This window comes from Heloderma suspectum, chromosome 4 (genome assembly GCF_057233095.1).
Source record: "Heloderma suspectum isolate Gila_16-S chromosome 4, 16-S_ref, whole genome shotgun sequence".
Taxonomy (NCBI): domain Eukaryota; kingdom Metazoa; phylum Chordata; class Lepidosauria; order Squamata; family Helodermatidae; genus Heloderma; species Heloderma suspectum.
The window spans coordinates 286,218,393-286,362,571 of record NC_139461.1 but is presented as its reverse complement, the minus strand read 5'-3'; the positions used below and the strand labels follow the sequence as shown (position 1 = coordinate 286,362,571).

General features: G+C 44.8%; 1 protein-coding gene across 9 annotated transcripts; it reads right to left on the bottom strand.

The window, feature by feature from the left end:
• Window positions 1-42,089: 42,089 nt before the first annotated feature.
• On the bottom strand, window positions 42,090-133,239 carry SLC9A8 (solute carrier family 9 member A8). Of its 9 annotated transcripts, none has more exons than XM_084854111.1 (16): window positions 133,079-133,239; window positions 125,828-126,006; window positions 112,951-113,031; window positions 95,723-95,781; window positions 82,083-82,166; window positions 79,722-79,823; window positions 74,586-74,620; window positions 73,836-73,979; window positions 72,444-72,582; window positions 68,240-68,345; window positions 59,651-59,767; window positions 53,645-53,727; window positions 48,940-49,051; window positions 47,354-47,574; window positions 44,836-44,982; window positions 42,090-42,750 (listed from the first exon to the last, which is right to left on the bottom strand). In XM_084854111.1, exons 1-16 carry the CDS (start codon window positions 133,090-133,092, stop codon window positions 42,643-42,645), a joined length of 1,731 nt encoding a protein of 576 aa, XP_084710237.1. In that variant the 5' UTR covers window positions 133,093-133,239; the 3' UTR covers window positions 42,090-42,642. The 9 variants fall into 9 exon arrangements, with proteins under 9 accessions (XP_084710237.1, XP_084710240.1, XP_084710242.1 ...); XM_084854114.1 differs by having other exon boundaries at window positions 131,174-133,204; XM_084854116.1 differs by lacking the exon at window positions 133,079-133,239 and adding an exon at window positions 131,023-131,165.
• Between the last annotated feature and the right edge of the window lie 10,940 nt (window positions 133,240-144,179).

Here is a 144,179-nt window from a genome sequence, read left to right as displayed (position 1 = left end):
AATATCTTATCACTTTTATTAATTTCTCTCATTTCTTAAATCCACCTATACTTGATTTTTGTCAATAAAGATTGCTTCCCTCTATAACTTCTCTCCCTGCTCCTAGTAGATAACCTTGTAGACTTCAGATGCCACAATGAACTCTTGTCCTCTTTTGAAATGTAACAAACGTGGTATGAAGCAAATAGAATGCAAAGTTTGACCCTGAATGTAACATGAATTGTAAACATCCTGAATGTACCCTGTAACCAAAAACATTTAAGTGTCCATTGAGAATATCATGAAATGTGAAAAGGTTAACTGTTAACCATTCCATGTCATGTGCATATGAAGTATTCTAGCCCAGGTCAGGAAGGGAAGGTGTGAATGGAGAATGAATGGCTTTATTGCAGGAAGGCCAAATGGGGATGCTCTGGTATGTGCTGAAGGCTGCCAAAGTATCAGTTACAGAAGATGGAAATGGGCCAATAAAAGAGGGTATCCGCAGATGTTTTGATAATGGAGTGTGGCACATTATGACCACAGAAACAACCTTGAGAAACGTTGGGGAGTCGGAAGGAGGTGCCAGTCTGTCTTCAACAAACATCAATCCTGGAAACTGGGAACATGATGTATTATCAACAAAGAACATACTGAACCCCTCTTTGTTCTCATGAGCCCCAGCGAGGGAAAAGGGTATAAAACCCCTGAATCTGCTGTTGTTCAGGAGGAGCGTGGTTGCATCTGGATCGTTGGTATGTGCACATATCAACAGTGCCCCTGATCCACGGGACACGTATTAAGTGATCTGGCCAAGTGAGTATGTGTTGGGTAGAATTCAGGGACAGGATTTTACTATCCAGGGCTTAGATAAGGCACAGTTATTTTTGTTCTGTCATACTAACTGTTTGGGTTTGGATGTAAGACAGTAAGGCTTGGGCCTGGCTGACACTGTATCATCATTGCATCAGTGGGCCAGTTGCGGTATAGACCAATCTGGAGCTGAGCAACAAACTGGGACTAACTGTATATTTAGGCATTTAATGCACCACATTTGGGTAACTAAGTTTTGACCAAGAAGTGCGCAGCTTCTTGAGGATTGATTTGTGATAAGCTCTTACCTAAGAGGCGTGCAACTTCTTAAGCCTCAGAGAGCCTGAAACTCTTTGAGATTTCTTTGTAATTAAGTTTGTACCTAGGAGGTGTGCAACCTCTTAAGCCTCAGAGAGTGTGCAACTCTCTGGGAAGGTTCTACTTTTGCTTATTTCTTTTATTCCAATAAATCTCCTTTTCTTTCATCTACACTGGTTGTGTGTGTGTTCTTCTCCACCTCATAAGATCCCGGACCTCTCAGCCTGATCAACTGGGTGGTCCTGTGTAAATTGAAATCAATATTACACAATAGCACCATTAGAATTTTGGCCGGTGGTAACTCAAACCCTGAATGAAATTACAGCCCCTCCGGAACTGGAGACACCAGTTGCCACTGCTCTTCTGCTCTGAAGTCAAATTGTAGAAGTGTTGAACATCAGGCCCGGGGGTCAAATACTGCCTGACTGGGGTCCCGATCCAGCCCTCCAGGGTTCCCCTGACTGTTGGTCATTTGGTGCTTTCCCATTCTTTGCGCTGGTTTTTCCCCCTTATTAAAAGTTGAAATGCCTCTCTAAAGGCTTAGTTATTCTCAGTAGGAGTTTTAACGCTAAAATAAAAAGACCAAGGTACTTCTGCTGGGAGACAAGAGGAGGTTGGGGGATGTTGACCTGGTGTTGAATGGGGTATGGCTGCCCTTGAAAGACCAGCTCCTCAGCCTGGGGGTCATTTTAGACTTCCAGCTGTCCATGGAGGCTCAGGTGTCAGCTGTGAGCTGGACAGTGCTGTACCAACTCCATCTGATATGGCGGCTGCGCCCCTACCTTCCCGACCACCTGCTCCCATCGGTAGTACATGCCCTGGTCTCCTCTCATTTAGACTATTGCAATGCGCTATACATGGGGTTACCCTTGAAGGCAGTTCAGAAGCTGCAGCTGGTACAGAACACAGCGGCTCGCCTGATTAAAGGCAGCTGCCGGCGAGATCACATCGCTCCAGTGCTGAAGGAGTTGCACTGGTTACCAGTTGTTTACTGGGCCAAATTCAAGGTGTTGGTTTTGACCTTTAAAGCCCTATATGGTTCCAGCCCAGCCTATCTTAAGCCTATCTCCAGCAACACCAGACAGGCTGCTTAACAAGATCAGCCTTGGATGGCCTTCTCTCCGTCCCATCAGCCAGGACAGCTAGACTGGTGGGGATGAGGGAGAGGGCCTTCTCTGTGGTGGCCCCCACTCTGTGGAACTCCCTCCCTAGGGAACTCCGCCATGCCCCCTCTTTAATGAGCTTTAATGAGCACATTAAAAATGTGGTTGTTCAGGAAGGCATTTGGGGTGGGTTAGAGTATTTTTAGAAAAATGATGTTTTTACTGTGGAATTTTATTGTTTTAAACTGTTTTATTATATATTCTGTACATCACCCAGGGTGGCTGGGTGACCAGCCAGATGGGCGATTAATACAATAAATAAATAAATAAATAAATATGCCAGTATTTGTGTGTAAGGGGGGTGGGGGTGGCCTGATTTGCCTTTGGCCTACTCACCACTCAAATATGGCTTACAAGATCTCCTCCGAAACTGAGCCCAGTCCTCAGACTGAAAGAGGTTTGACACCCATGGCTTAAAGGCTGAAAGTGTGTTGTACCTGGAGGTCTGAAGAAGGTGACCTTGAGCAACCAGACTTTCTTGCAGTAGAAGGGGATCTTCTCTTCTCCTCTCTGCGTTTCCACTAAAAGCCTTATTTGATACGGACAGAGTATCTATGCTGCTGGCTAACCCCTCTTTCGTCCCCAATTACATTTTGAACAGATTCAGAGTGTTTCAAGGCCAGAGCTCATCCGCAAGAGACATGTTAGAAAAGCTCTCCCTATCACAACTCATGGTGTAGCTTTAACCTTCCTCAAAGTATCTTCCCTGAATGTCTTTTTAGCTCTGGTGTCACTCTTAGTGCATGAGACTCCCTGGAGAGGGTTGGATGCCAAGGTCTCTTCTCTCCAGCTTGTTTTTCTGTCACTCCATCCATATCGCTGAAACCATACCACAGCCAGACTACAGACCCTATTGTGTTCCACCATGAGTCCCATGTTTATACATTTTTAAAGAGCCATAGCCCTAAATAAATGGTAGAGAAGGTCAAGCCGGTACTCTGTCTGAGAGGCAAAGCCAAGATCTTTATTGCTGTGGAGCATTAGGGCTAAAGAGCAAGGCTGACAAGAACAGCAAAGAGTCTTAGGGCACCTTAAAGGCTAACCAATTTATTCCGTGTTGGTCACTGAAACTATTAGAGCTGTGTGCAAATGGTCTCTCGAAACTGCCCAGACTATTTGTGGGCAGAGAAATTGGGGGGACAATTTCACCACGTTTCTGCAAGGGGAGGAGAAATTCTCCAACAGTTTCTCACAGATACGACTTGCTTTTGGCTGGTATTGTAGCACAGTTTCTTTCCTTCTCACTGAGGGTTTTTGTTTTTTTCTGCTGCCACTGCAAGTGGTGATGCTTCCACTTTTCTGCCTCATTCTCAGGGCATTTTATAATTTATTTTGAATTTCTTTTGGTCATAGTTTTGAGCTAGCCTAATCACTGCGAGGTGGCAAAGGGTGCTGCATATGTTTGTGCTTTCTTTCTATTACACATCTCCCCATTGCTCTGCAGACTCCCAGGCCTTCCACACATCCTGAACTGAAAAAGCCCCATGGGAGGAATTACCTCATGAAGCCTTCCCCTGGGCTTTAATTGAAGTGCAGGAAGCCGAGGAGGCTGTAGGCTGCCACAGAGATGACTGTACAATGACACACAGGACACTCATGGACACTCCTCAGCTACCTCACAAGTAAGGAAAGCGCAAGAGGCCTAAACCCAACCTATGAGAATTTCTCCCAGATTTCTTCTCCTTTGAATGTCTTTTCAAAAGCAATGCCTTTTCTATCAAGTTGAATGAGATTGGTCGAAAGAAATATGGGAGAAGTGTATGGCACAGCACTAGAAACTATTTGAAATACATCTAAGCTTTAACGCGGGGGTGGGCAACTTTGACAGAGACGGGGCCCCAGCAGTGGTCGCACAAAAAGCCAAGGAGACCACATGTGTCCCACAGGTTGTGTGTGTGAGGCCCGCTCCTGCTTTAATCTGTTTCTTCCATCTCATTCCCCTCTGATCTCATTACTAACTTTTCTTCTTCTTCTTCTTCCTACACTCGTGCATGCATATATCTGCCAACTCAGGATGACAGTCCATGCATCTGATGAAGTGGACCATGGTCCACAAAAGCTCATTTAAAAACAAATGTTTATCTTTATGGAATCTTTGTTGTTTTGCTGCAACATACAAACATGGAAGCCTGGCGAGGGGGTGTCTCAGCTTGAAAGAACCCATTGCTGTCTTTCTGTGGGTCAGGGCCTATAGAGCAGGAGCAGGCAACCTTTATAGACCATGGGCACATTTGCCATTTGAGAAGCTGTCTTGGGCACCACCACAAAATGGCTGCCATGGGAAGCATGGCAAAGGACAACTAACCTGCCCCAAAGATTGAGTAAGAGACAGAGGTGAAGTCTGAGCTCCAATACTCTAAACAACTCCTTTGAACCCACAGTTTTCAACACCAACAGAAACCTATTTCAGAGCAATCCCAGCTACCGGTAAGAAAATGTGTTAATTTGGGATGGGTAGGGCACCTTGGTGGAAGCTGAGAAAGTTGTCCAGAGGTGCCTGTAAGCATCACATTGCCCACTGGCGCTATAGAGGACGTTCCTAATTTTTGTCTCTGTTGCCCTGTTCAAAACCCCTCAGTGTTGCTTGTTACAATCTCTCCTGGAAAAGATCCCAGGATACCCTGCAGAAGGGTATACCATGAGCTGGAAATATGTCTAAACTTCAGCCCTATTTAGGCATTCAACACACAATCTGGGAGTGGGGCTGTGTTGCACAGCCCCACCTCTGTCATCATGCATGTGACATGGCACCATGCCCTGACATCCATGCATACAGCATGGACATCTGTGTAGACATGCCTCCATGTTTTCAGCTGTATACACGGCAGCCGTCCTGTGAGCTGATACCCTTTTAGCACAGCTGTATACACAGAGTCCCCTGCTGTGCAGATGTCTGTGTTGTATACACCACACCAAAAGTCAGGACTACATTAACCATGTAATATCAGGTCTATCCAGGACTGGCTATCATGTACCACTATCAGGTAAACTCAATGCCTGAATAGAGCTGACTTGCTGCGGGTGTTACGTATTTTGTTGCCAAGACTTGCTTTTTTCCTCCATGAGTGTAGACTGATGCAGGAGAAAAATCCATGCTCACATATGTACACTGCAAGATGTGAGGCTCACTCTGTTTTGCTGGGTGTGCATGCCCAGAACTCTCTGCTAAGAGCAGCTCCCCCAGTATGTTTGTGTGTTCTTCACACATGATCGTGTACATGGGCGTTTTTATCCTACGTTGATGTATAGTGTACACCTGGGTAGGGAAGAGATAATGAGTGAAGCTGTCTTTGGTCACTGATGGATTGTGCTCCATTTGCTGGGAACATCCTCTTGGTTTAACCCAGCCTTTCCCAACCTTGGCTCCCCAGATGTTGCAGGACTACAACTCCCACTACCCCAGCAATTGGCCATCCCAACTGGGGGTGATGGGACTTGTAGTCCAACAACATATGGGAGGGGTCAAAGTTGGGAAACACTGGAATGAATTTTTTTTTTTTGCCCTTATTCACAAGTTCAACCCATGGACAGATATATCCACACTTTGCAAGTTTCTATTTTGAGCTTTAATCTGCATTGTAAATGAAAGACACACACACTCAATGTGTGAATAGTTACCTACCATGAGGCAACAGAAAAAAGAGTGGGGGAAAGGTCTCTAGTCAAATCAAATGTGCTTTTAAAATTCTCCTCATGGGGTATCACAATTATTTTTTTCTCCCTTCTGCTTTACTGGTGGGTGAGTGATTAGCAGCCTCTTTGTTAATTCTAATTGCTTTCTTATCAACCATTTTTATTCTTTATCTCCCAAGCATCTTCATTTGAAGCGTATCTTATGCTGTACAGCAAGCCTCTTATTAATTTGTTCTTCACCATACCAAGGAACATGCCCACTATCTGTTGTTCTGTAGTTTGGTGTGTCCAGGGCTTTAAAAGGAATTTATTCAAGGTGGAATTGTCACAATTGGTTATTTCAAATCATTCCCTCTAATAGCAAACTCCTGGTGAGGCTCATTCAACAGCTGGTGAGTGCTGACAGGATTGAAGCTAACACAGCTCTCCACCCCAAAATCTCTCCTCTTGTGGTGGGAACAGTGGTGGTTGGTGACTCTTCTCGATCATCCCAGAGTGCAGGACACGGAATAATGGGCTGAAGTTACAGGAAGCCAGATTCCGGCTGAACATCAGGAAAAATGTTCTGACTGTTAGAGCAATGGAACCAGTGACCTAGGCTCTCCCACACTGGAGGCATTCAAGACGAGGCTGGACAGCCATCTGTGAGGGATGCTTTGACTTAGATTCCTGCATTGAGCAGGGGGTTGGACTCGATGGTCTTATAGGCCCCTTCCAACCCTACTATTCTATGATTCTATGACTCCAATTCCAGAGGGGCGGTGATTCCATTCAGGACAGGGATTCCATTTTGGGGACAGGGTTCAGCACTTTGTATAGCACCTTTAGTATTTTGGTTAGTGGTAACTAAAACCCAGAATGGAAGTACTGCCCCTCTGGAACTGGAGTCACGAGCCACCACGAGTGGGAAGTGATTTTGACTGGCAATTTTGAACTGAAATACAGGTTGTGGGGAAACGGTTAAGTGCCCTCCCCCTGGTTGCTCCTCCACTCAAAATCACAACTTCTCAAGGCTGCTTTTCATTTAAATAAAATAAAATAAAATAATACTCCCGGGTTTCATTGCACATGTTGCTTCAGAGGTCTCTTCAGGCATAGAAACAAGGAATAGAGGAGTACAATGTCAGCCCTTGTGAATGGCAGGCAGACTGAAACCTCTGGATGAGGCAGGACTAGTACAAATATGCTGGAAAGGACTTATTGATTTGGGGGGTGGACACAAGGCTGCTCGCCCATCACTATCCTGACCAGCTCTAACAGGGCTGATGTCAAGAGCAGGCATGGTCGGGCACCTGCCGAGGGCCCTCACCACACCAGGGGCCCACTGGCAAGAACCCCCTGAATTCTCTCCTCCTCTTTAACTTTGCGACCTGCTTGTTCACCTGCCTCTCGCTCTGACCATTTTATCCTTACAAGAACCCCATCAGGTGGGCTAGGCCAAGAGAATGAGTGGACCAAGGTTACAGAGTGAGCTTTGTAACTGATTGGGGATTTGAACCCAGGTTTTCCTGATAACCATGTGGGCAGGGCCCACTGGCTTGGACTGGCCCAAATGAGTCCTGTATTCAGAAATTATGTATTGCAGCATCGAGGAATCTTGCTGTGGGAAAGAGAATCCTACAACTGCTAAATGTGGATGAGGCATTACTTCTACATAAGGTAGGGTTGGCATGTGTGGGCACCAGCAGGGGCCCACTGGCAAGAACCCCCTGAATTCGCTCCTCCTCTTTAACTTTGCGACCTGCTTGTCCACCTGCCTCTCACTCTGGCCCAGACAATGGTGCTGGTGAGAAGGGGAGCAGGAGATGCCACGGCCTACGTGCTCCCGGGCTCTCTGCCTGTCAAGCAAGCAAGTGGTGGCAATGATGAGAATGAAGAGCAACAGCAGCTGGTGATCATGGCAGTGAGAAGGTCGACTCACTGAGGGAGGAGACCCATGGAAGGGGTATTGCCCAAGGGCCCTCCAAAACCTGGAGCCACCCTGAGTCCTAACATGTGGAGCAACTGACACTTGCAACAAACCTTCTGTGCTGTTGAGGGATGCATGCAGTAGAGACATTTAGGTGTTGCCCTCTGCTGCTGGGGTCCTCCAATGTGTTGCCCATGGGCGCCATGTGTCCACAGACCCCTCTCTTGGAGCTCACCAGGCTCCCCGCCCCTCTTGACTTTTATTTTATTTCTTAAGTTTTTTAAAATTAAAAAAATTAACTAGGAGGCTGGCATTCGCAAAACAAAGTGCTGCCCTCCAGCACCAAATTTGTTTGGGTTGAAGAGAGGAGAACACCTGTGTTTTGGAGCTGAGAACTCACCTCTACCTTGTCCTAGGTTCTTGGGCAAGTTACTTTTCTTTTAGCCGCACCAGTTTGGCTTCTGAGAAATAAGTGTTTTGTGACCAGCCATGCTCACCATTTTATGAGTGGGCAAGGGGCCCCATGGGCTGCCATTTTGTGAGAGCACCTGCAACAACCATCTTTCAATATTCCAAATGTGTCCACCCATCTGAAAAGGTTGGGAAACCCTGCCCTGTTGGATGGTATGCATGGAGAAGGATTTTCGGCAGCAACAAAGTATGGAAGTAACATTTCACCTCGCCCTTTGAAAAAGACCATTGCAACAATGCTGTAGAGATTCTGTCCCCCCTCCCTAATATGAACGAGCAAGCACTGCTTTTTTAAATGAACTATTTATTGAAGGTTTAAACCAGCCTTGCCCAACCTAGTGCTCTCCAGATGTGTTGGACTGCAACTCCCATAATTCCCAGCTAAAGGCCTTGCATAAAGTTGCAGTCCAACACATCTGGAGGGCATTACGATGGGCAAGGCTGGTCTAAACATTTTTGGGGGATAAACAAATGCAGAACATCCCCATTCTTTCCCCCTGCGACACACCCATTCCCAAACCCCTTCTTCTGTCCTGAAGGAATGTCCAGGAATAGGAAAAAATAAATCAGCTCAAACATAGCCAAATTCTTACTTCAGCTAATCCTGGAGGTAGACCTGAATGCTAATCATGGCACCCAAATGACCCCAAGGAAGGAAGGAAGGAAGGAAGGAAGGAAGGAAGGAAGAGGGAAGGGAGAAAGCAAGAACCTATGGTTAAAGATGGGGGCCTCTCAGCCCCTTACTCTCAATAAGATATGCTTCACAGTACCATGTCCCCTTGCCTGTATTTTTTTTTATTTTGATTAGTTCCCAAATAATTCCAAGAAAGCATTCCAACTCTCCTGGAAGTTCTTTACCGTGCTTCTCCTGGCATAGGCCACCTGTTCATGTGCTGCTTGGACCAGTCCTTGATCCAGACCTGGACTACTACATGATTTACACAATAATTCTCTTTCCATCAGATATTTCAGGTACTTCCAGTTGGACACTCCTAGAGCTCCCAGTCAAATGACATGGTGCTGCAACTCTTCCATCTTTCCCTCCTGGATGGATTTTCTTAATGGTAAGGGTGGGGGGGAGACAGAAGGAGTTGTAGGGAATGGTAGATACAAATGGAAGACAGTGATGACCACACACACACACACACACTAAAATTCTGTGTTTGTGGTAGGGCTCTTGCACAATAAAAGCCTTGTCTGGAAGTATCCTTACATTAGTCTCTCTCCTAGGGTGGCCATATGTCCTCTTATACAGAGGACAGTCCTCTAATTTGAAGGGCTGCCAGAGGACTGTCCTCTGTTGTGAGGGCATCTTCTATTTGAAGGGATGTGCAGTCCAGTTCCAGTTGAAAGGTGAAGAACCATAGGAAAGAAGAACTGGGCTCTGAGCTGCCCATCAACAGCACCTGGACAGCAGACTGCGCAAGACACACAGCTCACCGGTCACAATCCTCCACACTATGGTGGAATGTACTATATTTCCATTTAAATTATAATAATTATCTCTAAATTTGCATCTATATGTATAATTAGCATATGCAAACTTTATGCAAATCGGTGGCCTGTTTTCTCCCCTTTCTTGGCGATTCATAACTGGACATCCTCCTTCCTCCTCCTTCCTATTCTAAATGGCAGCTTCCTCCTGCCGCCTTCACTCCTGCCAAGGGGAGCTGCCTTCAGAGGACCTCACCTCCTCGCTCGCGACTGCCTGCTTCACTTTGACTGGCAGCCCGAAAGGCCCAGAAAGGTGTCGGCGCCTTGCAGAAAGCTGTCGTGTGAGTGGTGAGAGGTCATGAAGAGCAATTCAAGGAAACTGCCTCCTCTGGGCCCTGTTGCTGCCCACTACCTGGAGCACAGCCTAGGGAATAAAATCAGACCAACCGATTTCAGCAAAAGGAACGAAACTCTTTCCCCTTAGACTTGTTCTGCCATCTCATTTTCTATCTGCTCTTGTTGCTGAGCAGCTGAAGCTCTTGGTCGATGGCTCATATTTCCTTCCTTCCTTCCAACATCTGCTCCTTTTCCTATGCACCATTGGAGATGAGCCAATTTGCAAGGTAGGAAGAATATCAGAAGGCGTCAGTGGTGGGTGTAACTGCTGGTGAATTCATGCATGAGCAAAGCATGTTCCAAGAGCCTCTGGAAAGAGAAGAGTGCCACCATTGCTGCTGCTTACGATTTCTTTCACCGTTGTGCTTTTAATTGTGTTGTTAATCTATTTGTTTTTTAGGTTAGGTTTTAATTAAGATTCTGGTTTTGATCTGGATTGTATTGTTAGCTGCTTCAAGTGCCTTTTATTTTGCAGAAAGACAAAATGGAAATAGAATGAATGACTATTAATTCACAAAACAGGGTTGCCACCTTTTTTTCTGGAAGAGCACCTGTTTTGCACAGCTGCACAGCAGGCTGAAATTCAACGAGCAAAGCTTTTCCCAGCATAGTAACATGACGGGTGGCAAAAGTTTCACATATTGACATTCTGCCTGTCACACAAGTAAGCCAGAGCCCTGGCACAATAAAGGTTGATAAGGCAATCACAAAATAAAGGGGGAAAGATACTGTTCTCCCTCTGCTTATTTTTCAGCTTACGATTCCCTAAAGCAACTTTGCAAAATCTTATCTATGAGGTGACTATGAAGGGTGACATTGGAATGTGCCATGTCAACCACAGGGAGCAAACCATCATGGTAGAGACCTAGTGTTTGCAAAATTGTGCAAACCCCCCCCCCAGTAAAAAACCAATCCACAAGTCCACAGAAACTGCATGACTTGAAAAGAGCTAGTCCCCTGCAGAATCCACAGCTCATATTCATAGAAATCCAAACTCATTTGAATCCATTGCAGATTTCTCTGACTTCCCTACATCCAAGTACAACGTATCACCTGTTGTTGGTCCTGCTCTCTCTGCTGGATCTCAGTGAGGAAAACAGTTGTGCAAAATGCCTCTCATTGCCAGTTTAGTGGGTTATAAGGAAATTTGGGTGCATTGATATTGAAAAGCAATTGGTGCCCCGTATCATAGGGTTATTTTATCTTATTTTGCTTAATGGATGGTCAGGGCAGGAGAAAGGTAAATATGGGCATTGGCTGCCCTCTAGTGGTGATTCTTTGTGCCACAGATAGGAAAAGACTTCCAAATCTTTGGTTCCAAAGGTCCTGTACAGGTGGTCACTTGAGGCTTTCATATATGACATTGCAAAGGGTATATTAGTGCTATCTGAGAGCCAGTGTGGTGTAGTGGTTAGAGTGTTGGCCTAGGACTCAGGACTAAGACTCTAGTCCCCACTTGGCCATGAAACTCACTGGATGACTTTGAGCCAGTCAGTGACTCTCGACCTAAGCTACCTCACAGGGTTGTTGTGAAGATAAAATAGAGAGGAGGAGTACCATGTAAGCTGCCTTAGGTTCCTTGCAAGGCAGGATATATATCTAACAATGATAAAGGCAGGATATAAATATACTACTAATAAAAAAAAAAAAATCTGGACCAGGATGGGAGGAGGAGGAGTCTTGCTGCAGAGCAGATGACTCTGCAGATGGGGGAAGGAGGACTGTGGTTTTATGATGTGCTGCTTTTATGCATTGACTTATTATTTGTGGTTTATGGGGGTGGATTAATTTATTGTACGCTGCCCAAAGAACTTGGGGTTTGGGGTGGTTTAAAGTAAAATAAATAAATAAATAAATAAGTGGTGGTCTATTTCCCATTGTTTTTAAAACAGTTGCAGGCAGTGCCCTTCAGTACTGGAGAGAGGCGTATGGGCATCTTATAGCTTGCAAACAGAAAGAAATCTGAAGAAAAGTCAGTGCCCTGTTGTGGGCTGGAGGTTAGCCTTGATAATGATTGCAACTTTTTGAAAGGCTGAGTTGGGCCTTCCTTGTGCTTAGTGTCCTAGTGATCAGTGCATTGAATTTTTAAAAGGAGTAAAACCTAAAATATACATAAGAATAACTTTTAGAAACCCAAAGAACGTGTGGGACGCGGGGGTGGAATGGGCCGGCATGCTGCAACGCGAAGGGCTGCCCTCCAGCACCATCTTTACTTGGGTTCAGAAGAGTGGCTTTGTGTTTTGCAGCTCAGCCCCCCCCCCCCCATCTCTGCCTTGTACTTTGGTTCTTGAGCAAGTTATGTTTCTTTTAGAGCATAATCCTATGCACGTTTAGACAGAAAAAATGCCCACAAGTCCCAGAATGCCCCAGCCATGGCAGGCTGGGGCATTCTGGGAGTTGTAGGTATTTCTTTCTGTCTAAACAAGCATAGGATTGTGCTTTTAGTCTCTCCATCTTACCTTCTGGGAGATGAGTGTTTTCTGACTGGCCATGCCCATCAAGGCAGACATTTTATGAATCAGCAAACCCCCTCCATGGCGCCCATTTTGTGAGAGCACCCACAGCATGCTCTCAAAATTCCAAATGTGCCCACTGACCCCCAAAACTCTCCTGATATAGGGCAATTCCCCCTCCCACTGCAGCCACTGCTGCAGCACATCCCACCCTGTTCAGGTGAGCCCCCGATTCTTCATGCTGTTTGAAAGAGTGAGCATATCTACACTACAAGTTTAAACAGGTTTCATCGCCATTCCTTCCTACCAGGGGATGTTCCCAGCATTCTAGGAGCCATGTTAGTTGAAGGACAGGCAGAGCCCATGCTCTACATAAAGTACTAAGTTCAGCCCCTGGTGTCAAGCAATCTGTCAGGAGTGCCCTAGCAGCCTCTTTCAGTCCACTCCAATAGCCAACTCAAGACACAGACAAAAGGATTCTTTTCAAGGCTTTAATCCTTTTGCAGCTTAATGACTCTTTCAGATGCTAATCACCAGTGACTAAGCAATGAACAGCAGAGTAGCCTATGCTCCGAGTAGGCAGTTGATCCCCGTTTGAAGGAGAGTCACTTGAAGACCCTGAACATATGGGCTAGGGAGATAGCCTCCCTCTTTCCCTTGGCTCCACGGGAGGCGGCCGTTGCTTGCGCGCCAAACGGGTGCTACGCCTTCCTTTCTGCACCCTCCATCGCTCGTCGCTCCCTGCGTCTGCATCGAGTGTCTAGCAAGCCCCGTTCCTGCACTTTCTCACTGCTAGGATCACTATCTATCTCAGGAATGCTGGCAGGAGGAATCTCTGCCAGCTGCTGTGCCTGCGAGGAATGAGCTGGCTCATCTCCCACGGATTGCTGATCCTCCTCAGAATCAGAACTGCTCTGAGGTTCTATCGGCTCAGTTTCCACCCTGACATCATCCAGTGTTCTGTTTGTGTTCTAGCTGCCTGTTAAAACTCCATTTTGTGAGGACGAGCCCGCATGCACCCGTTCAACCACGTGCATGTGTTACTTTGAGCTGTTCTGGCTGCAAGGCCTTCAAGGCCGTAGCAGGATTCCTGCCCAGTAGACTGAATGATTTCAGCTGGGCTTCTGTGAGAACGTTCCAATACCGGCACCACCCTGAAAGCCTATTCAGCTAGCTAGTGATTGGCTAAGGAGGCTCACCTTGTGTTTGTCAAAGGCTCTTGGGTATAAAGTTGGGGGGGGCTGCTGCTGCCCTTCATCTTCATTTGTCGTCTTCGTCTTGCATTTTGCTTTCTGGCTTATGAAACTCAGTGTCACAGTTTGGGTCCTGTTCTATATGGAGACTAGGGGTCTATGAACCCCATTCACCTTCATCTGCTGGTAGGTCTGCAGGGTGGGGAGGTGATCCGGTCCTCCCCCCCGGAATCCCCGGTGGGTTAGGGTATTTTAGAAAACGTTTTTATTGTAGAATTTTATTGTTTTAAACTGTTTTATTATACGCTGTACATCGCCCAGAGCAGCTGGGTGACCAGACAGATGGGCGAGTAATAAATTTAATAATAAATAAATAAATAAATAAAAATCCTACCTGGCCGGCTCTGCTCTGTGCCGAGTCCACAGAGCCGCTGGCCAGGGCCAGCCAGAGCCAGCTGCTGCCGGACTTCCAGCTGCAGCTGGTCTACAGACACAAATGGCATCCGGCATAGTGGACGCCATTTGCGTGCCTCCCTTTGGCCATGATAGGCTACATAAATCTTTACGTAGCCTATCATGGCAAAAGGGAGGCACGCAAATGGTATAGCAGACATAAAGATTTACGTAGCCTATCACGGCAAAAGGGAAAGGCGCAAATGGCATCCATTATGCCAGACGCCATTTTGCATCCACACAGGGGCAGTGGACGGACCCGGACCCAGCAGTGCCAGGTAGGATCCGGCCAGGTCGGACTTCACGGGGGGCAGGGGGGGGGTCCGTTCTGCCACGGACTCCATATAGAACACGGACTCATTGGAGTCCATGGCGGAATTCTCCGCCATCCCTAATGGAGACCATACTTAGATATGTATGGACAGGAGTAGGTAATTTTTGTTATTTTCTGCCTGAAGTATTCTTTCCAAACGTTACTCTGGTTCCAGTATGCCTTTTTATTCCCTGTTGCCCTTTCCCTGTGTAAATAAGCGTAACACCCACGTCATGAGTTGTGTGTGCTTCCTTCCGAGCGAGCTTTGGGTGCTAAACCCAGAGCCTTCGGCTTGGTTATTGCTACTGTTTAAAGTTTCAGGCTTAGGGCTTGAAACAGAGGCTGCCACCTTGTGACCTTATTTCTAAGCCCTTATTTCTAAGCCCTAGGGGTCTCCCATAAGTTCAGAGCCCCCTGGCCCAGGCTGAGGTAGACATACAGGGTGGTGGCAGCCTGCCCGAATAATTGTTTGTCCCTGCCTCCACTTCTGGGGGCTAAGGCAACTCCCTTCCTCCTCTTCACACCTGGCTTCTCCAGGTGAAAGGATCGAGTAGCAGGTGATGGGGAAGATCTCTGCCAGAGAACAGCTGTCAGTCAGAGTACCCGGTTGGGGTAGAATGGACTGACTCAGTATAAGACACCTTCATATATCCATACATTTAAATAATGCCCAGTGTTAGGTGCAAGTCTTTGACACAGCACCAATGTATAGAAAGGGTCCTAGCTCATTACTAGACTATAGCAGAGGCTGGTGGTTCTGATTTCAGTGGGGCCGTGAACCCATTCTTGGCTTCAGTCAGAACCAGCCAGAACTCTAAAGAAGCTGTCCCAGGTGCTGAACCTATTTGGTGGGTGGGATTCAGCACCTGGGATAGCTTCTTTAGAATTCTGGATGGTTCTGACCGAAACCCGGAATGGATGCACAGCACCACCAAAATTCGAGCCATCAGCCTCCACTGTTAGACTACCTGCTTTGCATGGTCTCAGGTTCAAGCCACAGCATCTCTAGGAAGGGCTGGGAAAGATGCCCATCTGAAATCCTGGAGAGCCACTGCCAGTCAATGCAGACCAGAGGTGCAGAACATAAATTGGGTTGGGGTCAAATTCCCCCCCCCCCCCAGGCCCACTCTGGGCCAGATGCATCCACCCATTTTGCCCTTCTCCATGCTGAGAGAGGCATGGAGCTCCTTCCAGCACCAGTCAAGTCAGGTCGGATACAGAATGACCGCGGGCTAGATTAGGCCCATGGGCCAGATGTTCTGCATCCCTGGTTTAGACAATGCAGAGCCAAGTGGAACAATGTTCTGACTTGGAATACAGCAGCTTCCTATATTCCCAACTGGATTTGGAATAGTGGTCCCTGTACTAAAAGAAAGCAAATGTTCTATTTGTTGTAAGCATGCCATGTATTCTGGAATTTAAAAAATCCCAACACACACACACACACCCCACCTCTGACAAGAAAGCGATCCCTGCCCCAACACCCTCCCCTGCCCCCCCCCCCACTGCAAGACTGTTAAGAGAAACGCAGAGAAATTACACCCCGTACGCTCAGATGGCGGTTGCGAAGGAGACATCTTGGCTCTCCCGTGCAGAAGTACAGGCTTCATTTGCAAGTAAACATTCTATGATTATGTATGCAAATGGGGCAATTTAAAACCACGCTGGTGCAAACAAATCTAGACCACATCAAACAGCCGGTCTCAGCTTGGCCTGCCATGGCAGCACTTTTGCTTCTATTAACTTGAGCTTAAATTGAAATGTAGTTTTCCCCATATGTGTCATTTGGATTAAAAGCCTAAATAATTTGCTGAGAACACCACAGGCAAGGCTGGAATGTTAAAACTCTGCTTCAGACTGGAAATGTTCAGACTCCGACATGGTTAATAATTTAAAGTGAAGGTTTGGAGAAAACAATCAGCAAGACACAACCCACAGGCTGCTGCTGGTTGAATGCAATGCCAGCTTTTAATAGGACACACAGGCAGGAGAAATATGTTAGCGTTAGGATGACCAGATGTGAAGGAGGCCCCCGCGCTTTTCCTAGATGAGGGAATTGCAGTGTGCCATGCGAGGGTGAGACAAGCTTCACCTCCAGCAAATCTCCCCTTCCACATGATGATTAATCATACAGGAGTCCTGACTAGGGGCATCCACTTATGCATGGCCAAAAAATGAGGGCAGAGATTTGCATGAAATTTGCATATGCTAATTTATAGATATAGATGGAGAATGAGAAAGAATTACCTTAATTTAAATAGAAATGCAATACCTCTCAGCATAGTGTGGAAGACTGTGACCTGAGCTAGATCTATGCTAATGCTTTTTATCGGTATTGGAGTGCACCGATATCTGCCAGGTCACATTATGTATTCCATGCACCACTTTTCTAGCATTTCCTGCTTTTCATTCCATATTATCCAAAATACCGCAACAGATACCATGGTGTGTGCTACAAGGTATAAATGTGCAAGAAGATATAGTATCATTGTGATGGGATTGTATCAATGTGACATGAGGTGCAGATCTGGCCCAGGTGACCTGCATGCCTTGCTCCATCTGCTGTCTGGGTGCTCCGGATGGGCAGCTTCCAAGCCCAGCTCTTCCTTCAGACGTTTCTTTGTCTTTAGATCAGACTTGGACTGGACAGTAGGGATGCTGGAGAAATTCGAGATAGACTAAAATGAGTTCAGATTTCTAAGAATCTGACCTGCAGAATCCACTGTGGACTGCTGTGGATCCCCCTCAGAACGTGGGGGTGGGGGTGGACTTTCTGTGGACTTTTGGATCTTTTTTTTTTTCTTTCCCAAAATTTATACAAATTTATTCATAGGAAAATATTATTTTTTATTTTTTCATTTATATCCTGCCTTTTTTCTTCTTGCAAGGAAACCAAGGCAGCTTACATTTTTGTCCTGTCCATTTTATCCTCACAACAACAGCCCTGTGAGGTAGGTTGGGCCAAAGTCTGTGACTGGCCCAAAGTCATTCAGTGAGTTTCCATGGCTGAGTGGGGACTAGAACCTGGATCTCCCAGCTCCCAGTCCAACACTCTCACCACTACGCCACGCTGGCCTATATGCAAGTAATATACAAGTTTCTTCCGAGACTGGTAAATATTTTATTTTATTTATTATTAAATTTATTAATCACCCATCTGGCTGGTCACCCAGCCACTCTGGGCGATGTACAGCATATAATAAAACAGTTTAAAACAATAAAATTCTACAATAAAAACATTTTCTAAAATACCCTAACCCACCCCAAATGCCTGCCTGAACAACCACGTTTTTAACGCACGACAGAAGCTCATTAAAGCTCATTATTAAATACACGTGATGAACAGTTGAATGAAATGGGGGACAATACACCAAATGTTATGTACTAACATAAATGACATAAATGTTTGCAAACCCTCTTATGGGATTATTTGCGTATTTTTCTGCATACCAGAAAAAAAAAAAATTGAATCCATCTGTGGATGGACGCTGGAATGAATGACGCCACACAATCCACGAAACACACGCGGGATGGATTTCACAAAATCCAGGTGTCCCTACTGGACCACCCTTCGAAGAGAGAAATGTCCTCTGTAAAGTAGGACACATGGCTGCCTTAGTCCTGTCCGTCTGATTGCTCTATGTATAGTGAAGTGAAGGCACCAAGTGCAGAAGCGCTAAATGCAGTGCGCTAAAATATAATCGATTCAGCATTTTGAAAATACTCTGTGAGCCAAAATAGACATTATGAGAAACATGTGATCACATTTTGTATGTCTTGCTGTTTTCAAAAAAAGAAAGAGCCGGTGTGTGTGTGTGTGTAGGCAAGCAGGACCACAGCCCACGGGAAGGGGACTTCCCCCTGTGCCATGCGCCCGATGAAAATCCCCCACCCCATCTCCTGAAGCTGCTATTTGCTTGGGAGGGAAGCTGCCATTGGCAATAACAGCAGCTCCCCTCCTGGAGCAAATAGCAGCTGTGGAGGGCTATTCTCCATGGGACTACAGCTAATTCCCCTTCCCACATGCTGTGGTCTTGATCCTAGTTGTCCCAACAGCTGCTATTTCTTAAAAAAACAAAATGTGAGACAGAAGAAATGCAGTTGTGCATTTCCCGAAGCATCTAGTGTGGCCTTTTGTCAGGGGCACTGGTTAAAGCAGGTGTGAGCAAGTAAAATTTGGTGGGGGAGTGGATGGTCCTCCCACCCTGCCCTCAACCAGGCTTACAGATGAGGAGGGGCTTGGTGAGGTAAGTGGGAGGGGTCTACAAAGGGAGCCCAAGTCTTGGTGGGCCGGATGGGCAATCCTCCGGCCTGTGAGTTAGAGGTTGCCTACCCGTGTGTTAAACAAAGCAGCACTGTATTGTTGTGAGCAGGGGGTTGGACTGGATGACCTCCAAGGTCCCTTTCAACTCCCTAAAGATATTTGATTAACCCTGGCAAGTATTCCTTTTGTAGGTAAACTGCTGGAGATATGTTGTCATGGGAACTAAATAGCTGGCTGACTGTTCTCAGTAGCTGGCCTTCTCAATGGCGAGTAAATAGATGAAGGGGGAATACCTCCCCACCACCTCCACTTAGCTAAGGATGATGTATGCAAGGAATCTTTGGGGAAAATAATAGGCTTGCAGTCTGGAACAGAAGGGAATCAGAGAGATGACTTTTGGGCTCAGAAAAGCTAGCATCTTGGAGGTACTGGCTACGTCCCTAGAGATCTAATTTGGGAGTAGTGGACTTCTGGGAAGTCAGCCTACCAAATTTGCAAACCCATATACAAAGCAGAATGCAGTTAAATGTTGATATCCTCACTTTTCCAAAGTTTTCCATCAAAGGTCACACATTAAAAAAAAGTATAAAAAATGCATATAGTACAGGCACTAGGCACAAAAAAATGCCTACATTACAAAGAAGTGTGCACAAGAACGCTTTATCTTAGGGGAAATTGCCTAAGAAAATGTATGTAATTTGAAAAATGCATACACAATGCATACATTTTGAGAAACGCACACAAAAATTCATACAAATTTCCATGTAGGTATTTTTTTTAATTGCAAATTTATGCTGAATTGGGATGGAATGAATTTACATTTGGAAAAATGAGAAAATAGGCAAAATTTAACTTGAAAGATGCATCTGTCCCTAGGCTGAGGAGATCCCTGAAGTGTTTGTGAAATTGATGGTATTGATGAACTGCAGTAGCTGAGAAGCAAGATGCTTTGACTGTCCAGCTGTCTGGGGAGAGCGTTCCACAACCAGGGTGCCACCACTGAAAAGGTCCTCTCCTTAGTAGACACCTATCTCACCTTATTTGGTGGGGCACCGAGAGAAGGGCCTCTGAAGATGATCTTAGGGTCCAGAGAGGTATATATAGGAAGAGATATCCTTCATGTACCCTGGCCCTGAGCTGTTTAGGGTATCAAGGGGCAGTATCCAATGGAGCCTCTCCACCTGCGCTGTTTCTGTTGCACTTGCAGGAGTGAATGCCAACACAACAGTGCTTTCACTTTTCTAAAAATAACCCTGGAAATGAGCAGAAATGCTTGTTTCCAGATTGGGACTGGTGAGCGGTGCTTTCTTCTTCAAGTTTCACTGACCTGCTCCATTCCACAAATGAGTCTTTCTGCTCATTTGGGGTTAGTTTTAGAAGCGCAAAAACCCCATTGTGCAAGCGGTCGGTCCCGTGAGTGTATAGGCACAATACGATACCACTCACGTTGTTCTTCCTGGATTACTGTTCCTTATATCTGGCAATAATAAAGAAGCCTGGCATTGAAGTTGCCAGAGTCTCTTGTGTGTGGCCTCGAGGGACGGACTGCAAACTGGGCACCACCAGCCCACAGCCAAGGATTGGTAAAGGAAGTTCTCCCAGGTCCTCTGGAGTCTGGCTGTGCACAAATGCACAGGTAGTGGAAACCTGCTTCCTACCACATGCTGGTTGCTTTCAAGCCTTATGCTACACCTCATGGGCTTGCAGCCTGGCAGGAATACAACAGCGGTAAACTACCACCTTCAATGTCAGGTCCACGCGTTTATAGCTTTAGACATGTTGTTAGCTGCTAAATTGAACCACTGATGCTTCACTGTTATCTACTTAGAGCATCTCAATTCTCAAGCAATTCACAGTGTCTATTCACATAGAAATTTAAACACACACACACACACTGTGAATCCATTTTACAACCCAGTTAGTGCTCTATGCAAGCATTTGGGCATGAAAACATGCCTATCAGAAACTCTTGCATCTGTTCAGAATGGCCCTATAAAGAGCATCATCAAATGATACTTAACCTAATAGAGTCAAACGAAACTTGGGCTTTAATGCTGAGAGAGTAGCAAAGAACAGTATCATAGAAAGTATCATAGAATCATAGGGTTGGAAGGGGCCTACAAGACCATCAGGTCCAACCCCGTGCTCAGTGCAGGAAGCCTGATTCCCAGGCAGTCTCCCATCCAAGCACTAACCAGGGCTGACCCTGCTTAGCTGCCGAGATCAGATGAGATTGGGTGAATCCAGCCCTTATAGGAAGGGGAATCCATTCTCAGAGATCTCTTGGTAGGAATAAGTCTATTGCTTTCCACCATTAACCACTGAACAGCGATGAAATCAGTGACTCAAAGCCCAATGTGGATCAATTAGCAGGAGTGGTACAGAGACGTTTTCCGATGTTACCTGACCACCATGCACATAGCCAATGTCCTGATGGCACTGTGCACTATTAGCCCTGCCTCCAGACCTGTGTGTGATAGCCAGGAAGCCAGAAAGGAGATCTGTGGACCTTTAGATCTTTGAATCACCAAATCCAATTCCGACTGGCTGCACTGCTCTTCAGCATCATGGTGATGATGGACATAAGCTTTTAAGAGCAGTCAGAGTGAATTCTTTGCCTCTGTTGTGAACCCAGTTTCATAACCTATTGCCTATGTGTTTAAGATTACTTTTATACAGCCCCTAAATAGAAATTCCCAGGGTGATTTGCATAAGAAGAAAATAAAACAACAAATCGAAGGGACCTCAGATGGTCATCAAAATAGCATAACTAAAGCCCTGTCCATGCTCAGTGATGTAGTGGAGGCAGGGCTCGCAGGGACACAGCCCCAGCACTTTTTCATGAGCAGGGACTCTGATGTCATCTGCCAACCCCCTCAGAATTCCCTGTTCCCCCTGAGCTTAGCTGCGATCCTCACTGTAGCTGTGGGGAAAATTAATTTTCCAAGCAACACTACATGGTTCCATGTTAGAATGCAAAGTATTTGGGATGACTTGGTCTGGAATGGGCAGTTAAGACCTATTCGCTTTACCAAAGACGTGCTCCTGGTGGAGATGAAAACTCCTAGAACTGGTTTGTTGATATGGATCGGCACAGCTGCCTGAGATTTTTGGAGGCCTTTTGAGGCTGTCACAATGAGCTCCTGCTTTTCCGAATTTACCACTACACCACTGTGTGTGTGTGCGCACACATGTAGTTCAATTTAGCTGGGTATGTGGACATTTCTGTTGGAGGGGGAGAGATATAATGAAGGCGCTTAGGGAAGGCTAGTGGGTAACGTTGGGGTGCTAAGGGAGTGTGAAAGGGGGCTGTTTAAATGAGAAGGGATCTATCCATGAGGGCTGAGTTGAGAGGGTGAAGCTTCCATAGAGTATCATGTTTTGAAAACCTCAAATGTTTGTGTTGAGTGAGTGAGTGAGTGAGTGAGTGAGTGAAAAAGATTTTAACACCCCTGCATTTTTTCTCAGACGTCCAATTGAAATACCACTGCGTTACTCTCAGCTGCACTGTTTTTGGATCCCAGCTGAAGGCTGTATATCTTACGAGGTTGTATAATCTTAGACGGGGGTGTGGCTGTGAGGGGACATGGCTGTGAGGGGGCGTGGCTGTGAGGGGGCGTGGCTGTGACTGTCACGAAGGGACCCTACCGTTCTGAATTTGCCACTGTGCTACTGCATGAGTTACTTGCATGAAGAGCAGTCCTATGCCTTGCCCATGAGGTTGCTTTCCCATGCCAGTCCAGACCTCTGACACCTGTAGGTTGAGCACAGTCATCTGGAAAGGAAGCCCTATCAGAGTGGCCAGGTGTCCTACTTTACAGAGGACAGTCCTCTATTTTGGAGACCTGCCAGAGAAGCATCATCTTTTTGAAGGTGTCCTCTCTTTAAAGGCTGTCTGGTTAAAAGTCAGAGAACTAGGGATGTACAAAAGTCACTTACCTTTTCGTGGATGTGATTTGCGGTGGGGGGGAGGTGATCCGGTCCTCCCCCCCTTGGAATCCTGCCTGGCTGGCTCTGCTCCGCAGCAGCTCCGCAGAGCAGCCGGCCAGGGCTGTCCACAGCCGGAGTTCCGGCCGCGGACGGGCTGCTGCGGATGCAAATGGTGGCCGCCATAGCGGCCGCCATTTGTGTCCAGCCAGGCTGCCATGATAGGCTATGTAAGTATTTACGTAGCCTATCATGGCAGGCCAAAAAAAAAAAAAAAACAGCGTACGCAAATGGCGGTCGCTATAGCGGCCGCCATTTGCGTTCCCTATTTTTCGCCGTTTTATCTTACGTAAATATTTACGTAGGCTATTACGGCAAAAAAAGGGGGGATGCAAATAGCGCCCACTACGCTATTTGCGTTCCCTTTTTTTTCCGCCGTAATAGCCTACGTAAATATTTACATAGGATAAAACAGCGAAAAATAGGGAACGCACATGGCGGCCGCTGTAGCCGCCACCATTTGCGTACGCGTTGTATGTTTGTTTTTGCTTGCCATGATAGGCTATGTAAATACTTACGTAGCCTATCACGGCCTCTGCAGGGATGCAAAAGGCGTCCCTGCATTAGCCGTGATAGGCTATGTAAGTATTTACGTAGCCTATCACGGCTATGATGAGGAAGCAAAGGGCGGCTGCAGGACGGCCGCCATTTGCAAGTCAGTGCGGACAGCAGCAGGTAAGTGCTCCATTTTGTGCGCCTTTTGTGGGTTGGGGGGGCGGGGGCTTCGTTCTGCCATGGATTTCGGGGGGCCGAATGCACTGGCATTTGGCCTCACTGAGATCCGTGGCGGAATTCTCCACCATCCCTACAGAGAACCATGAAGAGGAAGAGCCTAGGGGCCTTAAACTTGCCCGTCAACAGTTAGCAGCACATGGACAGCAGACTAAGCAGGCACATGGGTCACCTGGTCACAGTCTTCCCCATTATGGTGAGATGCATTGTATTTCTATGTAAACTAGAGTGATTCTTTCTGAAGTTGCTGCTATACATATAAATTCATATATGCAAATTGGTGTCCAGTCTTGCCCTCTTTTTGGGTGATGCATCTTCTCTTTTTTGGCAATATGTAAGTGGCCACACTAACCCCTATGCAGCTCTAAGGCAATATGTGGCCCTCTGCCTAAGTTCATGCAGCTCTCCACCTAATTTCAAAAGCAATCAATCAGTTCAGACCTCTGAGGATTGATGTGTCTCTCCCAGACAGCCCACTGTGTGAGAAGGAAGAGGGAAGGGGTGGCAGAGAGAGAGAGAGAGAGAGAGAAAGGGGGTGGCCTCACCCACTTTTGAATAAGGCCCTGGCCACCACCTGCGTGTCGCCACATTTGGCAGTATGTCCCACCAGGTGCTGGGACACACAAGTGGGAGGGTGCTATTGTACTTGTGTCCTGCTTTTGGGCTTCCCGTTGGGGCATCTGGTTTTTCACTGTGCCAACTTAAAGACTGCCCAGTTTTATTATGGCATAAGCCATAAACTTTCTGTGGACTTTATCAGACTCATGGGGTAATTCTCAGTTGTCAAGAGTATATACGTATGGGTGTAAAATAAAAAAAAAATGTAAAGGTGGGAGTTCAGTGGCAACGAAATGCAAAAACTACAGTCTATGGCAATTCAATGGGAGCTTAAATGTATGCCAAATGTCATTTCACAGCAGCAGTGATCTTAGTATTTCTGTAGCGGGACAGGAAACCATTGCCTCTATTCAGACCAAAAGGAATAGAACTGAACATTTTGATATTATGCAATTCAGGAGTTTCATGCTCAAGTTACCCTTTGAAGCACCTTTGCTCCAGGATGGCCATCTTAAGATCAGTAACAAAGTGACTTGTTTGGCTGAAAAAAGTGCTCTCACTGGTTTCTGCATATTGCCATTTCTGATGTCAGATGTATTCGTATTTATTCTTTTGCATAGGAACTTACCTGTTTGCACTATGTAGAATGCAGAAGGACATTGCTGGTGGATGACAGAATATACTGCGCTGGAAGATGGGCGGGTGAATGTAGTGTGTAACATAGTGTTGATGAGTAATGGCTGCTGGCTGACCGCACTTTATGAAACACTACGACATAGCTTATGAACTGTCTTTCTTACTACTGGGAATTCCAGCTTTAAACTGGGCAAAAATCTAAAACACTGGACTTCATGGTTGCAGAGAAAAGCTTAAAATGTTATCAGCTGAGATACCAAAAATCAGTTTTTACTATTTTAGGGTGCAATCCTATGCATGTTGAGACAGAAAAAAGCCCTAAAATTCCCAGCATGCCCCAGCCATGCTCTAAAATCACCCATTCTGTTGCACAAAGGACAAGATGCAATTGGGTACTGACTAGAGGAGACATTGCATATCAGAGAATTCTAGTTTAGGGTAGATTTCCAGTAAGATAAACAAAACAGGAATTAAAATGAAGGAACTGGAAATGTTTTAATAAACAGGTCTGGGCATGTTTCAAGGCTGAAGGCCGTTCTTCAGGAGAACAATTTAGATGAGACCAAAAAACAAATTTCCCAGGCTTTCACATTCTGCTTGCAGACTACAATTCTTAAAGAATTGTTCCAGAAGAACAACCTTACTGCTCACAACAAATTAAGGCCCATTTTTAAGTAACACTGAACTGCATTTCACTGCCTTCTTCACGTATTCAGACCTGGTTTACTGGGGCAACCTGTTTGCAAAGGGCCCTCCAGGACCCGTGTTCTCCTATAGTAGTTACTTGTTCAGAAGATTCATTGTGGGTATGGGAGAGAGAAAGCGGAGCAGACAGCTGTGCCCCAAAAATGGGCAGTCACCTGGTATTGTTGCAAGATTCCCAGTGATGCCTGGCAATAGCAGCTGGTGACAATGCTGGCAAGAAGGTAGACTCACTGAGGGACAGGGCCATTGAGGGTGTCTTTCCCAAGGGCCCTCAGAAACCTGGATGAGGCCCTGGATTTACTTTGCTTCTTACCTGTAACCAGGATAGCAGCCTGTGAATGCCAGCTTTGTGAATGCTCTTCAGAAAGAGGAAGGTCTAAGAGCCAGTTTATCTGCAACATGGAGGACTGAATATAACAGTAACTGTTGAATAGTAAAGTCTTCCCTGGACTGTGCCTCTTTAAGTGGGGTTTTTTGCATGTCGGAATGTTTCTCCACAAAGTGAGTCTTCCTGGCACATCAAAAAAGAGGGAGGGGAGCCCACTGAGGGTGTCTTGCCAAGGGCCATCAAAAACATGGAGCCAACACTGGGTATGGGTGAGATGAAGAAAGAGAACTAAATGTGAGGGGAGAAAGAAGGGCAGAGGCAGGAGTAGACAGGCCCTTTATGCATTGCCCCCAAGAAAGAGGACACCACTGCATAACATTTGCATATGCTCATGTAAATGTGCAGATGCAAATTTAGAAAAAAAAATTAAATAGAAATACAATTGTTGTTGTTCAGTCGTTAAGTCATGTCCGACTCTTCGTGACCCCATGGACCATAACACGCCAAGCCTTCCTGTCCTCCGCTCTTTCCCGGAGTGTGCTCAAGTTCATATTCATTGCATCGGTGATACTATCTAGCCATCTCATCCTCTGCCATCCCCTTCTCCTTTTGCCTTCAATCTTTCCCAGCATCAGGGTCTTTTCCACTGACTTTTCTCTTCGCATTAGGTGGCCAAAATATTTCAGCTTCAGCTTCAGTATCTGTCTTTCCAATGAGCAGTCAGGGTTGATTTCCTTTAGGATTGACTGATTTGACATTCTTGCAGTCCGGGGGACTCGTAAGAGTCTTCTCCAGCACCACAGTTCGAAAGCATCAATTCTGCAGCGCTCAGCCTTCCTTATAGTCCAGCTCTCACAGCCATATGTTACTACTGGGAAAACCATAGCTTTGATTATGCGGACCTTTGTTGGCAAGGTGATGTCTCTGCTTCTTCCTATGCTGTCTAGGTTTGCCATAGCTTTCCTCCCAAGGAGCAAGGGTCTTTTAATTTCATGGCTACAGTCACCGTCTGCGGTGATCTTGGAGCCCAAGAAAATAAAATCTGTCACTGCTTCCATTTCTTCCCCTTCTATATGCCGGGAAGTGATGGGGCCAGATGCCATGATCTTATTATTTTTAATGTTGAGTTTCAAACCAGCTTTTGCACTCTCCACTTTCACCCTCAACAAAGTGTGGAAGATGATGACCAGGTGACCTATGTACCTTGCTCTGTCTGCGGTCCAGGTGGTGTTACTCTGATTTTATTCCCCAGGCCGTGTTCCAGGTAATGGGCAGCAATGGGGCCCAGAGGAGGCAGTTTCCTTGAATTGCTTTTCACAAGTTCTCACCACTCACACGACAGCTTTCTGCAAGGCGTTGACACCTTTCCAGGCCTTTTGGGCTGCCAGTCAAAGTGAAGCAGGCAGTCGCGAGCAAGGAGGTGAGGTCCTCTGAAGGCAGCTCCCCTTGGCAGGAGTGAAGGCGGCAGGAGGAAGCTGCCATTTAGAATAGGAAGGACGAGGAAGGAGGGTGTCCAGTTATGAATCGCCAAGAAAGGGGAGAAAAGAGGCCACCGATTTGCATAAAGTTTGCATATGCTAATTATACATATAGATGCAAATTTAGAGATAATTATTATAATTTAAATGGAAATATAGTACATTCCACCATAGTGTGGAGGACTGTGACCAGGTGAGCTGTGTGTCTTGAGCAGACTACTGTCCAGGTGCTGTTGATGGGCAACTTCCAGGCCCAGCTCTTCTTTATGATGGTTCTTTGGGGAAAGTCCAACATCATTCCTACTTAGAGTAGATCCATTGAAATGAATGGCACTTGAATATGTCATGACTAACATAAGTCATATTCATTTCAGTGGGTCTACTCTAAGCAGGAATTATGTCGGATTCTACCCCAGATCTTTAAAATGGACAGGCCTTCAAGACAGAGGATGCCTTCAAATAGAGGAGAGTCCTTTGTAAAGTAGCACACCTTGTCACCCAAGGCAAGAAAATGCCAATGGGCCAGGGAATCCTTCACACTGAGATAAAGAATTAGCAAGAGGAAGAGTATGACAAAAGTGAATGAGAACCGACAATCCCACAATCCTGTTTACTCTGCTGCTGCTGCTGCTGCTATTCCGCTATACGCTCCTTCACATCCAATGGCATCTTACTGCAACAGGTTTTCACTTTAATCACTTTGAAATTTACTCTGGCTATTTGACCACAGCTCTAAATATTTTAAGACCTGCACTTGTCCCACTAAGCCGGTCCCATGCTGGGTCTTGGGTTGCTCTTTAAAAAACAAAAAACAGCCACTTAGACTTTCCCTTCTTTGAAAAAGCTGGCAGGGAGCATAGTTTCTCCTAGGCCCACAACTATAAAGAGAATCAGCAAGGGCGTCGTCACCTCCAAGGAAGATGAATGGCAGCACTGGCTGCTTGCTTTCTGAAGGGCCTTAAGGCTGAAATGACCAATGGGAGCTGCTCTGGTTCTTTTAACTAATCGACTGGAACCTCTGAGCAATGGCCGTCATTAGGAACAGGAATGCAACAGCGCAGCCCAAACGGCAAGGCTGCTGATTGAACGGAAAGACGCAATGGCAAGAATACCCCTTGTGGGTGCTGCTTGAAAAGCTTGGCCCCACTGGGTGCACAAGGGCAGTACAGAGCTGTATCCTCTCTATTTCCTGGGTGGCCTGTTTTACAGAGCACAGTCATAGGAACATAGGAAGCTGCCTTCTACTGAGTCAGACCCTTGGTCCATCTAGCCCAGTGTTGTCGACACTGACTGGCAGCTGCAGTATAGCGGAATTGCACAAATACACAAGAGTTTCATTCCACTATTTCTAAGTAATACCACACTTTCCTCGATCTAAAGAAAGCTGGGGAAATGGTTACAAAGAATGGGAGAGGCCTTGGAGGATGCCGATGTTGTGTAAAGGACCCCAAAACTATCGTGAGTGAGCAATCCTGAGTGTACAATAAAAGCCTCATGTAGAAAGGTTCTTAGTCCATCTAGCCCCATATTGTCAACACTGACTGGCAGTGGCTCTCTGGGTTTCAGGCAGGATTCTTTCCTAGCCCTACCTGGAGATGCCAGGGATCGAAACTGGGAACTTCTGCATGAAAAGCAGGTGTTCTGCCAAGGAGCCACAGACCCTGCCTTCCCTGTTTGAAAGGCTACCCTGTCCAATCCCCAATTTTAAGATAAAGAACCGTGGTCCATCAACAGTTAGCAGCCGAACAGCAGATTGAACAGGCGGGCGCACAGGTGCTACAGCCTTCTGTGCTATAGTTGAGATGTACTGTATTTCTATTTGAATGAAAATAATTATTTCTAAATTTGCATCTATAAATATAAATTAGCATATGCAAATTGTATCCAAATGTATTTCCTTCCTTCCTTCCTTTCTTTTTGCAATTAATATGTGGCCATCCTAGCCTCTCTGTCATATGGCAGCACTTTCAGACACGGAGCTGTTGGCATTTCGGACTGCAATTCAGGGTGTTGCTTACAAAGAGAGACTGTTAGCAAAATGGTCAACTGCAGGGATGTATAAGGAAATATGACTGTAAAAGAGAACACAGGGATACTGTACTCTGGGGGCCAAGACAGACATTACTTGAAATCTGTATTTAACAATCTTTCCCCCCCATTATTACTTTAGAGTAGGTGCAGGGCCTAGCATGGGGCTTTTAAAATCTAGTTTGCTCCTTGCACCCTATTCTAGAATAAAAATGAAGCAGGGGAAAAGAAAACAGATAGATACAGATTTAAAGTTATGTCTGGTCTGGGCCTGGGCCTGGTAGTTCTTGTGAGAACAAGTCACATAAGGAAGCAAAATATTTCTGTCCCCCAAACTGATCAAAGATATGAGTATAGGTCCCTTCCAACTCTATGATTCTAGGATGGCCTGGGTCTCCTGCTCATTCCAGGTAGAAACCAGGGCTTTGCCAGGACTGCCAGCTAAACCAGCAGGAAAATCCTCAAGAGATCTCAGAAAAACATCAGGCTGCTGGGGGCACAAGGGTGGGGGACAAACACACCATCAAATTCAGTCCATCACCCCTGCAGAGGTTACAGGTTGCCTGAAGGTCAAAACTGATCAGGTCCCAAGCAGGACATTTCTGGCTTCAAAATGAAATGGACTCTAATCCATGAAAACATGATAAATTTGTTAGTTTTTAAGGTGCCACAAGACTCTTCCTTGATTGAAATTGCAATGGGATTTTATACTTAATCTATTCGTTCTCCAAGTCTTCAAAGGAGTGGCAGGATGCAAAATGTAAATAAATATGCTTGTTTCTTTAATTTAACACAATTAAGGGCACAATCCTATGCATATTTAAACAGAAAAATGTCCTACAACTCCCAGCATTCCCCAGCCAGCCATGCTGAGAGTTGTAGGACATTTTTCTGTCTAAACATACATAGGAATGCTCCCTAAATGTGTTAGATTTTTAAAACAAAACAAAACACCACTCCTTCAGCCCAGGAATTTGAAGATGAATATTCTTTTGATACATTAATTAGCTACTTATGCATGAAATGTTTAAATCTTCTCAACAAATTATCTGAGATCTTTCCCAAAAATCAACACCAGAGGGCAGAAAATGACCAATCTGCATGACAAAAGATAATGAATTGTTCAGTATGTAGTACATGCCTTTTTGTTCCTTACACAAAGATTTAAGGAAGCAGTGATGCAGCAGAACTGAGCAGGAAATAAGCTCTCAGTAGGATATATGTGTTTAACTAAAACAGAATGTTTTACGTGAATTGTTTAAAAGACAATTAATTTATGCTCGTGGTTCAGTTAAGAAAAAAAAGACTTCCATAAAAAAGATATTGTGAAGTTACATGACTTTGGACCAAACTAAGGTGGCCATGTGTCCTCTTTTACAATGGACAGTCCTCTGTTTAAAGGACTGCCAGAGGACTTTCCTTTGTTTGAAAGGCTGTCTGGTCTAAGTCTGGTTTAAAGATTAAGGATCCTAAGAACAGTTGTCCATCAGCAGTTAGCAGCTGAGCAGCAGGCTGAACAGGCAAGGCACACAGGTCACTGGTCACAGACTTCCACACCATGGAGAGAAGTCCTATATATCTTTTTAAATTATTATAATAATGTCTAAACTTGCATCCATACATATAAATTAGCATGTGCCAATCATATGCAAATTGGTGCCCCCTTTCGTCCTCCTTTTCAGCAGTTCATAAGTGGCCACCCTAGACCAGGCCCTACACAAGTTGGAATCAGGCTATTGGAAAGACTGCATTCTCCAGTAGCAGCTGGTGACTCCCATTCCTGAGGGGCTGTAATTCCATTCAACGTTTTTGCTTTCCCCAGCCAAAACTCTAATGGTGCTATCCAAAGTGCTGAAAGATATATCCAAGGCACTGAACCCTGTCCCCAAAATGGGCTCAGCATGCTGGATAGCACCTTTCAGCACCTTCGATAGCACTGTTAAAGTTTCAGCTGGTGGTAACGAAAAACCTGAATGGAATTACAGCCTCTCTAGAACTGGAGTCACCAGCCGTCACTGGCATTCTCCCTTATGAGCCTGCCGGGGTTTTAAGATCCTCAGGAGAGGCCCTGCCCTCTGTCCTGCCACTACCAGAGGCACATTTGCTGGCAATGTGAGAGAGGGCTGCCTCAGTGGCTGCCTGCCAAGGGTGGCCACACTAGCTCCATCTTGGTTCCTCTGCCAGAAGGTGGAGACAATTTTCTTCAGTCAGACATTTGACTTTTAAACTGACTTGTTTACGGAAGTTGGCCTTAATTGGTGGGTGGAGTTTATTTCAGTTTTATTTCTGTTTTTAATTGATTTACCTTTACCTTTTAATTATAATTGTATTTGATTGTGGTTAGCCACTTTGAGCATTCTTTTGTAGTAGAAAGGGACTAAAGTTTGACTAACACAGAGCTTTTCTACATGAGGGTTTTAACCAGCCACTTTATTGAGGATTTTGCTTCCAGATTCTTTGTAGGATTAAGATTGGCTCTTTTACACGTTTTTTTATTTCCCGGGGGGGCGGGGGGGTGTCTTTCTCTGCCTTTCTATATGTTCCATTATTCAATCAGTAGGTGGCATTGTGGTACAGCAGAATTATGCAGATACATCAGGGTTTTATGCCGCCATTCACAGAAATATCAGACTTTCCTCATTAGAAAACAAAACCAAATGCTATAATGGTTGCAAAACACGGGAGAGGCCCTGGAGGAGGATGTTGTGTAAAGCAAACAATAAATTCCTCATGTAGAAAGTCTCATAGTCTGGATCTAACCCATTATATATGTGTGTGATGTGTGTGTGTGTATATATATTGTACAGTATCTGTATAATTTTGTAAAGGCCTTTGGCCAAAAGCAATAAATGTGATTGGCTCATTCAGTGAGATTCAGTTTGCTGGAGCCTTTAGCCCGGGGATGGGGGACGTGTGGCTCTCCAGATATTGCTGAACTGCAACTCCCATGAGCCGTAGCCAGCATAGCTGATGGTGAGGGAGAGTTTCGGCTGCAATACTGCCACCTGCCACTCTGCGCCACACGAAGCTCTGCTAGCAAAAGAAGCTCTCCCTAATCTCCGATCTCTCAACAGAGATCGGAAATAAACAAGCACACATACATAAGCACACACAGCTGGGGATTCCCTTGCTAGCGCTAGCAAGGCAATCCCTTGCTTATCTCCAATCTCTGATGATTCTTTTGCTTGTGCGAGGGTTAACACTAGCATCGAAAAAGTCTTTGAGAAGGGAGTGGGGCATGAAGAACCATCATGGACAAAGAAAGCTGCCCTGTACTGAATCAGGTCATTAGTCTATCTAGCTCAGTATTGACTGCATGAGGAGTGCACAACCTTTTTGGCCCTGAGAGGTGCATAAGGCGGTTCTAGGGGGCCGCACGCACACACGGGGTGGTGCCAAGGGTTAAAGGTGTCTGAGGGAAAGGCAGGTATTCTGTTCATCAAAACACTTTCCCAACTGTGCAGAGTGCGCAGTCCACAAAGGCCCTGCAATCATCCATATCAGCCAAAGGGGCTGGTGGTGGACTGGTGCGTCTGGCAACACCCTCCACTTGTTTACTGTGGGGAACCCCTAGGAGCTCAAAGCAGCCTTCCCCAGCCTGGTGCCCTCCAGATGTTTTGGACAACAACTCCCAGCAGCCCCTGCCAGCATGGCCAATGGTCAAGGATGATGGGGGTTGTTGTCCCAAACATCTGGAGGCCACTAGGTTGGAGAAGGCTGGCCCAGAAGATGGGCTTCCTAACCTGACTAGTTTTGCAATCTAGGTATCCAACTATAGCTTCCAACTACAACCTCAAGGAAAGGGAGATGATTTCAGAGTGCAAAATTGGAAGCAACAGGAACAGACTCATGTTTGTGCATTATATGGCTCCTTTGCAAAGCACAGATAATGCATTCTGGGCACAAATACAGAGCATGCCATAATTACAGATAAAAGGCTTTCCAATTCCTTTACTCTGAAAAATATATTTAATTCTTCACAAGTGGACCATTCCAGATTTGCTATTTCACTGTGAAAAATCACCCCTTCACTAGGATTTCGTATAGCACTGGATCTTGGACCACAGAGTCTGGATTAATGACTTTGAATGGTCGATGGCTCTTCCAGCTTCCTGGAACGCGGCACACCCAAAGGCCTAGGTGTGGGTTTAAGAACAGCTTACACAGCTTGGTCAGAGAAAGGCAGAGCATTTCTAAGAGGGGTTTAAAAGAAAAAAAAAGATTGGGGTCCCACAAAGTACTGTCGCTTTGGGCACTGCCTATGTGTCTCCTTGCTCACCACCAGTGCAACCTATGCCAGTGTGGTGTAGTGGCAAAAGTGTTGGACTGGGAGCCGGGAGGTCCAGGTTCCAGTCCCCACTCAGCCATGGAACCTCACTGGGTGACTTTGGGCCAGTCACAGACTCTCAGGGTTGTTGTTGTGAAGATAATATAGAGAGGAGGATTATGTATGCCACCTTGGGTTCCTTGGAGGAAAAAAGGTGGGATATAAATGCAATAAATAAATACATACATACATGCATACATACATACATACATACAGATATAATATCATTTATATCTCCAGTAATTTCTTCTCACAAGGAAAGTGATCCTAACCAGTTGTCCTAGAACAAGGGTGTGAAACCTCTTTCGGCCCAAGGGCTGAATTCTATTTCAGAGAAGCTTTCAGGGGCCACATTCCAATGGTGGGTGGGGCCAAAGGAAAAGGGGTGGGGCCAACATTCCAAAAATACCAGCATACTTTAGTTTAAAGCACTCACTGCCAGTAACTAAGCCCTAGGAGAGGCATTTCAACCTTTTAGAATGGGGGGGGGGACTGCACAAATGCTGGGAAACCACCAAACAATCAGTGGTTGGGGGAAAGGAAGTGGGGCCAGGGGAAGGGGTGTGGCTATCTAGGGAATTCCAGAGGACCAGATTGGGGCCCCAGGAGGGCTGGATTTCGCCCCTGGGCCTTAGGGTCTGCACCCATCCTAGAAATTCCCCTCACTTGAAATATGACTTTAATATGTACTTGAAAGAGAGCAGGCGGTCCAGTGCTGGGAAGGTGGGCGAGACTATCTGGGGGTGGGGGTGGGGGGTGGTATCATCTATTCTAATAGCAATTACAATTCACTGAGTGCCAGGCTTTACGTAGCCAAACTGGCACCATCCATGCAGAAGAGGGAGATATCCACAGGATTGGAGGTGTTCCACATTTTGAAGAACTACCACAAAACTTTAAAGAAGCCCTAAGGGAGAAGACAAAAAACTCTAAAGCAACCCAGTGAGGACTGAACATGCTTAGTGGCCACAGATTGTCAAGGGTGGAAACCAGGGAGGGAGAATGGCATGGAATTTCCTCAAAAAGGGCATGACTGGCTGGAATCCTAAATACAGCCCTACCAATCAGCTGACTTTCATATCAGCAGGTGGAACTGATGGGCTATATATACAAGTCAATCTGCTATAAGTCAGCATCTTTGGCATGATTAGGGAGACCCAGCATTGATTATTGGACTTGACTGGGGAAACCAGAGGTCAAATCTCCCTTCAGCCATGAAGCTCACTGTGTGTCCTTGTCTTCTCTTTGCCCAAGCTACCTCAAAGGGCTAGGATAAAATAGGACAGCCCCATTTTCTATTGCCTTGAATTCCTTGAAGAAAGGGCCAGATGCAAATATGATCAGCAAATAGGCCAGGACTGTCCGTGTGTGTGCGTGCGTTTAATAGAATTAAAATATTAACTAATTCACTTGATGTAAGGGCTGGTGTAGCATAATTTCTAAAATACTGAACTATATCAGAAACGTTTCGAGTTTGATTGTTGTCCCTGTAACAAATTCACAAAGATTGCAATCCTATATACACTTACCTGGGAGTATGTACTATTGACCTCAATGGGACTTAGTTCTGAGCAGACATGCATAGCTTTGCTCTGTAAGTGGCCTTAAGATTGCTCTGTAAGTAAAGCCATAATCTCTCCATCTCAGCTGCGATCTGCAATGTAAGGAAAGTAATACTCACCTACTTTACAGGATTGTTGTAGGGATAACAAGAGAATGCCAGTGACACACACTAAACATTTAAAACCACAGTAAAAGTGTGTCTTATTGTCTTATATATATACTTCAAAGTCTGAAGTTAGTTCGTCATCCCTTTTTGACCGTCTTCCCAGTGATTGATTCTCAAGAAACACACTTCATTGGAAAGCTCTTGACACACAGATTCCACGAATAACAATGGTTTTCACTATAATTGAAAGTTGGGAGGTTATGAATGTCCATAAAGCATTTTTTATTTTTTAAAGAATTAAGCTATCTTCTATAACAATGTACTATAAAGTTTTATTTTTAATATCCAAAAAATGTCAAGTATAATTAAACACATGTAATTAATTGCAAATTGGCGTAAAATGAAATATGAACACAAAAAAAGTTTCTGTACACCTTTATAAACACAGGTGCAGGCCGGCCTGTAAACAAATACAGTGCTTTGCAAGACATTGAAGCCATCCTTCTGTCTCATGGCACTGACAATGAGACTGTTGGTCTCCCAGTTTCAACCTACTCTGTCCAACAGCAGGTCGACCTCACTTATGACATGGCCTTCAAGACAGCTGAAGGGGAGCTCCTCTTTGCTATAGCAAACAGCAGTTAGAAGGCTATCACTGAGAAAGTCCTTGACGCTGTGCGTGACTGCTATACACAACAAGAGCTTTTTTATTGACAGAAGCAGTAGTTGTGGCAAGACATTTGTATACGACTGCCTTCTTTCCATCGTGTGTGGCCAAGACAAGAAGTGTGTGCCTGTCACCCGGCCTGGCCTGTCATGCATGCTTATGAAAGGTGGCTGTACAGTTCACAATCGATTCAAGCTGCCACTCAAACCGGACGAGTCTTCGGTCTCATTGATCAAGCCTGACAGCGCTCTTGGATCTCTTCTTAGAACTGCTGACATTGTCATCAGGGACGAAGTGTCAGTGGCTAACCACTTTGCTGCCGACTTTGTCAACAGGCTGCTGAAGGAGCTCATTAGCAATGACACCCCGTTTGGTGGCAAGACTATTGTGCCTGGCGGAGACTTTAGGCAGACCTCGCCCGTTGTCCCACATGGTGCCCGTGCAGCCGTCATTGGGCAGTCAGTCGACAAATCCAGTGCCTGGCACAGTGTCACCAAATTCCAGCTTACCCACAGCATGTGCACCCTGGAGAGTGTGGATTTGCTGCCTGCCTTCTGACTATTGGTAATGATGCTGTGGAAAAGCTCCCAGCTGCTGGAGGAGGCATGATCAAGATCCCAGACTCATGCATTGTTAATGAGGACTTTGTCACTGCTATCTATGGGACCGACTTTAGCGAGGCAGCTGTACATGCCAATGCAGGCAAGGTCATTCTGTGTCCCAAGAAAGAGCAATGCGATTACAACCACCAGATGGTATTAGACAGAACGGAAGGCAAGGGAAGGACCTACCTGAATGCAGACGTCACTGGCGATAATGCCAGGTTCAATGTGCAATACCCTTCAGAGCTCCTAAACGCTCTCAACTAAGTGGTTTGCTGCCAAGTAAGTTCACTCTGAAGAAGGGCGCTGTGGTCATCCTGCTAAGGAACCTAACGTGACTCAGGATCTTATCAATGGCACAAGGTTCATCATGCTTGCCATGCACAACAGCTATCTGCATCAGGAAACCCTCACAGGACAGGCTAAGGTCAAGCAGATCTTCCTGCCAGGGATCAGCCTTGCACCTTCTGACTCCTCTCTCCCCTTCCAATTCAAGCATCGCCAATTCCCGATTTGTCTGGCCATTGCCGTTAGCTTCAACAAGAGCCAGGGACATACTGTGGCCCAAACTGGCACCTGTCTTCTGCCGTGGACAACTCTATGTTGCCATGAGTCATGTGTGCTCATTGGCAAACCTCAAGATTCAAGTCGTCAATGGGCCAGAACAAGGATGTTACAGTAGCCGCCCTGGAATTTACATCAAGAACATTCCATTTAAGGACGTTTTGTAAAGATAGAAGATGTAACCCTTTGAATGTTTCAATAAATGCAGATAGTTAAGTCAAACCTTCCGTTACATTGGATTTTTCTCCATGAACTGTGTTCTCAGGTAACCAACTGGTTACAAATAAAACACCAAGCATCTTATAAATCTTAATTCCAAACATTTGCAGTGACCTATCTGTCTAAAGCACCAATGGGACATTCCAAGATTTCAGGCATCAACTGGTGCAGCAGTAGACTCCCTTCCTCAGCATCCTAATCATTTATATGCTAATAAGCAAGTCTTAGGGATGTGCACCTCTCGCTTCTAAAACAGTACCTTGAAAGAAGAAGCATCAGTTCAACGTTATAACTTTTGGGATTCCTGAATATATATTCTTGTCGAATATTTCATTTGTCAATAAAAATAAGTTTTAGTGTGCACTAAAGAGGGGAAGAAATAGGTCTCACGGGCATGTATTTCCAACAAGCAATAGACCCGTTAAATTTGATTACAGTAGTATTCCATAATGAGAAAAAAAGACGCCTAATGGGCATAGTGCATTGTTATTCTTTTTCAGCAATTATAATCCATTATACGCTGGCAATGAAATATCCACATCTCTGTGTGTGGTCTTCTGAATATAAAGGTCATGGCACATCTCTATATAGGGAAGGAACACTAAAGGACATGCAACTTTGTCATGAAGTCCTTTAGGGCACAATCCTATCAGGATAGGTGGCCACCTCCGAACTTGGAGGCAACCACCTATCCAATGCAGGGCAAGAGAAGTGCGGAGGGGATCATCCCCTCTGCGTTTCAGCCACCGTGCATTTACGGCTAGATAGCCAATTTCGGCTGTCTAGCCATGGGACCTCGCAGTGTGGGAAGCGGCAGCCAGATGACACGTAGGACATATCATACCGGCATTTCTGACTTCCCTGCCCCGACACGTCCCCAGGAGCACCCCATTTTTACTGCTCCGCGCTCCTCTTCCAAGCACAGAGCACAGGGCCGTTCTGTGCTGCCTACGAGGCAGCGCAGGAGGAAGTGAAGGTCGGTTCTCAGGGAACCGACTTCAGAACATGGGCTCCGCAGTTTCTTGGAACCGACCTATCCTATGGCTGCCTAGCCACTGCCTAGCAGCCATAGGATCGCACCCTCAATGATGTAAAAATTAAATTAGCAGGCCAAGGTATACTGGGGTGTCCAACATTGTGTCTGTGGGCACCAATGTGCCCACAGACATCTCTCTTGGCGCCCTCCAGGCTCTGCCCCTCCTGATTTTTAAAACCCCACAAATATTTTTTAACTGGGACACCAGCATACTGCAAAGCAAAGTGCTGCCCTCCAATGCCATCTTTATGTGGGACTAAAAGGGCTTTTGTGTTTTGGAGCCCAGAACCCATATTTGCGTCGCATTTAGGTTCTTGGGCAAGTTTCTTTTCTTTTCATCTTACCAGTTTGAATTCTGGGAAATGAGTGCTTTGTGACTGGCCATGCCCACTGTGGTAGCCATTATATGAGAGCACCCATGATATTTTTTCAAAATTCCAAATGTGTCCACTGACCCAAAAAGTTTGGGGACCCATAAAATAAATGGAAGGTAAACTGCTTGGCATCTTGGACAGAAGGTGTACTATAGGCTGCATGGATCAGCAAATGGAGACCTCAAGACCCAATGTGGACCTGATTTGTCCTGCCGATTGTCAACTGAGAGGCAAAGGCAATCCACTTTGCAATCGGGGGGGGGGGGTGCTTCCACACCACCCTGCTTCTTCTCCTCAACGTGGCTGCCCCATTAAACTAGTTCTTGACCAGGACTGTAATGCAAGGGTGGGCAGAAGGCAGATCAGGATCTACTGGTAGGTCACTGATTTGCAGTAAGTGCAGGAGTTCCCAACTCTCAGTTTAACAATAGCAGCAAAATGGCATTTCTTTCCTAAATTAAGCAGCTGAAATCAAGAGAGCTTGGGGTAACCAGGAGTGGACTGTGAACTCAGTTCAGTTCTGGTACTGAAAACAAATTCCTTGGCCCAGAGAGGCACTGTGTTCTTTAATTCTAAGTGTATGTCTTTTGCCCCTGGCTCTGCCTGATGGATCGTGGGGTTCTAGTAAAAAAAACAAAGTAGATCCCGCAAGCCTGACATCTGCCCACCCCCAGCTGTAATGCACCAGATGAAAAATAAGGCACTTCAGAGAGGAAGTGGGAGATGCTTCCTAACCTAGCTGCAAACCAAGACTTTCCCCCAAAGAGAGCACCCGGTGTTCTGAATCACTGGATGCAACAAGCAGGGAGATTTCTGAGATCCTGTCTGCTACCTGGAAGATTAACAAAGCTTTCCCAACTTGGTGCCCTCCGGTTGTAGTAGACTACAACTCCCAGCATTCTTTGGGTGGCAGTGGTGGGGTTAAATAGAAGAACACACGGAGCCTTTCAGGGAGGTCACAGATGCTTTCATCGGGCAGCACCTTGCCATGCACCAGTCCATGCTAGGATGTTCTGGTAGAATTTATGACAGTGGTAAATCACTTCCTGAAAACAACAAGGAGAAGCTGTGAGTTATGGGCTGGAAATGAAACCATCACTCCCATGCAGCTGGAGTGTTTATTTTGGGTCTGATGTCTACAGCTGTGATCTAATAAGTACTTAGAAACAGCTGTCCTCGGTCAAGGCAAGCTCATGCCTGTAACTGCGCCCAGAGATGGTTAGGACATTCATGGCAGCATACCACAAGTTAGTAACAAGCATCCCAGTCTCCAGTTTCCGTTCCCAGCTTCTGATGGCATGCAGCCCAATCCTGCGCAACTTTATTCAGACTCATTTATTTCAGACGGATTTCTTCCCGAGTTAAATTTCATGGATCTCTAGCAATATGCAATGGCAGTGAGTACCTTCTCATTCCTCAAGGATGCAATCTCCTAGAGCCAGTGAATGATTTGAGAGTTCCCAATGTGTAGTGCAGCCTTGCCCAGCTGGGTGCCAACTCAAAAGGTCACAGATTAGTATTCAAACTGAATATGGATTTTGGCATTTTTCTTATGGCCAACACCACTATCTTTGCTTTTCAAAAAGACTGCAGATTTGAAAGAGAGGATCAAGCTCTGTCCTTGATTCCCCCAGCCTTATTTTTAAGCTGGAATCCCTGCCTGCTCTGATTGATTAGCAGAGATAAGTCAACTGAACAAGTACTCTCCTACAAGAATGGCTGGCTTGGCTTCCTCTGCCTCCACACCTTTTGAATTTGAGCTAATCATCACCAACAATAGTAAAACTTTAAAGCCTTGTTATCACCTTACTTACTTGGGGGGCGGGGGCATCTCTACAATCCCCCTGCACAATGGATTTGTTGAAGCCTGCTCATTGAACCAATGCCCCTTTATTTCAGTTTTCAGCAGAGTAGCTGTGTTCATCTGTGGCAGTAAAAACTACAAGAGTCTTGTGGCACCTTAAAGACTAACAGACGTATTCTGGCATAAGCTTCTATGGACACTGGATCTGATGAAGTGGACAACGTCCATGAAAGCTTATGGCAGAATAAATTCGTTAGTCTTTAAGGTGCCACAAGACTCTTTGTTGCTTTTGATTCAACTGTGACATACTGTCCACTGCACCACTCTGGCTCTCAGTTTTGCACAGCAGCCGTATTGAATTGCTGAGACGGTGTCCGAAGAAAAGCATTTGTGCTAGTTTCACAATGTCTATTATTTTTTACATTTTATGTTGATGATGATGATGATGCATAGTCAAGATACAGGGTGCAACAGTACAATACAGTACATTCCAAGTGCCTATTTTGTTTTGTGCAGAAAGTCTTGAGGCTGTTCTAGGCACGAAGAGAAATCATGCGTCACAGCCTCTCTAGGACTATTCCAATTTGGACTGCAGAAAGGGTAATCGCATGGTTCCCCAAAATACCCCAACTTCCTTTCTGTGGAAAACTAGCACATCAAATGGAAGGCTAGGGCAGCACCTTTCTGTTTAACATGCCCTTATTCCATCTGCTGGAGATGAAACATTCCATCTCCAGCAGGAGAACGTCCACAGAGGAACATTCAAGCAAGTGATTCTCCCCAGGTTGTCTGAAATGGTACAGTCCAAAGAATCTCACCCTGTAATTTCCTTGCCTGTGCAGACAGGCCTTTGCAAGCAGCTTAAAGGCACAATCCTATGTTTGTTTAGACTGGAAAAAGTCCTACTGGGAATACTGGGGGGTTGTAGATTATTTTTTTCTATTTAAACATGCATATGATTGCACCCTAAGCAGATTAAGGGTTCAATCCTATGCATGTTTTGAGAGAGAAAAAAGTCCTACAACTCCCAGCATTCCAGAGACAGGATGGCTAGCTGGGGCATGCTGGGAGTTGTAGGACGTTTTTCTATGTAAACATGCTTAGGATTGCTCCCTAAGTGATATTTAAGTAGATAATGTGAATCTGTGAATGAAAAACTGTAGTTGACAATTTTCCAGTCTTGCTGCTAATACAGGCTGGTACAAGAAGGGGTTACCTTGCTTATTTACCTCTCTCCCTCTCTCTCTCTGAGCAAACAGCTTCCATACAGCAGCTGCTTGCTGGAGTGTCAAGCTGCCAGTGCTCATATGCGGTTGTTAAGTCTTATTCATTTCAATGGGTCTAACTCTAAGAAGGGTTAACATTAGATACAACCCAAGAAGCCCAGCCTTTTGTCATTACTGGGTACTACACAAATATTCTTAAGGTATTGGAGTGAGGTAGGTGGGAATTAAGTATGGCAGATTTCAGATACAACTCTGCATTGCAATTGGGACGGGAGGGGCAGGGAGTGTGAGTGAAGTTATGAAGCAGGACTTCAGGTCAGGCTATTTCAGCCTCAGAAATAAGAAAACAGGTCATCATAGTTTGAAATACCAGAGACCATGAAGCTTTAATCAGATGCTTTTTTCGATGCACAGTAACAGCCTCCTGGCGGTATTCTTACTCTGCACCCTGAGTCCATAATATGGCAAGAGAGCAAATTAAAGGTGGACCTTAAATAATAATTTACTTGCTCATCATTGACACAAGTTCACAGTATTACTTATCAGTACTTCCAATGCTAGGCCAGTGTATTGAAAAAGAGTAGAATAAAGTGCACAAAGGTTTTCTGAAGCTGTTCTACAGAATCCCTCTAACATACATTTTCAGCACAAATCGCAATCATTTTCTAATTCTCTCAGTACAGTTGGCATTTGCTGTTTAAGGATTTAGCATCACTTCCAGAAATTTGGCATCAGAGATGGTCTTTCACCTCAAAGCATGTTGCGCCTTTTTGTCTGGAGTCTCCAGACAGCGAGATGTATACTGGATACATTCTGTGAAACTTCAGTACAATGTGAGAGCTTGTCTTCATAAATTCTCCATTTTAAATCTAGTGTTGGTGCCGTCAGCATATGCTGCAATGCCATCCTGTTACAGCAACTCCTGTTCATCATCTTCAGATCCAGAGGGTCCTTGTCGCACCTCTTCATACCATTTGTTGGTGAGGGTTTTCATCTGTATGCGTCCATGGTGCAAGTCCTAAAGCAAAGGAAGAGGGCAAGCTTTTAGCTGACAGAGACAGCGCTTTCATCTTTGCCTACATATGCAGCAGGGCAGCTTCAGTTGTGAAGTATATATCAATTCAGCAAGGCTGAGATTCTGAACAAAGCAGAAACAAAATGAAGGGCACAGTCCTATCAGATCTGCCCCGAGTACCCATAAGCCTCTGAAATCGGAGGCTTACATGTATCCATTGCAAAGTGGAGGCTTTGGGGAGAGGAAGGGAAGGGACGGAAGCTGGGGAAAGCTTGGATCCCCATGTCCCCAATCTCCTCCCCTCCCTGCCCACTGGCACACCCCTTTCACCCATCTATGAGCTCATGTTTGCAAGCTTGTAGAGGCAGCCAGCATGGTTCTCTCCATGCCAGCTGCGAAGAAATGGAGGAGGGGGCGGAGAGCTCGGTTTCCTGGCTCCGAAGTCAGAGCGCCATCTCCAGCCTCGGATCCAGGAATCCAAAATGTCTGATGTACCCCAGACGCTGTCTAGGGGGCCTAGGATTGCTTCCTCCATCAACTGTGAAAAATGACATTCCTTACCACTAAATCAGAAGTGAAAACCTCAAGCCTGGGGGCCCAATAAAGGCTTCTGGGGTTCCCCAGGGAGCCCCGTCCCCTTTCCCCTGACCAACAATTGTTTTGGCAGTTTCCTGGCTTTTGTATGGTTCCCCCTCCCCACATTCTAAAAGGCTGAAATGCCCCCGCTAAGGCTTAGCTACTGGAAGTCAGGGATTTTAGCTAAACAATGCTGGTATTTAGTGCTGGTTTTTACGATGCTGTATTTATCTAATACGATGCTGTATTTCGCTAATATGATGCTGTATTTAGCTAATACAAAGCTGTATTTAGCTAATACGAAGCTGTATTTAGCTAATACGAAGCTGTATTTAAACGATGCTGTATTTAGCTAATACAATGCTGGTAATTAGCTAAACAGTGCTGGTATTTAGTCAGGGAAGCCAGGGATTTTAGCTAAATGATGCTGGTACTTTGGGTCCTGCCTCTTTTGCCTTCGGCCCCACTCCTTTGGCTCTGTCCGCCACTGAAATGAGGTCCCAGAGAGCTTCTCCAAAATGGAATTCAGTCCTTGGGCTGAAAAAGGTTCAACACCCCTGCACTAAGGGCACAATCCTATGCATGTTTAGACAGAGAAAAATCCTACAACTCCCAGCATGCCCCAGCCAGCCATGCGAGCTAGAGAATGCTGGGAGTTGTGGGACTTTTTTTGTGTCTAAACTTGCACAGGATTGCACCTTAATTGTTGCTACAGGTTGTGTTGCTAGACTGTTAAAAAAAAGAGTGCAGTGGCAACATTTGCAGTTATGCTAACAAAGCAAATTTGCCTGGGGAGGGAATTCCACTGCCTGGATGTCACCACAGAAAAGCCCTGTTTCTGGTAGCTTCCTCTCCGCCCGACATCTGAAGGTGGTGGGGAGGGAGCGCTCAGAGAAGGCCATCTTCTGAAAACTACAATTGACAAGTTGGCTCACTTAGACTGTTTATCTGTGATGAACAAGTACTGCATTGCAATAGCAGGTCTGCCTTGTTACAACTTGTGCAAAACTCATAAAGGCTGCCTTAATGGGGCCAGCTCAGAGACAGCAAGGCTACAATGGCTGTGTTTGAACAATCATATTTCTGCTTAATAAGTCAAGATATGAATAAGCTTTGTGTACTCACACGCAGCTGCTTTGCTCCTACTTTCGTGTGAGCAGGAAACAAACCACAAAAACACTGTTAGCTATAGCTTCCTGCTATGTCTGTGTGCCTTCCAACAAGCCAGGATATTATGCCAACTTTAAACCATGGCTTCTTATTCTGGCTTGTTTGGAAGCCATTAACCATTGTTCCCTGCTTCAGTCATACTAGGAGGCTAAAATTAACTGCATCTTCCAGGCTTGTTTCCCTACTTGCACGAGGAACAAAGCAGCTGTATGTGCAGGAGGCTTGTTCATATCTCAGTGCTTTAAGCCAAGATCTGATCATCCGAACAGGGCCACTATGTTCTTGTGAGTGGAATCAGGCTGCAGGTCAACCTGCTATGGCATTCGTTTCAGCAGAACCCACCTCTTGCGTGAGCCGTCTGGTAAAGAAGGGATTCAGGTATTTGACATCAAGCCACATAAAGCCTTTGAGGTCCTGGCGCTTAATGTAGTGAGCTTCATACTCTTCCTCTGTGAGTTCAGACAAATGCTCAGATTCAATGGTATTTCCCTAGAGAGATCAGAGAAGGGGCGGGGGGAGAGATCTAAAATAACTGTTTCCTTGGGCACTCTTTCTTCCATTCCCATTTACTTATTTTATTTGATGAAGCCAGTTCGACAAAAGCATCAACAACTTTATAATGGAATGCAATCAACAGAAAGCAGCAATATCTAATATAAGAAGCAAAAGGGAATGAAACATCAATATACAGCCAACCATTTCAAGAACGTGCGTTCAATGATGCATCATGGCTGCTACAGACTTTAATTAGTGCCGCTCTATGGCGCCTGGTAGTTATCACTGTGCCAAATGTGGAGAGAAAGAAAAGAGCAAGTGCATCTGTTAGGAACAGGTATATAACCAGTAAGGTCATTTGCTCAAAAGTAGCTTGCTTCTTTTGGGACTGCAGCTTCCAGTTATGTTTTACCCGAACTGGATTTGTAACAATAGCCTTGAAGTAAAAAGGAAAGAAGAGAGGAAACCTGTAAGGACAAAAATGACGAATGCTCCCACGGGCCCTGAAAAAAAAAGACAAATGTGCCCACAGACCTGAAAAGGTTGTCTATCCCTGGTTTAGGGAAAAAAGCCAGGATAATTAACCATGGTTTGAAGTTGGCTTGTTTCCCTAAACAACAGTTAACCTTAACCACAATTTGTCCATGTTTGGACTTTATGAGTAACCTTGGTTAGTTTAAATGAGGAAGTGAAATCTTCTGAACTCCTCCTCACAGCTGCACCAGAGGAAGAGATGGGAGGGGGGAAGCACTTGAGCCTGAGGCACGTGCATATCACGCTAAACCGTAGTTTAGCATTATGTACAAACCAGCCCTTTATGCGTGTTCAGTGGGAAATACTGATCAAACGCCAGTATATGTGCAGCAAATGCTTTTGTTGCATAAAGTGCGAATTAGCATTTAGTCCTTGGCTAGGGAGGGGTTGTAACTTAGTGGCAGAGCACCTGCTTGGCATACGGAATGTCCCAGGTCCCATCCCTGGCATCTCCAGGTAGAGTCAGGAAAAAATCATGCCTGAAACCCTGGAGAACTGCAACCTGGTACCTCCAGATGTTTTGGACTGCAACTCCCATCGACCTCAGCTAGCATGGCCAATGATCAGGAATTATGGGAGCGGTAGTCCAAAACATCTGGAAGGCACCATGTTGTCTTCTCATGGTTTAGTCCATACTGAGCTAGATGGACCAATTATCTGACTCAGCCTTTGGCAGTGTCAGGGTGGACACTGAGCCCATAGAATCCCAGAGTAGTTCTGATTCTGAGGAACAGCAGTCGCTCCTGGGAGAGGAGCGCGCTCCTTTTTCCCAGGACCAACAGCTGACGGAGATTCCTCGCACCAGCATTCCTAGTTTAGTTAGCAGTCCAGGGAGTGACCAGGCACAGATAGCAGACTTGGTGGATGCGCGACGCAGATGCAGAGAGCGGCGCCAGATGGAGGGCGTGGAAAGGAGGCGTAATGCCAGGTTGGCGCGCAAACAATGGCTGCGCCCAGAGAATCCAAGGGAAAAGGGGAGGGACTCTCCCTAGTCCTTAAGTTCAGGGATCTGCCAGTAATTCCCTTTCAAACGGGGACCAACTGTTCCAATGTAGGGCATAGGTACTGTGCTGCTCAGATCTAGTTGCAATCAGTATAGTTGTTAAGTTGTAAAAGAAGAATAAAGCTTTGAAAGGAATTCCTTTGTCTATGTCTGGGCTTGGCTACTGGATTAGACTGAGAGAGGCCTCCAAGGAGCCCCTGACAGGCAGCTTTCTATGTTCCTAAACGTGTTTTCCAGTACAAAGTCATGTCCCAGAACACTGGCCTACTCTGAAAATCTTGGTGCCTACTCTGTATGAGGGAGAACAGCAGCTTCGGTAGGGCCACCTGTTTTGCAGTGCTTCTGCTGTGGCAAGATAGTGTTCTTAAAAAAGCTCCATCTTTCAGGAACTCGCTCCACCTTCTTCTGAATATAGCTGTGCATTTCCCCAATTCTGAATCGATTGCCAGTAATTTACAGCTGCCGCTTATCAGTGAAATACACCCTGCACTCTCTGAGCGATGTGTGACTCACTATCTCTGCATTATTATCATCCATTTATATGTGACTCAGTCCATCCGGTGGCATTGTGTCTGAATTTCAATGGGGAAGTTATTTCACTTAAAGGTGGCTGACTTGTCATTAGATTGCACTACATTCACTGCTCCAATCCTGAAATAGGGCTCTTTCAAGCACTTTCAAGTACAGAGAAGCTGTGTGCAGAAAAATATTCCAGAGACTTACAACTCTGTCCCCCATGCCCTCCTTTGCTTTAATTCACATACAGCCACAGAGTTTTATGAACATTAAGAACTAACCGCACTTCAGCTTGGAATAAAAGGAGCTCACCATTTTTTCTGTCTTGCTGAGGTTAATGTCCTTCTTGTTCTTTCGCCGTGCTTTCGAGTCCTCAATATCGATCAGCCTGATTAAGGGCATGGTTCCTCCGCCCAGCAATAAGATTGTGAACAACACGATGATGATCGTTGTGGTGCCAATAAGCTGCCGCTTCTCTATGGGCTCCAAGCCCAAATGGAGGCTCAAGGCGTAAGGGATTGCCCCACGTAAGCCTAACGAACGGGGAGAAACCGAAGGAAGCGCAAATGCAATCCCCAGTATTTTGATCAACCAACAAAGTTTCAAAGCCACTCAGACTATCTTGTCTTTGCTGGTTGCTTTGAGATTAGGTGCATGCCACGACCAACACGATGATGGTCACCAACCTGGGTGGCTTGAAAAGGGGATTAGAGAAATTCATGGAGGATAAGGCTATCAATGGCTACTACACATGATGGGCATTTGTTTCCTCCAGGATTAGAGGCAGTATGCCTTTGTATACCAGTTTCTGGGGAACATGAGCAGGAGGGTGCTGTTGCACTCACGTCCTGCTTTAGGGCTTCCCATGGGCTTCTAGTTGGCCACCGTGTGAACAGTGCTGGACTAGATAAGCTGTGGGTTTGAGCCAGCAGGGTTCTTATCTTCTTAAACACACTCATTGAACACACTACTACCCAGTAGTGTATTCTCAAGAATGGACAGTGAAAAGCTGTGGGTGCTGCAGATTTAAAGGCACTCCCACTGTGGCCCATCGACCTGTGTCAACACTGCAATGGTGCCCATTCATCCCGTGTTACCCTTTTTGCCCTCTCTGTCATCTCTTCCACTGTTGAAATTTTGGACATAAGGAGCGGCCTTATACCAGTGGTGCAGAGTCTCCGGCCTGCGGGCCAAACCCGACCTGCATAAGGTCCCAATATGGCCCTATGGGGTTTGTCACATGGCCATGTCCCCTTCCCCTGGCTCCTCCCCCTCCCCCACCCCATTTTCCCTGATCTCCGATGTTGGCGGTTTCCCAACTTTTGTGATTTTTCCCCATTCCAAAAGACTGAAATGCCTCTCCTAAGGCCTAGCTATGGGCGGTAAGAGTTTTAAGCTAAAATATGCTGGGATTTTGGACCCTGCCCCTTTTGCCTTTATCTCCACCCACCACTGGAATGAGGCCTTCAAGAGCTTCTCCAGAATGGAATTCAGCTGTTGGGCTGAAAGAGGTTCAACACCCCAGCCTTATACCGAGTCAGACCCTTGGTCCATTAGGCCTAGTACTGCCTACTCTGACTAGCACTAGCAATTCTCAGGCCTCCAGCAGAGGTTTTTCCCATCACCTCCTACCCGGCCCATTCTTTGGAGATGCCAGCACTAGAACCTGGGATCTTCTACATGCAAAGCATCTGCTCTACCACTGAGCCACACACTCCTTTCTTTTAAATGGTGGGGAACAATTATTTTGAAAGGTGGGGAATATATTTTGAATTGTAAGCTCCTCAGGGCAGGGACCTTATTGCTCACATTACTCTAAAAAGAGCCATGTATATGAATGGGGCTAGATAAAGAAACAACAGCAAGCATAAAACAGTCTAAATAAATAAAATACTTACCGCTAAACCACATGATGAACATCATTTTGGGGGTGATCTTATGATCGCGAAAGAAATTGAGCAGGTAAGAGAGTGGGAAAATATTGACAGCTCTGCCAAAAAGCACAAGCACCTGTCAAAAGCAAGCAAATTAGCTACTCGGCTACAGGGAGCACTTACAGATACATCAGAGCAGTCCAAACTGTAAATAGCTTGTGAGGGCAGGAGTTCTGACACACACTTCAGACCAGCTCTCAGTCAGAGCTGCTGATAATCCATTCAAACAGCTTTCTCCAACCTGGTGCTCTCCAAATATGTTGGACTACAACTCCCAGCATAGCTAGCTGGGGGATACTTCGAGTTGTAGTCCAACACATCTGGAGGGCACCAGGTTAGGGAAGGATGCATTAGAGTGAGGCAGATACAAATTACAGATACATAACTGTCAGTCACCAGATACTTTTTGACTAAGGGTGAAGGACAGAAAGCAAAGACAGCACTGAATCAAAGCCCAGGGAGTAATGTGCATGCAGATTCTGATCCCATAGGGGCTACCCAGGAGCAGCCCAGTTCAACTAACAGCTCCCAGCAGTGGAGCAGCTGAGAGGCAAGGATATGCTCCTGCAGCCTGCCTGGAGGACAGCAAGTCAGTGCAAAATCGCATTTTCAGATTACAATTCCACCCCTGTCATTTCCCAGGTATCACAGTCAGAAGAAGAGTTAATAATTTCATTCCATGAAAATAGTAACAATATCCTTCCTCCCAAAATAAAAAGAATAATGAAAACTACTGTTTAATATTAGTCAAAATATAAAAGGGAACAGCACTTAATTCATTATACAGATGAATTATACACTCATCTACTGAAACAACAATACTGTTGTTTCAGTGTGTGATGTATGACAGATGTGAGCTTGTTGTTGTTGTTCAGTCTTTTAAGTCGTGTCCGACTCTTCGTGACCCCATGGACCATAGCACGCCAGGCCTTCCTGTCCTGCGCTCTCTCCCGGAGCGTGCTCAAGTTCATATTCATTGCAGCGGTGATGCTATCTAGCCATCTCATCCTCTGCCGTCTCCTTCTCCTTTTGCCTTCAATCTTTCCCAGCATCAGTGACTTTTCCAGTGACTTTTCTCTTCGCATTAGGTGGCCACAATATTGGAGCTTCAGCTTCAGTATCTGTCCTTCCAATGAGCAGGCAGGGTTGATTTCCTTTAGGATGGACTGATTTGACCTCCTTCCAGTGCAGGGGACTAGTAAGAGTCTTCTCCAGCACCACAGTTTGAAGGCATCAATTCTTCAGTGCTCAGCCTTCCTTACAGTCCAGCTCTCACAGCCATACATTGCTACTGGGAAAACCATAGCTTTGATTATACGAATCTTTGTCAGCAAGGTGATGTCTCTGCTTCTTACTATGCTGTCTAGATTTGCCATAGCTTTCCTCCCAAGGAGCAAGCGTCTTTTAATTTCATGGCTATAGTCACCGTCTGCCATGATCTTGGAGCCCAAGAAAATAAAATCTGTCACTGCTTCCATTTCTTCCCCTTCTATATGCCAGGAAGTGATGGGGCCACATGCCATGATCTTAGTTTTTTTAATGTTGAGTTTCAAACCAGCTTTTGCACTCTCCACTTTCACCCTCAACAACAGGCTCTTTAGATCCTCTTCGCTTTCTGCCATTAGGGTGGTATTGTCTGCGTATCGGAGCTTGTTGATAATTCTCCCAGCAATCTTAATTCCGACCTGTGATTCATCCAACCCGGCGTTTCTCATGATGTACTCTGCATATAAATTAAATAAGCAGGGCGACAATATACAGCCTTGTCGTACTCCTTTCCCAATTTTGAACCAATCGGTTGTTCCATGTCCGGTTCTTACTGTTGCTTCTTGTTCCTCATACAGGTTTCTCAGGAGACAGTTAAGGTGGTCTGGTACTCCCATCTCTTTCAGAATTTGCCACAGTTTGTTGTGATCCACACAATCAAAGGCTTTAGCATAGTCAATGAAGCAGAAATAGATGCTTTTCTGGAATTCTCTTGCTTTCTCCATGATCCAGCGAACGTTGGCGATTTGATCTCTAGTTCCTCTGCCTCTTCGAAACCCAGCTTGTACTTCCTGTAGTTCTCGGTTCACATACTGCTGAAGCCTAGCTTGTAGGATTTTGAGCATCACCTTGCTGGCATGTGAAATGAGCGCAATTGTACGGTAGTTTGAACACTCTTTGGCATTGCCCTTCTTTGGAATTGGAATGTAAACTGACCTTTTCCAGTCTTGTGACCATTGTTGAGTGTTCCAAATGTGTTGGCATATTGAGTGCAGCACTTTAACAGCATCATCTTTTAGAATCTTAAATAGCTCAGCTGGAATACTGTCATCTCTGCTAGCTTTGTTGTTACTAATGCTTCCTAAGGCTCACTTGACTTCACTCTCGAGGATGTCCGGCTCAAGTTCAGTGACCACACTATCATGGCTATCAGGGACATTCAGATCTTTCCTGTAGAGTTCTTCTGTGTATTCTTGCCACCTCTTCCTAATCTCATCTGCTTCTGTTAGGTCTCTGCCTTCTTTGTCCTTTATCATGCCCATCTTTGCACAAAATGTTCCCTTGAGATCTCAGATTTTCTTGAAAAGATCTCGTCTTTCCCATTCCATTGTTTTCCTCGATTTCTTTGCATTGTTCATTTAGGAAGGCCTTCTTGCTTATCCTTGCTATTCTCTGGAACTCTGCATTCACTTGGATATATCTTCCCCTTTCTCCTTTGCTTTTCGCTTGCCTTCTTTCCTCAGCTACTTGTAAAGCCTCATCAGACAGCCACTTTGCTTTCTTGCATTTCTTTTTCTTTGGGATGGATTGAGTTGCTGCCTCCTGAACAATGTTACGGACCTCCGTCCATAGTTCCTCAGGCACTCTGTCTACCAGGTCTAATCCCTTAAATCTATTCCTCACCTCCACTGTATATTCATAAGGGATATGACTGAGGTCATACCTGAATGGTTTAGTGGTTTTCCCTACATTCTTCAATTTCAGCCAAAATTTTGTAAGAAGCACCTCATGATCTGAGCCACAGTCAGCTCCAGGTCTTGATTTTACTGACTGTATGGAGCTTCTCCATCTTTGGCTGCAAAGGACATCATCAATCTGATTTCGATATTGACCATCTGGTGATGTCCATGTGCAGAGTCGCCTCTTGTGCTGTTGGAAAAGAGTGTTTGCTATGATCAGCATGTTCTCTTGGCAAAACTCTATTAGCCTTTGTCCTGATTCATTTTGTACACCAAGGCCATGCTTGCCTGTTATCCCGGTGATTTCTTGACTTCCTACTTTAGCATTCCAATCCCCTATGATGAAGAGGACATCTTTTTTTGGTGTTAGTTCTAGAAGGTGTTGTAGTTCTTCATAGAACCGATCAACCTCAGCTTCTTCGGCCTCAGTGGTTGGGGCATAGACTTGAATTACTGTGATGTTGAATGGTTTGCCTTGGATTCATACTGAGATCATTCTATCGTTTTTGAGATTGTACCCCAGTACTGCTTTTCCCACACTTTTGTTGACTATGAATCCTACTCCATTTCTTCTAAGGGATTCTTGCCCACAATAGTAGATATAATGGTCACCTGAATTAAATTCGCTCATGCCTGTCCATTTTAGTTCGCTGATTCCCAAGATGTCAATGTTCAATCTTGCCATCTCATGTTTGACCACCTCCAGCTTATCTTGATTCATTGATCTTACATTCCAGGTTCCTAAACAATATTGTTCTTTACAGCATCAGACTTTCTTTTCACCACCAGACACATCCACAGCTGAGTGTCCTTTCGGCTTTGGCCCAGCCGCTTCACTCTTTCTGGCGCTATTTGGAAATTCCCTCTGCTCTTCCCCAGTAGTATATTGAACACCTTCTGACCTGAGGGGCTCATCTTCCGGCATCATATCTTTAGCCTTGTGATACGTTCCATGGGGTTTTCTTGGCAAGAATACTGGAGTGGGTTGCCATTTCCTTCTCCAGTGGACCACATTTTGTCAGAACTCTCCACCATGATCTGTCCGTCTTGGGTGGCCCTGCACGGCATAGCTTATGGCTTCACTGAGTTACGCAAGCCCCTTCGCCACAACAAGGCAGTGATCCATGAAGGGGGATGTGAGCTTAGTTATCAATAAAAAAATCTATTTTTTCCTTTCTTAGGTACCTTCCATTACAAGACAACTGTTCCATATCTTCCTTTAAAACAACCCAAAAGTGTTTACCTGATTGTTTTGTTGCTTTAAAAAAAAGTCTTAGAAACTTAATAAACTTTTAAAATGTAACACTAAATATGGGAAAAAAATTAATGTGCTGTATCCAGCTGTATCTGTCCTCCAGCAGAAGAAGACCCCACTGACAGAACAGATTACCCCTACGCCCTGCAGACCCCTACACACCCCTTAATCTCCTCCAGAGGGTTGGGGGAGACTGGGCGGGGGCACAGGCGGGGGGGAGAAGAGGAAGGGGGAAGTTCTGTTAGATGAGTGGAAGTCCATTTGTGCAATCTTGGATGGAATCCAAAGGATGCCTCTCCCTAGGCATGCTGGGGCATGCTGGGAGTTTTGGAGCTCCTTTCTGTCTAAACATGCACAGGATTGTGCCCGAACATGACTCATAATGGGGCCTTGTCACAGATGATACAGGCCTGTCCTGCCAGAAAGCAGTGGTGGGGTGAGAAGAATGCCAATATCTGCTAATACCTACTATGCACCAGATGACAAAGGACATTTCAAACTTGTGAGGAAAGCTAAAAATCGACAGACCCAGAAATGCAAAAACGCACGTTTCTGAAAGAGAGAAAACAGGGTAAATAGTCAAATAATACCAGGTGGGACGATTCAAAACAACATGCGTGACCCTTGCACTATCATTTTATTAACACTGGATTCATTTGCCAAATCAAACAGCTTGGGGAGCTATTTCAAGAACTGTGTGATAAGGATGCAGCTGCATAAATGAACAGGGAGCTGGAATGGTGTAGGAAAGAGAAAAGGAGACTTCCAATATGTCCTAATAATGCTGCTTCTACCTTCTTCCTCAAGGGAGGGAGGGAGGAGACTCCTTTTCTTCTTCCTTGACACACACAATTCTGGAACTATTTTTTTCACAGCTTTGAAACCAAGGAAACAGAAGCTGGGCTGTATCCCCTCTTGACCTTTTAAGTCAGGAGGAACAAACACACACCTGTCCAAAAAGTACTTTATTTTAGCCAACAATTAACATATGTAACCATTTCCACAGGGTAGATGTGTTCAGACTGTTGCAGCAAAAACGACAAGAGAGTCTTGTGGTACCTGAAAGAGGCTGTTCCAGGTAGCAATGAATGAATGAGTTCAAGACCACCTAGATTTCCTGAACATCCTCTTGCTGCTCTTCTCATGCCTGATTCCTGTTTGCGATCACAACTCGCTCTGCACAAATGGGAAACCTGCACAAACTGAGCAGTGACTGAGTGGAAGATTTGCATCAATCTCCCCAAATCTGCGCAAATTTCCTCCATAGACTAAAACAGGCTGATTCAGTCTACTGAGGAAATTTGTTCAAATTAGGAAATTTGTGCGAACCGAACTGAGAATCAGGACCGAGACAAATGTGAGCACATGTCTGACAATTTGCAGATCTTTTTGGTGTCCAGAGCTTCGAACAGGGCCTGCTCGCATGTTTTGTGAGCAAAAACAAAATTCTCACACAGCCCTACTTCCACCTGGACTGTCCTCTCCCCCAACAGGCCCATTCCCATCAAGTGACCTGTGGGAAGGATCTCAGAAGACAGTGAGGTGAAGATCATTCACCCCTGCTCCAGCTGGACTGTCCCTCCCTTCCCTCACAGGGCCTTCTACTATCAACTGCTCTGTGGGACGACTCCTTACGAGTTGCTGTTTTTAATATCATTTTAGAATGGTGTTTATTAATATATTGTTTTACTTGTAAGTTACCTTGGTGAGATTTTAACCTGAAAGGTGGGACAGACATAAGTGTAATTAATACATATAAAATAAAGACTAACAAATGCATCACGTCATAAGGTGGACTCTGGCCTGTGAAAGCTCATGCCATAGTAAATGTGTTAATCTTTAAGGTGCCACAAGTCTCTTTGTTGTGTTTACCTCATACATGTATCCTAGTTGCATGGAAACTGGCTAGAGAGAGGATAGAAAAGGATGTCATGGTAAATTTTTCTTATTGTACACCTCCCTGGTATCCATCAGGATAAAAGGCAGTTTATACATTCTTTAAATAAGTAAATGATTAATAATTATTTGGATGAACTCTGGGGCTATTCACACAACACGCTAATCCACATTCACTGGTTAGTGTGGGTTGTTGTTGAACCATGGGCTGTTTATTGAACCATGGGGTTAGCATGTTGACTGAACCCAGGATATTTTCCGCAGGGTGGCTTGTTAATCATGTAGTGTGGCTTGTTAACCACCCTGAACAACCTAACAACAAACCATGGGTTTTCAGGGTGGCTTGTTCAAGAAAAATAAGCCACACCGCATAGTTATCAAGACACCCTGCAGAAAATGTCCTGGGTTCAGATAACACACTAACCCACAGTTCAACAAACAACCCATGGTTCAACAGCAACCCACAACTCAACCACAGAGTGTGGGTTAGTGTGTTGTGCAAACCCAGTCTTTCTCTCTCTCTCTCTTTTTCTCTCTCTCACACACACACACACAGCCATGGGCATTTGGACTCAGGTAACTAGTATAATATGGTTATCAGAAAGCCAACTGCTGCAACATGCCTCCTGCATTTTTAAAAATAAATGCAGCTGTGTAACAGAACATGATCACAAAGCTAAATTCTGCCACTTCTTGAGAGACATCACATTTATTCTGGGCACAGAGTAATTAGAATGATTGGGTCTGGAAGGATCTCAGACCAAAAAATTGAGAAAGACATCCCCCTGTATGTTATATGCAAGCTTCACAGCTTGCTTGCATGTAAATTAGGGCTGTAATTCACAACCAACGTGCTCTAAAGTTGTTCCATTGATTTTAGCAGGATTAATTTAGAGTAAATAGGTTTCATCTCCCAGTTTAACAGTGCAATACTATAAATGTCTACTCGGAAAGAAGCCCTGTTGAGTTCAGTGGGACTTACTCCCAGGTAGGTGTGCATAGGATTGCAGCCTTACGTAGGTTTACTCATTCTAAAGCTGCTAGATAGTTCAGATTCAAGGTCTAGCAAGAAGACTTTGCAAGATAATCTGTGCCAATTAACAGCTTAGGAGTCCTTAAATTAATTGGCCCTTTACCAGCAAGCTGTTAATTCAAATTAACAGAGCATAATAGTGCAATAATATAATACTGTTCTCTAGAGCTAGGTAATATAAATAATAGTTTTGCTTTAAGCATACATTTAGGAATATGATATAAATTAATACAAATAGTAGAATATATATTATCGTTAATGATGGTTGAAGTAGCTGTGACACTCACATATTTTCAAATGCTGAGATGTGTAAACACACCTATGCTTGAAAAGTTCTGCCCAACTTAAAAGTTTCCAACATTTTAAACATTAGTCATTTTGATAATGTCAATTCCTTTGCATATGCGCTCTCTCTCTCTCTCTCTCTCATATCACCAGAATTCAGGACTACTCAATGAAATTGACTGGCGGTAGGTTTAGGACAGAACCAACCAACAAAAATTTATTTATTTAAACAACGCATCATTAAAAAGAATGGAATTCACTGCCAAAACATATAGTGATGGCTACCAGCTGAGATCAGCCTTCCCCAGTCTGGCACCCTCCAGACAACTACAACTCCCAGAATCCCCCAACCAGCTATCAGGAAAGGTTACAACAGTTGGGGCTGTTTAGCTTAGAAAAAAGGCAAGAAAGGGGAGACATGATAGAGATGTACAACACGATGCATGGTTTGGAGAAGGTGTATAGGGAGACATTTTTCTCCCTCTCTCATAATACTAGAATCTGAGGTCATCCCATGAAGCTGAGATTCAGGACAAATAAAAGACTTATTCACACAGCTCATAATCAAACTATGGAATTCACTTCCACAAGATGTAGTGATGGTTTTAAAAGGGGATTAGACAAATTCATGGAGGATACGGTTATCAATGGCTGCTACTGCTGATGGCTATATGCCAACTCTAATATCAGAGGCACTATGCCTATGTACACCAGTTGCTGGAGAACATGGGTGAGATGATGGCACTCATGTCCTAATTGTGGGCTTCCCACAGGCAGCTGGCCTTTGTGAACAAAATACTGGACCAGATGGACTCCTGGTTTGATTTAGCATGGCTCTCCTTATGTTCGTCTTGTGCTCTGTATTTTTTTTCTGTGGCACCGACACTGACTCATATGGATGTAAGATCAAAAGACCTTGTATTTTTAGTCTCTGTCACTATTAAATTGTATGAAGTCTCATAGTTTCTACTTAAAATGCATAGCAAATTCCCCTAATGTTACCTCTCAAACTGGGGAGAGGTAACGAGAGGGTTACCACAGGGCTCAGTCCTGGGCCCAACATTTTCATTAATGACTTGGAGGAGGAGGTGCAGAGAATGCTGATCAAATCTGAAAATGACACAAAATTGGTAGCTAATACCCTGGAAGACAGAAACAAAATTCAAAGTGATCTTGATAGGCTGGAACACTGGGCAGAAAACAACAGAATGAAATTTAATAGGGATAAATGCCAAGTTCTGAACCTAGGAAAAAAACCCAAATGCACAGTTACAAGATGGGGGATACATGGTTCAACAATACTACAAGCAAGAAGGAACTTGGAATTGTAGTAGATCACAAGCTGAATATGAGCCAACAATGTGATGTGGCTGCAAAAAAGGCAAATGCCATTTTGGGCTGCATTAAAAGGATTATAGCTTCCAAATTCCATGAAGTAATAGTTACCCTCTACTCAGCACTAGTTAGGCCTCATCTGGAGTACTGTGTCCAGTTCTGGGCACCACACTTTAAGAAGGATGCAGACAAACTGGAGAGGGTTCAGAGGAGGGCAACAAAGATGATCAGGGGACTGGAAACAAAGCCCTATGAGGAGAGACTGAAAGAACTGGGCATGTTTCGCCTTGAGAAGGGAAGACTGAGGGGAAATAGGATAGTGCTCTTCAAGTACTTGAAAGGTTGTCACAGAGAAGAAGGCCAGGATCTCTTCTTGATCATCCCAGAGTGCAGGTCACAGAATAATGGGCTCAAGTTAGAGGAAGCCAGATTCTGGCTGAACATCAGGAAAAACTTCCTGACTCTTAGAGCAACACGACAATGGAACAAATTACCTAGGTGGTGGGCTCTCCTACACCGGAGGCATTCAAGACAAGGCTGGACAGCCATCTGTCAGGGATGTTTTGACTTGGGTTGACTTGGGGGTTGGACTCGATGGTCTTATAGGTCCCTTCCAACCCTACTACTCTATGATTCTATGATTTAAAAATAAAGTCATGTAAGAAAAGACAGGCTATGAAGAGCATAATTTATATTTAGCCGCATCATACTTTTTCATATTAATTTGTTGCCAGTTATTTCCCCCACCCCCAAATAGCTTCTTGGTATCCAAAAGCTTTTAACGGAGATGTAGGCATGTTGCATCTCTTCCATCTCAAAATAGCCTAGAGGGGGGAAAGGAGTCAAAGAGATCTATTTTGTTATCAATCTTGTGGCAAGACTTAGCCAGAGCCTGGAGGATGAGGGAGAGAAAAGATTTACTGCCCATTTTATCCCGTTTGTCAGTAAAGGTGACTTTACTGCTTGGCAGACTCCATATTAGTAAGTCTGTTCTCAGAAATGTGCAGACGAAATGTGCACCCTGTTGGCTACAGAAACATTTCTAGTTCTCTCATCATTGAATGGCTTTAAAAGGCGATTCGACAAATTCACAGAAGATGCATCTATGTGTGGCTATTAGCCATTAGGCCACGTTCAGAGGCAGTGTGCTACTGATCACCAGTTGCAGAGGAGCAACAGCAGGGGTGTGCCATTGCCCTCACACCCTGCTGGTGGATTCCTCAGGAACATCTGGCTGTCCAGTCCTGTCCAAGACACTGGACTAGTAGTCATTGATAGCCTTCTCCTCCAGGAATTTGTCTAACTCCTTTTTAAAATCATCCAAATTGGCAGCCATCACTACATCCTGTGGAAGTGAATTCCACTGTTTAACAATGTGCTGTGTGAAGGACTTCCTTTTATCTGTCCTGAATCTCCCACCAATCAAGATTCCCCGCTTCTAGTATTATGAGAGAGGGAGAAAAATGTCTCCCTATCCACATTCTCTGCACTGTGCATAATTTTGTGCCCCTCTACCATGTCTCTACTTTCTTGCCTTTTCTCCAAGCTAATCAACCCTAGCTGTTGTAACCTTCCCCCACAGGGGAACTGCACAGGCTCTGTGCACACAGACTCCAGCATATTGTAGCTCCGACATTCTACTGCCAGTACCAAAGCCCCAGGAGAGGCATATAAACATTTTAGAATGGGGTGGGGGGAACTGCACAAAAGCCAGGAAATCACCAGCCGCTGGTGGCTGGGGAAAGGGGATGGGGCCAGGGAAATGGGCTGTGGCAATCGGGAGAACCTTGGAAGGCAAGACTGGAACCCCAGGAAGGATGAATTTGGCCCCTGGGCCTCAGGTTCCCCACCCCTGGGCTATTTTGATAATCCTTTGATAAGCTGAATTTCGAATGGGGGAGACGAAGCAAAAAAGACAGCACATACCACACATGAATGCCACAGTTCTCAGAGTCTGCTGCATTAGGATCTGTGTAACTGGAGAAAGGTTATGATGGGTGTAGTGAGACATTACGATGCCAGAGAACAAGATGGCCATGATACCTGGGGGGAAAATACCACTGTCAGGCAAAGAACACTTTGCATACCGATATCGATGTGCAGTTGTACAAATATTTCCTAATTGTTACCAATCACAAAGCAATTAATACATTTTCATCATTGTCTTGCAACAAAAAGAACGGGGGGGAAAGTAAGTAAGACAGCGATTCCAACTGGAAGCTCAGGTTTAGTCATTGCATCATTCATGAAAGGCGAGTTTGGCTGGCTGCCAGCGATGTATTAATCATCTGGTTCAACTTGCAGAAGCACAGAAACTCCTGCATATGCAAAGGCTTCTCTACTCACTTCAGAGTTAAGGAAAATGAGTTAGTGCTGGCAGGTGGGGGGGATGTCAGGATTTGAAGTGGTAGCTTCAAGACTAACACATTTATTGTGATATGAGCTTTTGTAAGTAAAAGCCCCCTATTCTATCAGATGCGTTAAAATGAGCAACTCAGAACTTTTCCACACAAGGCTGTTAATCCGCTGCATCTACTTTTGGTTTTGTCACAGAACTGAGATCCAAGCACTACACGAAGTGTGTTTCTTTTCCTGCTTTTCCACTACATAACCTCTAGGTGGTACTGTGCTATAGCAGAACAATGCAATTACACAAGTGGAAAAATGTTTTCTTTTGCTTTCACAAATAATACTGCATTTTCCCTGCTCTAAAAAAACTCGCCAAAACTGCTGTTTAAAAACAAAAGCAAACCTGGAGGGTCACAATGATGTCTAAAGAACACATAAACAACTGTGAGTAGGGAATGACGAGAATACAATAAATGCCTCATTTAGAAAAGCTCTATGGTGCCCCTCAGACACAACTCCCACCCACATGTGGCCCTTTTCTGTGATATGCTCTCACAAAGTGGGGAGGGCACACGTGAATGCTGCAGCCATGTTGGTGGGGCCAATCACATCGGTCTTTGGGATGCAACTGGCACCTTGGCATGTCCATGAGAAAGAACCGTGCAATTGGACTTGCCAATGCGCTGTGGCATTCACACGCAGCATCCAGCTGTATGGGAGCACATAAAGGAAAAGTGGTATCTCTCCTGGAATGTATAAAAGCTCTGGTGCTTCATCTTGGTTAAAGATCATGAGTCATGAACTAGAAGTCACCACTTCAAATGTTAGATCTGTACCTTTAGCTAGCTACTCTCAATTAGCTTCTACCCCGCCCCCCTGTAATATCAGGCTCATAATACTGGCCTTCCTTTCATGCTTGTTTTAAGGATTACTGAGCTAATACAGGTGGAATGCTTTTTAGTGTTCAGTGCCTCCAGCTGCTGGAACTAGCCTGGATCACTGCTGCACACCCACTTTGGCCCGAGGGGCTATGAAGCATTGCTAAAGGGAGATCTTTTTATTGAAATTATTTTTTATTTACAACATTTATATTGTTGTTCAGTCGTTAAGTTGTGTCCGAGTCTTCGTGACCCCATGGACCATAGCATGCCAAGCCTTCCTGTCCTCCGCTCTCTCCCGGAGTGTGCTCAAGTTCATACAACATTTATATACCACTCCACATCTAGACAGATTCCGAAGCGGTGAACAATAAAAGATAAAAAGAATTAAACACCATATTAGAATTTTTATTTTTTAAAGGAGATCGTTACCTTGTCGTGGTGCCGGAGCTTGAGCACCTCAATGACATCATAAGCTAAACCGTGAAGGGACACCCAAGACGGGAAGGTCATGGTAGAGAGGTCAGACTAAATACGATCCCGGGGGAAGGAAACGGCAACCCACCCCAGTATTCTTGCCATGAAAACTAAATGGATCAGTACAACCAGAGATATGTCGGTATACCATCGGAAGATGGGACTCCCAGGTCGGAAGATGGTCAAAATGCTACTGGGGAGGAACAGACGATAAGTTTAACTAGCCCCAGATGTGATGACGCAGCTAGCTCAAAGCCGAAAGGACGGCTAGCAGCCGATGGTGCAGGTGGTGAACGACGAATCCGATATTCTAAAGATCAACACACCATAGGAACCTGGAATGTAAGATCTATGAGCCAGGGCAAATTGGATGTGGTTACTGGGGAGATGTCAAGATTAAATATAGACATTTTGGGTGTCAGTGAAGTGAAATGGACTGGCAAGGGCCACTTCACATCAAATGACCACCAGATCTACTACTGTGGACAAGAGGACCACAGAAGAAATGGAGTAGCCTTCAAAATTAATAGTAAAGTGGCTAAAGCAGTGCTGGAGTTAAAATCACTGGAAGAAACATTAACAATTTCCGATATGCAGATGATACCAGTTTGATGGCTGAAAGCGAGGAGGAGCTGAGGAACCTCATGACGAAGGTGAAAGAAGAAAGTGCAAAAGCTGGGTTGCAGTTAAACATAAAAAAAAACAAGATTATGGCAACTAGCTTGATTGATAACTGGCAAATAGAGGGAGAAAACGTGGAGGCAGTGACAGACTTTGTCTTTCTAGGCGCAAAGATTACTGCAGACGCTGACTGCAGCCAGGAAATCAGAAGACGTTTACTTCTTGGGAGGACAGCAATGACAAATCTTGATAAAACAGTTAAAGAGCAGAGACATCACACTGACAACAAAGGTCCGCATAGTTCAAGCAATGGTATTCCCCGTAGTAACCTATGGCTGCGAGAGCTGGACCATAAGGAAGGCTGAGCAAAGGAAGATAGATGCTTTTGAACTGTGGTGCTGGAGGAAAATTCTGAGAGTGCCTTGGACTGCAAGAAGATCAAACCAGTCCATACTCCAGGAAATAAAGCCAGACTGCTCACTTGAGGGAATGATATTAAAGGCAAAACTGAAGTACTTTGGCCACATAATGAGAAGACAGGATACCCTGGAGAAGATGCTGATGCTAGGGAAAGTGGAAGGCAAAAGGAAGAGGGGCTGACCGAGGGCAAGATGGATGGATGATATTCTGGAGGTGACGGACTCGACCTTGGGGGAGCTGGGGGTGGCGACAGCCGACAGGAAGCTCTGGCATGGGCTGGTCCATGAAGCCACAAAGAGTCGGAAGCGACTGACCAAATAAACAACAACAACAAAACAGAGTACCAATAAAAACAGTGGCTGGTTAATCACAGAAGGCTCCTTGAAATAAAGATGTTTTCAGGAGGCGCCGAAAACAATACAGTGTTGATGCCTGCCTGACTTCCAGAAGCAGGGAGCTCCACAGAAAGAGGGCCACCACACTGAAGGCTCTTCTCCGGGTGGACTCCAGTCAGGCCATAGGTCCATGTGGAGCCACCAAGAGCATACTTTCCAATGACCTCAGTAACTCAGCAGGTTGATAAGGGAGAAGATGCTTTCTCAGGTATCCTGGTCCCACATTGTTTAGGGCTTTATACACTAGTAACAAAACCTTAAACCTGGCAAATAGACATCCAGTGCAGTTCCCTCAGCAAAGCAGGCGCATGCTGAAAAGGAGCAGCTCCAGACAATTTTTATTTTATTTATTTATTTAAAATATTTATTGGCCTCCTTTCAGGGCAAAAGCCCTCCCAAGGTAGCTTATAACAATAAAATACATAAAAACAGTTAAAAAATTAAAAGTGATAAAAACAATAAAAGCAACAGGTAAGAGTTGCCACTGGGCACGTTTTTCAATGCCTGGGCCATTCAACAGTTTAGGCACTTAAATCATCTCAAGCGCCTCTACCTGCTGTAGATCCACTTCCAACAATCCCGTACCAAAGAGATAATCACTATCACTCCAGTCAGAGAAACGCAGGCTTTGAGGGGAAGGGATTCTTTTCTACTCCAGATGGGCCTAGAGATCAACCACGACAGAATGGCCTGTGTTTCAATGACAGCAGCTATATTCTTAGTCTTCAGGAATGGAAAAGCAAGTCTTGACTTGCCGGCAAAGCTAAACGTGCCCGGTATTTCCAGTTTCCAAGCTACTGCATTCTGCACTAGCTCCAGCTTCCAGACCAGCCTTAAAGGCAGCCCCACATAGATCTTCTGCACCCTTTCCTTCTGAATATGGAGCGGCAAGGTCATGACTGTAAAAAAGCTGAGATTCTTAGGATTTTAAACAAGAGTCCACGAAGCATGGCAGCACAAAGCGCTACATACAGTTCCATAATCCGAATTCAGCCTGCCCCGCCCTGGTGCCCTCTAGAAGTGTTTAAGTACAACTCCCATAATCCCACAGCCAGGATGTTGTAGTCCAACATATCTGGAGGGCATCAGGTTGGGGAAGGCTGGCCAAATGTGTTGCCTAACCCCTGCACTAAACTGTATTAAAGATCTTAATAAATAATGGTCCTACAGAGAAAATGCACTGCCTGACACCCAGGAAGCTCCTGTTTTTCTACTACATAACTTAATGCCTTGTTTCTCCCCAAACCAAAGTTAGTTACAAGGGACTAGTGAGATCTGGCTACAGTTAAACGCCAACAGCTCAGCTGAAGTGGGATGGAAGAAAATAGGGCTCAAGCAAGTTCATAAAATGACTTTAGTTTGAGTCAAGGTTGGATTGTGCTGTAGTTACAGAATCTCATCTAAATAATTTCTGAGCCAACTTTTTTTAAAAAAAAAAACTGTTTAAAAAAATAACTGTCATTTTTAAAAACAGCATTTATCTAAGCTTGACAACATAACTTGTGACCCATCCAACTAAAGACAGCCCATGTATTGTGATTTGGTGGGTGGGTTCTTTCAAGTTTCCACAGGAGCAGCTTGAGCTGCTAAATTTTAAAAAATAAACCAAAGAGTGGATTGCTTTTTCAACAGGGGACAGGAATGTCAGATGAAACTCTGGTTCTTTGGTAGCTCTTCTGGTTTTGGTGATGGTCTTGAGGCCATATGAAAGCACACCAAAGACCTCGGCCCATACTTTAAAACAGGGGTGCAGAATCTCAGGCCCAGGGGGCAAACCTGACCCTCCTGGGGTCCCAACTGGGCCCTCCGGGGTTCCCTAAAGGGCCATGCCCCTTCTCCAGGACCCACTCCTTTCTCTTGACCAACCATTTGGTGGTTTCCCAGCTTTTGTGCAGTTTTTTCCCCATTGTAAAATGCCGCCTAAGGCTTAGTTGCTGGCAATAAGAGCTTTAAACCAAACTATGCTGGTATTTTTGCCCCACCCTTTTTGCTTTTGGCCCTGCCCCTTTTGCCTTTGTCCCCACCCATCACTGTAAGGGGGCTGCCAAAGGCTTCTCTGAAATGGAATTCGGCCCTTGGGCTGAAAGAGGTTCAATACCTCTGGTTTAAAAACCACTATTCGAAGCCCACTGGTTCAAGGTCTGCTGAATGACTTTTTTTCCCTCTTCCCTTCCCATTCTTTTTTCCTCATGTGTCGTGTCTTTTTAGATTGTAAATCCAAGGGCAGGGACTATCTTCTTTTACTGTAAGCTGCTCCGGGAGCCTTTTCAGCTGAGAAGCGAAATAAAAATGCTTTAAATAAATAAATGAATAAATAAATAAGGTCTCTATGCACTTTCTATACATTCTATTCACAGAGCTGGAGAAAGGGGTTATTCCAGCGCTGAAATGATTGCATATAGCACCCATGAACATGAGATCACATGTGACAAGCCACCTCTGCACAACATTTGCCAAGTCCTGTGGATCTTAACTCAGATTTAAAAGTTCTTGCTAGGGATGTCTGTTGTCAGGAAATCCAGCCATTTTGGGGGTCACAGGATTTCTGCAGCATACCCAGCTTGGCTTTCATTTGCGAGCTGAGCTGCAGGTTTCTTCTAGAAATCTGGGAACTTTTTCAAGTTTTTTTTAATTTGCGTAAATAGCAATTTGCAAATCACATCTGAAATTTTTGCAAATTATGGCCAAGATTTGCACAAATTAAGCAAATTACTATTTATGCAAATTTTTTAACAGCCAAAAATCTGCAAACTGGCCTGGCTTGACCTGAAGTCTGGGGGGCTGAGCTGATGAAAGCTCAGCAAGCTCCACCCATTGAACGGATTCCTCCGACATCCCTAGTTCTTGCACAGAGAAAATGAAAAGATTCATATGCAATGTTATCCCAGGACTAGGCTAAAAACCCAGAAAAGGCAGGGGAATGGCCATGCCTCTGGAGAGTCTGAATGAAGACAGAAATCTGATAGTAGCTGACAGGCTCAGTAAACCTTCAAGTTGCCATTATCCCCTGGCCATCTTCTTTTTAAAATGCTCAGTTATGCAATCACTCCATTTGTCCGATGTCATTCCTCACACTCCATCAGGTGTTTATCAAATCAGTAGCACAGCAGTCCTATGGGGAGAGGCAGCCACCTCTGAACTCAGAGGCAACCACCTATCCAATTCAGGGCAGGAGAAGCACAGAGCGGATAGTCCCATCCGCTCATTAGCCATCCTGTATTTGCAGCTAGACAGCTGATTTCAGGAAGGCGGAGCAGGGGAGGCAGCTGCTGGACAACACATAGGATGTATTGTACCTGCATTTCTGCCTTCCCCGCCCAGTAACACCCCCAGGAATGCCCCATTTTTGCTGCTCCACACTCCTCCTCGAAGTGCGGGGCCGTTCCAAGCTGCCTGTGAGGCAGCGGGGGGTGGGGGGAAGGTCGGTTCTCCAGGAACCGACCTCGGAGCACAGGCTCCAAGGTCATTTCCCAGAAACCTACATATGCTATGGCTGTCTAGCCACTAACTAGCAGCCATAGGATTGCTCCCTAAGTGTGCGCCAACGCTCTAATTATTAATAGTTCTACAGTTTCCCAGATTTCATCTAGGATGCAACTGCTATCAGATAAAGGTCGAGCCTCAGCCCCTCACGGGTCGCTTTCAAGACAGGAGAAGCACTTTAAAATTCACTCCAATTTGCCTGTGTAAATACACACGGGCTGCCATCATCGCTGGAATGGAGCTGACTGTCAAAGGAGTGCTTATCTGAGGAAGTCTGCCTGAACACAAATGTGATTAGATTTCATTGTGCAGCTGTTATCAGTTGCCCATCACATCTCTCAAGGCATCATAAAGAAACACCCAGAAAAGGAAAGAATAGGGCACCCTGTTACATGCAAGACAAGAGGGCTCTCAGGCTCTGATGTCTGAGATTAATGAGAAGCAGGTTTAGTCAGAACAGATGCACATTTGTGACAAGGCGAATGGAAATTCTTTAAGTCCCCGTAGAGGAATGAGGGAGAATGATATAAACCGTAGCTGCTGAAACTGTCACTATTTGATTGCAATCCTTCACCCACCCAAAGTGATTATAATAACTGTGCATGGGCCCATGCCAAGCCACAACATCATAGAAGCTTTGCAGAAATATTAAGAGCTGCAGTTATGCATCTTACTAGCCAATACATTTCTTTTTCATGAAGCTAAAACATGCATTTCCTTACATGCTTTTAAGGCAATATCTGTGTGTGTGTGTGTGTGTGTGTGTGTGTGAGAGAGAGAGAGAGAGAGAGAGAGAGAGAGAAACAGGAAATTGGGTCCCAGTGTTCCATTATGTCAGACTCTGAAAACAGGGGTGGTTTTCCCAAAGCACATTATGTGTAACCACACTGGCTTCTGCTAGCCATCTGGATGCAGGTGCTGGTTCTGACTATAAAGCAGGCTTGGGTCCTTCAAAACTGAAAGCGCCTCCTTCCTTTTTCTTCCCATCAACATGTCCAAGTTCAACCAAGAGCAGATGCTTCCTGATACCAACTGTGTATCACATCAATACAAGGGCATGTAGGTCTTCGTCAGATGTACAGAGGCTGTAGAGAAGGAGATGAGTGGGGAAGCCCAACCATTTCACCAGCCCTATGGACAGACTTATTTTCTCCCCTCTTCCCTCACCATCCCTTTTTCCTTGTGTGTTGTATCTTTTTAGACGGGAAGCCTGCAAGCAGGGACTTGTTTTACTGATTGTTTGTAAGCCACTCCGGGAACCTTTTCGGCTGAGGAATGGGTTAAAGATACTTTAAATAATAATAACAACAACAATGTTCTTTTTGTATCTCAAATGCAGGGGGACTGAGTACCATCCCCACCCACACTCTCCTCTGGAGGGAAAAATACTATGTATCTGGGATCTCCCTGAACCAGCTATCCAGCCCTTCTTTCAATCTGGGGCTGGACAGGGGGTTCAAGACCATCCTGGGTACAAATAAACCTGGTATTGTTCTCGGTTAGATGTAAGTTTCTGTCCAGGTACGCTGTGGCAGGCCAAGGCCATGTATTAACCTGAAACTGTGGCTGCTCCCACTTTGGAACTCCCTTCCCTGTGAAATGTGCTAAAGGCTAAGCGACCCCTAAAATTTCTGTATGATCTTTTTTAGGGGAATGTCACAGAGTGGAGGCAATATCTAATCCTGGAGAGTAGAGTAAATCCCCCCATTTCTCCCTCCCTACAAGATACTGAAGATTTTGTAGTACAAAGGCTAGTGCACATTTGCACTACAAACCCTTGACGAAAGTTGCAGGTACAAACCCTTGATGAAATATGCCAAGAAGCTGAATGTTCTGACAACCCCATTATCAACATTATCAGTAGCTTTGGGCTTCTTTGGTGCGCAGCTTACCTGAGAGAGAAATACCTTCTGCAAGTCCATAGGGAAGATAAGCAAAGATAATCATCATTCCAAACTCCAGGGAAGGCGTTTTCCGTAAATCAATATGCTTCAGCACGTCAAAACCAAAGAGTTAAGCAAAATACAAGAAAGGTAAGGGAACAAGAAATTAAGATAATTAGAAAAAAGTTATCATTTGTCATTAGGGCAGTATTAGAGGGCTTTTGGGGTCACATGCTGTACCGCCTGCCTATGACCCAAGATCCCTAAACACAATGGCACACTGTGCAATGTAGTGCATTTATTTTTCCCGTCATATTCTCCAGTCTACAGTATTTTTCAGGTGGGACAACAGTCACTGCCATCCAATGATGCTCTACGGTACAAGGAATACAATTTTAAAAGATCTAAGAAGTAGGACAGGTTCACTGCATACAGACATGCTCCCCGATGATTACATTACAACAGGGACCCCAACTCCATAGCATTCTTAGCATCACATGTAATTCTTCCCTGTTCACCTTGTACGTCCTTAGCGTTAGATTTAGAAAATAACTTGGAAAGCAGTTGCGTACTGAGTTCAAGAGAATTTAAGTAGCCTAATTGTCCATAAGATAGAGGCCTTGGGTTTGTGAGATGCTGAAAGGTAGTTATTATCTATGATCACCTTCAAGAAGGCTGCTATTCTAAGGGCAGTTTGGTAAATGTGTCTGGACTGCAGACCTAGAGATTGAGGCAGAGTGCAACAGTGTTGGGAGTTTCCCTGCATTTTATCATTCTGGTCCTCACTGATAGTAAAACAGGTGTTCAGAATGCTTGGGTGGAATAAAGACCAACTTATCACTTCCATGATGCACACAGAATTTTGTCTGTAAATGAACCATTTAGTATTTTCAGACTGGGAGCCCAGGCAAGTGACTAAAATAGCTCCGAAAAGGACACAGAGCAAGGAAAGTGGGTGCATCTACATTTATAAACCAGGATTCTAAATCTGTCTCTGATTTCTCAGTTTACGGCCGCTTCTTGTAATTCCTGTTCAAAGCTAAGAATGTACAACACAGAGACACACACACAGAGACACAAACACAGAGACACAGACATACACTGCCTCCAAGAAAAGTGGCTAGTCTTATCAAAATCTGTTTGGCTCCCCTTGAAATTCTTCAGATGTTTTGCCTGAGGAGGAACTTCCCAAATTCATTCCAATTTGCATTTTGCTTTATGCGACGTGTCACTGGCACATCTATTCAAGACATAAATGAATAGACTTTCCCAAGTTTATTTCCTTTCTTGACTTTCCTTTCTTGAGACTTTCCCAAGTTTTTAAACCCCATGAAAATGTAACATTCTGCTTTCATGGATATTTAGGCAGGCATGAGAACCGCAGACCCATAACGCTGAAAAATGACCCCTAAGGATCATTTTGCCCAACCCTTTGTCCAGAGAGGTCTACCCCACCTGGATGCTTGTCCTAACCTTCTTAGAAACTCTAAAAACGTGATGCTGTAACCCAGGGGTGGGCAGACATCAGGCCTGTGGAATGTACACGGCTCTTTACTAGAACCCCAAGATCTACCAACCAGAGCCTGGTACAAAGGCCATACACTTAGAATTAAAGAATTCTGAGCCCAGGAATTTGTTCTGAGTACCAAAACTGAATGGAGCTCATGGTCCTTCCCACACTAAAATCCAATCTTGGTTACCACAACCTTTCTTCCTTTCAGCAGTATAATTTAGGGGGGGAGGGGAGTCATTTTGCTGCTACTATTGTTAAACAACTGGAAGTTAGAAGTCCTTCCCAATGTGAGTAGGGAAGAGTTAACTTCTCCCTCTCCAGTTGCCATCCCCCTTGGAAATTGCCCCCTGCATGGCAATTAAGCTCAGAAAAAAACCCCAATGGATGCTCAGGGCTCTGGTGAACAGATCCGGGCCCTAAGGAAATAGATCCAGGGCCAAGGCCTGTGAGCCCAGGCCTAGTAATGCCCCTGTCTGCAGGGATGTATAAATTAACAAAAGGAAAAAAACGGTTTCTAAAGCAATGATTGTTTCCTTTTAAACATATACCAATTCTCAAAAACTAGATTGTTAATGGGACATATGTCTGTGCTGGAAGAAGCAGCCCCAGGTCCCCTCCTCTTTCCTCTCCAGCTAATGTCTAGTAACTTAAGAGCTGCCCCTTTTCAGCATGCAACTCTTTGCTGAAGGAAATGCACTGGCTGGCTATTTGCTACTGGGCGAGGTTCAAGGTTTTCGACTAGTGTACAAAGCCCTAAACAACTTGGGATCAGGATACCTGAGAGAACGCCTTCTCCCTTACCAACCTGCCCAATCACTGAGGCCATCAGAGAACATGCTCCTGGTGGTTCCACATGGACCTATGGCCTGATTGGAGTCATAGAATCATAGGATAGTAGGGTTGGAAGGGGCCTATAAGGCCATTGAGTCCAACCTCCTGCTCAATGCAGGAATCTACGTCAGAGCATCCCTGACAGATGGCTGTACAGCCTCGTCTTGAATGCCTCCAGCGTGGGAGAGCCCATTACCTCCCTAGGTAATTTGTTCCATTGTCGTATTGCACTAACAGTCAGGAAGGTTTTCCTGATGTTCAGCCGGAATCTGGCTTCCTCTAACTTCACCCTATTATTCCGTGTCCTGCACTCTGGGATGATCAAGAAGACATCCTGGCCTTCCTCTCTGTGGGGATGTATGAGTCCACCTAAAGAAGAGCCTTCAGTGTGGTGGCCCCCTTCCTATGGAACTCCCTGCCTCTGCAGGTCAGGCAGGACCCAACACTGTGTTATTTTCAGCACCTCCTGAAAACAGCTGTTTTCTAGGAAGCCTTCCTTGGCCCAGCCATGGTTTTATTGGCACTCTGTTTTTAAAAAGAATAATTTTAATATTGTGTTTTATTCTTTTTATCATTTTATCTCTCATTGTTTACTGCTCCAGAATCTGTTTAGATGTGGAACAGTATACAAATGTTGTAAAATAAATAAATAAAATCATCACGTTGCAGGTTTTTCCATTTCTATTCTACTCTACTGGCTGCCATTTGCTGGGGTGGAGAAACTCACACCATGACAATCTAACATCACAGCTTTTGATTTACCACAGGGGTGGGAAACTTCTGGGGGCCAGGGGAATGCATTGGCCCTCCTCCCCAGACCAAAGCAGGGGCTGTACCTGTACCTTCTGCCGCCGAATTTGCTGCCAAAATTTGGTGGTGTGGCAGCAACGAGAAGAAGGCACCATTTTTTCTTTAAAACAAACCATGCGGGGACACACACCTTGTTCTGAAACAGACTCACCATCCCAAAAGCATGATTCTACTTCAAAACAGTCATGCTCTTTTTTTGCCACTGCCACAGCAAATTAAGCAGGGATGGCAGCAGGTGCAGAAAAAGGCCAGGGGGCTGGATGCAAGATGCGGGCCATGTGTTTGCCCAACCCTCATTTACTGATGTTATGGGGGAGGGCAGAAGAGGAGAAAACACAATCTGTGTAACTCTAGCTGTAGCTCCAGTGGATAGACTCTTCAGATATCTACCTCACAGGGTTGTGAGAATAAAAGGGAGAGGAGGAAGATCATGTAAGCCACCTTGGGTTCCTTGCAAAAGGAAAAAAATGTGGGATAGAAATGTAATAATACATAAAATAAATAAATAAAAACCAGCTCAAGATAGCATGGGAAGACAGAGATTAAGTTTGCCATAATTCCATACTGAATGTGAATCAGACCCAACAGGCTGGATATACTTTAGGTATGGGATACTGATTTCAGCATTCAGCTCTAAAGCAGCTGAGGTGGGGGGAAATCTAATTTGTTTACTGAATGCTTCATACATATAAAAAACTGGAGCATATGCTAACAAAAAGAACCCAATACTGAAAAATGGAATTAATGTATTATGACTACAGCAAACAATTAGCATACTTTATAACCCTCCCTTGGCATATAAGATGAGCTATTATACATTAATATGATATATTAATGTCATTATATGAGTGCAACAGTTTTATGCAAGTCTGGAATTGATGCCCACTAGCACTGATGTTGTTAAAAAACTAAACTTGAAGAGGAAACAGCATGGTGACCAAAAAGCATTCTGTTTTAAAAAAACATAATCTCCCTAAGAAACACAGCTGAAGGCCATTATTAAAATGGAAGCCCACTTGTTTATGCATTTGCGTGGCTTCACCTAAAAGCAAAGGATATTAATGCAGAAATAAGGCCAGTCAGAGTCCCCAGTGCTGCAGATCCGAAGAACATCTTCAGAAAGTAACCCAGCGCCTGCACAAAGGTTTGCCATCCACTTACGTCTGATGTATGTTCTCTCGTCAAACCTTCCGCAGTGCTGGGAACAATTTAAAAGAAGAAGAAGAAGAAGAAGAAGAAGAAGAAGAAGGAGACAACGACCAAGGGGATTACACATTTGAATCTTAGCAGGGGGTATTGCTCGGTTTGGGGCCCTGGATCTATTTCCCATGGCCCCGCATCTGTTTCCCATGGCCCCGCATCTATTCCTCAGAGCCCTAAGTTCCCATGAGCGCCAATGGAAGGTTGTGTTTTTCTCAGCTTAACTACCAAAAAGGGGGCAATTTTCAAGGGGGATTGCAGCTGGGGAGGGAAGGGCTAACCCTCCCCCCTGCATGGCAATTAAGCTTCGAAAAAATATTTCCATTGGTGCCAATGGGAGGATTTTCCTAGGCTTGGTTGCCACACAGAGGGGATTTCCAGGGGCATCACAGTTAGGGAAGGAAGCATTAACCCTCCCTTCCCTGTGCATTGTGCCTCCCCCCTCCAAATCCCTCCCTCCATATGGCAATTAAGCTTAGGGGGGAAATGCCATTAATGCCAATGGAAAGATTGCACCCCAAATCTTTTCTGTGCCTAGCAACACCTCTGAATTTCAGACTTGTTAAGTTTCTGTTTTTAAAAAAATCTCAACAACCTACATTTCTTTGTTGAAATGCTGCTTTTAAAATGCTTTTACTGTGATATAACAAGTGGAATGTCAAAAGACATTATATCAAGTGCTGGTGCAATTCCCCCCCAAGGAGAAACACAGCTCTGCTAAAAAGAAAAAAAAAAACCCTGGAAATCTTGCCTGGCTTTTGTGATGCTCTTAGCAATGGTACAAAATAAGCCAGGAAGAGGCCCGCTTCAGCAAGAGATGAAATCCTTCTAACAACAAAGAGGAGAGGTGCTTTTTTATGATAAGCACAAAGGAAGAGAGGCACAAAGTTCAAATAGATCCTGCCTCCTCAGGAAAAAAGGCAACCAGGATCCAGGATCTGCCTTCTGCAAGAGGAAGGGCTCCGTTTGTGAAGGGTCCTTCTGTATGACTTTGGGGGATTCCCCTTTCCTCTCCACATCAGCTCACTCCATTCAGCAGGGTCTCCTGACTGTGTCATATTTTCAGGGGGCTGGAGGTGCAGTCGTGGGAATGAGGGAGTAGGGAAGTCCACTTCCGCTAGTGCAGTAGATCCAAAATAAATCTGAATCCAACCCTATGTTTAGTAATGTGTGAAGCAAAGCACCCCTTTGCCCGAATGACAGCAGCAATTCAAACTTTGTGGCCTTTTGTGCCTATTGGAATACACTTACTTTGTCAGGACAATCGAGACTGCATCATTGAGAATACTCTCCCCAAACACCAACATGTTAAGCACAGGATCCACATTAAGGGCATTGAAGATGGCAATTGTAGCTACTGGATCAACAGCAGAGATCAGGGAACCAAAGGCAAAGCTGGAAGACGATAAAATGACAATGTCAGAATCACCTCAGAAATATTGTTACCATGCGTGTGATAACAAGCACCACTCAGCTATCCTGAAAAGCATCCGTGGATTTTTATTTTATTTTTTAAAAATCTATTTTAACAAACATTGACTGTCATTTTAAACAGGAGGGCAATTGTCAGCAAGAGCCAACAAAGTAAATGTCACCTTTTCAATAGGGGTGGGGAACCTGTGGCCTATGGTCCTCCCCAACCACAGGGCCTTTCCTCCTTGTCCTACCCCCCCCCCCCCCAGCAGAACTGGAAGGCTTCAATGGAAGGTTTTTTTCAAGCATGACCGGGTGTATGTGAGAGAGTGAGTGGTGGCCACACCCACATACCCTTTCTGCTTTGGCCCCACCCCCTTTTTACAGGGGCACCATCCTCTGGCATGTGGCCCTTGAATGTTTAGCCACAAGGGGATGCAGTCCTTGGGCTAAAAACGGTTCTCCACCTGTTGTAGACTATGATTGTCTTCTGGCAGCATCCATGCACACAAATGAACACACAACCTTCTCTTTAAACCCTTTAGCCATAGTATAAATAGAATTACACAAACTTTGCCAGAAGCTTACCTGTCAGTCATGTTGAGTTTATAAATTACATCAGCCTAGAAAAATCAATAACAGAAAGGTGTTATTTTTTAATTTAACTATTATTCTACCACAATTGTATTTTCATCCCACTATAGAGGCAAGCATCTTATAAAATTGTGAGGAATGAAAACATTTACAGTCAAACCTCATATATCCTAACTCATGTACTATATTGCCACCAAAGAGTGTCAAAAGAGGTTTCCATAAAGACTGAGGACACTGAAGTGGGACAACATCAGAAGGTACCAAAGAGTCACCTTAATCTTAGGGCTATTTATTTCCAGTCCAGTGAAGTATAAGGAAGCAGCTCTACTTTCTGCAGCACTTTTCATTTTAGATAGGATCAGGTATAGCATTAGAAATTACTAATACATGTTATTTGACTGACTGCCACCACCACCCAGACTACTAAATGACACTTTGAGCACTTAACGTAAAAGAAAGTAATCATCATGATGCTTTACATCAGCATCGTATTTGGAATTCTTTACAAAAAAATAGAACAAATTGCAATACGATATAAAATCAATGGGAGGGGAACACTAAAAGTATTTAACAATAGGTTGGTTCATATGACACGACAACCCACTCTGTGTATAAGCTATGCAGTGTGGGTTTTTTTCAGAACAATCCACAAAGTGCCTGAGAGACCATCGGACTCACTGTAGGTTGTTCTCTCCCTCCTTCCCCCTCGGTTCTCCAGCCAGTATCCCAGTGTCCTGCATGGCTGAACCCATCTTGTCTGCCTGTTCTGTCCCCCTCCCCACTCCGATTGTGACCCCTTTTCATTCTCTGGGGCTTTTTAAGAATCATTTTTTCAGGCCCTCCAATTTGTGCAAATGGGGGCCTAATTTTTCCCCGCCCCTGGTAATTGTGCCAATGTGTTCATCATCATCATTATCACCACCATCATTTTGTCAGTCTTTTGGAGGTCCGCAAATGTGCACTTACAGCTGTCCGATATATACAGTCTTAACTTGTCAATGTTCTTGTATGTTTCACCTGTCAAAGGGAAGGAAGTGTACTAAGAAACATTCAAGGAAATTGACAAGATGAGACTGTATATAGGCTACTTTGGGCACCATTGACAGTGAGAGGCTGGAAAAGGAAGTGCACCAAAAAGAGGGTGGGGACGTGACTGGCCACCTGGCAAGGTGATCCTCAGAGTTTTAAGTGTTGAACTGACACTTATCAGTGTCCTGCTTCCATTCAACACTTCCCCTAATCTCCAGGTACTCAAAAAACGGAAAATCTATGCTCCTCCATCCTTTTTGCAGCTCCCATTCAGAGCAGTTACTGCCGTGGTTATTGTCTGATATGTATAGCCTTGCCTTTTCAATGTCCTTGCATGTTTCCTAGTACATTTCATTCCCTTTGACAGCTGAAACATGTAAGGACATTGACAAGTCAAGGCTATACATAAACGAAAGCTGTAAGCGGGCACTTGTGTACTTGAGAAAGACTGACAAAAATAATATTTTTTAAAAAATTACGAACACATTTGTGCAATTTCTTTCTTTATTTATTTCTATACTGCCCAATGGCTGAAGCTCTCTGGGCGGTTCATATATTCCTGGGGCATATTAGACAGACAGAGAGAGAGAGAGAGAGAACAGCCCTGTTTGTGCAAATTTTAGGGGGCCACATTTTTAAAACCAGGGTTGGTGTCAGCCCCTCCAAAGTTCCATTTGGGGACTGAAGGGGCAGTCACTGGCAATAGAGGTTTGAGGGTGTGGGTGGGCACAATCAGGAAGAGCAGCAGGGGGGGTTGCTGCTCTTCCCGAGCAGCTCTGTACCTGATCACCACAATCCATGATGGGTTGGCTCTGCCAGGTTTGGACAACATGTCAATCCACTGGGGGTTGAACAACCGCAAGAATAAGCCATGGGCTGTCAAGGTGGCTTGTTGCCCCCAAAATAAGCCATCTTGTGGGCAGTGGTCTGGGTTTGGGCGACACAAAAACCCACCATGGCTAGTCACTTATGATGGACTGTTGTGTCCTGCAAACCCAGTCAACCTAGAGGCACCTGGAGACAACCTAGCAGCACCTCCAGATGCTGTTGGACTGCAACTCCCAGCCGCCCTAGCCAGCATAGCTAATGGTGAGGGACAGAATGGGATGCTAGCACATTCCAAAGCAACCCCGGAAAGAAGCTGAAACACTTGCTTCCATAACAAGACTGGTGAGTGGAGCACCCTTCTATGAGCTTCGCTGACTTGTCCCATTCCAGAAATGAGCATTTTGGCTCATTTCCAGTTGCTTTAGGATCCACTAGCTTCCCGTGGTGCTAGCAGTGGGTCCTGCTGGCACATGGACAGCTTCGGATAGTGCCCATAGTGCCCGGCAATTTGTCTAGAGAAGGTTCCATAACCAGGGTGCCTTGATAGAAAAGGGGGCCCCTCTGGTCGTCACCACCTAACTTCTGAAGGTGGGAGCATCCAGAGGAGAGTCTCAGTAGCAGATCTCAAGTGACAACAAAAATTTAGCAATAAAATGTTTTCATTTTGGAGCACCAGACTGAGGTTTCCCTGTTCCATGTTTGTTTGCTTTTTAAAAAAAGTTTGTTTGTTTGTTTGTTTGTTTACTGTTGCCCCTCCTCTCCTTCTGCTCAGTTAATCAGGACACCTTTTTAGTCAAGCAAAGCTTTTAACAGATGAGTCAAAGAAACACTGCCATCCTATGAAAAATGCACACAACTGTCAAGATACTAACTGGGATCTTAAGCACAAACAGTACAATTTTAAATTCGAGCCACCTCTAGATGCCCATAGATATGGAATGCTGCCACTGTCGCCTTTTTACCACTTTATATATTTATTCTTATTATAATGACAAATCTTAAAGTTTAAAATGGAATATTGGATTTATCTTCTTAGTCGTCACTGTATTTTGTGCATTGCTTTGGGTGCCTAAACGGTAGAAAGATGATGGTGACATTTTACAAATAAGTAAATAGGTAGTAAAAGACTACAACCTGGGCTTAATATGAAAAGCTGGCCTATGAAGGCTTCCTTGTTCAAGAGCGCTGAGCACATGCTTGTAATCCTACCTCTGTGTACAATGGCCTTCTGGGACATCACAGTCTAGGGCAGGGTTGAATTAACCATTATGATAGCTAAGGAGTCAGTCTCTGCTGGGGTGTAATTAATTACCTGGGAGCTCCCCAGTGTGAACGCTCTGCCCTTCTTGCCTTTGCTCTGGGATTTATTAAAGTTCTTTGTAGCTCAGAATACAATAACTGCTTTCACATCACAAAACAGGGGAACAGTTACTGTTAGTTCCTCAAGTAAAAATGCAAGCAACTCAGCCAGCATGAAAAATAGAATGGCATCTGTAATGTAAAGGATGCAAGGGTGAGCATGTTATGGGTGAGCATGAGAGGCGAATGCAGTTCCTGAATGCCCATACAAGACAGCGCATGCTATTGGGTCAGACACATGTAAGGCTCTGGAACATGATTGTTTCAGTAAAGAACAAGGGAAAACATCCAAATATGCCATAGAACAGCCTTTCTCCAACTGGGTTCCCTCCAGATGTGTTGGACTACAACTTCCACCATCCACAGCCAGCTGGCTGAGGGTGATGGGTGTTATAGTCAAACACATCTGGAGGCCACTAGGTTGGGGAAGGCTGCCTTAGAAAGTAGTTATTTTTAATTTCTCCAAAAAGTAATATTTGTAAAGAGAGTTTCCCACAATATCTTTGGATGTTTTCCCCACAACTTCTTTGGATGTTTCTCAAACTTCCACCCCCTTTCCCACCCTGTCAATAGATGCAGCTCTGTTATTTCTGAATCCCCCATGTCCTTTAGCTTGGTCCTGCTCCTAGGCTGACATCACCTAACATGCTTTGATGCTGATAGAATGCAGCAGTCACTACAGGACAAAACGTCCATTTCTGAAGCTTGGTTCCAACATTATGTTGCCCTACTCTGCAAATGAGGCAAACAGCCAGAGTCAAGCCCGCAGGACATCAGGGTAGCTTGACGTAGTTTGACACAAGTCCTTGGAGCTCGTCTGTTAGTAGAGGTGGGGAAGAAATCCATTCAGTTTGCATTTTAATGCGATCCTACCCCAATTCACACTTCCCAAATCAATACATTAACCAAAATGCATGGACCCTTCAATATTCCCACATCTCCAAATTTTGCAGTACAATTTTCCAATCCAAAAATGCATACATTAGGAGAAAGGAAAGGTTCCTCCTGTGCAAGCACCAAGTCATTGCTGACTCCTAGAGGGACACCGCTTTCGCTGGCGTTTTCATGGCAGACTATAGTGGGGTGGTTTGCCATTGCCTTCCCCAGTTGTGACTACCTTTCCCCCAGCAAGCTGGGTACTCATTTTACCGACCTCGGAAGGATGGAAGGCTGAGTCAACCTGAGCTGGCTACCTGGGACCCAGCTTCTGCTGGGATCGAACTCAGGTCGTGGGGAGAGTTTTGGTTGCAATACTACCGCCTACCACTCTGCGCCACACACACAAATGTTTATATTCATGCAAATAACGTAAAAAAAATCATTATACTAGGAAAGTTTGGTTGAAAAAAAATGCGTATAATAGGCTAAATTGGATAGAGAAATGTATATGAGCAACATCCAACATCACACGAGCAGACTTCCACTCTATCAACAGGATGTTCTGTTCTTCTCCTCCCCCCTGCACCCCACCCCACAAATCTATTCCAAAACAGAGGGAACCTTCTGGAGTAAATAAGGGGTGGGGGGTATGTAGGGGAGGGGTTGCAAGAGAGAAGGAGGATCAGTTCAACCAGCAGTGTTTGTCCTTCTGGTGGACAGACACAATTGGACAGGACCTTGTATTAGAAGAAATGTACGTGAAAATGCATACAAACTCATGGACTTTGAAAAAACACACACAAGCTGATGCAGAAACTGGATGAAACAAATTTAGGGCTGGAAAAAAATGAGAAACTGAGAGAAACTGAAATCGACAGATCTGTTCATCCCTGTCCATTAGTGCAGCTTTTTCCTTGCATCTTCTTCAGCCATTCCTTTCCACAACCCTGAATGAGTTTTAAAGACCCCAGGCCTTTCTAGGAGCCCAGTATTTCACACCACCCTGAACACTGTGCATGCAAGAAGCTCTCTCACCTGACCCAGAAAGTAAATTCCTCCTCCGACAATGAAAGCTGAAATTGCTGTCCCAATCACAGAAAACAGGGTGATGGATCCTATGTTCTGAAAGAAGTTCCCCTAAAAACAAGGGGAAGGGGAGGAAACCAGGAAGTCAGGAATTGGCTGGGAGCTCAGGAATCGGCTGGGAGCTCAGCCGCAAAACCAGTCTTTGGCACCAGGACTTGGGCTCCGAACACATGAAGTGATAATACAGTACAATGGATCGAGGAAATGCAGAAGACATGTGCCATCCAATGAGTAAACACAGGTCAGCCATTCATATCTAGGATTAGAAGACAGGGCTTTCAGATCCATGGGCACTGACTTCCAGGCAGGTTGAGGCCCAGCCTCTCTCTTTTAGAAATTAATCACACAGTGTAGACAATTTTCATTCTACTACAGCAGGAGGAGACAACGTTTTTGGGTCCACAGGCATATTTGACATATTGAAAAAGTGTCCCAGGCATCACTATAAATTGCCATGGGGGGTAAAAATTTTCGAGCGCTCCCCCTCTCTGGATTCCCACTTTTCTTGCCCCCACTTCTCCCTGAATTCTCACTTTTCTTCCCCCCCCACCCCATATTCTTGAATTTCTTGTCCCCTGCTTTGGATTCTCACCTTTGTTTACCCCCACCCCCCCCCGCTCTGGATTTTCACTTTATTTGTTCCCCTTCTGGATTCTCACCTTTCTTGCCCCGCCCCCAGCCATTTTTTGGCAAGAGACTTTTGTCCTCATCTTTATTCAAGTCAATGGAGTGAGACTTTGATAGAAGTGGGGAAAAGGGTCTCCCACCAAAAAACAGCTGGGTAGTGGTGGTGGTATAAGCCCACCCACCACCAAGGACACTGTTGTGCCAAGTAACTAGAGCAAAAGCAGATCCAAATGTATTCGCCACCTTCGCCAGGGGCCAGGGCACTAATTTGCCCCACTCCAGTGAGAATGATCTGTGCAAAAAACGGGATTTGTCACAATGAAGGTGAAATAGATTGCTGGGTGGGGGAAATATCCACCACCCAACCTGTCCAACAACCTGCCTGTCAAGTGCAATCTCAGCACTTCCCTACGTCAGATCAGTACTGATCAGGGCTATTAAATATAAGCGTGATGCTGCTAGGGATGAGAGAAGAGAGTCAAGACCAAACTCTCCTCCCGCCACCCTTCTAAGAACTCATCAGGCCTGCGAGAGGCTTGGCTTTCCATCCATAAGAAATCAGTGGCAACTGTAAGCTTGTTAGATTTGGAGCAGCCTTTTCTGGCGCTCCGTTCTCTTAATTGGGACCACTGTGCTCAGCTTGTTTTTGTAGCAAGCCAGAAGTATTCATACTTTCCCTTTGATCGAGCAGGAAAACCATTTTTTTAAGGGACAAAAATAATCCACACACCTAACAAAGCGAGACAACTGAGGGAAGTTGGGGTAAAGTTGTGGGGCCAAAAATGCAAAACAAAAAACAAAAAAGCCCACCAACCTAGCATATTGTAGCTTAAAGCTTCTCCTGCCAGTAACTATGCCTTAGGAGAGGCATTTGTGCATTTCAACCTTTCAGAATGGTGAAAAACAGCACAAAAGCTGGAAAGCTACCAAACAATTGGTGGCCAGGGGAAGGGGGCATGGCTCCAGAGGGTTGTGGGACTCTCCAGAACAGTATGGGAGGTGGTTCTGGGGGCTGCAGGGCGAAGAGAAATCAGCAAAAATCGCTCCCCACCCCCTAATTTCGCCTGTTGGTGGAATGGGAATCTCCACTGGATCTGACTCATTCCTGCAAATGGAAGGAGTCAATCTGTTTGTGGAATGGCAGGTCTGGATCCAACCCAATTTTTCAATGGAGTTCCAGCAGTAAAGTAGTCATATGATGTACATATATGTGTGAATCAACTCTCAGTTAAACTAATATAAAACTGGGTGGAATTTTACTGGACTCATATGTACTTCGAAATAACTGAGATTAGAGTAGGGATGGGGAGCCTTTGACCTGCTGTCTGGATGTGGTCCCTGTTGCACTTGGGCTTAATCCTGAGCAGACTTGCTTAGAATTGAGTTGTGCTTTGCAGGCCTGAAAACTGTTGCAATTCAGGTTTACTCCTGAGTAAACCTCCATAGAATTGAGCTGAGTTTTGTATGCTTGGTGGAAAAATACCCAAAATATCCAAACTGGTAAGAACTACATCTGCCATCACCTGTACTCCATGCCCGCAGTCCTGCCCACTGCTGGAATGCAGCCCCCCGAGACCCTTCCCAAATTGGAATTCAGCCCTAGGCTGAAAAAGGTTCATCATTCGTGGATTACACTATTGACAAAACAATAAATAAAGCAACAAAATATCCGCAACATCTCACCTTATGTAATGAATACCCAGATTCAAATATAATCGGTGGAAGTAAAAGAAGAAAAAACATATTGGGACGAAACATTTCTTCTTCCTGCAAAATGCAGCAAACAAAAAAGATAAAGAAAGGATTATGAAATGTGTGATAAAGGGAATCATACCACATCTGGAACAAACAATGAAACCTAAATCCAGCCTCTTTGAAGTGTCTACCAAATTGGGAACATTTTAAGACATAAAAATGCTGGGAAATGAATTTTATATTAATCTGCCTCATTTCCTACCACAAGTAAAGAGGAGTTTATGATAGCAAACATCCTCAAGATTACCCTTTAAATTGCTTTTCACCCAGTGGCTAAAGGAAAGGGAGCATTATCTGAACTGTTGCTTCCAAATAAACAGAATGGGAAACTGATGCCTGTGCCAAAAAAACACCATTCACTAGAAACATCTCACATTGCTACTGCTGGATTTCAGAATCAGAAACAAGCATTAGTAATGAGCAGAACTTGAGTAAGGATGCACAACTGCAACAGGCTCTATTCCCAACTGTCCCACGTCTGCCATCCATATGGCAAGGATATGTGGGAGGTAGCTGCTACACTTGGGTGGAACTCCTTGGGAGCCACAACAGATGCAGAAGATGGTAGTTCAACTTTTGGACAGGGATGAGCCTGGAAAATACATTGCTCTGATTCCTCAGGGTCTGCTCTGGCTCCCTATAGAAAGTAATCGCATTTTGAAATGCTTGTTATGACCAAAAAATCCTAAACACCTCAGGCTTTATAACACAGGTGGGCAACTTGTGGCCCTCCAGATGTTTTGGCCTACAACTTCCATCATCCTTCACCATTGGCAATGCCAGCTAGGGCTGATGGAAGTTGTAGGCCAAAACATCTGGAGAGCCACACACTGCTCACCCCTGCTTTATAAGCTATTAAGCATCAGATACCTCTTTCCTATGCAATGAATATGAACTTGAGCACACTCCGGGAGAGAGCAGAAGACAGGAAGGCCTGGTCCATGGGGTCACGAAGAGTCGGACACGACTTAACAACTGAACAACAACAACCTCTTTCCTAAAGTCCAGTTAGGACACCTACAATCCATTGGTAATATCCTCATGGCTTTACCTTCCATGCACTTATATTTATGAATTGCACTGGACTACAAAGTAGCCCTCTCACTGCTTGGTCTACACTTAAGAGATTTCCCTGTGTTTGACAAATCAGTAAAGAAAGGCTGAGCCACTCCCTGAGGCTATATAATCCAACAGCAGAATTTCACACTCACCCTTTAGAGAATATACAGGCAACCTATATGGCCTGCTGTGGGGGCCAGATCCCCCCTCATTTCGTCCCTATGCACTACTGCCACAATTGTGCCAAGGGAGAGGGTGCATGGGGATGATTATCTTTACATCCCCTCTTCCCAAGCACAACTGCGGGCTGATGAAAGCGGGGTTGTGCTGGGGAAGAAGGCACACGAGTCTCATTCCCATGCACCCTCTTCCCTGGCATAATTGTAGTGGTAGCAGCAACAGCATGTGTGGGGAGGGGAAATGGGTCATCTGGCAGCTTGGGCACCTGTGGAAGGCCACACAGGCAACCTCCAAGGGCCGCATGAATCCCAATGCACATATGTTGCCCATATGTTCCCTATGCTTGCCTCCCTCCCAGCTGATTACCAGGGGGAGGAGGTGTGCTCTCACTGAAACCTCCCCATCCCTGCATGTTGAGATAGGGGTATGGGGAAACAATGTGAGCATGACTGCACTTGTATATGTGTTCATATGCACATGTTGTTGTTGTTGTTCAGTCTTTAAGTCATGTCCGACTCTTCATGACCCCATGGACCATAGCACGCCAGGCCTTCCTGTCCTGCGCTCTCTCCCGGAGTGTGCTCAAGTTCATATTCATTGCAGCGGTGATGCCATCTAGCCATCTCATCCTCTGCCGTCCCCTTCTCCTTCTGCCTTCAGTCTTTCCCAGCATCAGGGTCTTTTCCAGAGAGTTTTCTCTTCACATTAGGTGGCCAAAATATTTGAGCTTCAGCTTCAGTATCTGTCCTTCCAATGAGCAGGCAGGGTTGATTTCCTTTAGGATGGACTGATTTGACCTCCTTGCAGTCCAGGGCACTCGTAAGAGTCTTCTCCAGCACCACAGTTCGAAGGCATCAATTCTTCGGCACTCAGCCTTCCTGATTATAGTCCAGCTCTCACAGCCATACATTACTACTGGGAAAACCACAGCTTTGATTAGACGGACCTTTGTTGGCAAGGTGATGTCTCTGCTTCTTCCTATGCTGTCTAGGTTTGCCATAGCTTTCCTCCCAAGGAGCAAGCGTCTTTTAATTTCATGGCTACAGTCACCGTCTGCGGTGATCTTGGAGCCCAAAAAAATGAAATCTGTCACTGCTTCCATTTCTTCCCCTTCTATATGCCAGGAAGTGATGGGGCCAGATGCCATGATCTTCGTTTTTTTAATGTTGAGTTTCAAACCAGCTTTTGCACTCTCCTCTTTCACCCTCAACAAGAGGCTCTTTAGATCTTCTTCGCTTTCTGCCATTAGGGTGGTATCGTCTGCATATCGGAGGTTGTTGATAATTCTCCCAGCAATCTTAATTCTGACCTATGATTCATCCAACCCAGCGTTTCTCATGATGTACTCTGCATATAAGTTAAATAAGCAGGGTGACAATATGCAGCCTTGTCATACTCATTTCCCAATTTTGAACCAATCGGTTGTTCCATGTCTGGTTCTTACTGTTGCTTCTTGACCCTCGTAAAAGTTTCTCAGGAGACAGGTAAGGCGGTCTGGTACTCCCATCTCTTTCAGAATTTGCCACAGTTTGTTGTGATCCACACAATCAAAGGCTTTAGTGTAGGCAATGAAGCAGAAATAGATGCTTTTCTGGAATTCTCCTGCTTTCTCCATGATCCAGTGAATGTTGGCGATTTGATCTCTAGTTCCTCTGCCTCTTCGGAACCCAGCTTGTACTTCCAGTAGTTCTCGGTTCACATACTGCTGAAGCCTAGCTTGTAGGATTTTGAGCATCACCTTGCTGGCATGTGAAATGAGCGCAATTGTACGGTAGTTTGAACACTCTTTGGCGTTGCCCTTCTTTGGAATTGGAATGTAAACTGACCTTTTCCAGTCTTGTGGCCACTGTCGAGTGTTCCAAATTTGTTGGCATATTGAGTGCAGCACTTTAACAGCATCATCTTTTAGGATTTTAAATAGCTCAGCTGGAATACTGTCATCTCCACTAGCTTTGTTGTTAGTAATGCTTCCTAAGGCCCACTTAATTTCACTCCCTAGGATGTCCGGCTCAAGTTCAGTGACCACACTATCATGGCTATCAGGGACATTCAGATCTTTCCTGTAGAGTTCTTCTGTGTATTCTTTCCACCTCTTCTTAATCTCATCTGCTTCTGTTAGGTCCCTGCCTTCTTTGTCCTTTATCATGCCCGTCTTTGCACAAAATGTTCCCTTGAGATCTCAGATTTTCTTGAAAAGATCTCTAGTCTTTCCCATTCTGTTGTTTTCCTCGATTTCTTTGCATTGTTCATTTAAGAAGGCCTTCTTGTCTCTCCTTGCTATTCTCTGGAACTCTGCATTCACTTGGATATATCTTCCACTTTCTCCTTTGCTTTTCGCTTGCCTTCTTTCCTCAGCTACTTGTAAAGCCTCATCAGACAGCCACTTTGCTTTCTTGCATTTCTTTTTCTTTGGCATGGATTGAGTTGCTGCCTCCTGAACAATATTATGTACCTCTGTCCATAGTTCCTCAGGCACTCTGTCTATCAGGACTAATCCCTTAAATCTATTCCTCACCTCCACTGTATATTGATAAGGGATATGATTGAGGTCATACCTGAATGGTTTAGTAGTTTTCCCTTGTTGTTGTTGTTCAGTCGTTCAGTCGTGTCCGACTCTTCGTGACCCCATGGACCATAGCACGCCAGGCCTTCCTGTCCTGCGCTCTCTCCCGGAGCGTGCTCAAGTTCATATTCATTGCATCCGTGATGCTATCTAGCCATCTCATCCTCTGCCGTCCCCTTCTCCTTTTGCCTTCAGTCTTTCCCAGCATCAGGGTCTTTTCCAGGGAGTTTTCTCTTCGCATTAGGTGGCCAAAATATTGGAGCTTCAGCTTCATTATCTGTCCTTCCAATGAGCACTCAGGGTTGATTTCCTTTAGGATGGACTGATTTGACCTCCTTGCAGTCCAGGGCACTCGTAAGAGTCTTCTCCAGCACCACAGTTCGAAAGCATCAATTCTTCGGCGCTCAGCCTTCCTTATAGTCCAGCTCTCACAGCCATACATTACTACTGGGAAAACCATAGCTTTGATTAGACGGACCTTTGTCGGCAAGGTGATGTCTCTGCTTCTTACTATGCTGTCTAGGTTGGCCATAGCTTTCCTCCCCAGGAGCAAGCGTCTTTTAATTTCATGGCTACAGTCACCGTCTGCGGTGATCTTGGAGCCCAAGAAAGTAAAATCTGTCACTGCTTCCATTTCTTCCCCTTCTATATGCCAGGAAGTGATGGGGCCAGAGGCCATGATCTTCGTTTTTTTAATGTTGAGTTTCAAACCAGCTTTTGCACTCTCCTCTTTCACCCTCAACAAGAGGCTCTTTAGATCCTCTTCGCTTTCTGCCATTAGGGTGGTATCGTCTGCATATCGGAGGTTGTTGATAATTCTCCCAGCAATCTTAATTCCGACCTCTGATTCATCCAACCCGGCATTTCTCATGATGTACTCTGCATATAAGTTAAATAAGCAGGGTGACAATATGCAGCCTTGTCGTACTCCTTTCCCAATTTTGAACCAATCGGTTGTTCCATGTCTGGTTCTTACTGTTGCTTCTTGACCCTCGTAAAAGTTTCTCAGGAGACAGGTAAGGCGGTCTGGTACTCCCATCTCTTTCAGAATTTGCCACAGTTTGTTGTGATCCACACAATCAAAGGCTTTAGTGTAGGCAATGAAGCAGAAATAGATGCTTTTCTGGAATTCTCCTGCTTTCTCCATGATCCAGTGAATGTTGGCGATTTGATCTCTAGTTCCTCTGCCTCTTCGGAACCCAGCTTGTACTTCCAGTAGTTCTCGGTTCACATACTGCTGAAGCCTAGCTTGTAGGATTTTGAGCATCACCTTGCTGGCATGTGAAATGAGCGCAATTGTACGGTAGTTTGAACACTCTTTGGCGTTGCCCTTCTTTGGAATTGGAATGTAAACTGACCTTTTCCAGTCTTGTGGCCACTGTCGAGTGTTCCAAATTTGTTGGCATATTGAGTGCAGCACTTTAACAGCATCATCTTTTAGGATTTTAAATAGCTCAGCTGGAATACTGTCATCTCCACTAGCTTTGTTGTTAGTAATGCTTCCTAAGGCCCACTTAATTTCACTCCCTAGGATGTCCGGCTCAAGTTCAGTGACCGCACTATCATGGCTATCAGGGACATTCAGATCTTTCCTGTAGAGTTCTTCTGTGTATTCTTTCCACCTCTTCTTAATCTCATCTGCTTCTGTTAGGTCCCTGCCTTCTTTGTCCTTTATCATGCCCGTCTTTGCACAAAATGTTCCCTTGAGATCTCAGATTTTCTTGAAAAGATCTCTAGTCTTTCCCATTCTGTTGTTTTCCTCGATTTCTTTGCATTGTTCATTTAAGAAGGCCTTCTTGTCTCTCCTTGCTATTCTCTGGAACTCTGCATTCACTTGGATATATCTTCCACTTTCTCCTTTGCTTTTCGCTTGCCTTCTTTCCTCAGCTACTTGTAAAGCCTCATCAGACAGCCACTTTGCTTTCTTGCATTTCTTTTTCTTTGGCATGGATTGAGTTGCTGCCTCCTGAACAATATTATGTACCTCCGTCCATAGTTCCTCAGGCACTCTGTCTATCAGGACTAATCCCTTAAATCTATTCCTCACCTCCACTGTATATTGATAAGGGATATGATTGAGGTCATACCTGAATGGTTTAGTAGTTTTCCCTTGTTGTTGTTGTTCAGTCGTTCAGTCGTGTCCGACTCTTCGTGACCCCATGGACCATAGCACGCCAGGCCTTCCTGTCCTGCGCTCTCTCCCGGAGCGTGCTCAAGTTCATATTCATTGCATCCGTGATGCTATCTAGCCATCTCATCCTCTGCCGTCCCCTTCTCCTTTTGCCTTCAGTCTTTCCCAGCATCAGGGTCTTTTCCAGGGAGTTTTCTCTTCGCATTAGGTGGCCAAAATATTGGAGCTTCAGCTTCATTATCTGTCCTTCCAATGAGCACTCAGGGTTGATTTCCTTTAGGATGGACTGATTTGACCTCCTTGCAGTCCAGGGCACTCGTAAGAGTCTTCTCCAGCACTACAGTTCGAAAGCATCAATTCTTCGGCGCTCAGCCTTCCTTATAGTCCAGCTCTCACAGCCATACATTACTACTGGGAAAACCATAGCTTTGATTAGACGGACCTTTGTCGGCAAGGTGATGTCTCTGCTTCTTACTATGCTGTCTAGGTTGGCCATAGCTTTCCTCCCAAGGAGCAAGCGTCTTTTAATTTCATGGCTACAGTCACCGTCTGCGGTGATCTTGGAGCCCAAAAAAATGAAATCTGTCACTGCTTCCATTTCTTCCCCTTCTATATGCCAGGAAGTGATGGGGCCAGATGCCATGATCTTCGTTTTTTTAATGTTGAGTTTCAAACCAGCTTTTGCACTCTCCTCTTTCACCCTCAACAAGAGGCTCTTTAGATCCTCTTCGCTTTCTGCCATTAGGGTGGTATCGTCTGCATATCGGAGGTTGTTGATAATTCTCCCAGCAATCTTAATTCCGACCTCTGATTCATCCAACCCGGCATTTCTCATGATGTACTCTGCATATAAGTTAAATAAGCAGGGTGACAATATGCAGCCTTGTCGTACTCCTTTCCCAATTTTGAACCAATCGGTTGTTCCATGTCTGGTTCTTACTGTTGCTTCTTGACCCTCATACAGGTTTCTCAGGAGACAGGTAAGGTGGTCTGGTACTCCCATCACTTTCAGAATTTGCCACAGTTTGTTGTGATCCACACAATCAAAGGCTTTAGCGTAGTCAATGAAGCAGAAATAGACATTTTTCTGGAATTCTCTTGCTTTCTCCATGATGCAGCGAATGTTGGCGATTTGATCTCTAGTTCCTCTGCCTCTTCGGAACCCAGCTTGTACTTCCGGTAGTTCTCGGTTCGCATACTGCTGAAGCCTAGCTTGATTTTGAGCATCACCTTGCTGGCATGTGAAATGAGTGCAATTGTGCGGTAGTTTGAACACTCTTTGGCGTTGCCCTTCTTTGGAATTGGAATGTAAACTGACCTTTTCCAGTCTTGTGGCCACTGTTGAGTGTTCCAGATTTGTTGACATATTGAGTGCAGCACTTTAACAGCATCATCTTTTAGGATTTTAAATAGCTCAGCTGGAATACTGTCATCTCCGCTAGCTTTGTTGTTACTAATGCTTCCTAAGGCCCACTTGACTTCACTCTCGAGGATGTCCGGCTCAAGTTCAGTGACCGCACTATCATGGCTATCAGGGACATTCAGATCTTTCCTGTATAGTTCTTCTGTGTATTCTTGCCACCTCTTCTTAATCTCATCTGCTTCTGTTAGGTCCCTGCCTTCTTTGTCCTTTATCATGCCCGTCTTTGCACAAAACGTTCCCTTGAGATCTCCAATTTTCTTGAAGAGATCTCTAGTCTTTCCCATTCTGTTGTTTTCCTCGATTTCTTTGCATTGTTCATTTAAGAAGGCCTTCTTGTCTCTCCTTGCTTCAATTTAAGCCGAAATTTTGCAAGAAGCAGCTCATGATCTGAGCCACAGTCAGCTCCAGGTCTTGTTTTGACTGACTGTATAGAGCTTCTCCATCTTTGGCTGCAAAGGACATAATCAATCTGATTTCGATATTGACCATCTGGTGATGGCCATGTGTAGAGTCGCCTCTTGTGCTGTTGGAAAAGAGTGTTTGCTATGATCAGCGTGTTCTCTTGGCAAAACTCTATTAGCCTTTGTCCTGCTTCACTTTGTACACCAAGGCCATGCTTGCCTGTTATCCTGGTGATTTCTTGACTTCCTACTTTAGCATTCCAATCCCCTATGATGAAGAGGACATCTTTTTTGGTGTTAGTTCTAGAAGGTGTTGTAGGTCTTCATAGAACCGATCAACCTCAGCTTCTTCGGCCTCAGTGGTTGGGGCACAGATTTGAATTACTGTGATGTTGAATGGTTTGCCTTGGATTCGTACCGAGTTCATTCTATCGTTTTTGAGATTGTACCCCAGTACTGCTTTTCCCACCCTTTTATTGACTATAACTGCTACTCCATTTATTCTAAGGGATTCTTGCCCACAGTAGTAGATATAATGGTCACCTGAATTAAATTCGCCCATGCTTGTCCATTATATTTCGCTGATTCCCAAGATGTCGATGTTCAATCTTGCCATCTCATGTTTGACCACCTCCAGCTTACCTTGATTCATTGATCTGACATTCCAGCTTCCTAAACAATACTGTTCTTTACAGCATCGGACTTTCTTTTCACCACCAGACACATCCACAGCTGAGTGTCCTTTCAGCTTTGGCCCAGCCGCTTCACTCTTTCTGGCGCTACTTGGAAATACCCTCTGCTCTTCCCCAGTAGTATATTGGACACCTTCTGACGTGAGGGGCTCATATTTGTGCAACTGTGCCTCTTGAGGGCAAAAATGTTGCCCACCCCTGCTTTACAAGCTGTAGAGGACAATCAGGAACAAGAGAAATCTCCAGGAAAACAGCTCCCTTGTTCCTGCTCCCCTGCCAAGCTCACTATGGAAGCCCTTCTATCAGGTGCGCAGCCCACAGTGGTCTTGCATTGGTCCCTGTCAGCCACAAAGTCAAGCAAAAGACAGTAAAGCCTGCATCCTATACACATTTCCCTAGGGTCAAGCCCCGTTCAAGTCAATCAGGTTTACTTCTGAGTAAACGTGTCTAGGATTGCACTGTAAATGTCTAGAGTGCAGAAATTAGAATATCTGGAACAGCACACTCTGTCTTCAAGATGAGGGATGTGTTTATGTTATCAGGCCTCACAAGTGTCAAGGCAACCCCGTCTTCAGTTAGTTCTGCAGCCCAAACAAGTAACCAAGTCATAGGTGAAGATCATCATACCAGAGACAGTCAACAGCAAGTAATCTGGTCAAAAAAGGAGGCTGAAAAAGCTAGCCAACAGAACCAGGGAAATAGTCCATAGTTCACATGTGGAACAAGCAATATAATGGCTCTAGGGCAGGGGGGAAAGGCATAACAATTACTGGGGAATCAGGGAGGGTGTAGTAACGTGCTCTGAAGCTCAGCCCTGTGACTCTAGGTCAAACCCTCAATATTAGTTATTCGGTTTGGAGAATGCAGGCAATCTGCAAGGCCACATAGGAAAGGATAACAGCTATTTTTACCCCTAAAGATTGCAAATCTCGGATTTTAATATAACTGATGACGCTTAAAAGCCAATTTACTGTGGGTGTTGGCAATCAGCTGTCTACCAAAGTGCTCAGTTCAGTTAAATTAGTTTTAAACAGTCATTTGCTACACTTTTAAAACATGAAGTCCATTTTTAAAATTATACATGCTGGCTTCAGCAAAACCATTTTGTCAATTTCTCATGCCTATCTCTTCTCTGTATTTTACATTTACATACACAAAATTTGTACTGGAAATGATACAGGGTGGCAGATTTTAGAAGTGCTGACTTTAAAGAAACCTGATATACTGAATAGTCCATCAAGAATTTGTTCATAATTCCTTACTTCAATAGAAATCAAGCTTATGAAATGCTGATAACCCTCTCAACAGAGCTGGACACAGGCTGGGTTCAGACAAGATGATAACCTACTCTCAAGAGTTGAGTATGGGCTGAACAGTGGGTTGTTGCTGAAATGTGGATTATTGTGTTGTCTGAACCCAGCCACAATAACAAGCCATAGTTTGTTAATCACAAACAACCCACAGCTCACAACCCAACAACAAAGCATGGGTTCTTTCCATGAGTTGTTCATGGTTAACCATGGTTTGTTAGTGTGCTCGGTTCAGACAACACAATAACACATGTTTCAACAACAACCCACAGTTCAACAACTCACACTCAACCCATACTCAACCCTTGAATGTGGGTCTGAACCCAGCCGTTGATTTGAAGAAGACTCCAACCAGGTGATGGTTGTTATTGTTGTTCTTAATAAGGAGACCTAAGTAACTAGATATTGTTATATAACCATTGTGGATGAGACATAGAACCAATCAGTGGATTGTGGGTTATTTATGGCTGAAATCAAGTAAGGCGGCAATCCTATGGGTTGCACCCTGGGTACTCATAAGCCCCCAAACTCGGAGGCTTACGAGTATCCTATGCAGAAAGGGAGGTGTTTTGTGTGTCTCCTGCAATGCATTTTAGCTAGACAGGCTATTTCACCTAACAGAGGCTTCAGGGAGGGGGAGGGAAAGCAGCTGGGGAAAGTGAAAGGAAAAGGTGTAACACAGCTGCCTCAGCCTGTTCCCCTCCCTGCCCCAGGAATGCCTCCTTTCCCCATCTCTGCACTCTGTTTAGTGAGTGCAGAGAGGCAGCCGGGGCAGTTCTCTCCAAGCTGGCTACAAGGGAGAGTGGGAGGAGAGTGGTTTCCTGGCTCCAAGCTCGGAGTCCTGTTTTTCAGGAATCTGGAAAATCCTATGTCTCCCAGATGCTGTCTAGGGGACATAGGATTGCTCCCTCTGGCACACAGAGTGGGACCAGCGAAGAGTGTAACAGTACACTGGGCATGCCTAGGGTAGCTGGTCTCATCTATTTCATAACACTCTTAAGATGGGTGGTTTTTTTCTAGGAAGTAATGGATTATGTATGGGCTCAAATGTGGTCACTGAGATTAAACAGGTAAGTATCTTTCCCACGGTTTAGTATCTTTTCCATTTTAAATTTCATTTTTCACTTGTTAACTTTCAGAGCAGCACGGGATACAAGGCTGAAGAAGTAACTAAGGCTGAAACCCTATGCCATTTTACCTGGGAGTAAACCCCTTTGAACTCAGTGGAATTTACCTCTGAGTAGACATGTATAGGATTGTATTGTAAATAAATGAGGACCACAACAATTTTGAATCTTAAGATCCTGATTCTTGGACTAGATGAGACATCCACAAAGCAATGATTGTAATATAATCTGCTATTATTATGGCCCACCAACTATGTGTCAAGTGGCTAGAATTTTATTTTTAAATTAGGCATAACGGAAGTCAGATCTGTCATTAATTGCCTGCAATAGTGGGCTTGCACTATTATCCAGTGAATTCTAGCATTTTTATTCTCCCATAATAAAAGGAAACAACTTTATTAAGCTCATTCTCAGCTACCCGTTTAAAACTTCCCATAAAAGGAACTGAGGACAATGACATTTCCTAATCAGTTCTGAGGTGCGTGTGGAATCTTAGGGAATAAAATTGGCATCAATCACACATAAGAGGGAGAAATTTTTTTAAAACCCTAAGGAGGGGTATCTTCCCTCTCCCCCACCCCCCGCCAAAAAAAGCCCAATGACAACTGAGTGTGTTCAGGGGCTACAGAATGAGGACTGTTTGTTGGGAGGAAAAAATGGAAATCCGAGGGGAAGGAGGAATGGAGTGGAATACCTGGGAAGAAGCCACAGCTTCCTGGCTGGAGCTGGAACACTCCACACTGCAACATTTTGTTGCAGGTCCTATTTGCATATACTAATAGTGAACTAAGGTGATGAGTTATGATGCTTTTGTGGCCAAAATGGCATTACTGAGAAACAAGAGAGAGCTATCAGAAGGTTCAGGGGAACTTTAAAGTTTGCAAAAATGGGGGGGGGGGACTTAAGAAAAAAACCCTAAGGGCCAACCTGCCCCCCATCCCCACCCCAAAACAGCATAACAAGGAATAAGCATGCTCAGTGGCCACAGAACAGTAAGTGTCTGTTGGGGCAAAACCCATCAACTAGAGGGTTGAATGGAGTTTTCTGGAAAAGGGTACGGCTGGCTGGCTGGCACACTGAACTGTAAAATGTTGTTGAAGGATCCCATTTTCTTCGAAAATTACATTTTCTAGAGCAGAGGGAAATAATTAGTTTTTTCTCCCCAGATACGAAGCTGGAGTAGTCAGAGGCCATAGCTCAGTAGCAGAATGCGCAGAAGGTCATAGATACATAAGAAAAGCCCTACTGGATCAGAGCCAAGGTCCATGCGGTCTTTTCCACAGTGGCCAACCTGATGCCTTCAGGAAGCCCACGTGTAGTGCATGCAGGGAATGCACCCCACCCACCACTGTTGCCCCTCAGCACATGGTATTCAGTGTAATCCTGCCTCCGAACATGGGAGGTTCCATTTGGCCAAAAGCCACTGACAGACCTTAATCCTCTTTTAAAGCCATCTCAACTCGCAACCATTACCCCATCCTGTGGCAGTAAATCCCATCAAGTGTTGTGTTCCAAATTCAGTCCCCAGCATTTCCAGTTTAAAAGGTTCCCGGGTAGTAGAGAAAAACGTGTCTGAGAGCCTGGACAAACTAGACTAACATGGGTATGTTCCTGCGTCATCTTCCTTCCTTGCCTCTTTGTTTCTGAGGTCCGGTGGCTGAAACCAGGCAAAAAGACTGCTGCTTCACCCTTCTAGTGGGGGAACTCAACTCTAACTGATCTTCCCTAGATCAGAAGTAATAAAGATATGGAAGATGGGGCTGTCTTATTGAGAGGGAATGACACTAAGGGAAATGTTGCACGACTTTGTTTAGAGCCTTTTAATCTTCTCTATGTCTCACTCATTGGCTAGGGTTGTTTCTTGGCTGCATTCCCAGGTCAGATGGAATGAAGAGCGCCTCCAATCAAACTATATTGCAACCCATTGCAAAACCAGTACTGTTTGCCTTCCATCCCCTCCTGCATCCTATATGATCCAGGAAGGGGAGGGAATAACAGTTTTCCTCATTGCAGTCCCTTCCACATGCTACAAGGGAAAGGGGCTGCAAAATGAAAATTCCGGGGAGTGGGTCACACCTCCCTTGAAGTGCTGAGGGATCACAGTAGGGGTAAGGATACGGGAGGCGAGGGGATTGTGTTCCCTTTTGAGATCTCGCAGACTACCCCAGTGCCTCTTGAATCCTGATGCCCCCAGGCAGCTGCTGGTACTGCTTATTGGGTTGGGCTGGGATGATCCAGCCAAGACATAGTGATGGCCAACAATTTGGATGGCTTTAAAAGGAGATTAGACATATTCTTGGAGGAGAAGGCTATTGATGGCTACTAGTCCTGATGGCTATGTGCTCCAGTATCAGAGGCACTATGCCTAAGTACACCAGTTGCTGGGGACGTGGGCGGAAGGGTGCTCTTGCACTCATGTTCTGTTTGTGGGTTTCCCATGGGCAGCTGGCTGGTCACTGTACAAACAGAATGCTGGACTAGATGGACCTTTGGTCTGATCCACTACGGCTCTTATGTTCTTATGACTCTTCCTACTTCAGGGATCAGAGAAACAGGGAACCCTAAATATGGGGGCAGGACATTCGAGAAGAGTTGCAAGCTAGCAACCATTTTGCTTGCTCAACTTAAGCTCAGCATAAAGAATATTGCAAAAAAAAAAAGTTTAAAATGTTGCAGGTATACCTTCCAGTTGGCTAGCTTTTGAGATTCTATAATTTTTATAAATGCTCCCATGAGAATACCTAAAAAGAAAAAGAGAGAAAGAACCATGTGAAATATGAAAAGCTTTGGCCCATCAAAGTGTTCAGATCCTAGGCTTGCTTTGAGGGCGTGGTACTAAGACACCTATCATGCTGTAGGGCTATAATGAACAAGGAAGTCACTTCATTCCATCTCCTGCCCTAAGGCACTATCTTTCATACAACACAACAGTTGCTTGGCCCATCCCAACCCCAACACCCAATTAACAACACAATCCAGTCAATAAAATCACACATTATTTAATGCAAGTCATTATCAAGCTAAGTGATGCAGCCAGGATAACACTGCAGTGCTCTTTCCAGCCTGGGAGGAAAGATGTAAATAATAGCCCTTTGGCACCATGGGCTATTCATGTCATCTGGTTGCAAGTGGAATCTGGTTGCAAGTGGAATCTCTTGCAATGATCTTGCATTCCCCTTCTGTCACCTTTGACCAGTCCTTCACTCTTCTCATCAACATCTGCTATCTTACGCCTGACCTGACTTTCTTGATGCCATTATCTGAACAGCACAGAAGTCACAGCAGGGTGGTTGCAAGCAAAGATAAGACATCTCCTACAGTTTCTATTGACTTAACTGCTCTAATGGCACAGAAGGACTGGGCAGGCTAGAACTTGGCAGCTCATTGCTAAGGGGCACTTAGACCATCTTCTTTTGATTATAAAGCTAAGTGAGGCAGCCAAGATAACAGTGCAGTGATCTTTCTAGCATGGAGGGAAAGTACTGCTGAAGCTATCATAACTGCATTTGCTTATATTCCTCCCAATACTCTTGATTCTCCCTTTCCTCCTCCCTGCTGTCTCTTACACGGTTGAATTTTGACTGTATGCTCCTCAGAGCATTGACCTGCTTTCTTCTTGTCTTCCTGAAATTTTATTTCGAAATACAGTTAAGAAAACAAAGGCAACAAAAAGAAGAACATACATAATAATGTATGTTTTATACAAGGGAGGGTAGCCTTGGTCTATAGGGATTCGATCTCCCTCGTCAGATTCCCCATCCAACAGTCAGCCAGTTTTGAGTGTCTGTACCTGGTGTTGGGCACCCGAGACAGGAGAGGGATTCTGTTGGTGTATCGCCCACCCCACTGCCTAACAGTCTCCCTGCCTAAGCTGACTGAGGTGTCGAGCGTGACGCTGAGGACCCCAAAGCTTATAGTCTTGGGGGACTTTAATATTCATGCCGAAGCGACTTTGTTAAGAGCGGCTCAGGATTTCATGGCCACCATGTCAACCATGGGCCTGTCTCAAATAATACCTTGCCCAACACATGTGGCAGGACACACTTTGGACCTGGTTTTCTGTGCCGGATTGGGAGAAAATGATATGCGGGTGGGGGAGCCAGTAGTGACTCCTTTGGCATGGACAGATCATTATCTGATCAGTTTTACCTTCAGGCCACCAGTAACCTTCACAGGGGTGGGGGACCAAATTTGATGGCCCATCCCTGGAGAGTGATGAATCCGGATGGATTTTTGAGGTCCCTTGGGGATTTTCCTGCAGGCTTAGCCAGCGGTCCTGCCGAGGTCCTGGTCACCAAATGGAATGAGGAGATGACCTAGGCTATTGATATGATCGCTCCCAAACGTCCTCAACCTAGTCATAGAACTGTGTCAGCTCCTTGGTATTCTGAGGAGCTGAGGGCAATGAAACGACTGTGTCAACGATTGGAGCGCAAATGGCAGGAGACTCGGAACGAATACAATCAAACACAGGTAAGAATCCATTTGCAATCTTGTTCTGTGGAGGTGATGGTAGCAAAGAAATCCTACTTCTCTGCCACCATTGCATCTGCTCAGTGTCGTCCAGCAGAGCTCTTTCGTGCGGTTAAAGGCCTCTTGGGTGTAGGCCTTGGAACACAAGAACTCAAACCCTCAAAGGCCCTCTGTGAACAATTTGCCAGACACTTTGCAGACAAAATCATTCGTATTCATGCCAACTTGGATGGCATTGTTTTGACAGAGACTGATATGGACAGGGCTGGCTCACCATCTAGTCATGTTATGGATACCTTTCAGCTTGTGCAACCTGAGGATGTGGACAAGCTACTTGGAGGACTGAGGCCTACTACTTGCCCTTTAGATCCATGCCCATCGTGGCTTGTGAAACCTGCCAGAACTGGGCTAGATATCTGGACCTTGGAGGTGGTAAATACCTTCTTGAGGGAGGGCGAGGTCCATGCAGCTTTGAAAGAAGCTGTGGTGAGGCCCTTGCTGAAGAAACCAAACTTAGATCCTATGGTTCCAGATAATTACCACCCTGTGTCAAATTTGCCATTCTTGGGAAAGGTGATAGAGCATGTGGTGGCCTCACAACTCCAAGCTCTTTTGGATGAAACTGATTATTTAGACCCATTCCAATCAGGTTTCAGGCCTGGTTATGGGATGGAACCAGCCTTGGTTACCTGGGTTGATGACTTACTCCAGGGAATGGATGGGGGGTTTGCAACCCTGTTGGTTGTTCTGGACCTCTCAGCAGCTAACAATACCATCGACCATGGTATCCTTCTGGATCATTTGGGCTTGGGAGGCACAGTTTTAAAGTGGTTCCAGTCCTTTCTGGAGGAGCAGTCTCAGAAGGCGGTGCTGGAGGACTTCTGTTCCACCCTATGGCTGTTAGCCTGTGGGGTGCCACAAGGTTCTGTCTTGTCCCCCATGCTTTTTAACATCTACATGAAACTGCTGGAGGAAGTCATCAGGAGGTTTGGGCTGAAATGTCATCAGTATGTGGATGATACTCTGCTCTACCTCTCATTTCCATCTGCACATCCCAAGGAGGCTATGGAACTCTTGAACCAGTGTCTGGAGGCTGTTTTGGGAAGGATGAGGATGAACAAGCTGAAACTTAACCCAGACAAGACAGAGGTAGTGTGGGTTGGGAAACGAACTACTTTGGATGGAAGTTTACAACTGGTCTTAGATGGGGTTGCACTCCCACTGAAAGACCAAGTGCACAGTCTGGGAGTCCTCCTGGACTCTTGAGCTAACTGGGGAAGCCCAGGTGGCTGCGGTGTCCAGGAGTGCTTTTTACCAGCTTAGGCTGATATGCCACCTGCAACTCTACCTGGGGAGGACGCACTAATCATGTCCAGACTGGACTACTGTAATGCGCTTTACGTGGGGCTGCCTTTGAAGACAGTTCAGAAACTCCAGCTTGTGCAGAATGCAGCCGCCCAAAGTATTAGTGGGGACAAGGCAATTCGATCATATTACACCTATACTGCGCCAGCTGCACTGATTACCGATGCATTTCCGAGTCCAATTCAAAGTGCTGGTTTTGACCTTTAAAGCCCTAAATGGTTTGGGACCAAGGTACTTGAAGGACTGCCTTCACCCGTATCAGCCTGCCCACACTTTAAGATCAGAAAGAGAGCCCCCTTCTCATTTGTCCACCCGTGAGAGCAGTCAGGTGGGCGACGACACGTGAGAGTGCCTTCTCTGCAATGGGCCCCACAGCTTTGGAACAAGCTGCCATCAGAGGTTAGCCAAGCTCCATTATTGCAGACTTTTAAGAAGGCCTTGAAAACATATTATTTTACCTTGGCCTATTGATATGACTGCTATTGATGCTGTTACTGCTGTTAACATGGTTGTTGGTTTTATTGTTGTTTTTATTGTTTTTATCACTTTTAATATTTTAACAGTTTTATGTATTTTATTGCTGTGAGCCGCCTTGGGAGGGCGTCTGCTCTGAAAGGCGGCCAAGAAATAGTCTAAATAAATAAAATAAATAAATAACAATATAACAAAACCATGAAAGAAACAAAGAAATTCACTAATTATAATTCTTACTCTACATATGGAACAGAATAAAAATCCAATTTATACAGCATATAAAAGGGCTGTGTGCCAGTGCGTTGTTATTTTGTGTGAATGTGTGTATTAGTCAGAAAAAAATATAGGCAACTGTAATTGGTTGTAATTTCATCAAAAGTTTGAAGGCCTTCAACATGGGAAATAAATGGAAACTATGGTGCGTAATATCTTTGTTCAAGTTAGGATTTCTTGCTTGCTCCACTTGCCAAGTAAGTTTCTACGTAGTCATAGGCTGGGTTCGCATGATCACAGATGGGAAACAAGCCACACTGGCTTATTTGCCCTGCTGCACATGCCAGTTGCTTGCCAGGAGGATTTGCATAATTACCCTCGCTAGCACAGCTTGCTGTGCTTGAGCGAACCCGGAGAGGATGGCTTGTCGCCATGGTTAACAAACCACCCAGACCCCTACAACAGTCCATGGGTTCTGGGTAGCTTGTTAACCACAGCAACAAGCCACTCTCGCCAGGTTTGCATGACAGAGAAAGCTGCGCTGGTGAGGGCAATAATGCAAATCCCCCCAGCATGTGACTGGCATGCACAGCAAGGGAAATAAGCCACCATGGCTTATTTCCCCCTCTGTGATTGTGCGAACCTGGTCATAGTCTCCCAAATTTTATCTACCCACTGCTCTTTAGGTGGTTGCTTTTTATACTTCCAATTACACACTATAAATGACTTTGTAAATGCATACAGTTGCTTAAGACAGAATTCATGCAGGAATCCAGGGTCATTAAATTAAAAAAGACTGCTTTTTGATTATCTGTAAAACATTAAGCACATGTTGATGGCACAAGAATAATGCTAACAGCAGCAATTACCTCTATTTGTGCTGTCCAAGGCATGGGACGAGCAGCACATAAAAGTCACCTTGAGTGCCATTTTTGGGTAGAAAGGTGGGGTACAAATCAAATAAATAACTAAAAAATAAGCCTACAATAGCATTGTGCTGCTCCTTCTCTTGCCTGGAAACAGGATTATTACCTGCAACTACTTGTATCTCACTTTTAAAGGATTAGCCCCAGCACTAGTCCAGAAGCTTTTAATTATGATGAGGTGCTGGAGTTTCCCTGAAGGATGCCAGCGTAGCGCAAGAGTAGCCTGACAAAGCTCAGCAGAGGTGGGGAAGGAGCAGGGTGTATCAGGATACAGTTGATGTCACATCCTATCTTACATTTTGGAGCCAGTGCAAGATTGCACCAATCAAAAGGAGAGAGCATACAACATTCCAAGGAAACGGGGGCAAAGTCAGGCAACTTTCTAACCGTCCGCCTCAGTTCCCCAATGTATCGCCCCTGCAGTGAGCGTTGAACTCTTAGGTTAGAAGTGCCAAGATAGTGATAAATCAGATTCAATGGTTTACTTACAAGGAGATACTTTATTGGGTAACTTACAGCACACAGGCATACCCAATGGTTGGATCAGACAGCTTCTCTGATCCAACCATTGGGTATGCCTGTGTGCTGTAAGTCATTGGGTCAAATGGGTTTCATACAATACATGTTAGCTCAGCATGGACTAACAGCACTAGGTTCTCAGCATAGCCACCTGTAGCTTTAAGGTAAACAAACTCTGCTTCTCAGGCACATCAGTGATAAGACATTCTCCTCATGAGCGAGGAATGTTCTTAGAGCTGCTTCTCACCCTTTTGACTCATCTGGCTACATCAAGAGGCCAGTTAAGGGAAAACAGCAGCCCTCTGACCAAAGGCAGAGAGCATTATGGATCTAAGCCACTCTAAAACTACTAATAGCTTGGTTCAGGCCTGGGGCCTTACACCCTTCTGTACAGCAGGAATATGATGGTGTATTTAATATTAATACTTTGGAAGATAAACAAAATTCAAAGTGATCTGGATAGACTGGAGTGCTGGGCAGAAAACAACAGAATGACATTTAATAGGAATAAATGTCAAGTTCTGCACCTAGGAAAAAGAAACCAAATGCACAGTTACAAGATGGGGGATACATGGCTCAACAACACTACAAGCGAGAAAGATCTTGGAATTGTTGTCGATCACAAGCTGAATATGAGCCAACAATGTGATGTGGCTGCAAAAAAGGCAAATGCTCTTTTGGGCTGCATTAATAGAAGCATAGCTTCCAAATCCCAGGAAGTACTTCCCCTCTACTCATCACTGGTTAGGCCTCATCTGGAGTACTGTGTCCAGTTCTGGGCACCACACTTTAAGAAGGATGCAGACAAACTGGAGAAGGTTCAGAGGAGGGCAACAAAGATGATCAGGGGACTGGAAACAAAGCCCTATGAAGAGGGACTGAAAGAACTGGGCATGTTTCGCCTTGAGAAGAGAAGACTGAGGGGAGATATGATAGCACTCTTCAAGTACTTTAAAGGTTGTCACAGAGAAGAAGGCCAGGATCTCTTCTCGATCATCCCAGAGTGCAGGACACCGAATAATGGGCTCAAGTTACAGGAAGCCAGATTCCGGCTGAACATCAGGAAAAACGTCCTGGCTGTTAGAGCAATACGACAATGGAACCAATTACCTAGGGAGGTGGTGGGCTCTCCCACACTGGAGGCATTCAAGATGAGGCTGGACAGCCATCTGTCAGGGATGCTCTGACTTGGATTCCTGCATTGAGCAGGTGGTTGGACTCGATGGCCTTGCAGGCCCCTTCCAACCCTACTATTCTATGATTCTATGATTCTATTTCAAAGGGTTATTGTGAGGATGACCCCAAGTAAGGGTATAGAGAATTATGCAAATTAAAAGTGAAACACAATCCATGTTGTGATTATTTCAATGCAAGAAGGCGTACAGGATCCAGGAGCTATTCTTTATTCCTAGGAAGACATGGTTTTGAAGACTGAAAGTGGGAGTTCTGAAAGGTATTCTAAAACAGGCAGATGCCACTTGGATTTACTGAAGTAATCAAAAGAACATCACACGAGACACTCCATATAATGCAAGACAGCTTGAAAAGCTGCAGCTTGTTTGCCTTCATATACACATTTCAAGGTGTCAGTAGAGGATGGCCCTTAAAATGTTGCAACAAAGTGGTTTGTGTAAAAACAAGAACTGAAGCTCCAGAATAAGACACGAAAAGTCACTGAAACCCCACGAAAAAAAGGCCACAACATGTGATGTGATCAATCTGTGCCACTTATATTTACTGGTAAAGAGATGCCAGTGGGGTGGTGAATCCATTCCGGGTTTCGGTCAGAACCAGTCAGAACTCTAAAGGAGCAATCCAAGGTGTTTAACCTATTTGGGGGTTGGGGTTCAGCACTCTGGATAGCTCCTTTAGAGTTCTGGCTGGTTCTGACTGAAACCCCAAGTGGATTCACCACCCCACTGGCATTAGAGCCACCAGCCTCCACTGGCAACAGCAGAGATGTGCAGCTGATCCTTTCACTAACTCTAGCAAACCAACTTGCCCCCAAGGAATATAATACCAAAATCAAATAGACAGTCCAGTCAAGTGGGACACAGTCAATTGCAGAAGGATCTAAACCAGGGGTGGGAGCCTCTTCAGTCCAAGGGCTGAATCCAATTTTGCAGAAGCTCTCAGGGACTGCCTTCTAGTAGTGGGCAGGGGCAAAAGGGTGGGGCCAAAAACACCACAAATATCAGCATATGTTAGTTTAAAGCTCATTGTAGCTCTTACTGCCAGTAACTAAGCCTTAGGTGAGGCATTTCAATATTGTAGAAAGGGCGGGGCGGGGCGGGGCGGGGCGGAGGGAGGCAAGAACTGCACAAAAACCAGGAAACCACTACACAATTGGCTGTTGGGTGAAAGAGGAAGGGGGCATTACCAGTGCCTGAACTCAGTAATGGGCTGGATGAGGGCCAATAAACTCAAACTGAATCCTGGCAAGATGGAATCCGTGCAGTTGAGGGGTTCCTGAGTCTGGGACATAGGTTCCTTGCCTGTTCTGGATGGAGTTGCACTTCCTCTGAAAGATCAGGTCTGTAGTTTGGGAGTACTCCTAGATCCATCAATGTTGCTGGAGGGCCAAGTGGCCATGGACTTGACAATCCACTCCGCAGTTGAGAATATTAGAGCAAGCTTTCAAGATACTCTAAAAGCTTAGGACAGGCTATGCTTAATCTGTTTTAAGACTGTTGCCACAAGCCTTTGGCAACACCTGCAGTTCACAGGCTGGAAGAGAACGCCCACAACTCCAAACCTGACTACTTTACAGGCTGTGAACTCCTTGATCTGTTCCCGATAAGCCACATTGCTGAGAGGAATTTGCTCATTTCACAATTAAGAAGTGATATGAAGACAGAGGGTTGCCAGCTCAAAAAGAAAATTTCCTAAAGGCTTATGGCTTTATGCCCAGACATGCTGTGGCATGAACATTGTCCTGGAAGGCTCCAAAGGCATGTGGGTAAAGGAGAACAGTTGATCTCCCTTCAAAATGGAATTTCCTAACTAACAGGACATGGTAGAAAGCAATTCCATAGAAGGACCCCGGAGTATTGCTTAAACAGCTATGAGATTGATTAAGCAATGGAAAGGAAGGGGTTTGAATTTAGTTATATAATCATCTTTCCAGTTATTGGTTGGAATGCCCTTATTCAAAAAGAGAACGGGAACTGACAAGTTTCAAACCATGCCCAAGGAATCATTTTTGTACCAAATGAACCATGTAAAATATCATAAAGCTGATTGCTTGACATCTCAATAGTGACATATTTTCTGTAACTGTTCATAATTAATGTGTTCATCTCCTGCACACATCTTTAATCTCTTCGGTATTATGTATTCTTCTGTCAAATAATATATTCTGCTACATGATGGCCATTCAACCAATGCTCAATGCTGCAGCTACTCACACACACACACACACACACACACACACACTTCCACACAACAGGTCTTTGAAAACTGATTTCAAAATGGTTGTATGTTCATTATTTTAAAATGCTGGGGATATATAAAACTGCCAGTGAAATTTGTACGACTTGGGGTCAGAAACAAGCATTGGGGGCTCAGTAATGCTTACCTCAACAAAGTCCCAAGGGTCACAGGAATATAGGAAGCTGCCTTATATCAAGTCAGACTATTTCTTCATCTAGCCCACCATTGTCTACTCTGATGAGCAATGACTCTCTGAGATCTCAGTCAGCCGTCTTTTCTCATCACGCGCTGCCTAACCCCTTTAGCTTGAGATGCCAGGGATTGACCCTGGGATCTTCTTCATGTAAACCAAGTTCTCTACTACTGAGCCATGCCTCCTGAACTATCCCATCCCCACAGCCATTTTCAAAGCTGGAGCCTCTTTAATATCTCCACTGATTTCAATAGGCCATTTAGGGGAAATAGCTCTCTGTGGCTCGCAGGAGATTGGCACAGGTTTTATTTCTGTGCCAATCTCCTGCGAGCCATGGGAAGCTTACCCATCCCTAGTAATTGTCAGTATAAACTGCACCATTACAGATTACTGCAAGATCCATGTATACAGGAGCTTAAAAAAGGAAAAGCGTATGAGACTTATAGCTAACAGTACAAATCCTATGCATGTCTACTCAGACGTCCTGTTGTTTTTAATGGGGCATACTCCCAGGTAAGTGTGTATAGCAGGGGTCGGCAACTTCTGGGCACTGGCCGGCTGCATTGCCCACCCGCATCCCACAGACCCCTGTGGGGACTGCACCCTGCTCCCACAGCCAGTGGAAGTGGCTGCCAGAAGTTGCTGCTGCCACCGAAATCCCAGTGATTCTGCTAGGAAACAAAGAGTGGGGGGAGTGCGCACCTTGTTTCTCAGCAGAAGTAGACTTCTGACAGCCTGAAAAACACCTGGGCTTTTAGTGGTGGGGACTGGAAGGCTGTTCAAATGGCCATGGTCAGCTGCATGCAGCTGGTAGGCCGCATGTTGACTACCACTATAGCATTACAGCCTGAATTAGGTAACACTTTAATTAAAACAGGTTTCTTCTATATTAGCCTTTCGCAACACTACAATGGAACATCTTGAGCACAGATACAAGTTTGCATTCAATTAGACCTATGAAGATGATGACAAAATTACAATCTTACTATTCCTACTCAAAAATGTTTACTCAAAGCCAACTGAATTAACTTGCAACATTACCAAATCACCAGTTCTGGGGAAGTGGATATAGCAGTACAGAGAAACACTCAAAGAGCAAAATATATATATATATATATATATATATATATATATATATATATATTTCAGTAAGTTATCATGAGTGGAGAATTTAAATTTTCATGGCATGCAATCTGGATTTCCTTGAGCCAGAGATCATAACAACCCTTATCAGAAAACAGGCTGGACAAGGAAATCACAGTTCCCATAAAGAATCATGAGGGAGGAGAGCTGTTGTTTTTTCTGTTTCAGCACATAACTGCTTTGAAGTCCGGATCCTATTGGCAACAGCACTCCAATTTCTAACAAAACAGAAGAGTACTTGCCAGCAATGCAATGCTTTTTTTCCCTTCCTGGAAGCCTTCATGTAATCAGTGAGAACTGAGCTTCTTCCTATTGCAGAAATTTCCAGGACAATGCACTCAAATAAAAGTTAAGACAAATGAGAACTAGACGGACTCAGGGGGGAAACTGCCACGCTCCTAGTTTAGAATTAAAACTGGGTCGCTTTCTTCCCATCCCCCATATAGCAGCCTGCCAGGATCGCAAATATTTGCAAAATGTGTTGTATCCATGCTATAAACATTACAATCATGCCCACTGCAATATTTAAATTTTGTTAACTGTGCTTTATATTTTAGCAAAGTTTCTTATCAATTTTGCATGCAAGAAACACCATTCATTTTGTAGCCCTAAAGCCTTCCTTCCCGTCCCTCTCTCTCCCTCTCTCTCTGACACCCCCCGCCCCACCACCTCCTCTTCTTAGAAACAGGGGACAAATTGCCCCATATACATATTTTTTAAACACACACACCACAAAATAAAGAATTACAAGTTTTCCTTCTCAGTCAGTATATAATTCTAAACCGTTGTCCCACACTTCTGAAGAATTTGTCGTGGTTCTCCTGTTGGCCCCATGTCACCCAGTCACATGCTGCTGTACCAGGTCTTGCACCCCTTGGTCCACATCTGGGGGTTGTTTTGACTTCCATTGTCTGAGGACTACATGTTTAGCTACCAAAACAGCTCCGCGGAACCACATTATTCTTAAGGATTTGTGTGTTTTTTAAAAAGCACACTATTATGTTCAATACATGTTCAGAAGCCAGGGAAGGAAAGGCTCTTGAGGACTAAATAAATGCAGCATAATGACTATTATTTACTTATGGTATTTCTTGCATTTCTGCCAAGCCACCCAAGAAGCAGTCTACAGTTTAAAATGCTAAAACAAAGCGAACAAACAAAATGTAACTTAAAAACAGTGATATTTCAGGCCACTGGTAGTCCCTCAGGAGCTGATGACATGAGGCCTGGGCTTCTCCTCTTCTACCTTCCCCAAAGGTACACAAGTCTTAAGTAGTGATGTTGAAATTATTTAGCTCACTGATCAAAACTCATCCATTCATAATGTTCATCTTTGAAACAAACCTGGATTGGGGTTTTACAGATGCACTATTAAGCTCGAAAATTATTGCAAGCTTTGGAGCATGAGCAGTCTGCACCTAAACACCATTTCTGCACATGCAATGAATTGGTTGGATTACCTTTTTCTTGCTTAAGATAAAATAACCAATCACATTTGAAGAAACAGCCAGTTAGGTGTATCCACACCTCTTTTCTCTGGCAGAGCCATTCCTTGCTCCATCTCCTGATTATCCTCCATGATCAGCAACAGATGGCCGGTAAACATTACGCAGAACGGCCATGTGAAAAAAACAAATCAGGAAAGGGGTACATAACATGGTAATGTATGACGTCATGACGCACTACGTGTTTCCAAACTACAGCTCTTAAGATGCACTTTGATACTGGGCACGCACAAAAACTTGTAAACACAGAACAAGATTTTCGATTAAAGAAGAACTCTCATCGAAACTAACATGGCTGAACTCATTATTTTCTGAGGAAAGAACAAATTCACCTAGGGTAAATTCACCCATCGCTAGTCTTAAGTAACCCCATGGAAGGTGAACATAAGAAGAGTCCTGCTGGAGAAGACCAAACCCCTCTCTACTCCAGCATTCTATTCCCATAATGACCAGCATTCTATTTCCCCACAATAACTATGGGAAGCCTACAAACAGGACATGAGTGCAATAGTACCCTCTACTTGCATTCCCCAGCAACTGGTAATGAGAGGCATACCACCTTTGATACTGGAGGTTATAGCCATCATGACTAATAGCCACTGATAGCCAATATCCTCCATGAATTTGTCTAATCCCCTTTTAAAGCCATCCAAGCTGGTGGCCAACACTACATTTTGTAGCCAGTTCCACAGTTTGACTATGAACTGTATGAAGAAGTATTACATTTGGTCTATCCTGAGTCTCCCACCATTCAGCTTCATGGGACAGCCCTGGCTGATTCTATTATTGTGAGAGTGAGAAAACATTTGCCCTACCCATTTTCTCCACACCATGCATAATGTTGTACATCTCTTATCACGTCCCCCCTCAGTAATCTTTTTTTTCTACGCTACCCCCCCACACACACACACTTAACGTTTCCTCATATGGGAGTTGTTTCTGCCCCTGGATCATTATAATTGCCCTTTTCTGCACCTTCTCCACCTCTCCAATAACCTTTTTGAAGTGCAGTGACCAGAACTATGAACAGTATCCCAGGTGTGGTCACACCATAAATTTGTATAAAGGCATTATGAAGTTGGCAGTTTAATTTTCTAAAAACAGATGTGTGAGGGGCTGCCCAAATGGTACAAACTCCCCAGCTTGGGCTTTCTTCTAGTTGGCAGAGAGGAGCCTTCACTAATGGGCTGGTTCTGACATAACAGCACAACATGGTTTCATGCTACATAAATGAGCTTTGAAGGACCCACAAACTCACACATTCTCTCCGCCCCTAATATTCCGTGATTCCTCCTTCCTTTCCTGGTTTAAGAGAAGTAAGCCATAGCTTACTGTTCCATCTGAATTGGCAAACTGTGGTTTGCACTTGCCCTGCAAACCGGGACTGGCAACTGCAATCAAACAGCAGTTTACAGTCCCATATTGCAAGACAAGCACAAACCACAGATTGCTGGCTCTGATGAAACGGTAAGCTATGGTTTGCCTCAAATCAAGAAAGGAAAGAGAGAACTGCACTACACAATAAGAAGGAGGGGAAGAAGGAAGCACACAAGACAAAGGGTCCTTCAAAGCTCTTTCACAAAGTGCCAAACCATGGTTTGCGGTCAGCCCAATATACAACTGTGGGAGGGCACTCACTGATTCTTGTGAACTTGTCACATTCCTATTCTTGTACCATCGGCATTTCTCTTATCAACAGTGAAATGTTGGAAGGCATATGATAGCAGTGAATACACCAAAGTAAAGAAATAAACTAAAATATAAATAAAAACTAATAACCAGGAATAAACAAAAATGACACATTCTCCTGCTTTGAAAGGAACAGTCACTCAGTTACACCAGCACACCAAACCAATGGGTCAGCAGAATCTGGTTGATGAACTTTTTAGAAGTGCCTAAGAATTTGATCTGGATGACATTCTCTTATCCCCAAGTGACAGAAATAGCCTCATAACGCTAGAGTGAAGGTGCTCTATAAACTTGCAGTAGCTGTAAGATTTTAGGCCACAAGGATTATAACAGCATGTACCCTCAAGGAAGCTCTTCTATATCTGTTTCAGATACAGATTACCCCTAGAGCAAAATATAGTTGTGTCACCCAAGACTGAACTGATCTGGCAAAGTACCCCTCCCCTCAACTCCTAGGCTTATCTCAATTTTGTAATAAACAATTAGAGATTGATGTTTTCATCAGTTTAGAGGCAAGTACCCCTAAAGTTTTAATGGCACTTAAAAAGAGGTAGGTTTTAAAAATGTGGCCTTGCTGGGTGAACAGAGCACAGCTGGGTAGTAAGCTACATGCTTGGCAGCGCTTGAAATGCACAGTGTCACACAGCAAATCATTCTGCCTTTAAAGATGCTGAGCTGGATTTGGGGGGTGCAGTCCTATGCATGTTTAGGCAGAAAAAAGGCCTTCAATTCTCAGCATGCCCCAGTCAGCAAGGCTGGCTAGGGAATGCTGGCAGTTGTAAGCCTTTTTTCTGTCTAAACTTGTGTAGAGCAAGCCTTGGATGCACGTTAAGTCCTGTATATTCTCCTTGTATATTGTTTCTTATGTACATTTTATATTACCTGGTGTCTGATACTTCATTTGTATTTTATAACAGGTCTATGACCATATAAATAAATCTGACTCTTAATTAGTGAAATTAGTGACTAATATGATCCTCCCAACATTATGGATGCTGCAAATGGGCTGAGGCTGAGAGACAGGCGATCCACTAAGGCCACCAGTGGTGCAGCTAGATGATTTTAAAACCTGGACTTAACAGTCTTATATGGGGGGTGGGGGGTGGGGGGTGGAAGCTTTAGCCAGCCATGTGTATTACTTCAGTTGTGAAGCAAATAAGATTTCTCTTTCTCCCCCAACTGCCATTCCATGCTTTATAACTGCTTCTACATTCCCTATATGTTCGAACAACAACAAAACTGTTTGCCCGATTTAAAAAAAAAAACCTTTCTGAACATGTGCATTTTGGACTCACTGAAATCATAGCACTATTATGGCTACAGGAATAAAATGCGAGTTTCTTTTTGCTGCCCTGCTGCCCTCATCACCTGCCGCTCTCTGGGTAATCATTTGAGGGCGGGGAGGTTGGTTATTTGGCCCCAAGGTCCAGCCTTTGCTGCACTGCTGAAATCTACAAATATAAGGTCACGTCTAGACTAAGATTTGAATAAGCACATCATTCATGCTTTGAAATCACTGGATCACCCTAAATATGCCCTTGCATCTTCTCAACTTGAGTGAAAATGCAATCAACCTTTTTTCTCTCCCTTTTACAAGGTGGCAAAATCATCTTCTTCATGCATTTCACTGTGACCAAACAGGGATCTTGTGGGAAAGCTGCAGGACAGCAAATGTGCCTAATGCAGGACAGCACTACGGCCTCGTTCAGTTACAATATTTAATTTACATGACCAACCCTCAGGCTTGTGTGCTTGCCCATCTCCTCTCCTCTTGCGGTGCTGCCATGAGGAATCAACCAGAAGTTTTTCTTTCCATTTTTAACCATGGTTTAGTATGTCAAAACCCAGACAAACTACGGTCACTTTACTATGGGTTAGGGAAACAAGCCAACTTCAAACCATGGTTTATGATCTGGGCTTGTTTCTCTAAACCAGGGATGGGAAACTCTGGGAGGCCCAGAGGGCCCCCCCCCTTGCTGCACTCTTGCGTCCACCACACCAAAATTCAGCGAACACAGCAGTAGTGGCAGCAAGGGTTTGCTGCCAGATTTCAGTAGCAAACCACTGTAGAGCCATAGAACGGACAAACGTCAAGAATTCCATTCTCGCCCTGTGGTTTAATTGGAAAACTTAGTTTTCTTTTTTTTCCTGTGTGACATTTCCATTTGGCTAAGCTGAAAGAACACATAATGATGTAGCCACCTGTGGGTCTGTTATCTTGAGATAGCTCTAGTCTTCAAGGCCAGAGTAAGATTCAGTTAACTGGGACTGAATGATCTCAGCTGTGTTTCTGTGGGAACTTCCCCCCACCTTTTTGGGAAGCTGTGGTAGTTGACCTGTGATTAGCTCCTTGAAAACTTCTTGAGTTGTCTAGGGCCTGAGCATAAAAGGGGGAGGCTTGGAGCTGCCCATTTGTCTTCATCTCCATGCTCTAACTTGTTTTTCGGGCTTGCAGGCTTCTGGATTGTGGACCGGGCTCTGTCCTATTGGACGACCCGTACTTCGGTAACCATATAGGATAGGTTTAGGTATTTTTCACAGTTGCTCACATCTTTATGGTGACAATCTTGACACAGCTGTTGACACAGCAGCGGATCCATGAGAGAAACAGATGGCTGCATGTCTGCTGCTATGCTTGTGGTTCTCATAGAGTGACTAAGTCTGGAGAGGAGAAGCCCTCCCCAAAACCAGATTGGCTCTCAGGCAAGATAGGACCAGGAGAAATGGCAGCTCACATTCAAGTGGGGCAGATCCTTCTCTGCTTGTACCCCACCCAAAAACAGATCAGCACAGCAAGAAACTTCTGTGCAGCCTTTCACGGTGCCTATCACTTATTAGGCAGGGTGAGGCTGAGCCCTGGAGAACCTAGTGATGTGGGTTTTCTGGAAAATTCTTGAATTGGAAAATTTTCCTATGCAAATTAGGTTAATTTGCATAGGAAAATTTCCATCAGAAAATGTTCCAGTTGAATCAGGAACTTTTCAGATGCCCTAGAGAGTGTTAATTTTACTTGTATTTAGTGTTTTTTTTTAAGATAAAAAGAACCCCAGGTTATTTGATTTGGACCCCAAATATTTGACCCTATAAATATATTTGGACCCCAAATATTTGACCCTAAATACTTGAGGGGGGAAGCAAAGCACACTTAATGTGATTTAAATGTTATGCAGATTTTCTGAATACTTGTAAAAATGTAAAGGCAACAGCTTGTTACGTTACATTATTTAAATTTAAGAAAAAAACAACCCAGAGGTATTGAAAATTGTGTTGACACACTAATTTGAGCAACCCAAAGAACTGTGTGTGATATGCTAACAACCACTCAAAACTTTGAAGCTGCCAAGCTTGCCTGTTAATGACATTTGCAATTGGCATCCATTCATTATTACTGTATGAACTTACAAAATGGAAACATTCTCCAAGGGAAAAATTAAGCATTGGAAGAATTTCCATCCTGCATCACTGGGAGAACCTTCACCCATAATCACGCCTTGTGCCCTTTATTAAAAGGACCCTTCCAGTACTGATCTACTACGGGCAGCTGTGCCAGACACACAGGGAGGCACCTGGAAATTGCCTTTGTCCATACACAACAACAGCCTGCACCCTTCCCTCTCCCTCTTACAACACATCAGTGCACTGATCTTGTTCACTGGAGAGCTAATGTGACCTAGTGGTTAGAATTCTAGACTAGGACCAGGGAGTTCAACTCTCCGCTCAGCCATGAAGCTCACTCAGCGATCTTGGGCCAGTCAGTTTCTCCCCACTTAGTCTAACCTACTTCACAGGGCATTATGAGGGGGGGGGGGGGAGGAAGGGGGAGAGACACATATGGTGTCTTGAGCTTCTTCAAGAAAGGCCAATTATAAATCCAAAGAATAAAGAATGGATGGGGAATGAGCACTGAAAAGAAAGGATGTCTGAGCAATTAGAGCACAAGATATACAATGTATTTTCCCCACTATAATAGGTACTCACCTAACGAAACAACAGCAACACTCTCTGGCAAGAAATGCAGTCTGTATCTTATCAATAAATGCACCAATATGATGCAGATAGCTGGAAGGAAAATAAAATGGCATTTAGGTACATGCAGAACAACAAACAAATAACATGACCAGACAAACTGTGCAATTATCCTTGGAATTTAAAAGAAATATGAGGATAAAAAGTAAATTAAATAAAGTTCAATATTACAAGAAACAGGACCAGTTAGTTAAAAGATAAGTTCCCACAAAAGATAAAACCCACATTTTATGTGAGTTTTTTAAAAATAAAGTTTCCTTTCATTCTGGCCAGAAGTGGCCAGAAGATATATTGATGGCTTGAATCCAAAGCACTACAGTGGTGTTTCCACATGCACAACTTTCTAAATTCGATCTAAAATTATTTCTAGGCCTCTATGAGCCTAGAAAGTCATACCTGAGGACCCTTCAGAATCATGTGCAATGTGGTGTAGGGGGCTTGGGGATGGGGTGGGCAAGAATCAGCAGCATGCACATAACCCATGCATGACTGGAAGCTCCCGCTACTTGCACAAGAATCCCTAGAATCCAAACCTGTGTTGCAAGCAGTGAGTGCTACACAAGCTCTATGAAAGCAGCTTTAAGTGACTCTAGCTTTTCTGTACACATTATTTTCAGCCTACAGCAATTTCTCCTGTTCTAATTAACAAACCAGTCCTGAGCAGTCTTGCTTTCATGGCAACATTTTGCATGAGTCCTAAAAGTCTGGCCTTACATTGCACTTCTACTGCAGTCACTTTGGTAGACTGAACACTGTGCGCAATCCTATGCATGTTTAGATAGAAAATGTCCTACAACTCCCAGCATCCCTCAGCCAGTCATATTGGCTGAGGGATGCTGGGAGTAGTAGGACTTTTTTCTGTCTAAGCCTGCATAGGATTGCACCCTAAGGACAGTATCCAATACGACTGCTGCACCTCCGCTTGACCCATGGTGCCTGTAGGACCTACTGCTAGTGCAACAGGAATTAGTGCTTCCTAAAGCAACCTCAGAAATGAGCAGAAATGCTTGTTTCCAGAACAGACCAGTTAAGCGGAGCACCTTTCTGCAAGCTCCACTGATCCGCCCCATTGCAGAAACGAGTGTTTCCACTTGGTTCTGATTGCTTCAAGAACCGCTAGCTCCCTGTTGTGTTAGCGATACGTCATGCTAGCATGCAAGCAGAACTGGATACTGCCTGAAGTCCACAATGTAACCAACATTAAGTATGTTTAAGTCTCACAGATTTCAATGGAAGACAATTACGCATGTTCTTAGATAAGACTTTACTATCAGGAAGGAGGGGTTTTTTTTATTAGATTGTGTACCCTTTTAATATTTATAAACAAACAAAAGACAGTAGCTCCTCCTTTTCAGATGAAAAGGAAGCATAATCAGATGCAAGGCCCCCTAACCCGTTGAGCAAAAAAGGTGATCTGTGTGTGTGCAATTGCCCCTTGGGCAATTTTAATGTCACATTGTACAAATGTGTGTAAGGACGGGGCCACAAAATGTTTGAAGATACTCATCTTTGTAACGGCAGAAAGGACATTACATGAGATATGCTAACTCTTGAGAAAGTCCTGGGAGATGCTGGCCTAGTAATCACCTGAAGCATCTATCATTATACAATTAGACCAGGAGCAAGAGGAGTGCATCAGTCAACAATGAAATTAAGATGAATCTAACCCCAGGTGCTATGTCCTTGGAAATGACCCAATGAGCTTTAGGGCTTACTCAGATGATTCTCAAGGAACTCCCCAAAAACAGCATAAGTTTTCTTCTCTTCAACTGCTTAGTTCCAAGGATTAAAAAGTAATAACACCTCTGGATATTTTGCTCTTGATTTCATTGTACCAATATATATCATCAGCCATTTTCTGGTGGAAAAGAGAAATGTTAACATCAGAAGTCACACTCAGGCTCCAGAAGAAGACAATTAAATGGCACTAACACCCACTCAACACCAATAATCCACAACCATCCCAGAATCTCAAATGCATCACCTCCTATTGCAGTGAAGATGGAAAACTACTCCCACTGGATACAGCATGAATGGAAACTGAACTCTCAAGGCAGCTTTTATGAATGACTTTTTTAGACCTTAGTTAATAGGTTGAGTCCAGTGGAGGCTGGTGGCTCTGATTTCGGTGGAGTTGTGAATCCATTCTGGGTTTCAGTCAGAACCAGCCAGAACTCTAAAGAAGCTATCCAATGTGTTGAACCCTATCCCTAAAATGAGTTTAGCACCTTGGATATCTCTTTTAGGGTTCTGGCTGGTTCTGACTGAAACTCAGAATGGATTCACAGTCCCACGGAAATCAGAGCCACCAGCCTCTACTGGTTGGGTCAAATGTCCCCTAACAGTGCAGAAAACAATTCATAAAATATTTGTGTCAGTCTTTTACTCCAGGTTTTCTTGAACCATAATGAGATGTTTGCGGGGGGGGGGGGGGGGAAACGCTGCTATATTCAGTCAACGAAAACAATGATTTTATTCTCACAGCTTTGGGGATTAAGTCTACCCTCATTGGAATGACTGAGAAAACTGGGGGGGGGGGGATATGACATAAGATGCTAGGGGACAAACTGACCTTGCAAAATGCTGTTCAATTATCTACTTGCTCTTCATGTCTACAGATGCATATATCAGAACCTGTTTTTTTTTTCTTGTGAAAAAACAGCACAGTGGATGAACATACAGTATTTTGTCAATTTACATAATAAACAAATTACTCACTTTTCTTAGCATCAATACAAACAGTTTTAGGGATCAATAGTACCAAATAGGTCTTCAAAACCATTTTATATAAACCTGAATTTTTAAAAGATTTTTTTCTCAATCAGTACCTTCCCTGTGACTCAGCAAAACTGGTTCCTCCTGCCCAAAAAACCTCTTTTCAGCCTTCATTTTGAGCAATATTTAATCATTTGAGTTTTGAGGTCATTTTGACCACAATTGCATCTGCAAATGTTTGCAAGCAATCTACACCCTCACCTCAGCAGGTGGCCAGGCTTAAGGCAACTCTCAATCAAGGATTTTAGATGAGTCCTTTCCTATTTATAGAAACAACTTTGTTAGATATGTTGCTGAGGGTTGCCTGGGGCATCTTTGTAACCAGCCAGCCCAGAACAGCAGTGATTGTGAAGATGCAATCCTAAACCCACTTAACTGGGAATAAGCCCCACTGAATTCAATGGGGCTTCCTTCTGAGTAGGCACATATAGAATCGCACTCTAATTCTCCTTTTTTTCAATGCGTAAAGATGTAGCAAACTCAGACAAGGAATCCAAGCCAGCTGTCTTTCTTTATTATAATAAAAGGTGGTGACCAGGCGGTCTCTGTATGCTTCGAAATGCATGATCAAAGATGGCTAATGGGTTCCCCCCCGCTTTGTTTTCTGAGAACTTCAGCTATTAGGCAGTATAGAAATGGAATGAATGAATGAATGAATAAATAAATAAATAAATAAATAAATATAGTAGGCACTGCCTATTTAAATGCCTATATTAGAAATTGAACACTGCGTGATGGACTGAACATCCCAAAAGATGGATCTGCCTAGTAGACCTGGGTCTCTAGAGTTGATCAAACCCTCATTGAGCTAGAGAGATAGCCAGCTTGCCTTTGACATTGAGAGAGGCAGCCTCAGAACTGGGAGGGCCTGCCACTACTCACGGCTGACACCAATAATAGGGGTAGGTGTCATTTGTAACTCAGAAACTCAGCCATGATGGTGTTCTATTGTTCCAGAGAAGCTGCATGGGCAAGGAACTCATGGCATCTAGGATCAAAAGGATCCTGATGTAATGTGCAAGCTACTAGCACCTGACGTATTTAGTTCATGACCATCATGTTATCTGCCTAATTGAATTTACAGAAGTAGCCCTCATGTGGGTAGACAAACAGTGGGAATTCTGGATAAATGCCAATTCCTTCCTGAATTCCAAGTCACCACCCTAGCGAAGCAACTAACAAGGTAACTTAAGAAGTGGCCAATCGAAAGCCCTGGCAGGAAATGTGATCCGGTTTAGAAGTGTCCTCACCTCCAGATGGATCTCCACCATGCCCATCTTTTGCATAATTCTCCCCGTTCTCCCAATCAATTGCAGACCTCTTGTATTCCAGGAACCTGCACTAAATTGTCTCTCAGAAAGATGGCTTTGTAATGCTGAACTGATCAGCCGAATTCGGTCATAGAATCGGGAAAGGAAGGCTTCTATTCATTCCTGGAACCAAGCTACTGAATCTTTCATTTAACACCAACCTTTCATTCAATGCCATCTTTTTCTCCTTTGTGCTCCTTGCCTGTACCCTACAACTGCCCTTCTGTCCAAACTCTCATGGAGAAGTTGTTCTAACACACACAGGTCATTTGTTGTGTGGGCCTGTGATTCTCTGGGGCTTCACCTGGCACACTGCCTGCTCCTTGTGATCCACTGCTAGCAATATTCCTCCTGCTGGGTCCGAACCCACATTTCCAGGCTCAGCTTTTCTCTCTACTTGTGTTCCCTTGCTGCCTCATTGTCCCAGTTACAGCTGGAAGCATTCACTGCTGCATTTAGGCAACATTAATTTCTGTGGTGCTGCCCATCCACACAGGGAGTTCAACGAGATACTCAAGGGTGTATGTGTAGTTGTAACCGCAGTATCAGAGCTATGGACCTTTGCATTGTTCAAAGATCCAAGGAGGTCTCATTGAACTCCATGCCTCATACTGAGAATAAGCGGCATGACTGTTAAGGACTGTTGGCTTTAAACTCAATGGTTCACCCTTCCTGTTGCCAAGCTAAGAGCCAAACACATTTTGCTGAGGTTTCATGGGGTCCTCAACTGGGCACATCCAGCATTCAGCTATAACCAGGACCTGAAGCCCTTTGCTTTCCCCCTCCTCTGAAATAGGCAAGTATACCCAATCTGACTTTATTTCTCTCTCCTACTCCTGATATCACTCAAAATCTCTCCATTCCACTCTCCATGTGCCCAGCCCTGTGCCACTGAACTCAAGGCTTTCCTTATACACTTAGGCCTCCAAAGACCACTTCCCCACTTCCCCAGCACCTTCCCCATTCCTTATTTGGTAAACCATCAACTCCCCTCCTCCATCTTTTCTTGTTTTATCACTGCTATTGGGAATCATAAGGTAACAGTATTGTTGGACCAGTGCTAGGGGTAGTGCGCTAACCAATCCTCTCTTTTCTGGACATATTTGTGGCGAAATAAAAATGGGTATGCTTTAAGCTTAACCTTTGTTGGTGTTCTTGAGCTAACTCTCCCACTGTATCAAGTGCATCATATAATCTAACACGTGCACACATGCACCACACCTCTGCCCAAGATCCTGGTATTTCTGTGTCTGTCGAACACATGTGTACAGTTGCACATTGACATGCAGGTGTGACTGGAGACACGTAGTAAGACATCTCTGTGGTCAAAACAATAACAGAAAAATCACAGCAATGATGTGCTTCATGGAACTGTTTTGTCTATCCAACTCATGCAGTTGTAAAATATCGTAATTGCTCATAGTCATGCAGCATGTGCTATGCTTACAAGTTCTCACAATTTGTTCTTATTATTACAGGTATTTTACAACTCATGATTAGTGCACTGTTATAATTATGTTCAAGGCTGTATATTGTTGCCCTGCTTATTTAATTTATATGCAGAGTACATCATGAGAAACGCCGGGTTGGATGAATCACAGGTCAGAATTAAGATTGCCGGGAGAATTATCAACAACCTCAGATATGCAGACAATACCACCCTAATGGCAGAAAGCGAAGAGGATCTAAAGAGCCTGTTGTTGAGGGTGAAAGAGGAGAGTGCAAAAGCTGGTTTGAAACTCAACATTAAAAAAACGAAGATCATGGCATCTGGCCCCATCACTTCCTGGCATATAGAAGGGGAAGAAATGGAAGCAGTGACAGATTTCATTTTCTTGGGCTCCAAGATCACCGCAGACAGTGACTGTAGCCATGAAATTAAAAGACGCTTGCTCCTTGGGAGGAAAGCTATGGCAAACCTAGACAGCATAGTAAGAAGCAGAGACATCACCTTGCTGACAAAGATTCGTATCATCAAAGCTATGGTTTTCCCAGTAGCAACGCATGGCTGTGAGAGCTGGACTATAAGGAAGGCTGAGCGCTGAAGAATTGATGCTTTCGAACTGTGGTGCTGGAGAAGACTCTTACGAGTCCCCTGGACTGCAAGGAGGTTAAATCAGTCAATCCTAAAGGAAATCAACCCTGACTGCTCATTAGAAGGACAGATACTGAAGCTGAAGCTCCAAAATTTTGGCCACCTGATGCGAAGAGAAAACTCCCTGGAAAAGACCCTGATGCTGGGAAAGATTGAAGGCAAAAGGAGAAGGGGACGGCAGAGGATGAGATGGCTAGATAGCATCACCGCTGCAATGAATATGAACTTGAGCACACTCTGGGAGAGAGCGGAGGACAGGAAGGCCTGGCATGCTGTGGTCCATGGGGTCACAAAGAGTCGGACACGACTTAACGACTGAACAACAACAACAACAATAGTAATTATGTTATACAATATATATATGCAACAGGCACATTCTGTTGTTTTATGTTTTAAAAAGGGTGGGGTCAATTAGATGTCACACACTGTTCTTGTAGGTGTTTGCATTTTATAATGTGGGGCATTATGGACCACAATTATTTCTTATCCCATCCCCCTCCATGTTTTATTTGTATGGCTTCCTTGGGATACATTTGACCACAAACCTGGATTGATACAGTGAGTTTTTCTATCAACTAAGGGGATCTTGATTTAAATTAGCATTAGCATGAGTGATTGAGAAAAAAAGATTCACCATTTATTCTGACTGCCAGCAAACCATGTAACTTTATGTCTACATAGCTGGTCTTGAATATGCTATCTGACTGCATCACCAGATTATTCATACAACCAATCACCCCATGCTAATTTAAACCAGTTGACAGAACAAAAGAAATCTCATCCGCTGGGTTTGAAACTAGCCCCCAAACACTCAACCATGCCTGAAATAAGTCTGCCCCACCCCCCGCCACACACACAAGTGTAAGTAACAATTAAGATACACGTAGTATTTCTTGAGTGGTCACAGCGGACTCTTCACTTCCAGTGTGAACCCAGCTGCAAGAAGGACACATGTTCCAGTCAGCCCTCCCTTGAGTGTCAGAAGGCCTACTTGCATTTTTTTACTTTTAAAAAAGGTGTATGTGCAGTTATGTATACATATGCTCATCCTCCATCTTACAAAAGAAGGTAGTTTTTAAAAACATTGATCTGAGGTTGGGCCCAACTTTTGGAACCTGATCCTAGGTAAAGTAAACCATTTCTTTAGACCTTATAATTATTATTTTAGGACATCTTAAGGGGTTAAACAAGAGATAGAGATTTGTTATAGGCCTATGCATGTGAGAACTCTAATCATCTAGTACTGGAAGAAAGATAAAACTCCATTTATTCAACTATGGGACTTGAACTGTTGGCCACTAATCAAATGTTTAAAGCTTATATATCTGTTTAGCATCAGGGAAAGTAGACTGAAGTTGATTGAAATTATGGTAGTGATCGATAGTGGGTTTTTTTTTCCAGAATTGGAGACAACTAATGAATTAAAGCTAGACTGATTTTATGCGTGAATTGTGATATAGTGATAATTGTTCTGTAAAGAAAAGGATTTGTGACTTAAATGGTGATGGATGGAATGTAAGTTATAACATGCCTTTGGTATTTTCTTTTGAGGGGAGGTTGTTGTCATGTTAATATTTTTTTGTTTTTATCACCTTTATGCATGCTTGATATATTTATATTTTAAAAATATTGAAAGAATTATCTGTTGCTGGGAGTTATGCTGGTAATGTAATGAACACTAGCCAATAGGCACCCACTATGGTCATAACAAAATCAGCATCAGAGTATGAATCAACTTTTCTCCTGTTAAACTGGAACCTAAGCCAAAAACTGAAGAACTCTTTCAGCCAGTGAGTCCTAGGATGAAAATGCATATCTTCATTCTGAGTACAGGAAAGGCAATACCAACTCTCCTCCACCACTCTTGAACGGTTTTATCGGTCTTCAGCCTGAATCAGCCTTAAATCGGTTGCACTAATCTTTAAGACATTTAGGGAGCAATCCTATGGCCGCTAGTCAGTGGCTAGATGGCCATAGGATATGTGGTGTTCCGAGAACTGACCTCGGAGCCCATGCTCTGAGCTCGGTTCACAGAGAACCGACCTTGCTCCCCTTCCCCAAGGCAGTGCGGAACAGCCCTGTGCTCCGTGCTCGGAAGAGGAGCATAGAGCGGCCAAAATGGGACGTTCCAGGGGGTGTTCTGGGGAAGGCAGAAATGCCGGTATGACACATCCTATGTGTCATCCGGCAGCCTCCTCCCCTGCTCTGCCTTCCCACGGCTAGACAGTCAAAATCGGAGGAGGAGCACAGAGGGAATGATCCCCTCCATGCTTCTCCTGCCCTGCACTGGATAGGCAGTTGCCGCCGAGTTCGGAGGTCGCCACCTATCACCATAGGATTGTGCCTTTAGAGAGCAATCTTATGGCCACTAGACGCTGTCTAGTTTAGATGGCCATAGGATTTTTTGGTTTCTGGGAACTGAGCTTGGAGCCAGGGCTCCGAGCTTGGTCCAGAAACCATGCTCCCCACCCCTCCCCCACCACTTTGTAGCTGACACGGTTCTCACTGGTCTCTGCGCTTGGAAATGAAGCTTGGGGAGCACAAAAAGGGGCATTCCCAGGGGTGGGGCGGGGACAGCAAAACCATTGCTACAAAGCTTCCTATGAACCACACAGCCTCCCACGCTTTGAAGCGCCCTGGCTGATGTCTATCTCGGAGGCTGGCATATATCTCGACAGGATTGCGTCCTTACGTGGAAGTCCAAATTATTTCAGAGGAACTTAACGTCCAAGTAAAACATACTCAAGATTTAAGTCCTAGACTCAGCCGGATCCCAACATCCTTATTTGGTAAAGAAAATTAATAAACATCCCATAAAGGCATTTGCTGAATTAAATAAATGTTTGCATAGCACTTCACAAATACAGAGCTGCCTAGTAACCAGTCATCAGTAATCCCAACTTTTCATACCTATAACATGCTTGAAGTGAAGCAGTCAAAACACTAGCCAAAAAAAAAAAAAAAAGTGGGGTGGGGGCACTCCAAGAACATTTGCAAAAGTTCTCAAGTGTTCCAGGACATAGAAAAACAGGGTGTGCCCCAGTGATTAAACTTCACAAAGTCAGGTCAGTATGCAAGTCATAAAAATCTGAGTAGATTGCATAAGAGGAAAGAGAAGGAAACTTTCCGGTCAACCTTTTTCATAAAATAAGTGAGTGGGCATTACACAGAACTAGTCTAACACTGGATTTCCATGATGAAAACAAACCACCGTGGTTTGTTTTAATCCGCGGCACATGCCAACCACCATTAGCCTAATTACTGACCTGGGCACAGTGTGTTATATCATCTGAACCCAGGTGGCATGACTTGTTTGAGGGGGAAACAATCCTTAGATAACCCATGAGTGGGTAATTTGGCTAATGGTGGCCAGCAGGGACCAGCAATTAAAACAAGCCAGCATGGCTAAGCCACTGTGCCTTGTTTGATTGTCTGAACGGGCCCTAAGTTTTAACAGCATCACAAAAACAACCACTAGATATGTCACTACCTCTGATGTAGCCATAATGGACAGGGCTGCTCTTGCAACAGATGGGAAAACATACACCCTAAGATCACATAGAGGCCATTTTGTGTAGATTAGACCTGGCATAAGATCCAGACATCTTTTGGCAAGATAGTACTGATGCAGGTATATGGCATTTGCTCAGCAATCAAACCGCAGTCTTTTGTCATTGGGGAAATACAAGCATGGCATCTACTGAGATGACAGGAGTTGCGCTGAATATGGTGGAAGGACCTTAATGAACAGGGCATGTGGCAAGTGAAAACAATGATCAAGCGTGGAGCACTCAAACAGCAAAAGCAAAACAAAAAGTGGCAAATGCTGGCAAGAGGAGATCCTTCTCAAGCAGTAATCCTCTGCCATGTCATTACCTTTTTATCACCTTTTAAAAAATTCTCCCAGCTCCAGCATTTAAAAAATCTTGCTTGATTTTATTTTTCAAGGCATGAATGGGCTTTAACTCACAGCAGGACTATCTCTGCTCCCCATGCATTGGGTGAAGATGGGCCATTGTGCCATGAGCACCGGATCTCAGCTACACCGTTGTAGAAAATAACCTCTACAAGGGTTTTTTTCACCACCATCTGGAAAGCAAAAGAAGCTCCAGAATTTAAACTGGAATGAGGGTGAACAGAAACAGATCTGGACTCTGCTAGTTTTGTTTCCAGAGTACTGGGTCTGCAGGGGCTTACTTTGTCAGATGTGCTGGCATGATTTGGTAAAAGATCCTCTGACTACTTTCCCCACCCATGTCATGGCCCCTCTGGAAAACTCCCTTTTGGAGAATGACATGGAGCCCTCTGAGCCAAACACTGTGGAGAAGCTGCCTATGTCTAGGGGCCTTATGGCAGATTGGAGGTCCTGGGACCTCCAGGGACACAGCCATCAACCTCATGACAGAGGTAGCCTCATGACAGAGGTACCCCAGACTCAGAGGCAGTTGCCAAGCAGCCACCTAGTCCCAGAGAGCGCAAGAATCTAATGGTCAAGGCTTGGCCAGTTGCCAGACACAGAAGTACCTGTCTGAGAAATAAGGACTCCTCATGAGTAAAGGTATCCTCATGAGTAAAGGCTCTGCTCACAAGTAAACCACTCCTCAGGTGGCACTCATAGCCTGCAGCTGTGCTCTGGGTGGGCTTTAAAGACTCAGACTTAAAAGCCTTCAGTTCTAGGCATGGAGTTGTTGGAGAAGCGCCTGCATGCCAGCTCTCAGATTCTTGCTTTACATTGCCCTGATAACAACTTTTCTCTGGAACTCCCTGTGTTAGATTGCCTACAGACTGTGCCTTTGATATTGACAGTGCTTTGACAGTGCTAATTCCCTGGAGCTCTGTCCCCGCACCACTGCCAAGCAGGGCAATCACTGCCACAGAAGTGCCATTGCTGTGATACATGGTCCAAATTCGGCATCCACCAACCGGTTTACCAACTGGTCAAGGACAACTGCCCTGGGTCCTCTAGTGAGTGGGACGCACAGCAGTGCACAGATCCTTTCTCCCAAACCTCTCATTGGTGTTGCGGTTTGGGGAAGGTAATTATAGCAAGTCTCTTCCAAGTAGCAAGAAGGGCTCTTGCCATTTTTACCTTCTCCATACCTCAACACAAGACTCCATCTTTCCCCCGCTGTGCATGTCTGATGGTTTCAGTAAGGGAAGAGCTCACGGATAACAGCTGGCTAGTCTGCCAAGCCACCATTTGCATAGATCTCGCCATGTTTATTTTGTGCCAGCCCATCATGGTCCTTTTCTTACAATTATTGCAGCTGTACAGTTGCACAAAACCACTGCCTGGGGGATTGGCTGCTTTCAAAATAGATTTTCATGCAGCCAAGATTTTAACCTATTCTGCCAGAGGAGAGAGGGAAAGAAGTTTCCATCCTTTCAAATAAACCTTCTAAATTCCTTTGTGACACATACAAACATAGATGCTGAAAGCTTTCCTTTGCATTGTCTTCTGCTCTTTTCTTTGGCTTTGAACTTTCCTTTTAGGCCTATTCAAACATGTTGGCCCTGGACAAAAGACAGACATCAATTTTCTCTGTAGACAATGGGCTATTTAAAATAGACAAGGGAAATTGGTTTCATTTTCATTTTTTTAAATCCTCGTTTTATTTTCTTCTCTTGCTTCCCTTAATAAAGTCTCGTGAGACTTTATCATAGTATTTACCTCTGTAATATACTTATAAAACTTCAGTGTTATTGCAAACAAGCCTAGGTTTTCCGACACAAAGTGCATATTGTACTGCAACATCATCCAAAAGATCACAGAAAAATCCCAAGGGTTTTTTGTTTTGTTTTTTGTGGGAGAAGGGGGATAAACGCGTACACATATACTATGAATCAGGAGGAACCTGAAGGCATATTTCACTCAGCTCTTATTTAGAGGACCTGAAACACCGTTTCAGCATGAGACTAGTATGGGTCCAGTTGACTTCTCCCCAACAAGTGTAGGGGATTCCCAAAGGAAAATATATCTGGCTACTTGCCTCAGAGCAATTCTATTACTGTAAAAATTTATAGTACAATAAAATTTAGGTGCTTCCTAAATCTGAATCTTTGTTGGTGAGCTGATTTCCCCACTTTGTCTAAGTATAGTGCCATGTCCACACCACACCTCTGCAAAAGATCCCAATATTTCTGTGTCGAGTACATGTGTATAGATGCGAGTTTGCACTCGTGTGAATAAGAACCCATGGTAACAAGGCAACTCCCCATCAAAAGTGGTAATTTGGGGGTAAAAAAGGGTGTTACTCCTGGGCATCTGCTGGGTGGGGCATTTGACTCTCTAAGTCTAATCATTTCAATTTAATGCTCCTGTTATACACAGTGCACATATCACTCTAGAAGTGAATAAGCTTTAGTTTTGGAAGCAGCTAGCTGCTGTAATTGTTTGAATTATCTTCCGAATCTCTTTTTGTTTTCATCTCTTTTTGAAACTTCCCAAATATCTCAGTTCTGTCATGGTATTAAATACTCCCCCACAAAACTAAAAGCTGCACTGCGAATATGAGCCTCTGAATAGAACACATTGCCATAACTGAAATTGTTTCACAGCCTTCATCTTTCTATTTGCTCTACTACATGTATTAATTCCGGAATACAATCAAAAGTAACTGTTAAAAGAGATTTTTCAATGCACATTCACCTAACACAAGAAGACTAAAGAATATAGTCATGCCGCTTGACTGCTCCTCTTGTTGAGCTTGCACCCCAGTTTGCACTGGAAGGATAGGTCTGGCAGGTGTAGGAAGCACCAGCTTTGTGGTGAGGGCCAGAGTGGTGTGAAGGGTGACATTGAATACGTCATGGGTAGCATTTGAGAACCTGTAAGAGAATATAAACCTGGATCAGACTAAGTAAAAGCTGGACAAAAAATAAAAGCAAATTCAAAACCACAGAACTTTGAGGGAAGATGAAATGCAAAACTACTATTTGAGTAATGGTTACTAACTTTCAACCCGTCTTAAGGCAACCTTCCCTAATTACAGGCCCACACATAAATATTTTGACTCCAAAACTCTTGGAAAAATATCCCAGTTAGCAGTCAACAGTTGGTAAGAATTGTAGGTGGAGAAAACATGAACGAGAACATGATGGCTTTCTTATGGGTACAGGAACCCCACCCAACCTCTTAGGAGGAACTGAGGTATACATGTTATACTGACATTCTCAGTGAATTGAGATGTCATGCTACAATTCCAGTTTACATTTTATACCCTGGCAGGGATTCACCTATCTTTCAAAGGCACGTGCCTTATAGGTGGCTCTTTCTGCTTGAAGGAGAGTGTGTGTCACAGGAAACCGTCTTGCCAATAGGTCCATGTCACACAGACCTGTGTGTGTTGCTTGTTATTAACTGAACTGCTTGCCTGTTTATCATGACACAACATTCACTGAACATTTAATCTCTGAAAACCATTGGCTGGTTTTCCTTTGATAACCATCTTTGCTCAGTCACTCACTGGAAGCCAGTTTGCTGACACTACTTGTTTTTAATTATGCTTTCCTTTTTCCCTTTTTTAAGTTATGCCACCCTTGATATAATAAATACAGCAAAATAACATTAATCCTGGCCCGCATACTAGACAGTCCACACTCAATTGTCCACACTGAATACAAGGTTAGGAAGCTTTGGGATTCAACCTCACTAGGACCTTGAGGAGACCTCCTCTGAGGAGGAGGCATGGTACCCTGTGGAAACCCCTAGCAAAGCAGAATTCTGAAGAGCCCATTGAGTTACCTAGTCCTAAGGGTATCCTGCTGGAGGCCTTTGAAAACACCCACAGTCTTGACCCTGGCTTCCCCCCTTCATCCCCTGGGCCAGAGGGAAATCTAGAGCCAACCAAGGAGTACATATCTAGCTGTCAAGAGGCTTCTCCATCAGGGGTCTCCTCAGGAGGAAGAGTCTACTCAGGAGGAGAAAAAAGCCAGAGAGTGACCAGTTATACCTTGTAACCCAGCAGATAATCAGGAAGGGGAGGAGCTGGCAATAAATCTCTCAGTGTCTCCTGGCACAACTTTCTTTAGGCAACCCTAGGGGCCAGGCCTTGTGAACCTTTGTCTTGGCTCTGGCCTCAGTTCCTGACTGATCGCCCTTGGTTCTAGCACCCACTTTGGCATTGGTGTACTTGTGCTGTGGATCCTGCTTCCCTTCCAGCTACACTCTTGCTTGAGTCCCAGCATGCTTGGACCCCATGTATGCGAAGGAACTGACCTCAGACAGGAAGCTGCCCTATATCATAGACCTGGGAATGCCAATATGGTACCTGTGGGCACTGATCTCTCTTAGTGACTGCCAGCTGCCTGACTTTCCTTTTTAAAGTTTCATTAAGGTTTTTTTTTACTATATTATTTTAACTGAGAGGCTAGCATGCTGCAAAGTGCTGCCCTCCAGCATCTTCTCTCTTTGGGTTAAAAAGAGTGGTTTTGTGTTTCGGAGCTCAGGCCCCAGCCCTGCCTTGGTGTTTGGGCAACTCATTTTTCTTTTAGTCTTCCCAGTTGCTTTCTGGGAAATGAGTGTTCTGTGACTGGCCACACCCACCATGGCAGCCATTTTATGAATGGGCATTCTCTCAATTCTGAATGTGCCTACCAATTCAAAGAGTGTGGGGAACGCTGCCATAGATGATTTGTCCATCTAGCCCAGTACAGTGGCAGTAGCTCTCCAGGGTCTCAGGAAGAGGTCTTTCCCCATCACTTGCCACCAGATCCTTTTAACAACAGATGCTTGGCAGCTTCTGCACCCAAACCACTATCACAGGGCTATAGTCCATCCCTGACATTTGATATGTGGAAAACACTCACTGGATAAAAATATTCGTTTATTAGCCAAACATTGTGTAATGGCGCCACTGCGCTGTCACGGAGATACTATTCCCCTGCACTTATGTTGTAAGAGAACCTATGTCAGATGCCACAACAGAGTGTTCTGTAAGAAGCCACATTACAAAACTGAAGTGCTCATGAAATAAGTATTCCTAGATGTGTATATATGTTACTTCAAGTATAAAAGGTGTCATGCTTTGTTGCCATTAATACATGGGTTTTATACTATATAGTACTGAGCCTGCCAAAAAAATTGTTTTGCTTAACAAATAACATCTTGAAAGGCCAAAAAGTGTCCTCTAACCATTAACTGTAAAGAGCTTTCAGAGGGTGTTCCTAAATAAACATAAGAACAGCCATGCTGGAGAAGCCTCAAAGGTCCACCTCATCCAGCATTCTGTTCACACAGTGGCCAACCAGTTGCCTGTGGGTAACCCACAAGAAGGATATGAGTACACTAGCACCCTCCCACTTCTGTTCCACAGCAACTGGTGTATGTAGGCATACTGCCACTGATACTGGAGGCAGCACATAGCCATCAGGACTAGTAGCCATTGATAGCCTTATCCTATGAATTTGTCTAATCCCCATTTAAAACCATCCAAATCGGTGGCCATAATACATCTTGTGGTAGCGAATTCCAGTTTAACTATGAACTGTGTGAAGAAGTACTACTTTGTCTGTCCTGAATCTCCCACCAATCAGCTTCGTGGGATGACCCTGGGTTCTAATATTCTGAGAGAGCAAAAAAGAAGTCTCCCTATCCACTTTCTCCACACCATGCATAATTTTGCACACCTCTGTCATCCCCTCACTTGCCTTTCCTCTAAGCTAAACAGTCCCAGATATTGTAACTTTTCCTCATAGGCAAGTTGCTCCAACCCCTTGATCATTTCAGTTGCCCTTTTTTGCACTTTTTCCAAAACTACAATATCTTTTTTTCCTTTTTTTTTGGTGCTGTGAACAGAACTGTGCACAGTATTCCAAGAGTGGTTGCATCATAGATTTGAATAAAGGAAGTATGATATTGGCAATTTTATTTTCAATTCTGTTATGTATTCAAGGGGGGAGGTGTACTGTGGGTTAGTTATTGTTTTGAACCTTGGCAGTTCCTGTTGAGTTGGGAGCAGCAGCAGTGGGTGGAGCTTCTGCTATGCTGTCACTTCTGTGTGTGCTAAATTAAAGAAGAGTTGTGTTTGAGGTCAGCTGATTCTGCAGTCATTCCTTCTACTTATACAACAAATTCCTTTCCTAATTATGTCTAACATGGAAAGTATTGATCCCAATTCAGATACCTGTGGGACCCCACTGTTTACATCCCTCCACTGAGAGAACTGACCATTTATTCCTACTCTCTGCTTTATGTTCTTTAACCAGTTACTGATCCATAAGAGGCACTCTCCTCTTATTTCATGACTGCTAAGGGGGGATCAGGTCCTGTGTGCGTATGTGCAAGAGAAAGAGAGAGAGAGAAAGAAGATGGATCTCCACAGGGTTGAGGCTTTTCCGGTAAAGTGATCTGGCCAAAGCTCTTGATGGTGTGGAATCAAGAAAAGACTTGCTGGGGCAGGACGCAAAGCAAAACAATAACCGGCAAAAGCAAGAAGAGAGGTGACAGTAATTGCTCTGCTGGTCAAAGGCTGTCAAAAGGAAAGAGAGCTTCTGCTATTGGGCAGTACAGAGATGAAATAAATAAGGAAAAGAAGGTTTATAGAGGGACAGAAAAGAATATTCACAAATCAGAGTGGAGAGTGACAGAGCAAGACAAAGAGCCAGTAGAGTTGCTTGGGCGCCAGAAAGCCTATAATTTTCCACAGAGTGCTTAAGAAGCAGAGTCTGAGTCTGAGGACCCTGACAAAATGTTGGAGAAAAAACAGGAAGGGCACTTTTCAAAACAGAACCCTGAATGCTTGAGATACATCAGATCAACTTTGGATGCAAGTCTTCCCTGTGTAATGCAGAAAACCTGTCCACACTGACATGCTGGGCAGTTTGCAGCAGAAAGCAGGCAGGGATACTGGTGGTAGGTGCGCCCCGTCTACTCCAACTGCATGATGATAATACAATAAATGACATGGGATGGAGCTACAGAGCTGAAGCTGTATGACACAGCCTTGGCAGTAAGTTAATTGGACTTGCGCTACACACTTAATGACACATTTGTTCTACTTTGGTGGTGTGGAAAGGGCAACTTTGTTTACCCTTGGTTCCAGCTTCCCCAAAGTATTGAGAAGGTAGATGCCTTTGGTTTTTTTCACACTACAAAAAAGTGGACCTGGTGAGAACATCTGAGGTTTACATGTGAGTAAATCAGCTGGGCCATGTTGGTGTGAATGCTACTGTCTTGGATGAGGCACTGGGCATTCTGCTTTATTACCAGAAGGTGATGTGACCAAATAAGAAGGGGGGGACGACAATTTGTTATATCTGAACAACACAAAAAGACCATAGGGAAATGTGAGGTGCTTTCAAAGAGGCAGAAGACAGTAGAGATGGGGAGACATATCTGAGTTCTTGCCACATATGAGGAAGATGGAATGAATGGGCATTAGAGATGCAAGAGATGTTCACTATACTTCTGCTGACACTTTATGCTCCAGTTACATATTCAAGGCATGCAGCAAAGCAGGAATATTTGATATATAGTCACACATGGCAAAAACAAATGGAAACATACGAAAGCACAGAATGGTCGTGCTGAATGTGATGCGGCTGCAAAAAAGGCAAATGCTATTTGGGTCTGCATTAATAGAAGCATAGCTTCCAAATCCCGGGAAGTACTAGTTCCCCTCTACTCAGCACCGGTTAGGCCTCTTCTGGAGTACTGTATCCAGTTCTGGGCACCACACTTTAAGGAGGATGCAGACAAAACGAAAAAAGTTAAGACAGTTAAGAGCAACGAAGATGATCAGGGGACTGGAAACAAAGCCCTATGAGGAGACACTGAAAGAACTGGGCATGTTTATCCTTGAGAAGAGACGACTGAGGGGAAATATGATAGCGCTCTTCAAGTACTTGAAAGGTTATCACAGAGAGGAAGGCCAGGATCTCTTCTCCATCATCCCAGAGTGCAGGATACAGAACAATGGGCTCAAGTTACAGGAAACCAGATTCCAGCTGAACATCAGGAAAAACTTCCTTAGAGAAATACAACAGAACCAATTACCTAGGGAGGTAGTGGGGTCTCCCATATTGGAGGCATTCAAGATGAAGCTGGACAGCCACTTGTCAGGGATGCTTTGACTTGGATTCCTGCACTGAGCAGGAGATTGGACTCAATGGTCTCGTAGGCCCCTTCCAACCCTATTATTCTATGATTCTATGAATGCCAATGGGGCTCTATCAGCCTAATCAACCTCAAGATGTTCCAGCAAAGATAAAAAGGATATCTCAACTTGAGGAAATACAAGTGGAGATCAGCATAAGAAAAGCAAGACAACTCATTATCCCTCTTTACTTTTCTTACTGCTACTTGGTTAAGGCTCATCATGTATGTTCCCTGGTTCTACTTTCTTCAAGCCAATAACCAATTCTCGTTGAAGAAGTGGTGGGCCATCCACCTATTTACCTAATGTCCCAATCCTTTTGAGGAGATGGGAAGGAAGCATATAGATATCATCTCCCTTCCAGTCTAAGACATCCCTAAACCATGCTGGGAGTTGTAGGACTTTTTTCTGTTCAAACATGCATAGGATTGCACCCTTAGAGAGCCTCTGCTGAGGCTTAGAGGGAGTATGCAGAGAGCTACTATTCTTCCAGCCAGTTAGCACTTGACAAGTACTGCCTATAAGCACACATGCTTTGTGCTGATCATCTTTGGGGGCTGTGGCTGACTGCACCCAGAATTGCAGGTGGTTTGGGGATGGGGAGAAGGTGACATACATCTGCCCAAACCTACTTCCCTCACCAAACCATCCCAGTTCTCATATGTGTGGTAGCCTGAGCTGACAGGAAAGCCCCAGCAGCTAAGGCTAGTGCATACAATGAATGGCAAGGATAGGGACCTGTGGTCCTGTCACCCTGGGCTACCCTGTCTGACACTTCAAATAGCCTCTTCAGGCAGCTGCAGACAGCCCAGCTAGGTATTATCAAGATGATTTGCATTCACCCCAAGATCTAGGGATATGCTAGAAAGGAGCCTAGATAAACCCACACATAGGGGAAAGTGCTGAGGGGAAACCAAGCCTTGACTGTGGGCCAGCAGTTATGTGGCATCCATGATTTTTGTGAACCGCCCAGAGAGCTTCGGCTACTGGGCGGTATAGAAATGAAATAAATAAATAAATAAAATGATTTCATTTTGAGACCAGCAGCCTTTCTCAACCTGGTGCTCTCCAGGTGTCTTGGACTTCAACTAGCAACAGCCCCAACCGGCATGGCCAATGCTCAGTTCCGGAGGGCACCAGGTCAGGGAAGGCTGTTCTAGGGCAACCCTTGCCATACCAGAAACTTGACCTGAAAGCCTGCAGGCTGACCGGAGTGACTGAAGGGTGGGTGTTCACCTGGGACACTAAAAAGCACCTTTGAACCTCTTCCCTGCACACCTGTGCAATCCTTTTGCAATCTCCCCTTTTCCCCATTCCACGTCAGAGACGGCAGAGGCCAGTGGCTCCGGTTTGGGTGTGGCTGTGAACCCATGCTGGGTTTCAGTCAGAACCAGCCAGAACTCTAAAACAGCTGCCCAAGGGGGCTTGGGTTCAGCACCTTGGACAGCTCCTTTAGCGTTCTGGCTGGTTCTGACTGAAACCCAGCATGGGTTCACAGCCACACCGAAATCGGGGCCACCAGGCTCCATTGGTCAGAGGTCCTGGGCAAGGTGCCTGGAGTGGCCTGATCCCTGCCCGCCTATTCCTGGTAGCTCGATAGAGCTTTCCTCAACCTGGGGCCGTCCAGATGTGTTGGGACTGCAACTCCCATCATCCCCAGCCAGGCCATGCTGGGGAGGGCTGGCCTAGCTCGCCCGACCGACGAGGAACCGACCACCACTCCCCGGCACAGCGCCGCCGCCGCAAACCCCGTCAGAGATTCCCCCACCCCACGTTTCCCGCCCTCCCACACGGAAGCCACTCACTCCGTTCGCGCCATTTTCTCTCCTTCTTCTCCCGCCAGATCTTACCCGAAAGAAATATTTCCCCTCCCCCCACCACCCTTCCCCGAAACCATAGAGCGGCAGAGCCGTAAACCGCCTCAGCGCAACGCTTCCGGCTTCTTGCTTGCGACGCTCCCGCCTCTGCGTGACGCATCTCGATGGGCGAAGCGCGGCCCAGCGAAAGGGCGGCGGGAGTCCGGGCGGCCCGGCGCGCGCTCTCGCTTAGCAACGGCGTGCGTGGGACGTGACGTCATGGCCGAGACCCGAGCGCTTCCGAAACCGAGACGGGGCAGACGCGTCGTTTCCGCGGCTACGCCTCGCTCTGCGGTTTCTATGGGAAAGGAAGGCGGGGATGGAGCGTTTCCGAGCAACGGGCGCCTGCTGTTGCGCAATGGCCAGTGGAGGCGGGTGGCTCCGATTTCGGTGGGGCTGTGCATCCATTCTGGGTTTCAATCAGAACCATCCAGAACTCTAAAGCAGCTGTCCAAGGTGCTGGACCTATTCGGGGGTGGGGTTCGGCACCTTGGATAGCTCCTTTAGCGTTCTGGCTGAAACCCAGAATGGATGCACAGCCCAACCGAAATCGGAGCCACCCGCCTTCACTGGCAGTGGCTCCACGTGGAAACCCAGAATGGCCACCCAAGACGGACAGGTCATGGCAGAGAGTTCTGACAAAATGTGGTCCACTGGAGAAGGAAATGGCAACCCACTCCAGTATTCTTGCCAAGAAAACCCCATGGAACGTATCACAAGGCTAAAAGAGATGACGCCGGAAGATGAGCCCCTCTGGTCGGAAGGTGTCCAATATACCACTGGGGAAAAGGCAGAGGGTATTTCCAAGCAGTGCCAGAAAGAGTGAAGCGGCTGGGCCAAAGCCGAAGGGACACTCAGCTGTGGATGTGTCTGGTGGTGAAAAGAAAATCCGATGCTGTAAAGAACAATATTGTTTAGGAGCACGGTCCGGGAGAGAGCTCAGAACAGGAAGGCCTGGCATGCTATGGTCCATGGGGTCACGAAGAGTCGGACATGACTGAAGGACTGAACAACAACAACAACTGTCTTAGGGCTGCTGCTGCCCTAAAGAAGGATGCATGATTTTCAAGCCTTAAGCTGCAATCGTAAGCGCCCACTTCACTAGGAGTAAACCCCGTCGGACTGAATGGCAGTTGCTGCTCAGGAGGTAGTCATGCGTAGGATTGCACTGTAAATCAGCGGTGGGTTGATGGTGATCTGTTCATTGCAGGAGTGGGCAAACTCAAGCCAATGGGACAGATCCAACCCTCCTGGAGTCTACCAAAAGATGCTGCCCCTTTTTCCTGATTGCCCCCCCCTTTTCCTGACTGCCAGTCGTGTGGTGGTTTCCTGTCGTTTATGCAGTTTCTTCCCCATTCGAAAAGCTTGAAATGCCTCTCCTACTAAGCCTCAGTTACTGACAGTAAGAGCTTGAAACTACAACGTGCTGGTATTTTTTGTATTTTTGGCCCTTTTAACTATCTTTTAACTATTTGGTACCCATACTTCAGCTAACAGTATAGGTCAAGGCTGGGCAGAAAGTAGATCTGGATCTACTAGTAGCTCCCTGGGTGATTTGCAGTAGATCAGCATGGATTACGACTACCACTTGTTTAACAGTAGCATCAACGTTATACTGCCGAATTATAGTGCTGAAATGAAGAAAGCTCAAGGTAACCATAAGTGGATTTTGCTGCAGAAGGAACTGTGAGCTCCATTCAATTCTGGTACTCAAAATGAATTCATTTCTGGTTCTGTAAGTAAAGAAGTAGATCCCGCAAGCCTGAAGTTAGCCCTCCCCTGGTTCTAGGTTCTAGGGTTTGCTTGAACTTAATAGAGTCATTTTTCTTACAAGCTTAAAATTTGATTCCGCTGATCTAAGTAACATGCATATATCTTTCTCTGTCTCCCATCTTCTGCCTGCCTTCCCCACCCTCCACCCCCATGGGGCATCATGGCTATTCCAAATCCAATCACAAGCATTAAAATCATTGATAAGAGATGGTATATGTTTTAGGGTGCAATCCTATGCATGTTTAGACAGAGAAAAACCCTACAACTCCCAGTATTCCCCAGCCAGCCTGAACTACTTTGTTATTTACTAGAACCTAAGATCCACCAACCAGAGCCAGGTACAAAAGAGATACACTTAGGATTAAAGAATCCAGAGTCCAGGAATTTGTTTTGAGTCCCCATGGCTAGCTGGGGAATGCTGGGAGTTGTAGGACTTTTCTCTGTCTAAATATGCATAGGATTGTGCCCTTAACTAACTAAGAGAGCAATCCTACAGGGATAGGTGTCCGCCTCCGAACTTGGAGGCGACCAGCTATCCAATTCAGGGCAGGAGAAGCGCGGAGGGGATCATCTCCTCCGTGCTTCAGCCGCCCTGCATTTGCGGCTAGACAGCCAATTTCGGCTGTCTAGCCGTAGGAGGGCAGAGTGGGGGAAGTGGCTGCTGGATGACACGTTGGATATGTACCAGCATTTCCGCCTGCCCCACCTCTGAACACCCCCAGGAACATCCCGTTTTTGCCGTTCCATGCTCATTTTCTGAGCACGGAGCACAAGGCCATTCCAAGCTGCCTGTGAGGCAGCACAGGAGGGGAGGAAGGTTGGTTCTCAGGGAACCGACGTATCTTATGGTCGTCTAGCCGCTGACTAGCGGCCATTGGATTGCACTCTAAATACATAAAAATATTCTAGCACACCACTCAATAGTGTAAGTATGGGATCACGTCATCGGGAAGAGGGTAGCAAGAGAAGATATAATGCAAAGAACATCTGGCACATTTTGATTTTTCTTTTTGGTATTGGATAAGTCATACACAAAGGTGAAACCAAAATGTGCTTTTACTTGCACTAGAATAGAAAGTGAATAGAGCCAAAGCCAATTTGGTAGAGTATATCAGCTCAGGCAGACTTTTCCCAGGTCAAGCACACTGATGTGCTATAAAAGTGGTCATTTTGGCAGAAGGACTCATCTACAAAGCTTTCATTTGTGGTTGTCTGCTGCATGGCTAATAAGCATCTGTTAGTAAATGTTTGCTTGACTCTTTCCTTGAATACACTCATGAATTTTCATTACTGCTTAAGACTCCTCCACCACCCTTCATGATGTGGCAGTAAGTTCCTCTGTGTTTAGTCTTAATTTCTGGACCTTACAGGGTAGTCTAAAAGCTTTATCTGTCATAATAAAGGTAGTTCTGAACGAACAGCTTAATATAGGTAATCTAGCTCTGAAAAAATGTGTAATGTTATTAGTCTACATGTATATAGTTTATTTATTTATCACATTTTTATACTACCCAAAAGCTGAAGTCCTCTGGGTGGTTCACAATAATGAAAACCATAAAATACCAGACAATAACATACAGATGATTAAAATACAATATAAAAGTTTAAAACTACAATATAAAAATAAAAATAACCAAACAGAAGCTAGCAGCGGTGCAAAAATGTAAAATACAATACCAGATAAAACAAACGGATAAAGTAAAATTCCTGGGAGAATAAAAGGTCTTCAGCTGGCACCGAAACGAGCACAATGTAGCTAATCATGTAGCCTTAAAGATGGAATGTAGCTGAAAATCAGCAAGGATACTTAGACCCCAGCAACTGAGGTGGCTGGACTACTATACCCTGGTGGGGTTTAGACTTACAGGAACTCAGAGCTTCTGCAGACGTGGGGCGCCAGTTAAAATGGTCTGGCCCAATTGGTCTGTATGGTTTCGTGTTGGTTTGGGGGGGATTTTTCTGTAATCTCATTGGTCAAAGCCCCGGTTAACCTCTGGAATGAGGAATGGTCCAGACTGTTAAAAGAATAGAGCCAAATGAGCTCCCTGGTATTTAAGGGAGCTAGGGACAGTGAAACAAGTGGGAAGATGGCTAGAGCTACTTTGGCAGAAAGCTCAGAACAAGTCCAGCCAAACATGGGCTAAAGACCATTTGAAGGCTGTAACAAACTCAACCTCCCACCACCACTTTTTTTTTGGTGTGTGTGTGGGGGGGGAGATCTTTGAACAAAGAAAATGCCAGGCCTGGCAAGGTTGGAATCGACCCCAAAATGTAATTCTCCATACATTTCATGCGGACTCTCCAGCTTCACTTCTCCCATGATTCAGCTTATGTTAAAGAGGTAGTGTAGAAATTACCTGGAGGATGCATGAGCAGGTCCTCACAGAGCAGGGGTCTCCAGCCTTTTTGGACCTGTGGGCACATTAAGAATTTGAGAAACTGTTGTGGGCACCACCACAAAATGGCTCCCATGGAGGATGTGGCTAGTCGCTTAATGCCATGGGGCCTGGCTAGTCAACAGTGAGCGTAAGAGGTGCAGGGGAGAGAAATAGTGAGGCTAGAAGGGAGGGGGAAATAGCAAGGCAATGGGGTAGAGGGGAAAGAAAGAGCAAGGATAGAAGCTAGGAGGGTGGGGGGAACAGTAAGTTAAAGAGGAGGAAGAATAGTGAGGCTAGAGGCTGGGAACTGAAATGCAAAGGGGCAGAGGGGAGAGAAAGAGCAAGGCTAGAAGCTAGAAAGGGGGAGAAATACGATTGCCCTAACATTTTCTAAGGTTTTTCCTCAAACCATTTTTGTGAAGGGGGCAGGGAGGGGAGAGCTTTGTGGATGCCAGCGGAGGTCCTGGGGGTGCCATGGTGCCCAAAGGTGCTGCATTGGGTACCCCTGCCCCAGACTATTGATGGGTAAGTTCCCTCTCTGGGAACTGTCCAGCCCCCATAGAAATACCTGTATTGTGAAGTCTTTTTGTTTGTGTCCAGCTGCTTGGCATAAAAAAAAAAAGAGAGAACAAGCTCAGCTCGGAGCCCAGGTGGGCCTCATCCCTTCCCCCCCTTGGAAGCTGCTTTGATGAGTTACTCTTGGGATTTTGATAAATAAGGTTTAGCGAGCTAGTTTGATGTGCCATTTTATTTTAAAAGCAACTGGATGAGGTGGATTATTTAGATCCATTTCAATCTGGTTTCAGGCTGCCTTAGTGGAAGATGTACACCAGGAACTGAACAGGGGGGGGGGGTGCCTGTTGGTTCTGCCAGACCTCTCAGTGGCTTTTGATATTGACCATGGTATCCTGGTTTACAGTGACTCTGCTCCTTCTCCATGGTGTGATGTCAGAAAGTGCTGGGGGACTCCTGTCTGACACCATGTCTTTTGGCTTATGGTGTCCCTCAAGGTTCCATCTTGTCTTCCATGCTAATTTAACATATACATGAAACCACTGGAAGAGGTCGCCCAGAATTTTAGGGCACGGTGCCTGCCACCAGTACACTGCTGACATCCAGCTTGATCTCTTCTTCCTATCTAAATCTAAGAAAGCTGTTTAAGTTCTGAATTGGTGTCTAATGTTTGTAATGGACTGCCTAGGTTTTGCTGGTGGCCAGGAGTGTGTTTGTACTCATTGTAACTGTGCCCATTCCTGGAGATGTCTGATTTGGGCACGGTGAAACATACTTTAATTACATCAGATCTGGGCTATTGTAGCACACTCTGCGTAGCCAAGAAATTAAAAGACACTCCTTGGGAGGAAAGCTATGGCAAACCTAGACAGCATAGTAAGAAGCAGAGACATCACCTTGCCGACAAAGGTCCGTATAATCAAAGCTATGGTTTTCCCAGTAGTAACGTATGGCTGTGAGAGCTGGACTATAAGGAAGGCTGAGTGCCGAAGAATTGATGCTTTCGAACTGTAGTGCTGGAGAAGACTCTTACGAGTCCCCTGGACTGCAAGGAGGTCAAATCAGTCCATCCTAAAGGAAATCAACCCTGACTGCTCATTGGAAGGACAGATACTGAAGCTGAAGTTCCAATATTTTGGCCACCTAATGGGAAGAGAAAAGTCACTGGAAAAAACCCTGATGCTGGGAAAGATTGAAGGCAAAAGGAGAAGGGGACGGCAGAGGATGAGATGGCTAGATAGCATCACTAATGCAATGAATATGAACCTGAGCGCACTCTGGGAGCGAGCGCAGGACAGGAGGGCCTGGTGTGCTGTGGTCCATGGGGTCACGAAGAGTCGGACACGACTTAACGACTGAACAACAACAACAACCTTTGAAGACTGTTTGGAAACTTCAGCTAGGCCAGAATGCTAGAGCTAGACTGTTGACACCCTTGTTACAAGAGCTTGCCTGGCTACTGGTTTCCACACACAATTCAAAGTGCTGGTTATGACCTATAAAGCCCTACTGGCTATCTGTAAGACTGCATTCTCCCGTATGAGCCTACCCTGGTTTTAAGACCCCGGAGAGGCGTTTCCATCTACCCTGCCACCATTGGAGGCACAAATCCTGCTTCCAGGATTTGGGGGAATTCAGAAACTGCTAGAGAGGGGCCAGGTTTCTCCTGTAATGGTTCCAGAGGAGGACTGTCAGCTGAGGCTTCCTGTTCCTCACCTAGCTCTGGCTGTGGCCCATTGTGCTGGCTCTCCCCATCCTCTTCTTCCTCAAACCAATCCTCCTCTAGGTAGGACATGATACCCCAGGAGGGCTGGATTTGGCCCCTAGGCCTGAGGCTCCCCACCCTAGGCTAGCTCCTTTATTGTCCTTCTGCTGGCAGGCAAATACTTTCTTATTCAGGCAGAATTGGGATGTTAAGCAGACCTAAAAGTGGAGGGAAAGGCCTGATTTTCTTAACTGATCTTTCAAAAGTAGGAACTAAAATAATACCAGGACTTTTTTTCTTGAGTTGTCACAAGCAGATGCTTGGTTTTGTAAACAGGAGAATGACTCACTCTGTTGAACAAGTTGCCCTACTAGCGGGTACCAGGAGGCAACAAAGTGAAATCCAGATTCTCATGAAAATCAGTGGGGTATACGTCTGTCTTCTCAAGCTGTAAAATTGCCCAGTATTACCAGCACCTCCTACTTGGATAGCACTGTGGTGCTAATCAAGGAACTATATCCAACACAGTATGTTTAAACTGCAAGCAGTTTCGACTAAATGACATCTCACAGGGCCAAACTAGATGAGACACCATACACCAATTAGCAATTGCATGAATGGGCAGATTAGCCCCCCTGCAGGTGCAGGATGGGCAGTCTCGATCAGGACCCTGGCAGGGAGTAGAGGAGCTTGAACCCTTTGCCTCCAAATCCAGATCCACCCCCGGTACCTGCTCTTTGCATTCAAAGGGTAGTTTCCATTTGTGCTAAACGGAAGCTTTCCTTTCAATCCAAATAGCATGGCGGGGGGAGGACAAGATTGGGACCACAGCAGTGGGGGGCAAAGGGCTAGCGCTTCTTTCCAGCACGTGCACCGGATCCCAGTCCAGATTGGCAGCTCCCCTGCTATTTACTTAAAACAAAACATTCACACCATTGTTAATTATGTCACATTTAGTTTGGCGCCAAGACATCTGCAGCACAGATGTGTTTACAGAGGTGCCTGTTCCACAGAGTTCAGTTGGACTTGCTCCCAAAGAAGCATACACAGGATTGCATGCCCTCCCAACATTTCGCAGATGACAGCAGGATCACTGCCTCCATGCATAATTTCACATTGCAGAAGGGTTTTTTTCAGCCTTCTGTATGTTGTACTCTGTAATAGCCTGCCTTACCCTGACTGCTGAAACAGGATGTATCTACTGACCAGAACAGTCTACTTGAACCTCAAGAATGTTTATTCTCAAAATAGATATATGGCTATACATATTAATAGCTACACCTACTTTTGCTATCTAGATAAGCAGATATGGAAGGGAAGCAACGCATGGGCATTTTGGAGTCTGTGCATGTGCATTTATATGAATGGGCACAGAAGAGTCAAGAAGCATCCACCACCATTCCAGATGTCAAGGAGCATCCACAACCATTCCAGACTTGGAAACTGAATTTCTGTAGACTGGAGGCAGTGTGTGTGTGTGTGTGAGAGAGAGAGGGGGGGGGTGGAATGGCGCTGCTGTTTTAATGAACTACCTTGCACTGTAATTTGTGGACAAAAGCCCAAATGGAGACTAGAGAAGCACTCTCCCTCGGTCACAGAATGGCAAACAAAATGGATATTCCTTTGTTTTGCAGACTTTTGTTCTCTTCCGGAAACCATAGATTGCCATCTATTAAATTATTTTTTTTAAGTATTTATATTCCACCCTTTATTATCAGATCACAGAGCAGAATAGAGAATTCATTAAAACAGCAATTATCAGCCTTGGATGGCCTTCTCTCTGTCCCATCAGCCAGGACAGCTAGACTGGTGAGGACGAGGGAGAGGGCCTTCTCTGTGGTGGCCCCCACTCTGTGGAACTCCCTCCCTAGAGAACTCCACCATGTCCCCTCTTCAGTGAGCTTCTGCCATGCATTAAAAACGTGGTTGTTCAGGCAGGCATTGGGAGTGGGTTAGGGTATTTTTAGAAATATGATGTTTTTAATGTAGAATTTTATTGTTTTTAACTGTTTTTATTATTGTACATCACCCAGAGTGGCTGGGTGACCAGCCAGATGGGCGATTAATAAATTTAATAAATAAATAAATAAATAAAATATCAAGATGAAAACAAACAAATCTATTAAGCTAGGTATTAAAATCAGCAAATGCCTGGGTAAACAGATGTGTTTTCAGCAGGCACCGAAACACTATCAAGGATGGTGGCTGTTGCACTGCAGTTGGGAGAGAATTCCAAAGGCTGGGTGCCACAACTGAAAAGGCCCTCTCCTGGGTTGCCATCAGATGTACCTGTACAGGCAACAGGACAACCAGGAGGCCCTGATTTGTAGATCTCAGTGAATGGGCAGGTTGATATTTTGCTACTGGATGTAAAGTAAATTTATCCAAGATTCTGAAGCAAAGCAGCAGGCTGGGGGAAGACAAATTAGCTTATTGGTTCCTGTCCTTTTTTCTCAAAGCTCTTGCCACTTCTTTCTCTTGGCACCATGTGCAACAACAGCTTATCTCTGAAACTGTGGTTGGTAGAACTGCCTGTTTCCTAGGCACTGTCTCCAATTCATCTTGGGTCTAATGTTGCCTTTGCTGATAAAACAGGCCCTCATCAATGCACGGAACACAAATCACCTCCTGTACAGTTCACGCAGAGCCTATATTTAAAATATCTTCCACAAACTGTATGGCTTTCCTTGCCCTAAATAAAAAAAGCTGAAATGTCATCTTTCGAGTTAAGATAGAGGGAGAACAGCAGATTTAAGGGACATTTTGACAAAAGCCAAGTGATGAACACCAAAGACTGGCTTTCAATAACAAGAGCACATTTGATAGAACAATAATTGTCACTGCTTGTGCCACAGCCTCCATTGTAGTCCCGTGAAGATCTGTAACAGCGTTCACATGCAAGAATAGCTTGCAACAATGATGGGTGAACCCACCACCCCTGGTTGTCCTCTGACTAGCTTGGAATAAAATAATGCAAGGACTACCTCAGAATTATAGCAAGCCAATCTCCATTAAATCTGACTCCATCACGCACCTGATTAGAGATGTGATGGGTCTAATCCAGGGGTGGGCAACTTGTGGCCCTCCAGATGTTTCAGCCTACAACTCCCATCAACCTTCACCGATGGCTGTGGTGGCTATGGCTGATGGGAATTGATGGGCAAAACATCTGGAGGGCCACCAGTTACCACTCTTGGTCGAATCCTTCCCCCAACCCCTCCTATGAGTCTCCAAACTCCTACCCACGTGTGATCCTGCCAGCCAGCCACCAGCCTCCAACCATCTCACCCATCTACCTTAACAATTGCTGCTAAGATCCAAAGGAAGGCAAAGAGATGTCTCTCCCCTCCCCACTGCCCAATGTATGTCAGGAGTACTGAGAACTACGTTTCCCAGAAATCTTGGTGTCTGGCTTGACACCATCACAGTCCTTGGGGAAAGGAGAGGGAGTGGCCCTCCTCTCCTGCCGCCACCACCAGAGCAGCGGTAGCAGCAAGATCAGTGGGCGAGCAGGAGGGGAATGGTCTACAGTAGGAGGGAAAGGAACAAGATGAGCTTTTATACCTTACATCCTGTTTCTTAGATGCCAGAGGGCAATAGCTGGCAGAAAGCCCTACAGGGCAGTTAACAGAATGTTTACTCACCACAATACCTTTTTTTTCTTTTTTAAAGGGAAAGTAGCTATGCTACAAACATTATAGGAAAGCAATGCGTACATAATGATAAATTGCTTGCTCAACCTTTATAATGAGAGAAGAGCCCAGAGTCCTCCCTCTTTAACTCCTGGGTTGCACGGTCAGTGTTTCTATCAATTCTCATTCTGCCACTCCCATTGCATAAACCTCCTGGAACTGATTTCAAAGTCTCCAAGTAGTCTGATGCATTCATTCACATGTTTTCATGGATTTCTGGGTTTTTTGTCAGACTGATGCCCACTCTTATATTTCTTTAATCGTGGGGGTCTCCAGGGTGGTGTCCACGGGACACCTCTCATGGTGCCTACCAAGCTCCCCGCCCCTCCTGATTTTTATTTTATTTCTTACGAAAATAAGAAATCCAGCACCATCTGCGTTTAGGTTCAAAAGAGCAGTTTGTGTTTTTGGAGCTCATACCCCGCCTCCCCCTTGTCCTTAGGGAAGTTACTTTTCTTTTAGTCTCACCAGTTTTCCTCCTGAGGAATGAATGTTTTGTGACCAGCCATGGCCACCATGCCAGCCATTGTATGAGCCACCTCAGGTTCTCCAACCCTACGTTAATGGGAGCTAAGGGTTTGGAAATAGTTGAGAGTATGAGTGAGTGAGTGAGTGAGTGTGCACAACAACAGCTGGCAGTTCTACAGAAAGAGCGCATAACCTGCGAGTGGGCCGAAGGTGAAGCATTTTGAGTGTATGGCCGGGATGGTGAACTTTGCTGCATTTTTTGGTTTTAATTATTGTGAACTGCCCAGAGAGCTTCTGCTATTGGGCAGTACAGAAATGTAAGAAATAACTAACTAAGGACGCAAAGCTATCAGGTTAGTCAGTTGCCTCCGAACTCGGAGGCAGACAAGTATCCAATGCAGGGTGGGCAGAGCACAGAGGGGATCCTCTACTTAGTGATGTCAGAGAAATCCGCCATGGACCCCAACGAGGCTGAATTCTATTGAATCTCCAGAGTCCATGGTGAAATGGCACAACTCACC

Excerpts from the sequence above, each read along its gene's own strand:
- SLC9A8 (XM_084854111.1), bottom strand. Across the intron at positions 79,824-82,082 it reads CTGGGTATTCATTACATAAG|GGGAACTTCTTTCAGAACAT; the intron begins GTGAGATGTTGC and ends CCTTGTTTTTAG. Across the intron at positions 73,980-74,585 it reads AAACTCAACATGACTGACAG|CTTTGCCTTTGGTTCCCTGA; the intron begins GTAAGCTTCTGG and ends ATCGTCTTCCAG.